Source organism: Elgaria multicarinata, chromosome 10 (genome assembly GCF_023053635.1).
Source record: "Elgaria multicarinata webbii isolate HBS135686 ecotype San Diego chromosome 10, rElgMul1.1.pri, whole genome shotgun sequence".
In the NCBI taxonomy this organism is placed as follows: Eukaryota; Metazoa; Chordata; class Lepidosauria; order Squamata; family Anguidae; genus Elgaria; species Elgaria multicarinata.
Genome location: NC_086180.1, coordinates 38987245 through 39131423, shown reverse-complemented (window position 1 = coordinate 39131423; position 144179 = coordinate 38987245). Strand labels below are relative to the sequence as shown.

The window sequence follows — 144179 nt, the reverse complement described above, 5'->3', positions numbered from 1 at the left end:
TTCAGTGTTTTGTGAATATCAACCTTTTTTAAAAAAAGAGTACTTATTAAATATATTTGTTAGCTGACTTTTAAGAGCGTGATCTTCCCAAGGGAACTTACAATATAAAACAACAAAATGTATTATCAAATTATAAAAGTACCCTAAATTCAAACAATTAACAATAAGCCAGTTAAAATGAAATGTCAATGTCTTACAACAGCAAATACCATAGAAACCTTTTCAATTAAAGGTTTGAACAAGAGAGAGAACAAGTATGTTTTTAAAGCCCCTTTAAATGTAGCCACAGATTGAGCCAGCAGTATATTCCTCAGCAGGGCATTCCATGGGGTCGGAGCCACCAATGAGAAGGCCCTACCTCTCTGAACACAGCAATGTGACTGTTGCTCTTATTTCTTGGAGGAAAGCAAATGTTGCACTTATTTAAGCAAGAAGCAGCAGAAGGAAATGCTGCCAATCCTGAGAGATAACAGTGGTATTTTTAGTCGTAATCGTTTGCCAAGGAGCATCGTTTGTCATGTTTTCTTGCTAACCAAGATAATGGATATGTGAATGATGGCTTTTCTCAGTGCCTCATGCACACCCACACCCATCTTCTTTCACACACACACACAGGTTTGGGACGTTGAAGACCACTCTTGCCTCCTCACAGTCATACCCAAAATCAGTCAAATCAGAGGGGAGATGGAGACTTGCTACTTTTCACCGGACCTCCAAACCCTCTACATTGCAGCTGAAAATTTTGGTCTCCTGCGATTCCAGCATAGGTGGGCAAAAAAAACTATTGATCTTCTGTTGGCATTGCGTGAAGCATAGTCTATGTAGAGCCTCCTCTATGGGCAGTTTTACCACATAAATTCAAGTGGATGAACAATACTGTACATTGCTCCATCTAGAAGAGGCATCAGAAACCAATACCTTAATCAAGTGGCAATTCCAACATCATTTCCATCAAAATTTACCCCAGAACAAAGATATTCTGGGGTAAATTTAAATGCAATTCTAATTTGTCCACTGAGAATAGCACCCAAAACTATTAATTACAAGAAACTAAGAGAAGTGGTGGTCATTATTTCTCTAAGGATATTTCACTTGCATTTGGTTAAAAGAGAGAGAAAGATCTTCACATATAGTTATCTAAATTTTTGTTCTGCTATGGCTGGATCAAGTATAGCTCTGGAGCCAACTATGGGGCAAATCTGATAGCAAGTCAGCAAGCAGCCAGAAAGGTCAGGTACAGTGGTATCAGTCCAGCAAGGGCTTCTCCATATGAGGCTTTTATGATTGAGATTGTTTACTCACTGAGGTTTACGGATCCTTTACCTGATGTCCTCACTCTCCAGGGCCACTCCCATGCTTTGTAACCAGTTTTGCAGCTTTATTTGTAATGATGATAATGAGCAATTTAAAAATAGTGATTTGAATCTCAATATGTAATGATGGACTTGTACTATAACCACACAGCACCATCTAGTGTCTGTATAATGAAACATATAGAATGTGCAGCTAAGGGAAATCCCCAGGGGGAAAAGAAGGAAGTTCATTTAAAGGGCCAGTCTTAATCCCACAAAGAATCTGGAAGGAGAAGCCCTGGTAAAGCTGCACAATAAAAAGCCTGATGTGGAGAAGCTTCAAGAGGGCAGTTCAAAGAAGGAGAAATCAATATATAGGCAAAGTTCAAGAGCACAGTATTACCAGTTAAGAAAGAGAGTTCCAAGAGAAGTATCTGAGGTGTGTCCAAGGTCAAAGCACAAGTATGCAGTCCAACACAAATCCAGTCCAAAGAGAAGAGTCTAGCAGGAGTCCAAAGGTCAGCAACCATCACAAAGCAAGGGTTCAAAGCACTGCAGCTGATAGAAATATGTTGTTCTAAGAGCCAGTATCTTTCAACTGAATGCTTTTCTAGCATAAGTTTCCAGGGCCTCACCCAGGGCTTACCTGCAATTAATCACAGGATTGATGGTAAAAGTCCTACTCATAAGGAGAGCCTTGCTCGGGAGAAGGCTTTTACTCTTGAGGAGTCTTTTTCTGCAAGTGGGCATTTCTTCATCTGCCCATGGTCTTAGCCTGTAACTTCGGGCATGGGCAGTTGGTGGTGACTCAGCATTCCCATCTGGCTCAAAAGCAGTTTCCCACCATTCGAGAATAAGATCTGAAGCCATCTCTCCTGAGGGCCCAGGTGCTTCTTGGTCAACCCCAGGGCCACCTGAAATGGCTTTGTCCCAGGGAATATCTGGCTCAGTAGGCCCCAGATAATCTGCTGATGAGAATTCCTCAGTGGGGAGCATGACAACCATGGCACTAAAAGGATTGAAAACATATATCCTGCAAATACATTGAAATTATGACATAGTGACACATATAAGCCACATTTGGATGATCATGAAGCCATGGGCAAGCATCATAGCTATGCACTCTTTCCTCTCAGCTCTTTCCCATTATTTCTGATGAAGTTCCCCAGCCTATATTGACCCGGCGTTCTCCATGATATTTAAACCAGGAAACTCTGACTTGAAGTCAATTTACAAATCAGGAAAATAAGCTAAGATGTGATCCTGGCTTATTTTCTTGGTTGGTTAACCATTATTAAGCCAGAATCCCCCAGCTTGCACATAACTGGGGACTCTGGCTTAATGAAAGTGTGGTTCTTTGTGCAAAAGCTAGTATGCAATGGAAAGAGGCAGGGGATGGACGAGGAATGAGTGTGTGGGCAGAGTGCTCTTTTATGAATCCTTGGACAATTGTCCAAACATGGCCACAGTCTGTTTTTCCTTCCATGTTCTTCTCTTTTTCAGGGAGAATCAGATCCATGATTCAGACATGTCCCATAATGAACCTGTCTTTTGCTGCCAGTATAACAAGCAGTCACAGCATGTGATTAGCTGCTCAGAAGACTCTGTAAGTAATGCTAAGACTATGGCCCGGTTTAGATGTAACATTCGGCTTAAAGCATACTTGGTTACACTCTTTCCTTACTCTTCCTGCTGCTTCCATTGTGTGCAAGTTTAAGTGCTTTGATCCACATTTGTTTAAACTACCCCCATTTGTCCAAAATGAGGAACTGCAGTTTAATATCAGTTTAGTAACTAGCATTTTAAACCAAGATCAAATTATGATTTGATATCCTGGTTAGAAAACCAACTTTAAACAACAGCTCCCCATTTGAGGTGCAATGTCAGCAGCACTAGCGAGATTGCAAGGAGTGACAGGGTTTTTTGCCACTCTTATCAGGTGGGTCCCTAGCCATTCCCACAAGTCACGATAGATGTCACAAGAAGCCATCTGAGAACAAGTCACCCCAAACAACCCAACTACAAGCCATGGCTTCTCAGGGTGGCTTGATTGCAAAAAACAATCCATGATGTAAAAATGTTCCAGGTTCAGATGTCAAGCTAAGCCACCCTACAGCCACCCATGTTAGCAACTCACCATAGATCACTGTGATGTGAGATCCAGGTCAGAGGCCAGTTTGCATGATTGCAGGGTGGCTAGTAAGTCACAGTGGCTGTTAACCACCTTGCTCATGCTAGTTGTGTGTTGGGCCAGTTTGCATAATTACCCTTGGCAGGTGCATCTTCTTATAATGTCCAAAGTTGATGAGAGTGGTTGGTTGCGGTGGTTAGGAAACCATCTCAGAACTGTACAACAACCCATGTTTTTTGGGTGGTTTGTTAACCACCCCAACGAACCATCCTCATTGGGTTTGAAGCAAATATTGAAGCAAATTATTCTGATTCTCCCTTACGCCTGGGATAGTTCATAGACATTTTTTCTTTTTGATTTTGTGCTTCCTCCCCCCACCCCTCTATTATTATTATTGTTTTAAAAAAAGGGAAAAGAGATCAGTTCTTGTTTTCCTCCTCCTAGGTTATAAAAGTGTGGAACCTTCAAAATGGACAGCTTGTTATTAAAGTACATGAAGCTCATGGAGGAGCAGCTGTATCTTGTATGGCCTTAGATGCAAATGGAAAGAGGTATTCAAAGATTTTGTAATCAGAATAACATCATACATGCAAACAGATGCTACACGAATGGAGAAAGAAAGTTGTGCAAATATTGGATTTATCAGTTGCCTGATCTGTGGCAGCAAACTATCACTCTCCATAAATGCATAAATGTTTCATCTCCATCTAGGACTAATGTATGAACTTCAACAAATTTTGTCTTTAACTACAACTTCTCTAACTTCAGAAAAAGTCCAATGTTGTAACTAACAGAATAATTTATTACCGGTAATTAGCCTCTTAATGCAATGATGTTTAATCTGTCAGCAAAAATTATCAGCCCAGTCTGCTTATTTGGCAGGCATACCCCCAGAAAGTTGAGGGTCCACGTGTGGAAAGAGATGCTACACAAATGGCTGCATGCATTTAGCTCTGGTAAAAAAAAAAAAAAAATAGCCATCAGATTTTAAAAACTGAATTAGCATAGTTACATTCCTGCATTTATACACATCACCTCAATAAATTTGATTAGTGCCAAAACAGGGGAAGGTGGGAGAAGGGACATGATCTGTTTCATTTTGCTTCGTATCCTTTCTCTAAGGGGCTCAGAGTGGTGTTTTAGCCACAGGGCAACCCTGTGAACTAGGAAAGAAGACTGAGTGAAAGTGATTTGCCCAAGCTATCCAGTGAGCTTTAGAGCTGAGCAGGGGTTTATGCAGGATATTCCCATCAGAACAAAGGTCGGAGTATTTCCCACAGGGTAAAAAAAAATAAGGATGTTGAACAATCAGGGTCAGAGCAAGTGGATGGATGGGGTAGAAACAGCATCCCCCTCCTTGCATCTTTATATGAGTAGCAGACGACACAAAAACATCATTTCGGACATACCCGTCATGTGAATGAAATGAATAGGCCTTTTGAAATAGGTGCAGCATCTCAAGCACATGGGCCAGGTCATCCGTCTTGCCCTCCAGGGGTCCTTAGATGGCCCCACTCCCTTGCCACTGACTAAGAAACATTTTATGGTTTCCTGTAGAGCTGTGCACAAGTGACCTGTTGAAATTCTTCATCATAGTTGTAGCCAGGGAAATTTGGTGGAGAAATTCTCCAACAATTTCTCACAGGTAGGTGCCACCATTGGCAAAGGTTGTAGATTCTTTCTCTTTCTCTTTCTTTCCTGTGGGTTTTTGATTTTTCTGCACTGCCACTGCAAGTGGCAACGTTAACTGTATTGGCAGTCTGGTCTCCATTTTGCATTCTCCATAATACCCCATACATGTAGCATCATTCCAGGGAATGCTAAGGGGTGGGGGAAGGGAATGCAGCCACCACACACAAAAAAGTGTGAGGAGAATTTGGAGAAAATTCTGCTAAATGTCCTTTTATTTCTAGGGGATAAGAAAAGTCTCCAGACTTTTCTGAGAAACATATATTCTGAGAAATTTGGCTCAGCTCTAGTTGTCATTCTCCTAGGGGGGATCTACACTACTGCTTTAAAGCGCTTTATAACAGTTTTGACAACTGTTGGGGCCCAGGACACACTGCATATACAGGTTTCAAAACGTTTTCAAAGTGCTTTAAAGCGCTTTAAAAGCAGTAGTGTAGATCCCCCCCAGGATTCAGCGTGTTCCCTAGGGTCATCCAAATGATATATTTCTGAGGGGTGAGTGGGATACATATTGTCACTAATGGAGGTGTTGGCAGCCCAGTACCAGGTGTGAGGTGTGTGTGGAGGGCGGGGGCAGTGTTGCATCCAAAACACTGGGCCAAAATCTGCCCTCCAATTTTCTGAATGTTTTCTCCCCCATGAAAGAGGCTTCCATTTTTCTGCCACATTCTTTGGGCATTTTATAATTCATTCTGAATGTGTGTTGATGGTGATTTTGGCGTTACTTAATCACTGTAAGGTGGCTGAGGGCATTGTCTGTATTTTTCTTCCTTTTACATATCTCACCATTACTCTACAGTCTCCCAGGCTGTCTGCACTTCCGGCTCACGAAAGGCCCTTTAGGAGGAATAAATTCATGATGTCTCCCCCTGGGAGGGAAGTGCGGAAGCCAAGGAGGCTACAGGCTGTCAGAGAGATGATTGTACAATGAAAGACAGGACGCTCACACACACTCCTCAGCCATCTCATAAGTAAGGACAGCACAAGAACTCTTAACCAAACCCATGAGAATTTCTCCAAAAGAGAGTTCCCAGCATGATCAACTTAAAAGTACAGAGTCAATAGATTGTCCAGTGAAATTGGTAATCGTTTCAGTTAACAATTTTCGGTACCATTTAAAGTTTTGTCTGTTTTAATTCAATTATAGTGTAGATTTTTTCCCTCCCTCTAGGTTGATCACCGGTGGCAGAGATGGCAGTCTGAAAAAATGGGACTGCAGCTCCCTTTGTTACATGCATACCATTAAGCAAGGTAGAGACCTAATGACTAGCATCCTAGGACACAATCCTATGCATGTTTAGACAAAAAATAAGTGCTACAACTCCCTGCTATGTTATTGTAAGACCTCCTTCTGTCTTAACATGCATAGAATTACATCCCTGGTTTCTCCTTTGCTTGGAATAGCTGCAAAGTAATCATTCACTCTCTTTTTCAGCTACCAGTTCAGCTGATGAAGTCATTGCTTGCGCATATGTTGATATTTACAATTACAGGTACAATGGATATTCGGGGGAAATTGCAAGTAAATAATTATGAAAATACCTGTAAACTGTGGAAAATCTTCACAAAATCCTCTTAGATCATCAGGATGCCTGTGGCAAGATGGCATTCAAACTTCTCAGTTGAATATTTAAAATGGCCGCTGGCTCGCAGCGCAACTCACTGTGGCTTAAATAAGCCTTGGTGGGCTGCAGCGATCGTGCAAACTGCCCCAGAGAGTCAGGAGACTCTGCTGAATGGGATGAGCCATGATGTAGGCAGGGGGGTCCCCTCAAAATTGGATGAAGGTGCCTTCCACAAGTGAGTAGATCCAGGTATATCCGGGAGTCAACCATGTCTTTATTTAATGGGGTCTATATTCAGGTGGTGAGTGCATAATGTTTTCAGCCTTAAGACATTTAAAGTAGTATGTTTGTAGCCTTTATGCTTGTTAAAAATCCATTTATGAAAGTGGGTACAGGTAGACTCTGGATGATAAATCATGCTAATGAGTGAGGACTATGAGCTGTGGATTCTGTGGGTGACTCCTAGGTTTGGAAATCAGGGATGACACACTATTTATGAAGCGATTTGCTTTTGGGACTGAACACAAAAAGAGTTGTGCTAAAATTAGTCTTACGTTTCCTTCTTAAGTAAAACACATTTCTATTTTTGAAAAGGTACATCTTATCTGTTGGATGGGGCGGGAAGATCAATGTTTTCTTGGTAAGTATAAATGTGCTTAACCTTTCATTTGAGTTAAGCCACTAAGAAATTTGAGGCCTGGGATAAGTCCTCAAAGCAGCAATGGCCATGCTGCCTGAGAATTATGGGAGATGCAGTCCAACATCTCTGGAGACCACCCGGTTGGGGAAGGCTCCCTCAGAGCATAGCTGCATTGTACATGTAGCCCAGTCATCTGGTGTGTTCACCCTGATAGATGGACTTCTGATTTGGAGAGTGACCTACTCAAGCTCATGAGACCCAATGTCAGAATTCAATGTTTGTGTTTTGTTTGCTTCCCAATCCTTTATAGTAATTTAAGGAGTCTTTCCTTATAATCCATTACTTCTTTGAGCAGTGCCCATCCCACATAGCTCCAATTCCCACACAGCGCTATAGTTTTCTGGATGATTCAGCCCAGTCCTTTACATGAATTATGGAGCTTTCCCTTCTTTAACTTCTTGGAGGAGCATACACAGTTCCCATTCCTCATCAACAGCATATATGTGTGCATCATTAATGTCAGGTCTAGCAAGGGCCATGAGCCATAAAGGCTCTATGGAGTCTCCATGTTTAGACACAGGATGCCACTGAATAACAAATATTGGGGAGCAACATGGAGAGAGGCCTGCTGCCTTGGAGACCTCTAGGAGCTTTTCTACACAAGGTTGTTAATCTGCTGTATCTACTTTCAGTTTTGTTACAGAATTGAGATCCAAGCACGACACAAAGAACTTTTGTGTCGTGCTTTGTCCTGCTTTTCTGCTACATAACCTGTAGGTGGCACTTTGATATAGTGGAATTGCACAATTGTGTAAGTTGGAGAAGCGTTTCCTTTTGCTTTCACAAATAATACCACATTTTCCCTGCCCCCCCCCCCCCCAAAAAAAAAACCAACTTGCTTGAGTAGGGAATGACAAGTGCATAATAAATACCTTGTGTAGAAAAACTGTGACCCTGTTCAGGCAACCTGCTAAGCCATGGTGGTTAAGCATTTTAAGTTAACCATGATGGCTTAGCATATCATGTGAACCATTCCTAGTCATAGTGGCTACATAAGCACGGTTAGCAGCCTAACCATGGCTTAATGTGTTGTCTGAACAGGCCCTATATGTGGCCTTCCTGAAGGCCTCTGGCTGATCATCTTATGAAGCTTTAGGGAAGAGCCATAGCTCAGTGAAAGAGCACATGTTTTGCATGCAGAAGGGTAGTGGCTGCCACTGTGTGTACACTCTCTTGAACAGGATCACTGGAGTGAGGTTAAGGCTTCTTCATACACCCTCCTCGTCCCGACCAATGATCTTCATCAAGGTCACAGTGATCTTGATGAGAATTGTTGTTAGGGGAGGGGAGAAGAAGCTTTAACTTTCCCCCTCCTTCCTCCAGTTAAACTGCTCTAGAGGGGTGTTAATAAAGCCCTAGAGGGACCAATGGTATGATGCATTATAAGGCAGCTATATTTCTTCCTGAGCAAGATGCTAAACTAGATGGACTTTTGGTCTGACCCAGTGGGTTCTTCTTATGTTTCTTAAGCCTTCATTCTCTGGATATGGCTTTCCACCAGATCAGAAGATCTGCAGCTGATCTTGCCTGCTTCACAATTTGTATGTGAAGATGTGGTTGAGAGGCAAAGCTGCCCTTTACTGTTTCCTATAGTTTCCGTTTTCAATTTATATATAGTTTTAGCCTTGTCTTTCTCTAGAAATATGCCTGCTTGAAGAAAAAAATTTTTTTTTAAAAAAATCATTTAAAAAATATTTAATTTAATGATTCCCTGGAGCCAGAAAAGCCACTGATCTGTTTTTTAATTTCAGGATTTGAATGATGAAGTGTCTGAAGGATCATGCTCACAACTGGATTGGATTGAAAGTGTGGTAAGACATTGACGTCAGATGACAAACTATATAGTTAAGCACAAATAAAATATCAGCAAACTGTCTGCATAAAAGAAGTGCTTCATGTGTGATTGAGAGAGCAATGACCTGCACGATAATGATCATTTTTGTCATCACATCATGCAGCCACACGGTCACAAGGATGATATTTTATGTATAGCTGCCTGCCCTCCACATTACTTGGCTACTTCTAGTTTTGATGGTGAAATTCTCATATGGAATCTGGTATCAGGACATCTTTGTAGCCGTCTACGTGCTGTAAGCAGTGCAGTGATGAAAGGAGAAACAGGTGAGTAGGCAAGGCTAGATAAAATTGGTGGGTTTCTCTGTGTGGCAAATGGCAGGAAGATTGCATGGTGGGCCACTGTGCAAAAACAGCTCACCATGCAGTGATTACCACAGGGAAGCCATTTAAAGCTTCTTCCTATAACAGCCAGAATTTGTGGCCCACATTAGCACATGGAAGTATGCACAGAAATTTCCCCCATTGCTGTTTAAAATATGGCTGTTTATATACACACACTCCCTTCATAATTGACAAGGTGCATTTTGTACTTGGGTGTCTATACCCAAGTATAAAACGTTCAGTGATAAACTAAGTCAGCCTGCTCCAGATGTTTTAGACATCAACTCCCATTTCCTACTGGAACAAGCCCTCTGACACCTTTTCTGAAATTGAATTTCACCTCGGGCTGAAAGAAGTTGCCCATCCCTGTGCTAGAAACATTGATCAGGTTTGCATGATCACAGAGAGAAAATAAGCTATGCCTTCTTCCAAGATTTCAGGGTGGTTTGTAAACCATCCCAGCCACTCACCCTTACTGCGTTCGGACATCATGACAGCCTGTGCCATGGAAGAGTAGTAATGCTAATTAGGCAGCTCATGACCAACATGGCTTATTTTCCATCCATGAGTGTGTGAACCCACCCATTGCTTTTTCACTGTGTACCTGGACAAGCTGGCTTTTGTTTGGGAGGTCACAACAGTAAGATGCCTTGCTTATAAACATTTGGTGATGGTGTGGGCTTGTGAAAGCTGATGGAAATCATGACATGTTTTTTTTCCCCCCAGAAGACTTAACCATCAATAAAATAGTTTTCCTATTATCAAGGTTGGAAATGAAAAAAACAGCAGCAATACTGGTGGCCAGTGGACCCAGAGGTAAAGATCAAAGAAAACAAACTCAGAACTAATGAGGATTTTCAGGTCCCTCCTTCTTCCCACAGCTCCTTGCACTCACCAAAAAGCTGCTGTTGAAGGCTGAGTAGACCTTTCAGAGTGACATTCAATGCAGTTCAAGTGGGCTGGAGCCATGAGGGGAAGTCAGAGCCAAACTAAACGTGACTCGCTCCATACAAGTAGCAATTGCGTGAATTATATTTAGAAATAAATAGGTGGCGACCAGGGCCAATCTGGATTGGTACTTGGGTGGGGTGGGGCAACTCCTGCTATTTTCATCAGGAGGAAAAAAATCAATTAGTGCCAATAAGAATTTTCCTCCCAATGCAAAATAAATATAATAGCTGGGGTAGGGTGTGATGGAATCTAAATTGGGACACTACAGTGGGAGGTTAAAGTTTCCAGTTTGAATCAGGTTCTCCATGACTGTTATTTTTACTCTTTTTCAAACAAATAATCAGGCAATTACCTAACTGGGTAAATGTTACATCTAGTCTGCACTCAGTAATGCCTCCAGATGTATGTTAGGCTTCCCTCAAAGGGCTCTTTTGACCATATGTTTAAGATGAGATTGGGGAGAGTGAAACCAAATCAAAGCTCAATTCAACAACCACAGTAGAGTTCTCAAATGCAAAATTCAATAATGATCAGGTCTGCCAAATCCACATAGAAATAAATTCACTAGGATTTAGGATTTGAGACCATTAATGTCAATGCAAGTAGATTAATTTAATTTGAACATGGCTTAAAGGGCAGCAGCTACCTGATAGCTCAGGAGAGTCTACAATCTAAAATACTCTAAGAAAATCCATATTGCTTGCTCACAAGAAAACATTAGAGGTGGTTAACTCCCCTTCTCCCACTTCAAAGATTGTGAAGCCCTCCTGGAGATATAGACATGCCTTGCTGAAGACGAATCAGAATGGGCAGGTGTTGCATACTGGCCTAGTTGTGTGGCTACTGTAGGGTGCAAAGTGAACTTTACTGTGCAGACAAAACCTTGTAATTTCACAGTTTGCAACAGCATATAGAATAGTCCCCCCTCACACACTCACATGTTCAGCTACAACATTTTTTAAAACCAGAAAACCTATTTTTCATCTGTGTTCTATTTCTGATACTGTTGCATTGATGTCATTACTTAGGTTATATTACATTCTGGAATATATATGGCCGTGGGAAACGATTTGCTCATTTCTCTAGAGTAAGTGCTGAACATTTTTAGTAAAAATACATTCCATATTGCTAATTCTACTAGCTGGGCCTCTATATGTTTTTATTTCCATTGTTTAAGAGTTCGTTTGTTATTTTAAAAAGGTGGTGGTGGTAAGTAGACCTTTAGGGTTGCTCTGCCCATCTCTTAAAAAACATAAAGATGAATATAATGCACTGATTAAAGGATATTCCCACCACAACGTTTGTATGGAAATTCCTTGTAATCTAGAAGCAGATACTTTGGCTCAGTTCACACAACACTTTTCTCCACACAGTGTGAAAACTCCACTCCACAGTGGAATTTTTAGGAGGAACTCACCACAGTGTGGTGACAAACTGTCAGGATTTCCCTGGATTTGTCCAGTGGTGTAGCAACTCCACCATGGAGTTGTTACACCACCGTTGAGAAATGTGTTTAAACTGAGCCGACTTTTTCCCCTGACTTGCAGTCCAAAGAGAGATCTACCATCACTGACCTGGCAGTCAGCAACAATGACTCCCTCTTGTGCATTGGAGACCAGCAGGGCTCTCTCTGTATCTGGAACATGACAAACTATGCCTTGAATGGGCCAGAGACCAACCCACCAGCTTGTGAGAGAAGCATTTTTTATTATTATTATTCAAAACCGGAATGTTCATGTTCATTCCAGAATATACATTCTCACCCCATTGTTCCCTTCTTAATTTGTTATAGTAATTCAGAGTTGGAAAGCTCATCGCTGCTGCATCACAAGGTAAGCCGTGCCATTGAATACGAGGTCCAGTCCATCACTTTCTATTTGTGCCTTATCCTTAGAGCAGTCTTCCCCCATTTGGGGGCCCTCTAGATGTTTAGAATTATATCTCCCAGCATTCCTGAGCAATGGGCATGCAGGCTGGGGCTGATGGAGGTTGTAATCCAAAACAGGTGGAGGGCACCTGATTGGGAAAGGCTGAATTTTAAGACATTTTTTTGTTATATCAGAGCCATGTTGAATGTTGGAGGAAACGAGAGGGAGATTGCACTTCAAAGTCAAGGGTTTTAACACTGAGTTTATATCTCAATATCCTATGTGAACTGCTTAGGGATGTTATTATCTTTACCAGTATATAAATATCATGAATAATTGAATCTCTTCTCATATTACACTGGTGGCGGTGGGGAGCCGATGCAGTACTGTCTGTTAGGGTAACATGGGAATATACATCTATTTTTTCCTATGTGGAAGAGCTTTTAAGCAGGAAATAACACACCCAATAAATAGAAACAGAACAGTGTCTATTTTCAGAACAGTTGTCATTGTAACGAACCAAACTAATTTTCTTTTTCCATTGGCAGTGTCACACTTATGAGTGAACATCACCTTCTTCTCACCTCATCTTTGGACTGTAGTGTGAAGTTGTGGAGCCTAGAAGGGGAATACATAGGTAAGAGTATGACAGAAATGATTTGATATATGTATTTAGCTAACTAGTGGGAACTGCCATATATGTCTGATATACCCTGTTCCCTGCCCAGTCATGTTTTTGACACATCAAACATTGACCTTGAGTGCAATCCTATTCATGTTCAGACAGAAAAAAAGGTTCTACAATTGTGGGAGTTTGGGTTTTTTGTCTTAACATGCATAGGATTGCACCCTAAATCTATATATTTCTATATTACGCAATAGCTGAAGCAACACCATCTTCTATTCCTTTATCATATGGTGGCTCATTCTATGTTACTATAAAAGCTATGACTTTTGTAGTACAGCAAAGTTATGAGAGTAAAATTTCATAGAATCATAGAATAGTAGAGTTGGAAGGGGCCTATAAGGCCATCGAGTCCAACCCCCTGCTCAATGCAGGAATCCACCTTAAAGCATACCTGGCAGGTGGTTGTCCAGCGGCTTCTTGAATGCCTCTAGTGTGGGAGAGCCCACAACCTCCCTAGGTAACTGGTTCTATTGTCATACTGGATATATTTACAACAGAGAAAAACTTGAAGCAGTCAAACATAGGACTTTCCAAGTAGGTTTATTTTTATTTTTAAAGGTATGTTTGGTCAAAGAGAACCATGGAACATCAAAGAGAAGTCATCTTGGAGACAATCAAATTGTAACATGAGTTCAGAAAATGGCTCTGACTCCAATGTACAGGGGCCTACAGGAAACTTTGCCACACAGAAGGAATCTAATTCCATGTTGAATGCTGAGGTAGGAAGATTGTTTATTACTATGGTTCCCTAAGAAAGAAATTTTCCCTTGGCAAAACTGGTTGGGGACAGGATCTGGCTGTTTTAGGGTATCTTGAAGCATATATAACATGGTTCATTTGCTCTACAGACATGTTGCTTTTAAGACTGTCTGTTGCTTTGTGGGCTGTATTGTACAGGTTGAATTGTGTAGGTCTCCTTTGTGGATGGTCCTTAACTATAATTATTATCTTTTGGCCTCATTCCAACATTTCTGGATTTGCTTAATAATCACTACCAGTACTGACAAAATACTAAGTATTCATAGTATGGTTTCTAGAGTTTTAACGAGGGTATAAACATGTTTTCACAATGGGGTTAGCTACATAAATTGCTATACATTGTATAGATGGTGCAAGTATTCAACACCAACAAGTTCAATGAATGACTCTTTTCAATGAAATAGACATGTCTACGTCAACAGGATTCTCTAATGGAGCTATTTTATGGATTTGTCAGAATTGTGCCAAACTCTCAAATACTAAACACATATACTGGGAAGCGAAGTCTTTGTGCTTTAATTGGAACAAGTCAGCTAAGTTCACTACTTAGCAACACAATCCTATGGGTTTTTGAAAGTTGTACCACTGAATTCAATTGGACTCATAAGCATCCTTAGACAAACAGCCTAAGAATGAGTTCAAAAGACATTGGGGCTGCTTGAAACTCTCGTTTGTTGAACATCCTGTTCAGTCAATATGCCAAGCCATGGTTAGGCCATTAACCCCTTTGCAGTAAATGGTTAGTGAGCATGTTTAAATTGTGGTTATGTACTACCATGATTTGGAATGGTTTACACGGCACTCTAAGTCATGGTTCCCATGACATGTTTAGCTCAAAATGCTTAACCACCGTGGCTTAGTGTGTCAGAGCCCGCTCTGCTCCTTGGTATACTAAGGAGTTGCGGTCAATGAAACAGGCTGGACGTCGGCTAGAGCGCAAATGGCGCAAGACTCGAAGCGAAGATGACCGAGCACGCTGTAGAGCGCATAATCGTGCCTATTGCATGGCAGTGCGGGCAGCAAAGAAGGCTTATTTTGCTGCCTCCATTGCGTCCTCGAGTAGCCGACCAGCGGAACTCTTCCGGGTGGTCCGGGGGCTGCTAACATCATCCCCAGCAAGTGGGGCCCTGGCTCCATCAAGGACCCGCTGTGACCTTTTTGCATCACACTTTGAGGACAAGATCGCTTCTCTCCACAGCGAGCTTGACATTGTTTTTAGTGCAGCTCCAGTTGAGGTGTCCGATGCCACCATCTGCCGAATTTTGTGGGATCAGTTCCAGTTATTGCGGCCTGATGATGTGGACAAGGTGCTTGCAGCAGTGCAACCGACCACTTGCCCTCTCAATCCCTGTCCCTCCTGGCTTATAAAAGCAAGCTGAGGGGGTCTGACTGGGTGGGTCCAGGGGGTGATAAATGCTTCTCTCTGGGAAGGGGTGGTCCCTGCTATCCTTAAGGAGGTAGTAGTGCGACCACTCCTGAAGAAGCCCACCCTGGACCCGATGGTATTAGGCAACTACCGCCCAGTTGCTAACACTCCTTTTTTATTAGGGAAGGTACTTGAGAGGGTTGTGGCGGAGCAACTGCAGGCACTCTTGGAGGATACTGATTATCTAGATCCATTTCAGTCTGGGTTCCAATCTGGTTACGGGACTGAATCAGCCTTGGTTGCCCTGATGGATGACCTTTATTGAGAGAGGGACAGGGGGAATGCAACCCTGTTAATCCTGCTCGATCTCTCGGCGGCTTTTGATACCATCGACCATGGTATCCTCCTGGATCGACTCCGTGGGATGGGCATCGGAGGCACTTTTTTACAGTGGTTCCGGTCCGATCTACGGGGTCATTTTCAGAGAGTAGCATTGGGTGACCAGTCCTCGGCCTCTTGGCAATTGAGCTATGGAGTGCCACAGGGCACCATCTTGTCCCCAATGTTATTTAACATCTATATGAAGCCGTTGGGAGCGGTCATTAGGGGATTTGGAGCTAAATGCCATCAATACGGTGATGACACGCAGCTCTATCTCCCTGTGACAACTGAATCAGGTGAGGCTGTGCAGGTCCTGGACCAGTGCCTAGACTCAGTAATGGGCTGGATGAGGGCCAATAAACTGAGACTGAATCCTGGCAAGACGGAAGCCCTGTGGGTGAGTGGTTCCCGAGTCCGGGAGTCAGGCTCATTGCCTGTTCTGGATGGGGTTGCACTGCCTCTGAAAGAACAGGTTCGTAGTTTGGGGGTACTCTTAGACCCATTTCTGTCGTTGGAGGTTCAAGTAGCTGCCACGGCTCAGAGTGCCTTTTACCATCTTCGGTTGGTTCGCCAACTACGGCGTCTCCTGGACAGGGATAGCTTGACCACGGTGGTACAGGCATTGGTAACCTCAAGATTGAATTACTGCAACACGCTCTATGTGGGGCTACCCTTGAAGCTGCTCCGGATGCTGGAGCTAGTGCAGAATGCTGCAGCTCGGCTGTTGTCTGGAGCTGCCCCTTTCCGGCATGTAACTCCTCTGCTGAGGGAACTGCACTGGCTGCCTATTCGCTACTGGGCCAGGTTTAAGGTTCTTGTACTTGTGTACAAAGCCCTAAACAACTTGGGACCAGGATACCTGAGAGAGCGCCTTCTCCCTTACCAACCTGCCCGGTCACTGAGGTCATCCGAGGGCCTGCTCCTGGTGGTTCCACCTAGATCCATCCTCCAATTGGAATCCACCAGGGGAAGAGCCTTCAGCACGGTGGCGCCCCTCCTGTGGAATTCCCTGCCTCTGGAGGTCAGGCAGGCGCCAACCTTGTACTCCTTTCGGCGCCTCCTGAAAACATCTTTATTCCAAGAAGCCTTTCTTTAACATGCAGCCTTGGATTTCTGTTTTTGCTTCTTTTAAATTTTGTTTTAACGGTTTTGTTTTTATTTTACCTTGTACACCGCTCCAAAATTTTTCAATGGAGAGCGGTATATAAATATTCTAAATAAATAAATAAGTTTCTCAATGCACAAAATATCTCCTTTTTAAGAGATGAGGAAAGTTGGCGTCTAATAGGCATTTTACCTTGAACTGCAAATGGGTCAATAAGTCCACCTTAATATGAAATGTAGTAACTGGGGCACAGGGACCAAAGTTGTGGGTGCTTATAGTAAGAGCTACCAAAATATAAAAACTGCAGAATTGTTTTTCCTCTTGCTCACAGTAATTCTGATCTTAAAGGAAATCTGTAGAAACAGATGCATTTCTACATAGACTGGCTAAAAAATATATTTATAATAAATAACTACAGAGTAGTTCCAGAGGCTACATGACTTTGATTATAGTAGCAATCTTCATATGCAAAACATGTATCCCGTAATAGTACTATTTGCATATTTGAATCACGTAGGTAGGTATACACTGAACAAGCCATTCTTCTCCTAATAATCAAAATGCATGTTTGCTTTTGGTTGACTCTAGATGATGCAGGATGCCAGCACTTTGAAAATGGTAAGAGATGATGAAATAACTAAAGAATTAAAGCAAAGACAGACAGAAAGACTTAAACACAGGTGTGTACAACTTGCTTTAAAGTTCTTGTATTCACTGTGAAAGAGTCTAGAATGATGTGATAGAACATACCTCAGGACAAGTAAGGAACTTCAGTTTTTTCTTGAACGAGGAGCCATATTCACGCATGCCTTTTGCCACTCTATAATGGAGGGACAACTGCTGTTCATCACAAACAGCATATGCTGTGGAACTTTTTGTTATACATCTACTCCACCCACTCTCTTGAACCATTCTTCCATGTGCTATACTTTAGACGCTTCTCACAAGATCATATTGGGAGTGTTCAGCACATTATCATACAGACCACAGGTTGTCCTGTATATTCATCTTTGTGGAGATGAATATAATTTCCTTCTGGCATGAAAAGTATGCATTTTACTACTGATCAGAAAGAAAGCAATAGGCGCTCATTTAAAAAGGTTCATCTTTTATCTTTCAGATCAAAGCAATACCAATTCAGACCTGTTCAAGCATATGCAAGCAGAATGAATACATATCACTTTCTTCCACTGTGCGAGTTAGCCTGTGTCTCAGCTGTCTTCCATAAACCAGATCTAGCAGCAGAACTTGATGACCCATTTCAGATGGCAAATTAACAGCTTCTTGGACAGGGTGTAGCAGAAAGCTGAATTTCAAGTAGTTTGAGCTACTTTTCTCAAATGTATAACACTGACACATTTTTATGGTTTGAAGAACTTTGATGGCTTTTACAGATCTGTCCAGTCTTCATGGACATCAATCTCACCAGTGGCAAATCCCACTGAGTAGCAGGTATATTAAATTACAGTTGCAGACTGAACTGAAGCTAATGGCAATAAAGAGGTCTCATGTGGTCATTACTTGTGGTTCAAGAAGTAGATTTAAATATTTATTATAAAGATTTACACACACACACACAACCAACCTCTGGCAACGTGTTGCCACTTAGAAATCAATTGACATATCCGTCAATCTATGCATGTCACTATGAAGGATTCCCTCCATTTACATATACAGTAAATATTTTGCATACTTTAAACACTGCTATCAATTTATTCAAGTTGAACACACACACTCCTCTGTCCCATGGAGACACATTTACAGAAGAATACATTTGCTAAATATAAAACAACTGTTCAACTGACCACTTTGGAAATGGCAGCTGACTTCAGCTTCCTGTTGATGCTGAAGTACTTCTCTACCCACCCCTATTTCAGACACATTTCAATTCTTTCAATATCTTGGGTTGTGTGTGTCCAATGCAGTCATGAGGAAATGACTATGTTTAGGTACATTTAGTGAATTCTGCTTTAGAAAATCCAGAATGGTGTCCTCAGGCAGTACACTTGAGAGCAGCATCCTCAATCTACAAGGGAAGTACAATTATGCTGTTCACTATACAAATTTATCATGCGGACACTGAACTAAAAATTAAAGTAGCACATGGGATTTTGTTTGCTTTGTAACTGTTGTAATTTAGCAAGCTTCTGTGCTTCAAATACATACTATTTTATATTCACAGTAATCTCTTCATTATCGCAAACTGAGAAAATGTTTCTGTAAAAACTGATCTTCGTGATTTCAGCTTCAACATACACCATCCTTCATAGCATGATTTTACACTTCTGAACAGCCATTTAACACTTTATCTGGCAGTTGACAGCCCAATGTAACCTTGCTATGTAAAAAGACTCTTCTTTTGCAAGCCTGGAAATAAAATTATCTTGTTTTTAGGTATGTATCTGTACGGAAGAAAGGAAACAGCAAACTTTTGGGAAAGATTACTGAACACTAAAATGGCAACATACACAAGGCAACAGAGATCTTTTGAGGGGCTTGTGCTCTCATGAATTCAGATTTTGAATCATAGTCCATTAAATTACCTTTTTTGCTATGGACCTATTTTTATTAAGGAAATGAAGACTGCCAGAAATCTCATAAAAGGGGGTAAAGGAGATGAAAAATTAGCAACCAACTGTACAATCCAACTCAAGCAGATGTCCACCACCAATGATAGTCTAAAGCTGTGCTAAACTTAAATGAGAGACATTTAAATAGTATGTCCAACTTCTTGAGGTAAAAGCCATGGAAGATGGAAACAATAACTAACCAGTTTAACGGGAGCCCATGACAAAATGTTCACTATTATTGGGTGGGCAATGGTATTCTGAAAACTAGCTTGCCAAACCCTTGGTGAACATGAGGCAAAGGAGTTCTAACTGCTAGGAACAAATTTATACTTCAATTACAATGATTCTGAATGAGTTCAAGAGGATGATCTGAAACATTATATCAAATTGACTAAGATGGACAATCATTTTATAGACTAAATCTCAACATGAACAAGAAATCTGTAACTAAGAATTCTTGGTGGCTAGGTGGAGAATCTTTTTGGGAGTCAAGGGTTGGATTTGAGAAAAGGTCCTGATAAAAAAGCAGGCAATACAACTGTTTACATATTCAGACATTCGCTGAATATGTATACAGGACATGCATACTCATTAGGGAGTAAAATAAGTTCGCATCAATTACAGTTTTTCTGTCACTCAGGTTCAACTACATCCACACCAGGGATGATCAGAAAGTAGCTTGCACTCCATAGGTGGTCTACTATACAGTTTCTGGTGGACCACTTAGTGTCTACTGGGATTCTTACAAAGGGTTGTAGCCAATGTTATTCCTATGTAGAGTAGACCCATTGAAATAAATGGGACTTAAACTAGACTAACACTGGATACAACACAATGAGTGCTGGACCGTAATCAGATCCTGCAAGGCACTTTTGTTCTTAGGCAAGAGTGCATGCTTCAGACTAGTTATACCTTAACTGTGAAAAGGTCTGAACTACACACTCATGCTTAGTAATTTTAACACACAATAGTGGTTTCACAGGGATTCCAGTAAGCCCCCCAAAAAGGGGACGTATAGCACTGGACTGCCGAAAACTGAATTCAGCATATGGTATATGCTATGCACCATCAACTGTTCACCACAGGCTGAATTAGCTGGAAGTCTGGATGGAATGGACTTTTACCATTAGATACAAATCAAAAGAATGTAGAAAAGTTGCATAATGCTTTTTACCTGATGGACACTTACTTGCAAATTATTATCTCGTGGGCTACTTAGGATATACTACAAAACAGGATTGTGCTCCATTGATCAGGAGATAGGCAGAATTAAACTAGTAGGAAAAAAGATGACTACTAATCCCCTCCAATAAATCAGGTTTCCATGTAACCTACCAGTGTATGAAGACTAATACTATCTACATGCTTCCCATAAAACAAACTAAATTTGGTCCAGCTGGCCAGGTCTCAGTCCCCACCCCCACCCCCATAGACAGGCTAGAGCATTACAGTACCACTACAATATGAACAGGATGTATTGAAGCAATATAATACAATTGAAAGAAGAATAAAGTATAAAAGAAATCTGTTTGGGACCAGAACATCTATCCCCAAAACTAGTGTGTCTGCGCTTGCCGAAGAACAGATCTCTCTTTTTGTTGCCTGTGGGTGTCCTAGGGCTTATGGTACCTCTGAAGATTTCTTGAGATTGCACTTGTTTGGGTCTAGCTCAACCTTCCCCAACCAAGTGTCTTCCAGATGTGTATGACTACAACTCCCAGTCACCACAGTCCAACACATCAAGAGGGCAACAGGTCAGGGAAGGCTGGCTTAGCCTATCAGCCTTAAGTTTAATTAATGGTCAAGATAGACATCATATGCATTTATCCCCAACTGAAAGGCATTTATCCCCCAAGTGTACATCCTGGTCCCATTTATATATGCCAACTACTGCATACACAATGGTCAAATGAAACTGGCATCCTCTTCTCTAACACTATGGAGTTAGGTGAATTGTGTGAAGTGCCACCAGAGTTATGAAGAACCTTCAGCAGAAAAAGACCACGTCCTTTGAATCAGCTGGGGCTCCAGAATCACTCTGTGGTGTACCCACCCTGGCTTAAGTTGCTTCCTCCCATACTTCAGATTCTGTAAGAAACTCCTCACTTTCTTGTCAATATTCTCTGCATTGCTTGTATAAGAAGCTAAAAAATTCACTAGAGGCCCAAGTCCTAAGAAGAATCCCAAAGCTAGCTCCTGGGGCCTAGGTCTATAGCCTGAAATGATGGATTTCCTTGTCTCATAAGCTCTTGTGATGGAGAGATGAATTAATCTTTTGATAGCTCCTGAAATCCAGTGATGTACCCTCAGAATATGTCATTCCCCAAACAACATCTTCATTGGCTTTCCTACATAATTACAGACATTTCCAGGCCTCATTCTCTGTTGGAAGGAAAGCAGACTGTCAGTTACCTCCATTTTCTGTAGAGTTCCAGCAGAAGCCAATTCCCCATGTGGGGCCTTGAGACATGTATGCAAACCTTCTAGTCTGAGAAGAACCTGTTTTCTTTCATTATCAGGGTCTGGGGAGAGAACAGCTGCATCATCCAACTTCAGAATGTCAGGAGAGGGTTTGTGCAGTTTACTGAGCAACTGAGAGGAGTAAGGTAAGCCTCCTCACTGTGCCCAGTAAAAGCCTGCAAATCTCAGAGGAGTGGTAAGGGCGATAGCTAACAAAATGGTTTTTTTAATGCCTAATTCCAGAGAGGCATGGATTGGCCAGGTGGAAATCTCTAGTATTCACTGTCCTCTCTCTCAAGCCATTCCAAAAAATCAAGCCATGGGTTTGAGAATTCTAGAAATGAATCTCAAGACTAGAGCTAAAAGGCAGCTAGGAGAAAGCCACACAGTTCCATACCCATCACACGAGCCCTTGTGATAAGCAGGAAATGACTGAGAAGCTGCTTATCCTCCATTCTGCTTTGGAGGAAGCTGGTTAAAAACCTGAGAAATTAAGCCCCAAACAAGAACGACTAGTAATGTCGGCCACAGCAAAAGCACTTGCTGCAGAAACGCCTGGCACTTACTGGCTCAGTTCAGACAACATGTTTCTCTATGCAGTGAGAAAACTCCACTCAACAGTTGAGTTTTTAGGGGGTACTCCCCACACAACATGTTCTAACTCCACCGTTGTGTGACTGTGGGCTTCTGTGGAGTTGAGTAAAAGGCAACGCAATGTTTGATTGACTGTTCCGCCGCTCTCTCTCTCCTCCCCCAGTCCTTCTGATGGTACTCCATCAGCCATTGCTGCGAAAAAACAATTCCGGTGGTTCTCCTAGAGCAGCACTCTCTCCTTTCAGCAATCTTGCCAGGGAACTCTCTAGCCAGTGGGAGAAGTCAACTCAACACAACAGCAAACTCCATGGAGCCCTCCACACAACACAATGGTTGTGCAGGAACTCTCCTCTGCACAGCGTGGATATTCAGCATGGAGTGTTTTCTAAAAAAAACCTCCACCGTGGGGTGTTTTCCCTTCAGACAACACATTTCTCAACGGTGGTGTAAAAACTCCACTGTGGAGTTCTTAAACCACCACTGAGATATCTGTTGTCTGAACTGAGCTGGTGCCAAAGCTGAGGACTAGGAGACTGCAGAGCACACCAAGACAGAACATCGCTTTCTTTTAAGCCTGCCTATCACACAACGTAGTGCAACGTAACACAGTTGCTTCAGAGACACACCACAAAACAGAGCAAAGCATGTTGCTACATATTGTACAACAAGGAAAAGTCCTGCTTGCTACAGTCAGTAAACTGTAAAACTGGGGATTGAGAGAATTTACAAAGCAGTACAGAAAATCCTGGTCTAGAATCACAGCCTACAAACTGTACACACAAAAACAAGTAGTGACTGAGCAGTTTGAAACTGTAATTAAATTTGCATAGCAGCAAGGGAGTAAAGAGGACAGACAACTGAATCACTTACAGTTCTTTGAAAAGGGCAAAGCTCTTCTAACATAACACTTTAGATCAGTGGATTTGTAATATCAGTTTGGCTTAGTGTTTTATGGATGCCAAATGTAGCCAGCAAAGGATGCTTGGAACCACTCCTAATAGATTTTGCTACTTATTGTGCTTATTTTCCAAGCACAGACTCCAAAATAGAAGATCATTTGCCAAGTAGAATGGCAGAAGTATTTCAGTACAGAATACTGACATAGATATCAATACCAATTTATAACCATTGTGTGTGTGTATTTTCTGCTTTTAATTGTGACATATTTTTAAAAAAACATGCATGGGCAGCATTCAGAATGAAGCCAAACCTACTAGGTTAGAGGCAATTAAGAGTAATGAAAACATGTCTCCCCCAATTATTGCCTCTAAAATTCCACTAACATTTCATACTATTACAACTTTTAACAGTGTCTCAGCATCAACACAGAATATGATATACAGGACTGTGTGTATATGGAGACCATGAACTTTATTTCGATTCATGTTCTAGTCTTATGACAAAGAATGCTGCTGGTATGAGCTCCTTTTCAAGCCTTAAATGCTTTTGTGTACAAGTTTTTTTTTTTTACAAGTTTTCATGGTACATCAACAAGATGAATTAGTTTGCCAGCTAGCCTCTATTTTAATATTTAAATTAGAACAGTACAACAACTAGAAAAAGGTCAGTGCTTCAAGTGGCAATGTTCACGCCACATCAAATCCTGTATCTTTCAAAATAAAGATGCAAAAATCTACACTTCAGCATCAATAGTGCAATACAGTGGCCTTTCCTGAATAAAGGAGCAGAGGCTTACCCACAATAAAAGCTTTAAATAAGGTAGATTGTTGTCATTTATATATATATCAAATCTGCCTATTTGATATAAAATATATTGGGAAAGCTTAAACTGACTTTTACAATCTACATTCAACTAAAGCTCCACACAAGCGGCATCAATGGAATGAACAATGGGAATGCACTCAATAGAAAAACACTTTCAAACCTACTGCAAAGAACAAAGGACATAAAGTTGACTACGTAACTGAACATCTGTAGTGTGAATCAGACATAAAAGAAAGATGGACCCTTAGATTACTTGCACTGTTTTAATGGACTGAAAGAAATGCAAAACCTAGTCCAGATCCATTTCTTCAGATGATTTAGGCTGCTGGCAACTGTCCTCTGATTTTGTGTCAGCAGTGCTCTGTCCATTCATTGGTCCATTGTGTTCGTTACTAGTTTTTGCTTGACCTTCAGACAGAGGCTCTGCCTTGGGCTTAGGCTTGTAAATAATAGGGTTACATAAACTGTCCAGTTCCTGTTGGAATTAAGAGAAAATAAGGAAGTTATGATAAATCAGTAAGAAATGAGAACATAGTGGCACATGAAATTGGTTATGGGGTAATTTGGAAGGTAAACCAGGAGATAATTATTTGACGAAAGACCTATTCATGACTGGAAGATTGTGTTATTAACCACCTATTTACAAGCTTGAAGAGACTTCAGTAATGGAACTGACTCAGATCTTGTTATTTAAATTACTGTTCAATGATCACGCCTTGAATGAAGCATGACAAATGGCTTCTATTGTATGTAAGGGCGCATTGGAAACTGCTCCTTAAGAATTATCCATTGTTTGGTGGGAATCATTTATTCCTTTCTACATTTCACCTTATTCCTCGTGGATTACTCTTCTGAAAATGACAGACAGCAGAGAAGTGGCCCTAAGTAAGAAAACTGCAAAGTTTCACAGTTCCCTTCCCTTTACCTCCTTTCCATTTTTTTTTTTTTTTTTAGCAATTTGTTTGAAAATGACACACATCAGAGAGGTGTTTCCAGGCCAGAAAGCTGCAACGTTGCAGAATAATAGATGCAGGGGCTAGGGTGTTACATTGGATATATATGTTGTCCTCTGCTATTACTTGCATTACTAATTCATTCTTTGGTCTATCCATGCTTATTTTTCCATTGACAGTTTTACTCACAGAAATGTTCTAGATAATTTACCTTGGATTTTGCAATTATTTCTGCCACTTTCACAACAGGATCCTGTGTCAGACTCAGCCTGTTTTGTGCATTCATTTTTGAATTCAACCAATTCATAGCTTCACTGGTACATTTTTCAACTTTTTCCATATCAACAGGATCAATGTGATCGTATTTTTCATCCTAGGAAGAAAAACATTTTAATTCAGAACTCAGCAATATAAGGAACAAAACACACAGACACCACAATTATTAAAGAAGCCTAACTATAGTATAGCGTGATGTCTGAATTGACAACCTATGGTTTGCTGCTGGCAAACAAACCAGAATTTCAGAAAAGCACAGTATGAAGTGTCTCAGGATACTTGAGACACTTGAGATTTCCCTCCTCCACTGAGGGAAATTGTTAGAAAACATCACATTCTTCCTTTAAATCTGATCAGACATTTTATATGAAAGTATTTTTTGCAGGAATGCTGGATTAACAGACCTTACGCTCAGGGCATATTTGTGGTGGAACTAGACCCTTTAAGATGATGACATTATATTGTGCTGTTTCACAAATACATACATACCATTTGATGACTCATATCTAAATATCCAAACTGCCTCTATTGAAAAAGGACAGTCTTTGCATACCTGTGCAAATGTAGTGAAAACTACATCATCCACACATAAGAGGGAGTTATCAGCAGACACAGGGTAACCCGAGATTTGCAGGGATACAATTATATTTAGAAAACTTGTTACGTCATGCAGTTCTAAATAGTACAATTAAAATGATCCTGTAAATTCTAGTCTGGTTATTTAGCCTGCAATCCTACACATGCTTATCTAGGATTAAGTCCCATTGAAATTAATGGGATTTACTTCTGAACGGGCATGTATAGGATCACACTGTTAGAAACATGTAATATCTTGGGTCCTACCTTATTTTTGTATCCTTCTACAGCTTTCATAAGCAGCTGGAGTTTCTTTCCCAAATCATTTAAAGCTTTTGGCCTCTCTTCATGTTCCATATATCTGTCCTGAATAGGACCACCAAATTTCTACAAACACAAAAAATAGATGTTGACCTATTATACAATTATTCATTAAAAACTGGGGGTGGGGAGGGGAACTGGATAAAGACAGGATCCAGACTGGTCAACTAAACGAAGTCCCATTGATTTCAATGAGTCTTTTCTACATATGACTAAGCCTGCATCCAACCTTGTATTTTTATAATTACTTATTCAATTTAATAATTTTAAAGTATCTAAGCAGAAGTGCTTGTAAAGTTACTGAAACAGGAATACAAGAATGGCAATATTGGGAAGCAAATTGCAGAGGAAACCAGAAAAGTGGATCACATACCAAGACCAGCAAGCCTGTATTTCCATTGTACTTAGAATTGCTGGCTAAAAGCCACCATGCAACTCTATCCAGTTCAACTGGACGGAGTTGCAGGGCGGCTTGTAGCTTCCTGCAGTGATGCAGGAAATCCAGAGCTAGAGCTGCCGGCTCCCACTAACCATATTTTGGAACAGTGCTGCTCTGATCTCTCTGGTGGAAAGGCAGCATACAAATGCCATGAAAATGATAAGGACGTAAAGAACAGGTCTGGTTCTTTGCGGGAGTAACTGGGGAGGACAATTGGATTAAGTGTACTGGTAGGGATGGATGGTGGTAAGAGTTGCCTGGTATCCTCCTAGAGATCACACCACAAACTGATGGACTGATGTGGAAAAGAGCCAAAAGAGTGCAGTTTATGGATTATGCCCAAGGGATGGACGCTAGAACATCCATAAGAAGGGAGACAGGAGCAGGCAGAGACCATCAGAACCTGCTTCAGTTGCAACCCCCCCTCCCCAACCAGGGCTAATGGTCATTATGACCTGTGGGGAAGAAGCAGCAGCTGTTGGTCTGCCCCTCCACTGGGAGATAAGAGCGGGGAGCAGGGCCTTCCCACCAGCCTGAGTAGTCTCCTTAATTTCTTTTTCTTTTCTCCTTCTTCCCTCCCCATCCCGTTTTCTTTGTGTTTCATGTCTTTTTTAGAATGTAAGCTTGAGAGCAAGGACTGTCTTCTTTACCAATCAATTGTACCGTTCCGGGAGCCTTTTTGGCTGAGGTGTGGGATAAAAATACACTAAATAAATAAATAAATAAATATATGAAAGGTTGTGATGGATCACACCAGCATAGCTTAACTCTGTGCTGTGTGAAGTGGTACTTCCACCATTCAGCTTCACAGGATGACCTCGGGTTCTAGTATTATGAGAGAGGGAGAGAGAGGGCTAAGGACTGTAGGGGTGTGCACTCTGCACTGAAACTCCGTGTGTCCAATGGACCTCCGAAATCACAGTGCAGTTAGACGGCGGTTTTAAAGCCGTCGAAAACTTGCAGTGCGGTTAGTTCGTTTAGAGCCCTCAATGGATCCATAGGTTTTTTAGGCAACATGAGGGCTCATTTCATGTTGATGGATGGCTAGCTGAACATTTCCATATTAGGAAGACACTGAGGGGTGATGGGGGGGGGAGTTTTGAGATTGACATCTGTGGCTAACCAATGGGCATAGTCTCCGCCCAGTCCCCACTCAAGTCATGTTGCTTAGAGGGAGAGAATTGCAAACAATAAAACCCATTTGTTCTTGTCCTGGAACTCATTCCTCATGGAACGCTGGGAAAGGAGGAGGAGGAGGAGAGATTTTGAGAGAGAGCTCTCAGTTCGTTTAGCTGTGCTTGCCTGCTCTGTCTGCTTCATTGTAAACACCCTTGTGAATATTCCCTAGTGCCTCTTACTACTTCTATCAGGAGCCACAATAAACTTCAGCAGCCCTATAAGAAAGCTTGGTCCTATGAACGACTAATTTCTTGATTGTGTTTTATATATTTTATATATGCTGTCACTCAATATATTATTTATATGTATGGGGTGGAATGTTAGCTTTATGTTGGTAGGTGGACAACACTAAGGTAGGTTCTCATGCCTTTACACAAAACAGCTTGAAGCCACAGTACTTGTAGCTACTTAATTTAATCTGCTTTAAGAAAAAGGAAATATTCTTGTGACAACTTGAACTTGCTATTTCTGCTGAGATTTCAGAGGACTGCAATACCATCAAGTGCATATCTCCAGGGAGTGGAGTTTACAATTAAGGACAGTACAGACAGCCTATTCAAGCAATACATATCTAAGAGTGCAGGTCTTACTTTCATTTCCTGAAGCTTTTCCACATATACGTGTTTTGGTTGGTCTTCTCCATCTTCATAAAGCCAGTTTTCTGTATCCTCCAACATTAGAGTTATCTTCCTTGAATCCTAAAAAAAGCATAAGAAAATGCTGGTAGAAAAATCAAAACTTGTTTTTTTGAATTAGTGAAAACAACACAAGGTGGCTATGTAAGAATGTCTTCAACTACTATTTATATTAATATAAAGTAATTAAAGACATATATTACTAGAAATTCTGAGTTCTATGCTGGTTCATAAGGAAGGAGAAAATGGCAGCGGCAGAGGTAGGGACTAAATTGCCAGAAACAGGACTTCAAGCTATTATCCATTTTTAAAAAAGAACTGTGAATTGCCAATTGTCTCATGCATTTCTGCTAAGGTATAGAAACAGGTAGCAGAAATGGAGTTTTGTTTGTTACTATTACTTCAATGAACCCATGTTTTTGCTTTAAGATTACCTCTCATCCTTTCTGCATAAGGGCTGACAGTTTGTCTAACCAAGCCAGAGACTGAAGGACAGAGCAAGGTATAAAGCTAAGTAAATTAAGTCTAATGGTTAATTAGTCAAGCAATGTAGGAAGGCTGTAATTCCATTTAAGCTTCTCTCTCAGAAATACCTTGCTAATTCAGTTTAGCCTATACTTAAGTTCTATAGTACAGTTAGAATTTAGTACACTTAAATCTATACTTATGTAGAAGGACACACACCAGTGTATTTTTCCTAGCCAATACACACATGAAGTCATTGTGACAAATGTAGTGATTAAAAACAAAAACACTGCCACATTTATGTGGATACTGCCATGTTATAACAAACAGAAGTACAATAATATGAAATGCAAAAATCAATGAAAAGGAAATTAGAAATTTTAAAGGAATCTGAAATGTTAAGGGACAATTTTAAATTGACGGGATTGAGGGTTAGAGGCACACTAATTTGCTTATGAGGGTGTTTTGGTTCTTGTGTGTGGTTATAATATGAAATGGAAGAGAAAATACTGAAGATGGCTTTTCCTTCTAAAAATGAATGACAACTGACTGATTCCAAATTACCTCAGACCCTTTAATATTTCAAAAAGCAGCCTTTAAATTTTATTTATTTATTAAAAGTATTTTTAACCCAGCCTTTATCCAAAAATAAGAGGGCAGTAAATAAAAAAGGCAATATAACCAAAATATCTCACAAATATAATAGAAGCACTCACACATAAAACATTCTAATAAAAACAAATCAGAGACATGAAAAGCAGCCCAAATGAAGCTAAACACAACATCATGCTTTCAAATGCCTTGGTAAATTAGTACATTTTGAGCTGATGCTAAAATGATGGCAGCATCAGCGTAAGTCAAACTTCAATGGGGAAGAGCATTCCAGAAACAGAAAAGGCCCTCTGCCTAGTTCCTACACAACAAGATTCCCCTGGCAAAGGAACCCAGAGAAGAGCCTCCTCTGAAGTTTTTAAGATGAAGGTAACTTGGTAAAGGGAGATATACTCCTCTGGGTATTTGGGTTCCAAGTCATTCAGGGCTTTAAAGATAAGCACCAGCAGCTTGAATTGGCCTTGGAAGCAAACAATAATACACATTCGGTAATCTGCACATACATACACACTGCATTTTTCAGACAGTTATTGACTCCCAAAGTGGCTCACATTTATTTATTTATTTATTACATTTCTATACCGCCCAATAGCCGGAGCTCTCTGGGCGGACAGAAGACTAACTTGTCCCATTGACTTCAATGGGTTTATTTCATGGGTTTCAAGCCCCTTTCAGGCAGAAAGATGCATTCAATTTCAGAGAAGCTTTTGGGGGCTGCATTCCAATGGCTGGTGGGGCAAAGGGGAGCACTCGTCCTACTCCAGCGGTCTTCCTTTCCTTTTAATGCTATTGCTAATTGAACAGATTTCCCTCCTTATAAATGTATGAGAGTTCTTACGTCTTCAGTGATGAATTTTTCATAGACCCCACATAGCTTGTCCCTCAGATCATACACGTATTCCTCAACAGCATTCTTGGCATCATTTTTTTCCTTCTCCAACTTGTCTTGCATTATCATCTTCCCCTGTAAAGACACCAAATTATTAGGATCAGTTTAAATCTTCCCTGTGGAATGAAGCTGTTTCAAATATGGTTTTGGAAATCTTCCACAACTGGATTTGAACCAACACCACTGTCATGTGCTCTAAACTTGGCAAACAACCTGACCATTATACATATAAAGTGAGATAATATATTCAATTCCACCTATCTGTAAGAGGATTTGCAATTCACAATGACGATTTGTTTCTTGTACTCTTTTAACCTAGGATTGAGGCAACTATAGCCACATAAATGAAATCAGAATAGTTCTGTGTACCTTACCTCATTTTCAATGTAGCAATTAATAAGGTCCTGGCCCACTTGTCTGTATAGGTTGACCTGGATAGGTAGATCAATACTCTTGACCTTTGCTTTAGCTTTTCCAGATTGATTTGTGTCAATCTTGTCTCCCGAAGCAGTCTGCAGAATGAAACATTAAACTATCTGTCAACATTCAGAACACTTGAGCCCAGTGAACATAAATGTAGCAACATCTGATGCAATGCTTTTTGCATTATTTTAATTTCTGCAAGTTATGCTATATTAATACTCTTTCTAATTTTAAACAACCACTAGCCTGTTTTTAATTTTGACAGATTCAATTTCTTTTTAATTCTAAAATGAAAGATTCACAAAAGGGTAATACTGCTATTTAATGTCTGCAGATGCTACGGGTCAAGCAAGGAAGCTACTTCAAGCATTGCTTGAAAAGAAAATCCGCTCAGAAGTGCTTTAGATTAGTCGCCAAAGAATAGCCAGCACATCAGTTTCTATAGGGGCTGTATAAGGCAATCTTAATTCCCCATGTCACAGGATCAACATGAAGCCTATTAGAATGCGCATTTACTGAAAATGCCATGATATCAAAACACATGCCTATATTTAAGCAAGTCATGGGAGACTTTTCTCAGAATGCTACAAGAATATTTTCCTAACAACTATTAGCAATACCAGAAGCCAGTCAACCCTCTCCTTAGAGTTGAGGTCTTTAAGTCTGTCTTTATTGTTATTTCATACTGACCTTTCCTTCGGCCCCTATATGATCAACTTCCTCATCTGCTTGATTCTGTTCAGTTTGGTTCCTGTGATTGCCACCATCATGTTCAGCCTGCATTTTATCCTATCAAAAGAAGAAAGAAATTAATTCCACACTAAAATTTGCACAATATTTTCTTATTCTAGTTAGCTAGGGAGCAGCTTTTCACGGACAAAAAGAATCACATACGAACAAAAAACAAAAAACGGAAGCAATGTATCTAAATCAGGAGGGCAGAATCTTGGGCTGGTGAGTCCTAATCTCAGGCCTCCAGGAGTCCCAATCAAGGCCACAAGCCCTGGTCCTTTCCCTCAGCTGCTGATTGTTTAGTGGTTTCCTGGTTTTAAATGCAGCTTCAAAAGATTGAAATGCCTCTCCTAAAGCTTAGGTACTGGCAGTAAGACATTTAAGCTAAAATATGCTGGCACTGGGGTGGGGGTGGCTCTCTCCTTTTGCACTTGGCCCAACTGGAATTCAGCCCCTGAAAACTCTGAAATGGAATTTGGACGTTAGTCTGAAAGAGGCTCTGCATCCCTGATCTAAATAGTGTTTCTGCTCTTGAGGCACACTATTATTATTTTCTATTTAGAGCAGTGGTTCCCAATTAGGTAAGTACTGCAGACCCCTTGTTTTTCCAATGCCAAGCCATGGACCCCCTACTTTTGAAAAATTGTTATCTCTCTGGTATACCTGTGTAAAGCAATTTTTTGGAGAAAATAAGGGGTAGCCCCTAATAAGCAAAGGGTTTTAGATATACTAAAAAACAGACCATAAAATTTGTTATATTTGTGATATTACCACACAAAAATGACAATGATTTAGTTAGGAATGATTTAGTTAGGAATATAAAGCCGAATTTAATTTTACTAACATCTAGTTTACAATTGAACAAATTGTGACCTGTTGAGCAGCTACTAAACCTAAATGTGATGCCTCTTTTGGTCCCGAACAATCCCTTCCACATCCGGTTCAATATTTCCTACTTTTAATCTCAAATATGGATCAACATCGAGCCGACTTCTATGCTTGTTCTTCATATAACAAAATGTCGAAAATGTTTGTTCACCAAGATATGTGGAACAAAAGGGAACTAGATGTTTCAAATCTTCTTCACCTAACTTCTTATAATCAGGAAAAGCCTTCACCCAGAATTGGTCCAGTCCATATTCTTTGAAAAATGATTTCAATGAACCATCACAAGTCAGGATTAGGTGCAGGAAAATAATCTCTGTAGCTAGCCGCTAAATCACACAGCTGCTCTCGCGCATGACGTCACCGTCGAAGCAAACAGAGCGCGGAAGACGGCGTATTTTCTTTTATTAAAATGTGGACCTTGCAGAGATATTATGTGAATGGTGCCATGGACCCCCTGGGTGGGTTACGTGGACCCCCTGGGGTCCGCAGACCACCAATTGGGAACCACTGATTTAGAGCATTTGAATCATGAAAAGAATATCAGTTAAGATTTTTTAAGCCTTACTTCCTTCAACAGTTAAAAAAAAAAGAGGAAAGGATGTTCTAGATCACAAATTCTCAAATGGAGGGTAAGTAAACATACTTTTTAAACATTGGAAGATACTATGGAAAAAGACAAGGGGATGGAGCCAACTAACTCTAAATGAAGGCAAACACTGGGTTGTCCGGCATTCTTTTGTATTATGCTAGATTACACTGTATATTACAAACACAATGGCAATGACAGATTAGAAATAATCTGAGCTCATCAACATAAAAATGTTGCAACAATATCAAAAGCGCCTTTGAAAATGCAATCCAGAAAAACAATATGCAATTGTGGAAGGTTTTCTCTAGCATTTTTAATGGAAGTGCTGAATAGAACAATGTTGTGGACTTGAGCTCAACTCCAGTAATAAGCAGGAGAAAAGCAGTGAAACAAAAGCTGTATATAACCCATAGCCCAATTGAAAATAGGCTCACAAGCCAATGGCCTAATGCTACAAGTTTCACAAAGTAACACAGAATCAGGAGAACTTGGAGAGAGTGCCATATTCAGCCTGGGTATAGGATTCCAGTGCTTCATCAGAAATTTAGCTAAATATTTTTGAATGCTTTTAAGTAGTTTTGCATGTCCACACTGTCCCCAACAGCATGCTTAGTGTAATACCTAGTCGTAAGAAATCAGCCAGCAGCTGGACTAGACACATTTTCTAAACTAAAAATGTACAGCATCAAATTACATATTCAAATTACATTGTAGCATATTCAGATTTGAAGATCATGTTTATAACTAAGATATTAAAATATATGAAGACTAATAGTATTCTACTTCTAAAATGCATAGCTATTGCAAAGTTCTTATAACCTTCCTTTTCTGAAATTGTTACTTTCATCTATCTTTTATTGTTACTCAGAAAAGGGGGGGTATCTTTGCTATCTTAAGCCTACTTAATGCTATGTGTATAACAAACCTCATCCTCAGAGTCGAGGGATTCATCCTCAATTATGAAAGGTAATTGCTAACAAGCACCATGGTAAAAACAGAAAGTAATTAGTAGATGTTCCATGTGAAACAAGGCTTAGGCATTAAAAATGGTTACTTTTGTATTGAGCAATGTATTTTTTCATTTCTTAGAATTTTTTAGCCAAGACCACATCTTAAGTAACTTTTGCATTTGCAGTAGGTTAAAAAATATGTATCTTGCCAATATTCAAGGTACTTGCACGCCTCAGAGAGAGACATGCTAGCATGAACTGCTCAGCTTCATTAAGATTTTTTTTAATACATTGTTTAAAAACCAGAAATTTATGGAAGTTTAAACTTGCACGTTTAAGAGGCACAGCAGAAATTTAGAAATGGAAATCTATTTGGGAAAACAAATTTATTCCAAATAGAGTACCGATATAAATGACTTCAAGTTTGTTTGTTTTGAAATTAGGATATTCCTGCTTGTATTAGTGCAGGTGAGCCAACAGTGACAAGCCATAATTTTATGAAGAAAGGAAGAAAAATCAAGGAGGCAGAAACCAGAAATTTAGTTAACAATAGCTAGAGAAAAAGCAGACGGGAGCAAGATTATGAAATTACACAACTTTGAAATATTAATAAAGGCTAAGAGGGCTATCATGGTTGAACGTCTGTTCTGTTAATGAATCAAGCAGAATTTTCAATAGATCATAAATTAAGTGTTTTTAAGGACTACCCCCACCCTGCAATAAGATTATTCATGCAAGATTATTAAACAGTTGAATAAGGAGTTTCCCTTCACTGCTTACAGTTAAGCATTAAACACAAGCTGCAGTAGAATAAAAAAAAAGTACTTGCAGTTTCAAGACAAGCTTGTGGTTTTACGTACCATTTCATCTTTGCTTTGATTCTTACATGACAATTCTGTGTCCATAGGTTCATCGTTGGGATCACCATCTGTACTTTGCTTCTCTATTACAGATGCATTAGCCACGCTGAAGATTCCATGGACATTAACACGTACTTTCACCTTCACTTTTGAATTGTCACCATCATGTTGGGGTCCAACATTCTGAATAACAAAATGCCCTAAACAATATAAAACACACAATGGTCATTGGTTTGTTTCCTCATGCACTAAGGAAGGATTCATATCTTCGTTCAGTTCCCACATGACTGGCTATATTTACAAACACATTTTAAAAACATATAATGGTCAGCACTGACAACTTCTAGATTAAATCTTGCTCAGACAGATGTTGTATAGCTGGTGCCTCTTCTGTTGCTGATCAGAAGCACTGCAGATCTTTCTGCCTCCCCCCGCCTAATTAATGAGAAAAGGGGCATTCTTGACATAAAACTACAGCTGGAAAGGACGTGGTATAGCAGCCATTGCAGACTTCCCAGCAAGGCATTTTGTCAAGTACAGCATGTTATTTAACAGGTACATTTCAACAAACACTAGTGCATGTTCACTGATACAAATTCATGCCCAGAGATCTATGATGTGTGTGTGTGGTGTGTGTGTGTGTGTGTGTGAGTTCAGACGACCCGCTAATCAATTTGGGGGGGGGGGTAATAGGAACAGAGTGTGTCATCTGAACTCAGCCTAAGTGTGTGTGTGTTAATTATCCAATTAAATTACTGCACGGTTATAAACACTTGTAGTTAAATATAGAAATTAGCTTCAAACAGGCTCAGGTTTGTTTTTTAAATGTCAAGGAAATGACACACAAGATCAACTGCTTATTTGTAACTGTAGTTCTTTTGATTGGACATCTGTTTAGTCTCACATATGGCTTCCATGCCTGCACAGAGCAACATTTGAAACCTTAGAGCAATTGATGTCTTTTAAACACTTACTCAACTACATTGTACAAAGGAAAAGCTACAATTTAAATTAAAATCAAGACATCACTATGACTCTTTAACCTTAAAGCAACAAAACTGCATAAAGAAGAAAGCTGTTGTAGCCACCAAATATAGCTCCATTCTATCACATTCATCTACTCCCCCTGTCTACTATATAGTCCATGGGTTCTCAACAAGGGGGGAATTCCCCCCCAGGGGGAATTTTAGGGTTCCAGGGGGGGATTGGGACCACTATTCAGCAAAGTATGATGTCCTGTAGATTATGTCTTCCTACACGTTATTAAAAACGTCCCAGAAAAGTGTCATGCCGTCTGCAAAAGCCAGGCCTTTGCTCTCTTTTCCCTCCCTCCCTCGCAATCCTAGAAGTTTCAAGCTTCCCATTTAAAGGGGCAATGCAAAGCATGGGAGCTGAGAATATAAAAGGGGCCATGCTTTGCGTTGCCCCTTTAAATGGGACTAATATAGAAAAAAATAAAAGATTTTCAATGTTATATGCATATTATTTGGAATGCACCTTTTGAGTTAGACTATCTTGGGGAGGGGGAATTATATTCTGAACAATGGTGAAAGGGGGGAATGGAGCAAAAAAGGTTGAGAACTACTGATATAGTCAAAACCATTATTATTCAGCTGAGTATTGCTAAATTATAAAGTGTAACTGATTTAATTATCTGCTGAAAAATTCTTGAGTTGGGAATCCAATGAGTCCAGTGGAATGTCTGACTTTCTTCTTTTGAATGGCAGATACTCCATGCTATATTACAAACTGGTTTTGAAAACTCCCCTAAGTTTCTCAAGAGAATTGACATACAATTTGATGAGATCCTGTTCTAAAAACACAAGTCCAAATCTCCTCTGGAAGCATGGAACTTGACACATAGTTCTAGAAATGCAAAAATCTAGGTTCAAAGAGAGAAATATGGTCTAGATTAAAAGTTAAATGCATTCAAGGACAAAGCACAGCTGAAAGCACTGTACATGAGGATCAGTGATTGAATAATATCGAGATGAGCGATTTCCTGTTACGCAAGTATTCAAGTATTTGAACAATGGCTCCCACTCAAACTTAGAACACATTGTATTGTCATGCTCAAAAATTAAGGAAACATTTTACCTATTCTTGTATCTGGATAAGGAACATCATGTGGATGGGTGTAAAAGGCTTCCAGATCAAAGGGCTCCTTCTTGTGGAAAGTAATAACTTTTGAGAATGGAGCAGCATGGTTTTTGCTGAAGACTTCACATTCACTACAGAAAATAAAAGGGTGGACAATTAAAACCCAAAGGGATCAGCTGTTAAATCACTAGGAATGAGTTGCCATAATGTGAGAAGTTCAAGAAAAGACCCCAAATAAATCCTATGATTATCAAAGAATTCTAGTTCTTTGGAGTGCTCTCTTCCTGGACATGCAAAGCTTCAGATGTGTCCCAAAAGCTGCTGATACCTTTGCAATGTTGCACTGCATGGTATTCTTCTTCCCCACTATGAGCATAAGCTCCAAGCCCAAAAGAAAGAAGGTAGGGATGGCTCTTGTCTATGTCACACCAAGTTTCAGAGCTGCTCTCCAGAGGGAAGGAAAGAGAAACGCCTGCCATGGGGCCCACAGCAAACAGATTTGTGAGGCCCTGCTCTTGTCCTAGTTTCCCTCCCTGGAAAGTGGGAGGGTAAGAAGATCCCTATATATGTGGATGAGACAGAGGTTACATATCATTGAGTGACCATATGGAAAGGAGGACAGGGCTCCTGTATCTTTAACAGTTGCATAGAAAAGGGAATTTCAGCAGGTGTCATTTGTATGCATGTAGCACCTGGTGAAATTCTCTTTTCATCAGTTAAAGCTGCAGGAGTATAGTTAGAGTGACCAGATACAAAAGAGGGCAGGGTTCCTGCAGCTTTAACTTTTGTGATGAAGAGGAAATTTCACCAGGTGCTGCATGTATACAAATAACACCTGCTGAAATTCCCTTTTCTATACAACTCTTAAAGATACAGGAGGCCTGTCCTCCTTTTCAAATAATCACCCTACATAACATTTTCCACAACTTAGTAACCACCCATCTTAACATGAAAGGGCATTTTTGCAAGACTATGTCATTAAACAAAATGAGAAGGAAGCTTCTTCGTGGCAGCTTACATATTAAATTCACTATGTGACTTAGCCTGTTCATAAATAATCCAATTAACATACCTAGAAAGGTTACTGTACTATAAATGGCAAATCTAACCTACCTATTGTTATTTAGACACACTACCTGTCTACTTGGTGTTTTTATACCCTTGAATCTGAAAATGCTTACCCCATTCCTTCCTCATAAGATGACTGCCATCTCAGAGTAATTGAGTAAGGAACAACATCTGTGATGGAAAATTCACGGACTTTAAATGCTGGAGAAAGAATCGCACACTAGAAAAGAGATCAAATAACACTGTCATGTGATTGATACACATTTGCCTTATATGAAGTATTAGTTAACGTTATAATCTCCCACATTAATTAGACTGATGAAACCTTAATAACAGTTTGCTATAACAGACACCAACATCAAGAGCCACATAACATGTGCAATGTACAACAGAAGGAAGAATGCTAACCCTGTTCCCAACAAAAAAAGCTATGCAAGACTTTACACAGCTTGCAAAAAGATTCCATTTGTTCCAAGAAACAGACCTCAGTATTAGAAATAATGTATTTAATTTTTTAAAAATATGACATTATATCAGTGCTTTGCAGTAGCTAAGCACAAGTTCAGTATTTTTGCTATGTCGGCCTTAACCAAAGGATTTCTGTAATAATCTGACTAAAAGAAGCATGCTGTAATTACAACTCCCAGAAATGTAAAGTAATTTTGTTGACTAATGTAACAGTGTTAAGTAAACTTACTTGTAATGCACAGCCCCTTGCAACAGCTTCATCTGCATTTAGTGTGGTACTTATCTCTTTACAGAAGAATTTACAAATCTGCTCCTTCACAGCTGGGATTCGAGTTGCTCCACCTACTATTTCTATACTGTATATATCTTCACGCTGCAGTTCTAGGAGACAAACAGCACAGAATTTGTTTCCATAGATGGAGGGGGAAAATGCACAGGTTCCAATATTGGATGTGCATGCATGTGTGTAGTGGTGCTGGTGGGGAGAAAAGCACTTAGGCAGAGGGGCTGCAAGGCTGGGAAAGGGCTCTGTACTACTCACCCACACGTTCCTTCTATTGCTAAAACTGGGACGTCCCCTTACTCTCTACATGATTGTGGCAAATCCATGCATAAACAATCAGATCTGCTACCCTTACAACTAGTTTGGGCTTAAACTTAAAACTAAAAACTAGGCGGAGTGTGAATATCTGTTACACTCGGGGCCAGAGCGTGAGATAGTTGAACCCTTGGTAGCACGCTGTGACGAGTTTGCACGGCACTTTGAAGATAAAGTCGCTCAGATTCGTCATGAATTGGACACCACACTTAATGCAGCTCTACTAGTAGAGGCGTTCAGAGTGCCGTCCGGTTCAGTTTTATTGGATGAGTTTCAGTCATTAAGGCCCGAGGATGTGGACAAGGTGCTTGGCCAAGTCCAGTCAACCACCTGTGTGCTTGACCCTTGCCCCTCGTGGCTCATTACATCAAATAAGGAGGGGATCGCCGGCTGGGTCCAGGAGGTTGTAAATGCCTCCTTTATTTATTTATTTATTACATTTTTATACTGCCCAATAGCCGAAGCTCTCTGGGCGGTTCACAAAAATTAAGAGAGAGAGAAGGAGTGGTGCTGGCCTCTTTAAAAGAGGAGGTAATTAGACCACTCTTGAAGAAGCCTAATCTGGACTCGGAGGATGTTAACAACTACAGGCCGGTGGCTAATATCCCTTTCCTGGGCAAGGTGCTTGAGCGGGTGGTTGCAGGACAACTCCAGGCACTCTTGAATGAAACGGATTATCTAGATCTATTTCAATCGGGTTTCAGGCTTGGTTTTGGAACGGAAACTGCCTTAGTCGCCCTGTGGGATGACCTCTGTCGGGAGAGAGACAGGGGGAGTGCGACCCTGTTGGTTCTCCTGGACCTCTCAGCGGCCTTCGATACCATCGACCATGGTATCCTTCTGGATAGGTTGTCTGAGCTGGGAGTTGGAGGTACTGCGTTGCAGTGGTTCCGCTCCTACTTGGATGGCCGATTCCAGAAGGTAGTGCTGAGGGATTATTGCTCTGTGCCGTGGCTCCTAAGCCATGGGGTTCCACAGGGCTCTATCTTATCCCCTATGCTGTTTAACATATACATGAAGCCGCTGGGGGAGGTTATCCGGAGATGTGGACTGAGGTGTCATCAATACGCAGATGATACCCAGCTCTACCTTTCCTTTTCATCAAACCCAGGTGAGGCAGTGGCTGTTCTGAACCAGTGCCTGGGCACGGTAATGGATTGGATGAGGGCTAACAAACTGAGACTCAATCCAGACAAGACGGAGGTACTGTTAGCGGGTGGTTCATCTGTCCAGCGAGGTGATGTTTTCCCTGTCCTGGACGGGGTTGCACTCTCCCAAAAGGATCGGGTCCGTAGTTTGGGGGTGCTCTTGGATCCAGAACTGTCACTTGAGGCACAGGTGAACTCAGTGGCAAAGAGCACCTTTTATCAGCTTAGGTTGATATACCAACTACACCCTTATCTGGACAGAGATAGCCTAGCTACAGTTATCCTTGCTCTGATAACCTCTCGTTTGGATTACTGCAATGCGTTATACGTGGGGTTGCATTTGAAAACAGTCCGGAAGCTTCAGCTGATACAAAACAGGGCAGCCCGTTTACTAACAGGGACTGGCCGGCAAGATCACATCACACCAGTCCTTTTACAACTTCATTGGCTGCCAGTCCAGGTCCGGGCCCGATTCAAAGTGCTGGTATTGACCTTTAAAGTCCTAAACAGTTTGGGGCCAGGTTATCTGAAGGAACGCCTCCTCCCATATGTACCTGCCCGGACCTTAAGATCATCTACAGGGGCCCTTCTTCGTGAGCCCCTGCCAAAGGAAGTGAGGCAGGTGGCTATTAGGAGGAGGACTTTCTCCGCTGTGGCACCCTAGCTGTGGAATGCGCTCCCCAGAGAGGTCCACCTGGCGCCCACATTGTACTGCTTTCGTCGCCAGCTGAAGACCTTTTTATTCTCTCAGTATTTTAACACTTAATTTTAACTTAAATTTAAATTTTACTGTTTTAACTCTGTATTTTAATTTTATAACAATTTTGCTGCATGGTTTTTATCCTGGTTGTGCTTTTTATCCTGTATTTTGTATTTGTGCTTTTAACTTGTTGTTTTATTATGGTTTTAATTTTTGTGAACCGCCCAGAGAGCTTCGGCTATTGGGCGGTATAAAAATGTATTAAATAAATAAATATCAGGCAAATATGTGCTGTCTAGTCAGAAACTAGAGAAACACAAGACAGACAGTATAGGCAGGCCTAGCATCAGTGAGGTATCAGCTGCGACCCACTTTTTTTGTATTCCTGAAAAGCCTGCAGATACTATTCCTCTTGCACTTGGATGGTGCCATTTCATCTATGTAAGGATTTATACTTGGTGAATAAGTTAATTATTAGCATATAGTAACCCCACATAGGACTATACAGGGAATATACTAACGCTGGAATATATAATTTGTCGGTGGGTTGCTTTTGAACCCTCAGTGGCATTTAATAATTCTTAACGCAGTAGACAGTGCCTAGACTGGCAAACAGAAATCGAAGATGATAAAATATAGGTATCAAAAATAAGCTGAGGCAGTTTTTACTTACTGACTTGTTCCATCACTGCTCTTAAAGGAGGTTCTACTCTGGTCAGAAGTGATGCACATAACTGTTCAAACTGAGCCCTATTTAAAGGGGGAAATGCATTAAGTATCACAAGCAGAAATGGCTGCAATTTTACTTAAGCTTTATATCACTAAACACAATACCTGTTCATCTTGCTAGAGACATCAATATCATTCATGAAGCATTCTATGTTCATGGGAAGATCTGAAGCATTGGCACTCATGAGTTTCTTCATTTTTTCACACTCCTGGTACAAGCGCAACAGTGCCCGAGGATTGTCCTTCACATTCAGTTTATACTTAGTCCTGAACTCATCACAGAAGTAATCTACCAAAGCCTCATCAAAGTTTCTACCACCCAAGAATGGGTCAAATGTAGTAGCCAGTACCTGTGAAGTTAACAATGCAGCATGACAATTATAGGAAAGGACAATGTGTGACAGATATTCTTGTGCTTTTAGGTAGATATTTCAAGTACCATGCACTCAGTCTAATGCAATTTTTACTATAAATATCTTTTCCTAGCCCCCAAACTGATAACCACTTGGCATAGATGGCTGAGATTAAGGCTAAACTGTCTTGAAACTTCTGAAACCAAACATTTTGTATAAATTAATAATAATAAAAAACACCCAGGTAGTATTAAATGTTGTTTCAACTTCGTTTTACCCTAAAAATCACCTAAAAATATTTTTAAATAAAAATAAATTCAGTCATCTTCATGAATGTATGACCAATCCCAAACAAAACTTTCAGTGGCTTGTATGAACTGTAGGCTCTTTTCCCCTCTTTGGCCAAAAAACTACACTAACGATATATTATTTTCACTCATCTTCCCCCACTCCCAGCGTTCCTAATGCAAACATCACGGCAGTGGTGGTGGTAAATCCCCCCTGAAACAACCGTATCCCCTGATCTCAGTGGGCAGTGCTCTACCTACCACCGCATGGAGCCCTAGGGACTTTAAAAGGTTGCCCTACCCGGTAGTAAATGATTCTTGGCTTGTAGCAGGCACCTATTTTCTAAGAAATCATTCAGCAATAGAGCACTTTTGATCCATCTTAAGTGTCAAAATTCCTCTTAGAAAAAAAGTTACAATTTAAAGTTCCTGCTGCTCTAAGGAGCACTCTCTGTCTCTCTCATATATATGAGTGAATTTTATATGTCTAAAATGCTTATTAGCTCACCCGGCTAAGTTAAATTTGACTTATTCAGCTACAGGTAGAGCTAACATTCATCAGTTTAGGAATTAATCCTTAAAGTCTTCCCGTTGAGTGGTTTGATAGGATTCAGAACAAAAATTTGCACCTGAAAAATAGCTAATACTGTCTCCATTAAAAAGAGAGTTAAAGGTCCCTTTCCATATTGAGTGCTGCATGCGAGCTACTTCTGATTTGAATATGCAACCTACGATCAGCCCATGGCCTGCTTCATGACATGTGAACCTGGACACTATGTGTTATTTGTGGGTTAAATAACCCAAAGTTAACCTAACTAATTGTAGGTTCACTTTCGGTTGTCTAACCCACAAACAACCCATAGTTTCTGGATTTGCACGTGACGAAGCAGCCTATGATTGGGACAATCGGAGATTGCATCTTCAAAGCAGTAACAGCATGTGGCCTAGCAAATTGTGGGTTAATTTGCCACTGTTACGTGAAACGGGTCTTAGTTTATACCATGGCAAATCATCGAGAAATTGAAATACTAGGCAAAACCATATTTATTTATATGCATTTTAAAAAGGAATGCCTGAAGAATTCAGAAGGATTGGTCACAAATAGCAAGCACTGCTAAGCAGCTACAAATCTGCCACAGCACATGATTTTTTTTCTTGGTAATCGTGACAATTCCCTGTGCTTCCTTATCTTTCTGAATTATACCCTAATTCAACAATTTACCTTCAATTTTCCTTTGTTAAAAGCACAAATAGAAATTTGGTATGCAGAGTGTCCCATGTCTACAAAAACCACATTCCTTGGTCTCTCCTCCAGGGTTGGAAGATCTTGTTTATAAATTCCATAGGCCAGTGCAACTGCAAGAGCATAAATAAAAAGTTTTGTGAAACATAAGTTGCTTTAAAATTATACCATAAATCATGGAAATTATAGAAGCATACAATATCTTCAGGTTCTTAGTTCACTTTTACTTGCACTACAATAATCAATTACCTTCAAAATGCCTTAGGAAACATACCATTTTATATCTAAATACTACCAGCGTTTGAATCAATCAATCACCTTTTGGGAGAGATCACTTGATGCTCCCCAACTAATTTAAAATTAATTAATTAATTTAATAACATACACAGATAGAATGTGCAAATCAGTCATTGTATGTTCCCGTATCCCTAAAGCCTGCAAAAATAGCTTTACTTTTATAAACACAAAAACTTAGGAAGTTTCACATGTCAAAAAAGTTTTAAGTGGCAGTTTGGATATTGCATCAACTTAACCATCATTAAGACTATTTTTTGAATCAATTGGAAATATGCATGGTATTGTTTGAAACACAAAGTAAATCATGCATCTTAGGGCTATAATATAATGTCACTCTTCTGATGTCTATGAATTCCTTTAAGAGTACAATCCTATATAAGTCTACTCAGAATTAAATCCCACTACATTCAGGGCTTACTTCCAGGTTTGTGGGAAGAGGTTGCAACTTAAACATTTTCTTTTTGTAGGAAACTCCTTCGGTATAAAGAAGTGATGCTCTACTACATGTTAAAACCTCTCCTGCTGCATACTTTCATTTCTAAAAAAGTGGGTGAGTATTTAAGGCTTACAATTTAGCTAGAAATAATGTTCATCTCAACAAAGTAAAATGTGTACGTTTTAAAACAGTCAGCATCAATTTTGTTGTTATACTTCTACTAGATGGACTGCATGTTTTAAGCCATAAGCCATATGGTGCAGGATTGAACCACGTCGTATGTGTTTCAAATTATGCACCAAGAATTACATCTGCCTTTTTTTTTAAGATGAAAGCAATAGTTCCAAAGCAATAGTTCATATTAAGGCTGGGATACAAAGATTCCAGTCTTAATAAGAGTTTTGTTGATGGGATACAATCATATATGCATTTACCTGGGACTAAGCCCTACTGAACTTAAGGATGACTTATTTCTGAGTAGATATGTATAGGAGTGTTTTGTGAGTCTACAGAAAGTTTTAGAAGAAACCATATCGTAGAGTAAGCTTTACATACTAAACTGCTCTAGAAGTGAGTCATGGTGTAGTGCATAATCTTAGCAGCTGCTTTGACTACACACCTTTACTCTCTTCTGTAAATTTGATGCTAAACCAAGATGTATTCTATATAGTAATTATCAAGCCATGAGTTTACCTGCTGTAGTTTCATTCATTAGCCTCAGGCAGTTTAAACCTGCTACTTGAGCAGCTGCCATTACTGATCTTCTCTCAGCATCAGTAAAAAAGCTTGGGATCTGTTGAAAAGATATTTTGTTGTTACATTAGCTTCACTGTTAATGCATTTTACACAAGACAGAAAAATCCTATACACCTTATTGCAAGAAGTTTACAAATCTAGCAAAAAAATGAATAAATAGGTGAACAATGTTAGTAGAGTACTAAATAGAAGCTATACAGTCATTTTGATGCTGCTCATACTAGCATTATGTTTTGAGGATCTGACTGTGTAAGTTTATTCAAGGAACCAAACTTCTACTTCAATCCAGATTCAGTTTCAACAGAAGTATTAGAGTAAAAAAAAAAATCAAAAGAGCGAACAATAACATGTTAAGCTAAAGTATTTCTACTAAGTATGTAGTAAAAATACAATAAAAAGTCACCAAAATGTTGTGATCTATTGCTGATATTTGCAGGAGGATTGATATATTAGCAGTTCAGATCATATAAACATACAAAAATGAATTTAAAGATTTTAACTCTGTATTGATATTTTTTCCTCTTCATTTTTATTGTTCACTGCTTGGGAACTTTACTGCAAGTAAAGTGGTATATAAATATTGTAAATAACCACAAAAATGGATGATAGGAAGATGCTTAAAGCTTGGATCCTGGTTACATTCAGATTTCTTACATTTTAGTCAAGAATCTATAGAATATGTTGTTCTAGCTGTTACCAATTTACGGACTAAACAAAAAGTATAGCTTCTACTTATTTGTTACACTGAAGAATGAAGTGCTTCTGGACTATGTACTTTGCGTGAGAAGACATTCCAGCAGACCACAACAGGGGGAAGAAGAGAAGGGAAACAGGGCCACTTCTTCAGTGCAGCCAAGGGACCACAAACTTTTGGCTCCTCCTGCCCTTTAGCTGTTTCCCTCCCAGGTGATCACTATAAGACCTGGTACCTAAGGACTACTACCCAAGTTTGCTAATTTTCTTCACCCATCCAATCATTTTTTCTTTTGTGTCAGGTCATTTTTAAGCTCTTGATCTAAGAGGAGGAACTGTAGCTCAATGGTAGAGTACTTGCTTTGCATGCAGAAGGTCCCAGGTTTAATCCCCACCATCTCCAGGTAGAGCTAGGAAAGAAACCTGCCTGAAACCCTGGAGAACTGGTGCCAGTTAGTGTTGACAATACCAGGCTAGATGGACCAATGGTCTGACTCAATATAAGGCAGACAAAGATAGTTTCAGTAGCCTCCTTTGCGACAGGAACATAGGAAGCAGTGTTATAACAGGTTGGACTATTTGTCTATCTAGCCCAGGCCTGTCTACACTGACTGGCAATGGCTCTCCAGGGTCTCTTATCACCTGCTAACTGATCCTTTTACCTGGAGATGACTGGGACCTTCAGCATGCAACAAACCATGTGGCCCAGTACTGAGCTACAATCCTTTCATTTTGCAATCTAATCAATGGAGAAGACAGCACGTTATGTAGGCCCAACCACTAATTTTACTCAGAGTTAACTTTGAGAAGATTTTACAAATAGTGATTGCACCAAGTAAGTGAAAGGGCTTCTGTGGCTCATATTTTTCTATAAGCACTTCCAGCTGAAACAAGTTTCTGGGAAGCAAAACCGTTCTAGCATACTGTGTTTTCTTTTCAGAAACAGATTTCATTTTAATCTTTCCCAGTATTATTAACTTTTATAAAATATTCCCAACTTACCGAAATTACACAGTCTGCTACAGGTTTTTTAAGTGCACCTTCCGACGTCTCTTTAAGCTTAACTAATAGCATGCCAGTAACCTGTTCAATTGCAAAAGGTCTCTCTTCATCCAAGTACCGCACCTATAACATAAAAAATTCATGTAAGCACATAGTCCCAGAAGGGATGCATTTTACCATGATGTGTTTCCAATGCTTAAGGCAGAGGAGGGCAACTTGCAGCCCTCCAGATATTTTGGCCCACAACTTCCATCAGTCCTAGCCAGAGTGGCCAATGGTGAAGGATACTGGGAGGTGTAGGCCAAAACATCTGGAGGGCCAGAAGTTGCCCACCGTTTAAGGTAACCTCTTAAAATATTGTCAGAAAATATAATCACCCTCTAAATCATGTAACAGATACTATAACCCAGTAAGAGTGATCCATGGTCCTTATGGCCTCTTTTTCAGACATATACTAAAATGTGTAGCATGAATTTGACAAACATGTATCATACAGATACACTTATTAGAGGGATAGGATTGGTCAGTTTCCCATTCAGTATACATTCAATCACAAGAGTTTTGTTTGGAAAGTAGTAAATTCAATTTTTTTGGGAAGGTACTGTATGACTGAACGGACATAGAACACAAGTAGAATCAGTTTTTAATGCCCATGGTTGCCAGCCTCTACCCATCTCATATTCTGCTCGCCTTCATTCTTTTCTCTACACATTACCTGCTTCCAGGTAGTTATCTCTCTGTACTCTAGGTATATCAAGCCTTGCTGCTGAGGAATATACCAATTTCACAGTAGCATACGAAACAAAACAAGTTGCAATGGGCATACAGCTGAGGAACACAGTTTTCAAATATTTCCCCCTGTTTTTACCAGTTAAGAGGATAAGAAATGGACCATGCTTTAAAAATCATATTAAGAAGTAGCCCAAGAATGTAACATAGTGCATATCTTCCCCTCTGCCATGGAGAGGGAATTCCTCCCCCACAAGCCTTCTCCTTGGTTTTGCTGCTCCGCTGCCGGCTGTTAGTCAGACAGTTTAATATGGGCAGTGTCAATATTTCAATTTCACCTTCCAGAAGTATCCAGATCTTCATCATACCCTTGTTTTGATATTTAGCATTTGGCAAGACAAACTCAGCTTTCTGCATCCTAACAGTTTAATTGTAGAAATCACAGCAGGGGCTGCCACACTCACCTTTACTCCTACACTCCCGTTAGGCAACTTCTGAAGCTCATAGGGCAGTTTGATTCTTTCAGCTTTTATAAAAGGATCATCAAATGCTCTCCCATGCAGTTTTTTGAATCCATGTAACGAATTCTTAACATTTGTGATTATCTGTGAAAGTATAATATTGCCATTATTAATTTCCCACATTCATATTAAAGCTTACAATTCTACAATGATTTGCACGAGTTAACTTCAAACCACTTTTCAAATTCATCCGTAGTAAAAACAGTTTGCATTGTTTTTATTTTTTAAGGCTGCAATCCTATACTCACTTACATGTATGTCCCATGGAATGCAGTGAGATTTACTTCTCAACAGACATGTATAGGATTGCAGTGTTACTGTGAACCATCTTGCGCACAAAGGTGTGGACTATAACTTTAATGGCTAAAAGCAAGTATACCAATTTTATTCGCATACAGTTGCTCAGTATAGTTAAACTGTGGCTTCTCTCAGGCTGGCCATAAAAATGCCATCATCATCAGCAGCAGCAGCATGATTCAATTGTCAAACACACACTGTTTTCAAGTACTTTAAGTTCCTTAGTTAAATGGAATTGTTTTCTAAGTCATTTAAGAGTACTACTTCCAAGGGCAGTTTCTACACTCCACTCTTATCCAATTAAAACAACTTATTTGTGAAATGTTCACTATTTTCAACAAGATTTGCTTTGCTTTGAATGAGCTCTGAGATATTTGTGTTCATAGTAACCACTGGCCCTAGACACTCTCAGTCAAATTAGTTTGAGGCTTGAGATTAGGAATTAGTATGCTGTGTTTTTGGAGTTAGTAGATAAAAACTAAAAACTGCTCCTGTGTAAGATGACATCTTTCACTAAAGTAACAATCAATTATTGTTTACCTGGCTCTTTGCTGCATTTCCAATAGTCCGGGCTTTAGATCCTAATGATATACAAGCTCTGAAATACAAAAGAGATTTTCAGTTCGTATACGAGCCAGAAAAGAGCAAACAGACAGTTATTAGTATATAAAGACCTGTAACAAATGTTATCGTTACATTACATAAAATTATAGGGCCACATTTGGGGCCCTATGTTAAGGGTGAACCAAATAAATCACATTCCACCATTATAGAAATTGAGTGAGGCGGGTGGGGGTGGGGGTGGGGAGGCAGTAGGTTCTATGGCTTATATTCAGAAAATGGCTTGGAGGGTTGATCTGAAACTTGGCAGTGTAGGAGAGATCTGTTTGAAGATGATCTGAACTGATGGAGTTGGAAAGGGTAAGAAATTGTTTATTTATAGGAATTTAAAGTGTAACAAGCAACCCCAGCAACTTGACAAGTATTGTCTGTTTTCTTTTCATAGATTTTACTGGGGCTAAACTTATGGGCTATTTGTACAATATCTTTCAGGAAGCCATTGTTGTGTGAGATCAGGAAGAGGGTCTAGTATGTCACGTGTACCATTAGTAGTGTAAGAAGTTTGTAGTTTTTTTCTGTCCCTTTTCATACCATGGAAGTTCATAAGGTCTGAAGTTTTGGGGAAAGTAGGAGCTGCAGCGTTAATTCTATTTTAGACATGTGCATTATTCATGCTCTTGTTGTCTTATTATACTGCAGGGATGGGAAACCAAAATGTGGGCCTTTTTAAAAGTATAACTTAAAAAGCTAACACATTCTGAAATCCAGTTTTCTCTGAGACATCCATTCTCAGACTTTATATGGACAGATATTTCTTTAACATTCTAGGACTTCTTGTTTAAGAGAAAGAGAGAAGTGTGTCTTCCTGTGATATGGCTTCTTAAGAACTACCACTGTGCCTTAGCTCATGCTGGCATTTTCTGTGTACTTTGAAGGAGTCATTTCTGCTGTTATATGTACAGGCCCCAGAAGACTGCAAAACTTACAGGCCCCAAATAAGAAAAATCTTCTTTTTCTTCTTATCATAAGGTGTAAGTAAATAAGCCATCTTTATTTTACAAGTTTATAAGCTTATCAGAGAGTTGTGCCACAGGAATTTTGTTGTGATAAAAATTTGTTCAGAATTTTAAGGAGAAAGAGCTAATATTCAGCAGTCTTTCAGGTTAGAAAATTAATCTAAAGAGGCCAAAACTACTACACATTAACATGGTTGACCAATACAAGAAGGAAGTTTAGATGTTAACGGGCTCCAAATGTAAGAAAGGAGAGGTGTGCGCTATATATAAGTTTATCTTTCTAAAAATACGGCAAACTGATTTGAAAATAATCTTAAACCCACATTAGAGAAAGATAGGTTGGATGTGATCAAATGGGCTAAATTTCCAATTTCATGGCTGGTGTAAGTAGCTGTTGTGAAAATGAAACTGCTTCTAAAATGTAAAGACTTATTTTCGTCACTTCTGATTAAGATCCCACAGTAGGTATTAAATAAAATTCAGTCAAAAATAAATAAATATATATGAAATTCTAAAACACCTAGAATTAAAGCAAGCATTGACAGCAGCAAGTGTCAAAGGGTGTGACACAAATATCAAATTTTGCATATTAATATCATACAGCAATACTGATGGCATTAGTTCAATGGTTCCTGAGAACAAAATGAGATCAGAAAGACAATAGCAAAAGTCTGAGAGAAGTATAGGTCAATATTAGCCCCAGACATTTTACCCCAAGTAATAAATTAAGTCAGATTTCAAAGAGCAAGAGAGATGGGAGATTTGTGTAAACCGCCCAGAGAGCCCTGGCTATGGGGGCGGTATATAAGTGTAAATAATAATAATAATAATAATAATAATAATAATAATAATAATAATTTTAGTAATTGGATAAGAGCTAGTTTTGGCTGTTTTAGGAGCTTTAAATCCCAAGGTATATATTTTTCTTATGATCAGATTCATCAGAGAAGGAGTAAGGAGTATGCTTTACTATCCAGCTCAAAGGTAGCTCTAAGATGGAAGTAACCACAGAACATAAGATACCACACTAGATCCATATTGCCTAAATAACCTATCTGTTAAGGGCATGGCCCAGCATTTTGGAGCTTTACCGAATATGGAAATGCTTAATACAACATATTAAAACCTAAAGTTTTTTTGTTGCTAATTGACTGAAGTTGTTTTGCTATTAAGCTATCCAACTAGCAATGCCATCATAAACCACTGCAATTCTATAACAGCTATTACATGGACTGAACTTGCATCAATGTCTCAAAAATTCAAATGTAAAACCACCAGCATAATCTGTACAGCAGAACCTTGAACAATGATCCTGACACCTGCCTATGTCTTCCAATTTAGCCTGTTTGCTTTATTCACCCTTAAAGGACAGGTGGTAATGCTCAATCCCAGGAATCTCTCTCAGAATTTGGTGAACTAACAGATTGAGAAGTCCATGTAATTTTTTTTTAAAAAAGGCAGTCACATTTAGATTTTCACATACTTTTGTTCTACCAACCCCACAGATAAATAGTGCAAGCCAAGTATTTAGCCATTCTTTCACAAAAATAGGAATTTCCCATAGACTTACAAATCTTTTGTCATGGGTACCCACAACAGTTGCCCAACAACGTACATAACTATTGCAGCATCATAGATCGCACATCAGATCAGTTTTTCCAAGCTATACTTTAAAGCATCATAAAAACATGCAGAGCCAGTTTGATCAGATATCCTTGCAAGACACAAAAAATGAACGTGTACCATAGGCAATGGGCGGGTTTGCACGCCTTGGTGGATTATAAGTTATTCATCGTAGCTTATTGCTTCATCCCTCACTTGATTGGGCAATTAAACTATGTCTGTAGTTTATTCCCCACTGCTCTTCCTCCCTCTATAGTCCTCCCACTCGGCCTGGATGGCATCCCAGCTTCCTTTGGCTGGAAGCCGTATCACCCTAACCCTTGCGATGAAGCTACATCATGTTCCTCTCTCTGATTGGTCAGCTGCCCACTAGGGGCATCTTCTTGTGCCTTCTGTTTCTTCCTTATCGCTCCCGATCTCACTCTGATTTTGCTTTTCATGGAAAAGTAAGCTGAAATAATCCCTTCCCCACTTCTTATTCCTATCCAACAGTCCAAAAGTTCAAGCCTTTCCCTTCTCACCAGCAACAAACGAACAACTCAAAATAAATAAAAGGAAGTCTATTGGCATACAAAGCGGCTTATTTGGCTTTCTTAGAACTGAGCTTCCTTAATACTGCTGTGAATCTTTGCACCCAAAAGAGGGTAGCAGCTCTAAACCCTTCAAGGTTTGCAAATTTCATACACAAGTGGCCATCGTGGGGAGGTACCCTGGGCAGAACTAAAACCCTGCACAGCTATGCGTCTCTGCGGGGAAACAGGGATTTGACACTTTGGAAGTTTGCAGAGCACACCATTGAGGAGGGAAGGATTAGGATGGAGACAGGCAGAGAGAACAATTTCTTGCTAGGCAGATCTCAGAAACAGAGATTGCCCGAAAGGAGTAAAGTGGTGGCAGTGATTTTGACCGCTCTTGCTAGGCGAATTTGTAGGAGATGTGCTTAAACCACTTTGAGGCACCAGACAACAAGATAAGTCATGATGGCTTAAATAAACCTCAATGCAGACCGTGGCTTATTTTAGCTAAATAAACCACCATAGTTGGGAAAAACAGCACGCAGACGACACAATAATAATAATAAAAAAAATAACCATCATGGCTTAACATGTTGTCTGAGCCCACCCAGTCAATGGTTGTCTCTAATGTTATCTCCGTGTCTGGTACACAAGATTCCTGCACTCAAGCTGCTAGCATGATCACAAAGAAAGCTTTGAGTAGCAGATTCCAGAGGGGACACCCATTTTCCTGCCTGAAAATTCCATCTCTGCATATCTTTTTTAAAAAAATGTCTAAGGGAGTATGTCTTTTGATTTTTCCTTTATATAGTCAGCCTTCTATTGGCCTTGTTCAGAAGACACCTTAAACCACGGTGGTTAAGGCGTTTTTGTTAACAAAAAAGCCTTAAACACCATTTAAGGTGTCTTCAGAACTGGGCCATTAAAAATAAATGTACATGAATACTACACATGAAACTTGCAGTTAACAAAACAATCCCTTAACACACCTTTTCCACTTCCAGTTCCTCGGTCCTGCTTTTCAAACCCCCATAATCAATTAATACGTTACCACTTTACAGCTCTTCATCAGCCATAAGTCTATTCACATCAACCATACATATATAAGATCCCTAACAAGCTCATTTTTTTTTACTCTAATAAGATTTGGTACATGACAGAGACTGAAAGTATCTGGGATCTGAACATGAAAGCTTTACTTTAGAAATGTTTGGTTCACTAAATATACTATAATTATTAACACCAATTTTATTTTAATAATCCCTGATTATCTGTGCAGGTAATCATCCTGTTTCATACTTCTCACATTTCCAAATGGTAGGAAGTTCCAGGAGCAGATTTTTACAGGGACACTTCCTTTCTGAACAGATATGGGTGCTTTTCTTTTGTGAAATATCTATTTCTTTTCAAATGCACTTCAAGAGCAAACAGAAAGACAGATAACAAAAACCAACAGTATCCATCCTGGGCTGCTTCATGCCAGCCAACTGCAAAAATCATTTAAAATATTTGTATGCTATTTCTATAATTCAAAGTGGCTCAGCAAGAATGAAGTCATAAAGCATCAGCATCTAAAACCAAAGATTTATTAAAAGGACTGACACCATCTGGAATTTTCAGAGAACCACTGTAGAGAAGCTTTGTGTGGGTTAAATCCAAAGACAAGCTAGTGGAAGGACTTTCACCCTCTTTCTACCACCCAAGAAGCCTTCTACACCACCCAGAGGTCTGCTCTGGAAGATTCCCCAGACCTCCAGAGCAGATTTTGATGGCATGCAGGTGAGGAGGAATCACCCCTCCTCCTGGTTCAGAATGACAACATTGGATCCAACCTTATGAAAAGATCAAAGTAGTATCTAAGGCTCATGTGTGGCATACTGAGGATCACAAAATTGAGCAGGTTAAATGGTACTATCTGGGAGCTTATTTTTTTGAAACTTGTAGTTGAAAAGGATACCTTCAATCTATCAGACTAAAGGCAGATTGAAAGAATCCTGAAGTTCTGGATATTGGAGGGGGTTATAATAACCCCTACTCAAAGTAAACTACATCCTCAAATCTTATATAGATCAGAAAATTTGGGCTTCACCAAACTGGAAAAGATTCAGAATATTCAGCCTTTTTGAGTAACTCTTAAGAAATACTTCTTCAGTTCTCCGTCAAACTATAAAAGGCATGCTTCCTATGGCTATATCATTCCATTTTGTATTATCAATTTATTGAACTAGAATTCTTATAATAGAAACAGAGACTGACAAAACTTTATTTCCAGGAGCAGGGTTCTCCCACTCTAAGGCACAGGCGGACAGAAAGTAGATCAAGATCTACTGGTTGATCTCTGGATGATTCTCAGTAGAACAGCAAGGATTATTCACTCCTACTTAATTAACAGAAACAATTAGGCTCGCTCTTCACTTTCTAAGTTAGACTGCTGAAATGAAGCAAGCTTGTGTGTGTGTGTGGAGGGGTGGAGAACCAGGGGTGGATTCTTGTGTGAAAGGACTGTGAACTTATTACTTGTATATAAACAAAATATTCCTGGATTGAGGATGTGTTCAGCGACACCTTGTTCCTTAATTCTAGGAAGAAGTCAAGCCCCTCCCCGGTCATTATTTTGCACTTGGCTTCTCAGGGTTCTAGCAGACCTTGGCATTCTAGTAAAAAACAAGGTAGAGCCCACAAGACTAAATTCTGCCCACTGCTGTAGTAAGGGAGTTTCAGAAAGTATAAGACATGCAATGCAGAGTCATGTGGCTTTTTACCAGACTTTTTTTAAGAAACATGTTTTGAAGTGGACTGACCTAGGTACTTTATCTGACGTCCTGGTAACACAACATTATGTTTAATTATGATTTTATGAAAGCCATTTAAGAGACTTAAGAAATATCACAGAAGAATAGCCCTACTCTTTAATGGTTCCAACAGATGCCCCTGTAGTTTTAGATGATAGGGGCATTCTGTTTAAGATTTGCATTCATGGGGAGGAAGTAGCAGGTGATTTAACCTAATATTTGTTGAGTATATGAGTACCCCAATGTCTTTAAGAAGGTAATCTACACCAGTTTGCTGGTCAAAACAATAATCCTGGTAGGCAACAGCAATAGATGTGTAATTGAAAATATATATTTCTAAGTCTTTTCAGCAAAGCATGCATGTCAAAAATAATCACTAAAACATGCGTGTCAAAAGTAATCACTAAAATAATCCACCATGCAGGTAGTGGATTATTTTAGTGAATCAATGACTCCATACAGATTGTGGTATATTGTAAATGAAAGCATGGTCTTTGTTATAATCTAGTGTTTAAAAACAAATAAATCTTAAGTTGTATGAAAATTCTAGTAAAACATTTAAAAATTAGTAGAAATAAAACAGGCCCAGCCTGCTTACTCTTCGACCTGGTTCATACATAATGCTAAGCCATGATTTATTTAACTCTTGGGGTGTTGAATTCTGGCTTGTTGTGATGTGAGAAATGAGCCACACTAACAAACCATAGTTTGTTAACCATAAACAACCCAGAAAGAGCACCCATGCTTTACTGTTGAGTTGTGAACTCTGGGTTGTTTTAACCATGGGCTGTTATATATGAACCTAGAACCAAAAGTTGTTCATGAGCTGTTTCACCAGGCTACATAGGTGATGGGCAAGAGCAGTCAAAAAACCGAGCTGCTCTACATACCAAGTACTACAGCACCACAAAGGCATTTGGGAGACAGCGAGAGAGCAGGCGAAGGAGGAGGGAAACAACCCAGGAATAGAGAAAACAAACCATGGTTTGCTCAGTCATCTGCCAGAGAAACGCTGGGAAGGACAACAACCCATGGGTTAAATAAACAATGGGTTAGTGTTATGAGCAAACCAGGACCTTGCCACCAAACACTTCTTCAAAAAAAAACGGCAATTTGTCTGAAGGGTTAATAAGAAGGAGCATCGAGAGACTTCTTACAGAAGATCATTCTAAAACAGACAAAAAGAATATTGATTTGAGCCTTCACCCTGGCTAGTAGGTAGAAGCTGAGAATAAGCCACCAGCTATCCAGTGTCCTTAAGCAAGCCAGAAAGCACTCTTTACCCAAAATGTTGGAAGTGTAATCTCTTTATTTGAAACAACAAAATTGTATTCCTATAACAGTACATTAGAAATTTAAACCATCTAGAGATGCATAAAATGCCACTTTGATAGCAAAGTAAGTGGGAACAGATATCTAATTAGAGTTTAAGGTTTGAGAACCTCAATGAATAATGGCTAAAAGATTACTACCAGCATTCAGCCTGAAGTAGTTTTGTCTCAAAGCATATCCAAGCATATCCACACATTACATTTTAATCTAGAAAAGCATTTAAAAACCTGTCTCAAAACAAGTTTCAGTTGCTTGTCTGCATTTTTGAAGATGCACTTCCCTTGAAGATACGTTAAAGATCAAGATAGCCTAATGATGACAAGGACAATGTTATTTCAGTATTGGGGTAGGAGGAGAGAGGAAGGGGACTGCTTTAACATAAATATAATAAAACTGACCTGTTTATTACTTTTTGTGATGTTTATTAACATGCGTTGCAAATTTTTACAGTGAAACCTTTCTAGTAACTGTTTAACAAGCTTATTAAAAAGTGAAGCTAAGGCTTAACCTTTAGTCTTCCCCCTCAACTGCAATCAAGTCTAAGAATGCCTCAATTTGGACATAATGTTGAACCACAGTTTAGTACAATGGTAATGTGTCCGGGCATGGACTATCACGCTTCCTCCTGCAGTGCGGCCAAGAGGAAAGAGAATGGAATCATCCACTTCATTTTTTATACTAGAATGGTTTATTACATCCAGTAGGGACAAACTGAGAGTTTGCACGATCGCAGCACCGCTGGGAGGCACCACCCTTAAAATTCAAGTCGAGACTATGGCTTGTTGTTTCATCCGAACTCAGTGGAGCTGGGTTGTGTGAGAGTTAAACAACCTTTCCTTAACCCTAAAAAAGGCCATGGGTTCTGCAAGGATCGTTTAACCCTCGCACAACCCCACCCCCCGGGTTTGGACAACACAACAAGCAGCAGTTGCAGCTTGAATTTTACAGATGGCTGTAAGCCATGATGGACTGTTTGATCAAGAGAACAAGCCCACTGCGGTTAATTTAAACAATGGCTAATTTGAACTATGGGTTATTGTGGTTTATGATCCTCACTTACTTCAACAACCCACAGTTTAAACGTCTTTCAGCCTGAAGGCTGTATTCAATTTTGGACAAGCTCTCAAAGGCTACATTTCAGTGGTAGGCAGAATCAAAGGCAAAAGGGTGGGGCCAAATATTCAAAAAAAATACCAGCATATTGTAGCTTAAACCTTTTACTGGCAGTAACTAACCTTAAGGGAGGTATTTCAACCTTTCAAAATGGGGGGGGGGGGACTGCACACAATCCAGGAAGCTACCAAATTATTGTGGTTGGTGGAAGAGGGTGGGGTCAGACAAAGGGGCATGGCCATCTATAGAGCCCAGGAGGACCAGATTGGGAGCCCAAAACTGCTGGATTTGGGCCCCAGGCCTCAGGTACCTCTGGTTTCAACTGACAAGTGTTCCAAGTTCAGAACCAAGAAGAAACTCCCATTAGTTTAAACCAGGAAGCGGATGCTTCCAATCTCCTCCTCCTGGCTACACTTAAGGAGAAGAGGGAAAGATGGGAGTGCATAGGCCTAAGGCTCACCAAGGCTTGTTACCATAGCACTGAACTATAGTTTAGTATCATGTCCAATTCAGGCCACAGTGTAATTGCATTTGCTCTCATTCATCCCTTATTACTTTGCCTTCCCATGACTCCAATCCCATCCCACCAGTTCCCCTTCTTTCCTCACTGTCAAACTTAGATTGTAAGCTACTTATAGATCTGCAGGCACAAAGAAAAGGGAGTTGTTCCCTTCAGGCTTATTTAGGTCCTCTCTCTGGGTTTTTAAGGGGCGGGGTTTGTTAGCATCTAACCCTTTTACTTAAGGGATACTACTGGGTGCAGGAAAAACACACAGGCAGTATTCAACCTAATTGCTCATTAAGAGGGAATTGTGTAATCTTTTGGTGATCGGACCAACGCAAGGGGATGGCGATGACTGACAAACACTTGGCACTCCAAATTCTGACTACAAGCATGGGTAGGGACCAACCTTTTTTATGCTGCCAGGTGTCACCCATGTACACATAATCTTTTTTTTTTTAATGGAGCTCAACAGAACTCACACAATGACAAAATGGCAGGGGAGAGGAGATAGAACTTGACTAGGATGATTAAACAGAACAAGAAACAATCAGCATGGCTTCCGCAGAGGCTAGTCTCACCTCACCAACGTTTTCAAAATGTTTTCAGATTGCTGAAAATGAAGGTAGTTCGTGTGGGATCCCCAAGAGTTTTTGTATTAGGACTGGTGCTATTTAATGAATTCATAAATGATCTGGGTGACACTGTTGCAGTAAAGTCTGCAGATGACTCCAAATAATACAAGATGATGAAATCCAGAGCAGTAAAGTCAAGCCTTACTAAAGAAGTATTTCTTCACACACAAAACATGATTAACAGCACAGTTCTGGGCATGTCTAGTTAAGTCCCTCTGAGTGCAATGGTAAAGTATGTAAGACTGAAGCCGAACTTATGGAATTCACCACCACTAGATATTGTCAGTTTAGATAGGCCAACTATGAAAACCTATTAACCACAATAAATAAATGGAACCTCTAGAAGCAGCATCTCTCTGGGAACAGGATACTGAAGGCAAATAGGGGAAGGACATCATTTTTATGCCCTGTTTGTAGACATCCAAATATTAGAATAGACAGACCTCTGCCCTGACCCAGCAAAGACAGTCCTGTATGTGCACACTAACCTTTCCAAACTAATGTGTATTTTCATATTCCCACTGCATCATCAGTTTTCTGAGCAACAAAATTGTTTTCAGAGTAGCAGAGAGCAAATTAATGTCTGTGTTTTTTATTATCCAAACCCCTCATTTCTGCTAGAACTACACAGAGATAGTGCTCATTTACAACTCCTGGCTGTAACCCATGGAAACAAAGGACAGAGAGGAATCTCCACCTACTCCTTCATACTGTTATTATCCATTCAGCACACCAACTATTCCCTGACATCACCCTCCATGCCTGACAGCCAGGTGAGGCAATAGAACAAGCAGTAACAGGTCAAGGAGAAAGGAGGTTGTGCAGGAAGAAAGAACAGAAGAACCAAAGCTGAGCCAACTTCTTTTATCCAGCTTTTCCTTTTTCAGCCATACCAATCCCAGCCTGGTGATTTCAGACCATGGGCCTGTAAAAATGTTATGCATCACTGTGACCTGAATTGCACTCATCTGAAAAAATTTCCTCTGCTGAAGTGAGCATTACAGCTACCTTGAGCTTCAGGAAGAATTGCTTCAAAACCCAAATCTTGGGACTGTTTGCCAAAAGGGAAACACAATTTCTTTTGCCTCTGGCAAACCTGTGTGCCTGCTACTACAGCGAAGGATAGTGTGCTGATTAAAGGAGGAAATAATTGCTTCAGGATTACTAGATGGCACAACCTGCAGAACAGGGGTTTTCAACTAGTGGGTTGTGACTAACAACTGGATTGCACCCCAGCAATTTACATAGGGTGGGGGAGGGGGAGAGATGAATTTCTACAATTTCTGAAGGGAAGAACAAATAATAATAATAATAATAATAATAATAATAATAATAATAATAATGCGAGAGAAAGGGAAATAAAATAAAATCAGAAGTAGGACAACATTTGCATATGCTTAAAGATAAAAAGGAAGTGGGATCCCCACCACTGCAGGTCAAGGCTAATGGTCGGTTCCAAAGGTGGAAAGGCTGTAGACCACTGCTGATGGAGACTCAGGACTGTCATCATCTTGGGTGCAGAGATAAAGTATAGTGTAGGGTGACCATATGTAAAGGAGGACAGGGCTCCTGTATCTTTAACAGTTGTACTGAAAAGGGAATTTCTGCAGGTGTCATTTGTATATATGGAGAACCTGGTGAAATCTCCTCTTCATCACAACAGTTAAAGCTGCAGGTGCCCTGCCCTCTTTTTAAAATGCACTCTAATATAGGTCCTGCTGCTTTAACTGTTGTGATGGAGACGAAATTTCACCAGGTTCTCCATATATACAAATGACACCTGCAGAAATTCCCTTTTCTATGCAACTGTTAAAGATACAGGAGCTCTGTCCTCCTTTTCATATGGTCACCCTAGTATAGTGTACTCTGGAGAAAGAGGGGGGGAGCGAGGGAACTGGAAAGGCCGCAGCAGCTCAGTGGCAGCACACACGCTTTCGCGCCAGGCCCCAGGTTCAATTCCAGGCGTACCCAAGTTGGGGTGGGAAAGACGCCTGACTGAAACCCTAGAAAGCAGCTGCCAGTCAGTGAGCTAGATGGACCAATGGTCTGACACAGGGTAAGGCAGCTTCCTATGTTATGAAAAGAAGCACGTTGAGGGAGGGGAGGATAATTCAAGCCCGGTAAGGCAAGTTAATCACAGTGGAGGGGAGGGAATGCGCGCTTCGAAGGAGCCTTCGAGAAAATTAAAAGGGTGCCGCCGAGTGGGGGGGCGGAGAAGAGTACCTGCAAGCAAATGGTGGTGGCGGCGGGGAGCCTGTGCGCGCGGAGACCACCCGAGGGATGAGTGCAGGAGGAGAGGGAGAAGGGAGGCGGCGTCTGGCCACCTGCGCCAAGCGGAGATGCCACCATTTCAAGGTTTTATTACCCCTTCCCCAACCCGGCGCCCTCCAGGCGCTTTGGACGAAAGACTCCCACCATCCCTAACTACTAGGGCTGCTAACTGGGGCTGCTGGAAGTTGTGGTCCAAAACACTTAGCGGGCCCGAGGCGAGGCTGCGATAGAGGACCGGTATTTAATGGGGGGAAGGGGGGGGGAAGAGAGAGCGGGAACGCGAGCGCGCGTGCCCGCCGGCATGGCAGTTGGAGGCCGGGGGGACGACGACGATTCTCTGCCCGGCGAAAGGGCCCCACGACCGGCTCCGGCAGCGCCTGCCCGGGATGGCGGTTGGGAGGCCGGTACTCACGGGGTGCAGCGGTCGCTGTACTCGTTGGCGATGGTCTCGATGCCCCCGCTGCGCGCCACCGCGATGTAGCAGTTCTGGAAGCCCAGATCGATGCCCACCACAGACATGGCTGCGCCGGGTGCGGTCCGCTTTCTTCCTTCCTTCCTCCCCTCCCCGCGGCTGCTTCGGCGGCGGCCCCTGTCTCGGGCGAGCGCTCGCGGCTGCCTGCGGTTGCGACGCGATTCCTTTGCGCGGCTCGCTCGTTCTCTCACTGCGGAGCAACAGCCACCAACCGGCACTTGGTCTCCTCTGCGCAGGCGCGCCCCGCTGCCAAACGTGGACGCCGAGAAATTCCGGCTGCGGCAATCGGCACTTTCCGCGCTGATTCGGGCGCAGCCTCCCGAGTTCGAGAAAGATCTGGAAAAGGGGGCCAGGTGAGAGGAGCCGGTGGGAGGGAGGCCTCGGTCGCCATCTCCTGGCCAAAGGCCAGAACTCCCCTTGTACGCCCTCGGAGAGGATGTGACCTGGAAAAGTACAGGGAGGATTGACTCAACACATCAGAAGAAAGTCCAGCTGCAACACCACCACCACCACCACCACCACCACATATTCTTATTTTGCAACGAATTAAACATTTTATAATTTGTATTTCAAATCTGTATTAATTTCTGCATTGCTGCTTGATTTTATCCTGGCTGTGTTTTTATATTGTATTGTATATTATGCTTTTATGCTGGTTGTTTTATATTTTGAAAGGATTTTGTGGTTTTAATTTTTGTAAACTGCCCAGAGAGCTTCAGCTATTGGGCGGTATAAAAATGCAATAGATAAATAAATAACCCGCAAATATGTTTTAATTTATTTGGAATGCATGTTCTATTGGTCCCTAAAGCTCCTTACAAGTAGGGTGACCATATTTTGGAAACCAAAAAGGAGGACAAGATGGCCCCTCCAAGGGGGCGTACCCACCAACGTGCCCAGCCAAACATGGCCTTGGTCGCATGTCTGATTTCACAGCACACAATTAAGACAAATCTGTTCTACATAAAATCTTAATGTTAAAATCACTGAAATAAAGAACAAGTGAGACATTCAATGTATCTGAACAGATGCCCATTATTGCAATGTTAGACAAGTATCTTTCCCTCCTTTTATCCAAATATCTCCTGAATTTACACTGCCTCAGTGTGCAGAGAACAGAAATCCCCCTAAGAAAACTGCCCAAAGAAATGACTTAAACAAGTCACATTGATTTCAATAAATACTCACAGATAATTGAATATAGGACTGCAGCCTCTTCACATCTGTTCACCTGACTCTAGCAAGTGCAAGTCTTTCCTGTCAAGGATAACTATGCACTCACAGAACCTGGCCTCATGGATCATGCAGCCAGCAGGTGCTCTCCAGAAAGATGCTTTCAGAGAGGATGAGTTCCAGACACACTCAAACAAGTCAAGCCAAGCTACACTATGTTGGGACAATTCTGGGACAAGGCAATACTTTGCAACCAACCAGACGTAACAGTCATAAACAAAAAAGAAAAACACACATACCGAAATGACAAAGCAATACCTAATAACAAAAATGTTGCAGAAAAGGAAGAGGAAAAGAGAAGAAAATATACACCGCTGGCTATGGAAGTTAAAGAACTATGGTAGCAGGGAAAAGTTACAATTATTCTGTTAGTCACATCTGTCACCAGCATCACATCAATATTTTTTTTAGAGAAAACTAGGCCTACCAAAACACATCCACACCAACATCCAGAAAGCAGTCATACTTAAAACATGCTCAATAGATAGGAAATTTCTGAAGCAGTAAAAGACAGCATGACTTGGCAAAGCCTGTCACTTTCATCTAGAAAAAAACACCACAAGCAAGAAAAGAGATAATAAGGACAACTCTGTTAATTTTTTTTAAAAGAAGGATGAACAATTATCAGCAACTGTTACAAAATATATGCCAATTATTGGCATATATTTGCATCATGCCAATTATTTTAAACGAGTTGGAGAGGAAGATCTATGGGTCAAACTGGAGAGGAAGGTCTATTTTTTAATTATTTAAAAAATTAATTACTATCTTCTAGCACCAGCTAAAGACCTACTTCTTCCTTTTTACTACAGAGCAAGTAGGCACAAATCACGCAAGCAAGCGAGCCAAACCACATACCAAAGAGGATGGCTAAAAACAAATTTCCTTCATGACTCAAAATTCCAGCAAAGGTTTTAGGAAATCTTGCTCATATTGGCATAGGTGAGATATTTTGCTGGTCAGAATTTTCCTCAGTAGAATTCCAATAGAAATACCTTAATGGGAGGCTTGCTGGTGACAGGTTACATTCCTTCATAATGCTACAGTAATTGAATACTCCGGTGCACTGTGTGCCATTGGAGTGTGCCACACACATGGGAGCTTCTAATAATGGATATTAGTGAGAACCACCAGCCAGTTGCCACAGTAATCAGAGTATTTTAGCCAAATAATAACATTACTAAACACCAAGAAGCCATTGTTTATATGTCAGACTGTTCTGGATCAGCCAATAAAATTTGCTCCCATAGGAAGCCACTTTTTTATTGTTAAACAATCATACAATTTTCTTATTTTCTTTGGAGTTGTTGAAGAGATCTTGAACTTGGACTGGGTAGAGCTAAGGATGGTTCAGTGGTGGAGCACAAGCTCTGCTTGCAGAAAGTTCCAGGTTCAATCCCTGGATTCCCCAGGTAGGGCAAGGAAATAATCCTGCCTGAAACCCTGGAGAGCTGCTGGCAGTCAGTGTCAACAATATTGGGCTAGATGTACCAGTGATCTGACCCAATATAAGGCAGCTTCCTCTGTTCCTAAGACTGTGTTTGTGTGAGTGCACACCCTGCTTTCACCTACATCCTTTATACTCAAGCTACCAAGACTGAATATGTGTTATCTGTATTTTTCCTATGATAAGTAATATGTTTTCTTACCAGACATATATGAAGAAGCCATCTCTTTTTTCTTTTTTTAAGATGATGATGATGATGATGCTTGTGGCCCAGTGGCAGGGTTCTGGGCTGGCGCTGGCTGAACTGGGCCTGCTGCTGGAAGAGTCTGTTGTTGCTCCTGGGGTTGCAGCAGCGGCAGATGGGGGGGCAGCGCAGCAGCACAGCAAAGGGGAAGAAGGTGGCCACCATGAGGCTGGGAGTGCGGGCGGCCCCCTGCCATCACCCCAGCGCCTCCTGCCTGGTTCTCGCCAATGGAGAAGCTCAGCTTCAAAGCAAAGGCCCTGATGGGGGCGCGCCAGCCAGCCAAGAGAAGGCACAGATGGGGTGCGGGAGAGGCTAGGGAAGGACGTCGCCAAGGAGATGCCCCAATAGCCACGTGTTCCCAAACGCGGAAACACTCGGCTTAAGACCCGCCCACCTCCTCCATCCGGGTCCCTCCTGGAGGGACCCGGATGGAGGAGGTGGGCGAGTCTTAAGCCGAGTGTTTCCGCGTTTGGGAACACGCGGCTCTCGCAGCTATTGGGCGTCTCCTTGGTTGTCGCCAAGGAGACGCCCCAATAGCCGCGTGTTCCCAAACGCAGAAACACCCGGCTTAAGTGGGCGGGTCTTAAGCCGAGTGTTTCCGCGTTTGGGAACACGCGGCTCTCACGGCTATTGGGGCGTCTATTGGGGCTCCCCTGGCTTCTATCGGGGCCTCTCCTTGGTCCCCATGGTGACGATGACCAAGAAGAGGCCCCGATAGAAGCCGGGGGAGCCTTTTTTCCTCGGACAAAAGGGGGGGGGGGAGAGAGAAGGACATTTCCCCCCCATTTCCGGGCATGTCCGGGCGAATCCGGACGTATGGTCACCCTACTTACAAGCAAATATTAAAACAGCATCAAAATGAAACATCGTCAAAGCAAATAAGAGAAACACAGAACAAAGATATGTCAAAAGTACTGAATGAGTTAATGAATGCATAAATAAAAGTAAATGGGTACTTTACTTGTCCCAAAACGTTTGTACTTACAGGATAGTAATATGATTTTTTTTTTATTTGGGAAAAGGTGGAGAACATGTCTATGGATGGAGCACGGTGGTGGAGGATGTGGAACAGAGATGGTGCCGTTAGGGCTGAGCCTGAAGTCCAGGGCTGCAGGGCCCAAGAGAGTCCCAGATAACCACCAACAGCAAACAGGCCTGGCAGAAGCACATGGCCTGGCAGGGTGATGCCCCCAGCATCCTTTATTATTTTTCAAAGTCAGTGGACAGCCAGCCTGGGCATGTATATGGAAACAGATGTTCATTTCATTATCATCATCTTTAAATAGCTTTAAGAGTATATTCTTCTTGGTGCTTATTCCCAAGTGAACATGTGTAGGCAGCAATAAAACACCTATTTTATTCCTGTATTCGGGGTGGTACTATGATTTAAATGTGTTTAAAATGCAATGCTGCACAGGCTGAGTCTTGCTTTCTTCGCTTCTTTTTAACCAGGATTGGCAGGCTATCTTTTGTTTCTCTTCTGTGTTAACATATAAGATGTTTAGATGCGATTGTAAAGCATGGAATGGTGGGTGAGGGAAAGAGAAATGTGAATTGTGCAGTTCACAGCTGAAGTAATACACATGGCCATCAAAAAGACACTCGTAAGACCATATAGAGTTTCTTTAAATGAGTGTTATAGCACACCAATTACTGGCCACTCATGGATGTTCATGGGTCATTCTGATGACAATGTCAGCCTGCTGTGCATCTACCACTCCATTTCCCCACTCTAGCACTAAAATAAAACCTCAGAAAACCCGACTTCTCAGGGATAAATCAATATTTGTCAGGTTTTCCTGCTGTGTGCAGGCAAAGTTGCACTATAACATGCCCACTGGAGGGTGCTGTCACGTTCAACTGCATTGAGGATGTACAAACCACTTGATCGCTTCTCTCTTCCTTGTGCAAGTACAGCTCATTGTAGAAGCGGAAGAGATGCAGGAAGCAGAGCCACTGTAAGGGAATGTGATTTCCCCTCCATCTGAAGGAGCTCCAAGTCTAGGGTGTAAAATTACCTAGCTGCACCACTGTGTGTGTGTGTGTGTGTGTGTGTGTGTGGCGCGTTGGGGGTGGTGGTGGTCACAAAGGTCCAGAAAGTGTGTATATGATCACATGAAACAGTATCTACCTCAGGTTATGGGGGGACTTGGGCAAGATGCCCTCAATGGATCCCCTTTTTCTGGATAGGCTGATGTTTCTACTACCCATTTGCTTGCTCTCTTCCTTTGGGTTCAATATGTAACACTGGCAAAGTGAGCAGAGGCTGCTGCTCCTCCATTTTGCTCTTGTCGCTGCTCACTTGTGCAGAGACGGCAGGCAGCAAAAGCAAAGTTGACAAAAAACAGAGCCAGGGAACTTGGGGGATTGGCAAAGGGGCCGATGTGGGATAATGCAGCCGCCCACTGGTGCCAACCCCTGAGACCAACCCTGGAGTAAAAAATGTGCATGTATTTAATATTCCTTGGAATACATTTTCTTGAAACTTTAAAGCTGGCTTAAAGCCCAGTTTAGGGTTTCTTCTCACCTGACCCTTTTCTTAAACAGGAATTGCGTTTGCATTTGGAAACAAATGAGCAGACCATCAAGTCTGCAGTGTTCAATATGTTGTGATTACATGGCCAAATATACCCACTTATGTTCTTCAGCCGAGCATGTCCATTTCATAATAAGCCGTTTATACTTGAATCCAGCTTCTTGGGGTTTGCTGAAGTTCTCATTATTTGCATTTAATTGGTTCAATAGGGTTTGGTATTCTAATAGCCTATGAGTTCTAATTAATTTTGTTATTGTGTTACATATTATATAAAATCTCTGGGGAATTCCACCTGAAGACTAACACTGACTGATGGAGTTGAGAATTAACTATAATAATAATAAAAAAAGATGCAACCCGTTCCTACATCTATTTACTTAGATGTCCAACTGAGTTCAATGGGACTTACAGCCAAGTAAGTGTGCATACAACTGCAGCCAGTCAGTGCAATCCTGCATATAGCTTACTTGGAAATAAGTTCCACTATATTTAATGGGGCTAACTGATCGGTAAGTGTGCAAGGAACTGTAACCTTAGTCCTGGGCCGGATCTACACTAGTCTTATAACGTTGCTAGTGTCCCTTTCTAACGTGGTTCTCTGTATCGGTTCTCTGTATCACGGGGCACACTAGCGTTACTTACATTTAGCTGTAACGTTACTGCAGGGCACATTGTTAAATCCTTTCGTTGTTCTCCCTCTGAGCGTAGCAGAGTTGCTGGGTTTGCTCCTCCCACTGCCTGCCTCATTCCTAGCCAACAGTGCAGGGCAATAGTCATAAGCACACACAACCCCCCTCCCAAAACATCTTAACACAAGTACCAGGGAATTGCCTGAACACATAGGAGCTCTCCACTTTGCTAAAGCTAAGCAGGGTTGGGTCTGGTCAGGATTTAGATGGGAGACCAAATTGAAAAGTTTTAGCAGCCGCCACATTTAAGCCCCGCTGGTCATGAGTTTTGGACTGGGACCAAGAGACACTTGTTAATTTTCCTGCACGAAGCTACAGCGATCCTTTGAGCGCTCCTCAGCTCCTTTGCAAAGAGGGGGGGAAATGTTAAAAAAAATCATAAAAAATCAACCGATGACCCAATTTGATTCAAATTTTAAAGCAGGATGCCTGGGAGTACTTCACAATAAAAGTAGATTCTAAGGTGGAAAACTTCTGAGTCCTTTGCATGCAATTGTCAGTGATTGCACAGTATAACGCTGGTGTGATTTATCTGCTGTAGCAGATAAGATAGCAAATGGGGCGAAGGAAGGAGAACAGGAAGTGGGTGGAGCAAACCCAGCAGCTCTGGGTTGGGAGAGGAAAATTACCAGTAGAACGAGGCACATGAATCTGTAGCCACGCTGGAACTAAGAAATAGAACCTGTAAGTACAACTCATTTACAATGTGCGTCACAGTAACCCATTCAAAATGTTAGAATAACACCAGTGTAGATTCCCACCTGTTTAAGTCCCTTCAAAATCAGTGGGACTTTAAGATAGTTGAAACTAACCATTATCCCATTAATTTCTTAAGCACAATTAACTTTCTCCGAATTGAGGTCAATGTCTTGCCTTTGGCCTAGAATTCACTGTCCAGAAATATTCTTAGAGCAGTACAGACAAGACTTCTAATGAAAGCAGTAGATTTTTTCAGAAAACAAGGTTGACTTTACTTCTTAAAACTAGGGTGACCATGACTCAGTTCAGACAACGCATTAGTTAATACGGTGTGAAAACTCCATGTAATGGTTGAGCTTTTAGGGGGTACTCCCCACACAACATGTTCTAACTCCACCATTGTGTGACTGTGGGCTACCGTGGAGCTGAGTAAAATCCATTGCAATGTTTGATTGACAGTTCCTCCACCCTCTGTCCTCCCCCAGTCTTCCCTATGGTATCCCATCAGCCATTGCTGCAAAACAACAACAATCCCAACAGCTCTCCTAGCTCGACACTTGTTCCTTTCGCTGCTCTTGCCAGAGAACTCTGTAGCCAGTGGGAAAAGTCAACTCAACGCAATGGCAAACTCCACGGAGCCCGCCACACAATATGCAACAGAACAGTTGTGCAGGAACTCTCCTTTGCACAGCATGGATATTCTGCATGGAGTGTTTTCCACAAAAACTCATCCGTTGTGTGGTGTTTTCCCACCATGGAGTTCTAAAACCACCATTGACTAAAGTGTTGTTTGATTTGTGCCATATGAAAAGGAGGACAGGGAACCTCTATGCATGCAGCACCTGGTGAAACTCCCTCTTCATCACAACAGTTAAAGCTGCAGAAATCCTGCCCTCTTGACCAAGTACAAAAGAGGGCAGGGCTCCTGCAGCTTTAACTGTTGTGATGAAGAGGGAATTTCACCAGGTGCTGTGTGTATACAAATGACACCTGCTGAAATTCGCTTTTCTATACAACTGTTAAAGATACAGGAGCCCTGTCCTCCTTTCCATATGGTCACCCTATCATATACTAGTTTCCACCCCAGAGTAGTCCCAATCATTTCAATAGGACAATTCTGACATAAGTGGCTGGAGGATTTCAATCTCCATGAGTCATTGGTTGATTAAACAATGATTGCTTATTAACTTAACATTTTCTATAATTATACAGTTTAATGTAGCTCAGCAAATCTTATTTCATGTCAGCATTAATTTGTAGCTCACCACCTTTCATCTGAAGACATGAAAGGGCTTTTCCATGATTAAACAGAACTTAAATGCCCTGCAAGGCATATGAAAGAAGTATCTGTATTATCATTGTAATATAAAGAAGTCATAGGCTGAAACAGGTTAGTTGCTGAACACTTTTCTTAATTTAGAGGTGTCAACTTTTTATGACAGAGCTCTTGTGGTTTTAGCATAGAGATGGGCAACTTGCAGTCTTCCTCCTTGGACTGCAACTCCTGTCATCTCTCACCATTGGCTATGCAGGCTAGGGCTGATGGAAATTGCAGTCCAACAATACCTGTAGGGCCACAAGTTGCCCACCCCTTTTGCAGAAGCAGGTCGTGGCGGGGGGGGGGGGGGAGAGAAATACAAGTTTTCCTGGCATTAAGAAACAGGACAGAAAACTGCTTCTATTGGATTTGTTCCTGTCACTATGCTACATAAAGACCCCACAAAAAGCCTCCCACCCCAAAAAAACCACTAACAACCTCCCTTCCAATAAGCTACAATAAAGACACTGAAAGTTTAGTGCGGTGATCCCATTTCAGGATTCTTAAAACTAAAACTCTGACTCTACATAACATCAAAACCACTCAAGATTCAAAACTTTCTCAACCTTATTGTGCAATTAAATTCTTTCAATAGGAAAGCAATTTATGCAGCCAACGGTGATCTGGTTATTTAATTAATTCATGTTTTGAGGGGATGTGCAGAGTACATGGACGTTTTAGGTTTCAATAAGCAATCTACAAACATCCTGCTTATAGATTGTGAGTGTGACATCCAAATGTAGATATTCTGGGTGGTTTGGGGGTTAAACAACCCACAGTTAACCCACAATTAGTTCTTGGAGGAAGTGGCTTTTAAAAATATAGATATAAAAACATATATCTCCAAAATAGAGATATAGCGAGCTTTGGCTATTGAGCGGTATAAAAATGCAATAAATAAATAAATAAAATACCGAACAAATACATTGGCCTGGTTTTAAGTGATGGTTTCATTTTTATGTAGTATAGCCTGAGTTCATCATTTGCATCAGCATTACCAAACATACATGATCACTAAATTTCAATGACAGAAGTTATATAAGTGTTTGTTTGAAAACACACACATACTAACGGAAGATCTTCCAGTCAGTTTATTTTTTACTTTGTTCAAATTCACACATCCTCACTTAAGTTGTCATACCATTGTGCCATGAAAAATGTTAAGATTCTGACACAACCCAGTGTGACCCTGCCTTATTATAATGCATGAACTAGGACCCCCTTGGAAAGGGGGATTCTCTGTCATGAGCAAGGGAAGAAAGTATTTCAGCTGTAGTTTCCCTTACTTATTTCCCTTCTTCTGTTTATATGTAACTACTTCAGGATTTTGTACAACCCCATCCTGACCAAGGAGATCTGCATACCACATCACTTGGAGATTTAAGGCGGTGTTGCTGTGTTGATTCCACACCCTTTAGAATCTTCCAACACTGTTATGTAAGGAACCAGGGGAATCCAGAATAAGGAATGTTAAAAGTACACTGATGTCATAGTAAAACAATACTATGATTTTCTGACGCAATCATAATTTGATCTCTTTTTCCTCCCAGAAGGACCAGACAAAGTCTAGCCCCCTTTACAGTCAGTCAGGCCAACTGAAAGACACAAAATAAACTTTAGGTTTCTTTTGATGTGTGCAGTCAAAACAGAATCTAAGCATTCCCATTTGTCACTGATTGGATGGGCATGTGAACGTTCAAACTTCTATCAAGTCAGACCATTGATCCATCTAACACTGTTCTGTCCACTCCACTCTGACTGAAACTGATCTCAGACAAGGCCTGCTCCAGGTATGAGGCACCTGGGCAAAGTGCCTTCTGGTAGGCCCTCGTTTACATTGATGGGCCCCTCAGGCTTACTTGGCCAGTGGTGGCGCACCAAAGCTGCCATTCTAATTTCCCACAGTGCCCCACTGTGACACTGCAATGTGGAGGGCCCAGGGAAGGTATATGTACTGGTGGGCCCAGATGAGTGCTAATCATGAAGATGGTTTTTCCCGGTCTTTCTACTATCTGATATTCTTTTAATTGAAGTGCGAGGGGCAGTGAACTGGAGTTCGTTTTTACTGGATGTTTGAGAGGTAGAGGCATTTTACTTTGTAAAAGAACGTATTCAGTTATTTTAGTCCATAGTCTCCAGATAATCAACTGGACACCTTTCTAATGACAGCTCCAATGTTCAAGTGTTTCTGTGTCATAAGTAACATGTCATAGAAGTTTGCACACCAAGATGCAGCCATAGTTACTAGTCAGAGCACTGTGTAAGAAGAGTTTTCTGTAAAACATGTCCTCTGTACAAAAGGAAGAGAGGGTTTTTTTTCACTTCCTGTAGTAGCTGCTAGCACTGCACTGCAGGCAGAACAAAATGATTAGGGCTGAAATAAATGAGAGTTAAAGGAGTCATTAAGACCTAGGCTTGACTTCTTCAGCATTAAATTACTATTTCCTCTTTTCTGATGGATGTCAATGATCTGGAGCAGCGTTAGCTCATGCTTTTAAGTGTCGCCATACTGAAAAAAATTAAAATGCAGTGTCTGCAGACATATAGTATATGTGAAGTGCCAGGGAGGAGATAATGAGGCAAAGCTCAGCAGAAAATGACATTTTGGAAGCTGCAGCTACATGCTGCTGATTGTTTTCCGAGGAGGTAAGCTGCAGTGACCATCACAAATAGCTAAGCATCTTCCTTGTAATTGAATATTTTTTTGCGGTAATATTTGTTATACCAGGTTGCTTCCAGATTACAGCTCTTTAGCACTGCTTCATCATTAAGTGGAAATTTAATTAAAACAAAGGTTCCACACAGCACTCAATGTAGTGCTGACTGTATTATTAAGCAATGTCCTCATCCATGGCCAAGATTTTTGCAGGTTTATTTGCAAGTAAGCCCCATTCAGCAGAAGTCCTTTCCAGTGCTAATTGAAAGTATCCTGTTTGCCAGGCAGGACTTTGGGCCTGAAATTCAGGGCTCCCTTAGCAGAATGAACAGGAGGTCCCCAAACAGAACAGGGACAGTATACCAGATTTTGAAGTACATGAAGAAGTACACATTACCATCTAAACTGCTCTGCCACAAGAAAGTGGTCCAACGTCTAAAATTGTCTAACTGCTCCACTGCTTGACTGCTTCCTTTCGGAGCTTTTCTACGGGTTCTTTAGATGATGTCGTGATCCTCCAGTTTCACTTCTGTTTATTCAGAGCATTTTCCCGTTTTTTTTTAAGAGAGGAGAAAATTGGGTATTATTTCTCAAAGAGCTGTTCTTTTTGTGTATTCCAGCTATTCTGCTATAACACAGCTTCACCTAGAGGTTATGTAGCAGAATACCAGGAAAGGGAAAGCTCTTTGTGTAGAGCTTTTGTCACCTTATGCAGAAAAGCTCTTAATCTCAGTTGGAGGATTCAGGATTTATTGCCACTTGAATATCAGTTTCTGTTCCAACTAGTTTCCTTGCAAATTAAAAAAAAATTTTTTTTACAGTGAAATAACGCTATTTTGCTATAAACATGAAAAAACTACCAGTAATGAAAGCCCCTCCATAAATAAGAAAAGAAACTGCCACTGGGGCAATTAAGAGTGAGCAATTCAATAGGCAATTCATAATTAATTCCCCTGCAGTGATCAAGAGAAAGCAATAAAACGGCCAAGCCTGCAAACAGGAAACTTTCTTTTAAAAGCACAGAAGCCCTAAAAACCTGTCAACACAGGATGTCATTGCTAAAGATGTTTAGCAGGGCTACTTCTATTAGTTAATATCAGGCTGTAATGGGAAAGCCTTAACAACACTTCATTTCTAGTCAAAACCCAGGTTTTTTGGAAGGAAGATACAGAAATACCAATTTAAATTACTGTCTTGTGTATTGGTGGCCAACAAACAGTTGAAGGCAGTTGTATCCAAGAGTCCTTCCGTTCATAGAAGAGGCATGGATCTGCAGAGGCATCTGCAAATGGAAATGGAGCAGGGGAAGATCATTTTCAGTAACACCTCTGTTACCCTGTAGCTTCCGGTCCACCTTCTGCACTGTTCTGGAGTGTTCCCCAACCCTCCAGATCAGATTTGCAGGATGTATAGGGGGCTGCAGGGGGAGCTGAGACCCAAATTCTCTTCTGCTCATGGAATTCTATGTCCAATCCATTGTTCATTATATGTAACTCATCGTATGTAACTCCCTGGGAGAACTTCTGCCTGGATTGTATATATTGTTTTCTCTTATTATGAGTTTGAAGAAGTGTTTGTAGCATATGCATTATTTCCAATAGCAGTGCGTAAGATCAGGGTCAATTGTGTGCAAGCTGGTATACCTTGCTATGGACATAACTTATGGAATGGTAGAAATTCTGTATGGCATGCCTACATGGCCTTATTTGCTACCTTTTGTGATGGCCTCTGATTCTAAATAAGCTGAATTGTATTTATAAATCCCCACATTTTTCCACAAGTCATACCATGTGGATCTAAAACAGCCTTCCCCAACCCAGTGGCCTTCAGATGTGTCAGTCTACCATTGTGATTATCCCCAGCCAGTATAGCCATTAGCACAAAACTGCAGGGGCCAGAAATACTAATATTATACACACACACACTTTTTTAAAAAAGTGATATTCAGCTCTCAAACATTATCAATATGTTGCAAATGTACAAGCAAGGTTGACGAGAAAAGGCATTTCAGGCTATCCTGGAACTGCACACAATCTTAACAAAGACTATATTAAAAACAAATGCACCTATCTCATCCAGCAAGCTCTTGAGAAACACAGCCTATGTTGAAAGGTGAGCTGCCTGTCTGAAGACTTCACTAAAGAAAACTGGGTGGTACCTTGTGTTTTCTTGCAATCATTTTTTTTTTTTTTTTACGTAGGAACCATTTTTGCTGCCAACATCTCTCTGCAGCAGATTGTAAATCAATTTACTAACATATTCAGGTTCTAACATTATGCCTCCCTCAAGAGCAACAACTGAATAGCACTGCTTATGAAAAATAACCCACTAAACATAACACCTTGTGTGCCCATATAAAATCCATTCCCAAGCAAAACAAGTTTTGATTTTTCTGTGTTGCTGCGGTAACCATAATGAATTTCTAGACCTTTCTGCCCTTAATGCTGGTCATACTACTGCATCAACATACTGTCATCTCTAGGATCCTATAATGGTTGTCAGTGAACTGTGTTGTGTGAATGATATGGCTTACGTGAGGTGAAATTGTAAGCAAGTCTTTGACGGACCACAAAGAGTGGAGCCCTTTTCAGAAACCGGTGGGGTGGGTGGGAGGGAATCTGGAGATACCTCCACTAGATTCCCCCACAGATTTTCACCATCTTTCCTATGAGGGAGCCTTACAGATTTGCAAATTATGGAACAGGAAATAACGACAAATCTCCAGGAGAAATGAGAGCACGAACAGCATAAGCCTCCATTGTCTGAAAACCCTTGTTGGTTTCCTTAAAAGCAGGCATACTGAAATGACTGTGGAGTTCTGTCCTTTCTCAAAGCATGCTTTCAGGGTATTGCCAACTGAGCATCTGTTATCACCACAGGTGTTTACTCTACAAGAATGAAAGGGATACATGAGGGGGAAAGGATTCACCGGCAAGCTTGTTGGTTAGTATAGTAAGACATTTCACACTCCCACCATCTGTTGAATGAAAAGCAGATAGTTTTCTATTCTGAGATGGTGGCAGTTTTAGAAATCGGCCATTCAGCTTACATTGCATGTTTCTTCACATTTGGCTTTGGAAAAGCAACCACCAACCTCAACTTCATTGAGCCCACCATGTCAGGTCCATTCTTATTTTACTCATATGCCTGGGTTCGTACATTTTTCCTTATCATGACAGCCTATGGGGCAGAAATTGCTATTAATATTTGGATTGGGCTGATCAAAGCAATACCATTTTCAAAGTGGCTAAATCATGTTTGCATTCAATACTTTCTCAAATTCTTCAAGGGGTGTTCTCTAAGATGTCTTCTGACCAGTCAATGGCACTCTAATAATATCCAGATGACAATGCTGTAATGCATTGGACATTGGGGGCTGCCTCAGAAAAACATACAGAAGCTTCAACTGGTTCAGAATGCAATGGCCAGACTATTAACAGGATGATTGCCATATTTTCACTGGCTCACAGGTTGTTTATGGGCTTAATTCAAAGAGGTATTTTTGGTCATGGAAGTCCTAAATGGCTGGGGTATCTAAAGGATCACCTTCTCTCACATGAACTAGCCCATCAATTAAAATCTTCATCAGAGGTCCTTCTTCTGCAGTCCTTGCCCTCAGACGTTAGGCAGGTTGCTAGAGACACAGCCTTCTCGGTGGCGGCACCCAAATAATGCAACTCCCTTTCCAGATATCCTGGTACCTTCTTTGGAATCTTTTAGGTGCTTGTCTTGTTCCATTGTGCCTTTCATGGCTTTAGACATACTGGAAATAATATTTTAAAAAAACTTTTATGATGTCTTTACTTGAGCTTTTGTTTTCCCTATTGTATTATGTGCTGATTTAATTTGATATCTCTTACTGTTGTTGTGTTTATTGTATGTTTAGTGCTTCATGTTGTAAGCCACCTTGAGGCCATCTCACGAAAGGCTGGATAAAAATGCTATAAATAAATACATATGCAAACAAGCTGTTACTCACTTTTGTCTCGGTTCTGTAATTTACACCAGAATAGTCCTATTGACAATGGGATCAGTGTAGAGGAAAAGGTTTGGCGAACACAACCTTAGTTATACTACCTGGTGGCTGTGGGTCATATTAAGTAGATTTTTTTTATATAAAGTTGCCTTGGAAAGACAACCTGCTTAGACTCCCAACTGAATAACTGATTTCTATAACAGAACTCTACAAGCTTTGGCTTTTTTTCTTTACCCTTCTCTTCAACACTGGAAGAATTTAAACAAAACAAAATCTCAGACTAGGCAATTTTGTTATTACTGCAATGCAGAAAAGTAACTCCCCCCCCACACACACTCCCCCTTATCAGTGGGAACAAGATATTGCATTACCAGCCTGAATAGGGCTAGGGCTAAAAGGGGTTCTGTGTGTGCATGAAATTGAGGCTGTTTGCATAACATGCTAATTAATATTCAGTAATTGAAAATGAGTTGTTTGTTGAACCGTTAGTTAGCATGTTGTCTGAACGCAGCACATTTTGTGCAGGGCGGGTTATTGTGTTGTCTGAATGTCTGCAGGGTTGCTTGTTAACCATCCTGAACGACCCAACGACAAACCATGGGTTCTCAAGGTGGCTTGTTCAAGGAAGTAAGCCACACTCCTTGGTTAACAAGCCACGCTGGCTGCATTCAGACAGCACACCAATCCACGGTTCAAAACAACACACACTCAACCACTGAGTGTAGGTTAGCATATTGTGTAAACAGCTCCATTGTCTTGTCTGGAAAAGCCCTCATTTCTTATTATGTTGGGCTTGGCTCTGGAACTCATTCCCAACTTCACTGTGGCAGAAAAAGGGCTTTGGCCACATCGTTAATGGTCTGTCCACCTCAGTTGCCCATTTGTGAAATGAAATAGCAACAGTCTTGGTTTTGACTTGGTAATGAAAGTGAATGGCATAAAGGAATAGACTGGAAAACAAAAACCAGGTATTTGAAAACAAGGAACAAGGAATAAAACAAGCAAATATAACTTTATGAAAGAAAACAAATCATGCTTTTTAGCTGTTTTAAAATAACGAGTACATACAGAATTAGCAGATTCATGCAAAACTGCTGACTGTTATTACAGCACTCGTGGTATATAATAATGAATAAACCTATTTTCAAAATGATAAGGCTTCTATCTCTGTGATGTAGGTAAGGTAGATTCTCATCAGTGGCTTTAGTCAGATGATCGACCTAATGAAGGGTCGATATTAAGAAACTCCTTTATCTTATCGTATAGGACCAACACCAAAGCACCTCCTGTCCCACGAAGAACATTTGAAAAGGCTCCCCGAAAAAAGGCACCTATTCCCTCTTGGCCGTATATCTTGATAAAGCAGTCAATAGTTCCTTTGTACTGACGTTCAGCCTCTCCACTCTGTATTCAAAGAAATTTAGACATAGTAGAATTAATGGAAAACCTATACACTTGATAGGTGATAGGCAAATGTTTGTTCTGTAGCATTAGGCACTTTTCTAATGTATCTTGGAATCTCTCTTTCTCTAGGTCTGTTCCAGTATAAGAACCTTAATAAGTAAATGATTCCATGATGTAGCTCTCTGCAGCTAAATTTAGCGATCTTCATGTGATGTTTCTTTTAAGCTTCAGAGTTAAATGAGGTCACTTCTTTCCTCGGGGTGTTTTGATGCATGCTGATTCTTGGATAATGTCCACGGCAAGTTTTTGGAACATTGTTCTTCCGTGATTTTTCACTAAACTCCACACTGTTCCCCTGAGTGCACCCCCCTCCCAAACAATGAATACCAATCTGGAAAAATGGTTTGGATTTCAAAAAACCTCAAACATTAAAACAAATATGGACAGACAGGAAGAAGATAACCAATACAATAAAAACATATGTGCTAGTAATTAATTGGCTATTCTGCTTTCACATTAAAACTGGTGATAGAAGACATAGTAGCTCTCAAAAATAATTGCATAGCTATAAGAGAATCCAAGTTTGTTTTTTAAATCAGTAATTCCATTATTAGCAATGTCAGTGGTAAAGCACCTGCTTGGCAAGTTCAATCCCAGGCATCTCCAGGTAAAAGACTCCTGTCTGAAACCGTGGAGAGCTTCTGCCAGTCAGAACAGACACTATTGAGCCAGATGGACCAATGTTTTGACTCAGTATAAGGCAGTTTCCTGTGTTCCTAACTTCATATTTTCTGGTAACGTCCTATATATGCTATAGTAATAATATGTTGATCTGATTTGGAAGAGGTATACAAGAAAGAGAGAGCTGGGATCAAAACACAATGGGCCAATTCACATGGCGCAGCAGTCCATTGTGGGTTAATTTACCTGTAAGGAGCTGCGGTGCGTGCCAGCTGCCATTATGAGTAAGTAAGCCTCTGCTGAGGCTTGCCACAACTTGTCATGTTGTCTGAACCTGGGCAGCAGGAACCTGGGCAGCAGGAGTGTTAAACAACCCTCACATTACCTATGGTCTGTTTTAACCTATGGTGGGCTGTTGTGTCACCCAAACACAAAGGAAGCTCAGAGGATAGCAACAAGGGAGAGGGCCTTTTCGGTGGTGATCCTCCGACTGTGGAATGATCTCCCTGATGAGGCTTGCCTGGTGCCAACACTGTTATCTTTCAGGCACTAGGTTAGACTTTTCTCTTCTCCCAGGCATTGAACGGCATTTAACAACACTAAGTTTGTTTTCTAATGGACCCCAGAACTGTTGTTTTAAATGGATACTGTTGTTTTTATATTGTTGTTTTTATGTTTCTGATGATTCTTAATTTTTGTATAATTTTTAAATGTTTACGGTTTTAACTTTTGTAAACCGCCCAGAGAGCTTCGGCTATGGGGCGGTATATAAATGTAATAAATAAATACATAAATAAATAAATCAGGTATTAATGTAATTGCAAAGACAATCATACAAGGCAATACTTGCTAAATACGTTGCTTACCTGCATCATCATGCGTCTTCTGACAGTGTCAAAGGGGTATGACAGTATCCCAGAAAATACAGTCACAGCTTGAGCGATTGCAAAAGATAAAATGAATGATGCCTCTTTGGGATTTGGCAGCATTCCCTAAAACGGGAAAACAAAAAGCAGAAGTAATTGGGGTGAAATCAACATATTGCTCCAGCATTTCTTATGTCCACAGCATTTTGAAGACTGGATTATTTCATATTCTCAGTGTAATTTAAAATATTTCCCCCTTTTATTTTATGCATTAGTGGTGCTAGACAAACCAAACAAAACTAAGCTGTAATATGAAAGAATGAGAACTAATGTAATCTAATGTCAGGATGGACAACAGTTGGCTTACTAACCAGATCAAGACTTCAAAGCAACTTTATCCAGCCTTAGTGATCTTACATTGCTCAAGTTTTCTTTTAAGGAGAAACAAGAACCCTTCTACTTTTTGAAATGATCTTGCAGCAAGCAAATCCCTTGCTCAGGACCCACCTTCCATGAACTCACACCATCCTATCACATGTGCAATGACAGTAGGGACTAAAGTGTTCTGTGAGCGGTTGCATAGCGGGTATAAGTTCTTGAAAACACCAGCAAAGAACTGAAACCTAGGGCAGCAACCATTTTACTTCTATTTGTTTGTTGCATAGTATTGAATAAAATGTGTTTGTTCCGTGCTTTGATCTCTTGAAGCATCATTTTATAAAGTCTGCAGTACGAAGTACTACAACGTACATCATACATAAAGCTGTTACTGTTAGGTAATGCCAAATTTGTAGAGCATGGCCATCTCTGATGCAGTTGGATTTTTCTGAACCCCTGGTGAAGAACATAGTGGTCCCAAAGCCTACAGAAGATGGCCTTCCTTGGTCTACTGGATAGAATAGTGGACTAGGTCAGCCAAGAACTCACCAAGTACCTTTGGCTAAGGTTACAACCCCAAACACAGCTACTAAGGACGAAGTACCACTGAACTCAAAGAGATTTACTTTTGATTTATGGGATCCTTTTGTGAGTTGTTTACATTCATGAATTAGTATGTCTACACACACTAGCACCCCCATCTTCAACTTACTCACTGAGAGCTTGACTGCAAGGACTGCCCCATTTAATTCAATAGTGGCAATAAAATTCTGTATGCAAAGCAATATACATGTGCGCCTGCTTCCTCACCTAAAATCAACAGGGCAGTTGCTGTGAGTGTGAGAGTTTCATATCACACCAGAGCTTTGGCTGCAGTAATAAATTAGTGGATTGGGGTGTAATAAATCTATAGAAACAACTAGATAACAAGTATTGTCATCAACACTGGGTACTTTTGGGCGAGTGTTCATTACTAGGTTTCAGTTTATGAAATAGAATTAATAATACCATAGATGATAGGGATGTTCTAATAACGAATGAGTTGAATACTGTAAAGTGCATGCATAGTAAGAACGACATTTAAATAGATCTACCTTTGATTGAAAAGCGTGACTTTGATCACAAAACTTACTTTTATGGTGTCGTAACATCCAAAATAGGATGCCCGATATACAATAATCCCCTGTACTGAAACACCAAATCCTTGGTAAAGGCCTGTAATTCCATCTTTTTTTGCAATTTTAGCAATACAGTCAGCAAGGCCTGTGAATTGTCGCTCTGCAGTACCTAATTTTTTTTAACAAAGGGGACACACAAAGTTTATTCAGGGTAATTGGAGAGCACTGGTATTCGTGACACATTTAGAGATAACAGAAAAGCTAACTAAGTCTCAACTTTAGCTCTTGTACCTCCGATCATGAACAGAAAATGTTGTTGCTTGGTAAAGATATATAAAAAGAGAATCTTCTTTGCACATCTGCACTGTGAAATTTAAAGTAACTTCACTTTACATACTTACTAAGTTAGAAAAAAAATGAGATACTGTCTTAATTCAAATATCCACTATACAGAAATTCTGAACAAATTTATTATGGGTTCTCAAACTAATGTGTGTCTTTTTCTATGCCCTCAATGCCCCTTCCCAACCAAAGAAAAGCTGAAAAGGTATTGCTTCCAAATGCTGCTGCTAAGATATAAGGAACTAAGAAATAAAAATGCCCAGTGCATTTTTGTATTCACCTTTGTCAGGACCACTGAAAGAGATAACAAATATTTCAAAATACTCATTGCAAAAATATTAATGTCAAATAATAGATAGCACCCACAATCACAAAAATAGAAGCACAAATAGAAACAAACAAATCTGGTTTCAAAATGCAGTCAAATCAATAACACAAAACACTGCAATGAAGAAATAAAATATGCCTAAGGAAAAATGGCTCTTAGCAAACAACTGAATCATAGAAGAACCACATTTACACAGCAAAGTGTATATGAAAAATTAATAAATGCATATAACTATACAACCAATGCTATCCTATACATGTCTATTCAGAAGCAAGTCCCATTGAGTTCAATGGGGCTTACTTCAGGTTAAGTGGGCATGAGATTGCAAACCTAAGAGAAAGCTAAATAGATTATAGAATTTTGCTATAGGCACCTGACAAATACCAGGAAGTTCACAGGTGCTTGTCAGGCCATTATTGATGTTTTTTAAAAAACATTTTACTTAATTTACAAAGGTCTATATTTCTGCATAACTTGGGAATCCACTGAGTTGCCTGTTTTCGGAAGTGGGGGCGGTTCATGTCCAAACTGACTGGCACTCAACCACACAAGTAAACCATTAGAGGAGCCGGTGGCTTTATGGAACTTTAATATACAGAGCAGCACATTGTGAGGAGCTACAAAGGGCGAAGGGCTATGCTTGTAGCCTTCCAAGAGGTATCTGGTTGGACACTATGGGAAAGAGAATGCTGGATAGATGGATCTTTGGTCTGATTCCGCCGGATTATTCTTATGTTATGAACACCCTCTCCTCCTTTCCAAAGGATACAATATGCATTTTGTCTTTTCCTTATGTATCATTAGCAAACTCGAAGAAAACAAAAACAAAAACAAACCGCCAATCAGGGCACACCTTAAAATATGATTAAGATGAAGTCCTTTACCTTTTCCAATGTCAGCCCCTAATCGAGTCCTTGCAAAGTCTAATGGATATACTACACACAATGAGGTCGCTCCAGCTGCACCACCAGAAGCCAGGTTCGCGACAAACCACCTCCCGAACTGAAATGGAAAAACCGTGGTAAGTTCAAAAACAGTTCAACGTCACCCCCACCCCGTCCCTATAAATACCTGAACTAATGGAATGAAGGGCTAAAATGACACAGGTTTGAAACTGGCTGAATTTTCTACATTCCAAATAATCAAATGTAAATATAAACAAATGGCCGATGTCCTATGAAACTTTGGTTTTGATGGCCAGACTAAGATTTGGGGATTCAAGACTTGACTCTCTCCTTACACTCTGCCACAACACGCCCTCCCTGATTTGGGTTGATTTTTTGCAAGGAGCATATAAAACAGGTTTTCGGGTCATGTGTAAAACAGGTTTTAGGCCAATTGTCTCCAACCTGGTGCTGATGTGATCATGTATTATCTGCTCCTTCTTTCCAAGCAGTGGAAAGTGAAAGGTGATTCACACATGCATGTATGTATAGATGTTTTGTCACTTGGGGTCAATTTATACATTTTTCTTCACAAGAAACACTCAATGACCACGTGGAGATAGAACTGCATCAACCAGAAGAACACAGTTAGCACTGATTTTCACAATTGCAACAGTGTCCAAAAAGCCGCTTGTGCAATGGATAATGGCAGACTACGTAGTACTTTGATCATGCAGTCAAGGGCATGGACATTTCTGAGGATGATGGTTTAGTCTTCCCCAATCCAGCACGTCCAGACATGTTGGACTACAAATCCCACCATACTTAGCCTGCTTAACCACTGACTGGGAATGATGGGAGTTGTAGTCCAACACAAAGAGCCATGGTGGATCAGATTAGGATACATCTAATACAGCACTCTGGATTAGATGTTTCCAACTAGCTGCCGACTAGGAACCCACAAGCAGGACATGGGTGCAACATTTGTGAACCGCCCAGAGAGCTTCGGTTATTGGGTGGTATAAAAATGTAATAAATAAATAAATAAATAAATAAACAGCACCCTCCCACCTATGTTCCCCAACAACTGGTGTATATAGGCTTTCTGCCTCTGATACTGGAAGTAGCGTATAGCCATCTGGAATAGTAGCCATTGACAGCCTTCTCCTCCAGGCATTGACTGCCTTCTCCTCCAGGAATTTATCCAACCCCCTTTTAAAGCCATCTACGTTGGTGGCCATCACTACATCTTGTGGTAGTGAATTCCATAGTTTAACTATGCGCTGTGTGAGGAAGTGCTTCCTTTTATCTACCCTGAATTAACAGACAATGGTTTCCAAAGTACGTCTCCACATCTGTGCATACCACGTGACTGGTCAAACAGGTTTGACAACTTCATGAGTCAGTGTGAAAGATGCTTAAGTTGAATGGCTCCAATGGTTAAAATGATCTTCTTGTTGTTATACATCAGACAACAACAAGTCTAAATCAGAAAAAAACAACTGTCTTCATGAGCAGCATGATATTGGTTTTTAAGAAGAGGCATCACATGTAATAGGCATTAATATCATAATGGCTGGGGAATGCTGTGAGTTGAAACATCATGAAACAACTCAGGAATGGGGCATTCCTGGGCTGTTAATTGAAGGTGAAAGTGGCAAGCAGGCAGGAGGCAGCGCACCCACTCAATACTGCCAATTCCTTAAACAACCCAGGAATTGGCTGTGATGTGCAAACCAGGTCATTGTCTCTTTTATAGACTGCATATTGAAACTTGTACCAGTTGTCACTTCTGCATAATTGGACCAAGTAAAATGATTTGGGATGAATGTGGATTCCCACCCACCTACCCCCTGTAAACCAAATGTTAGATGACATTTACCTGCGTATCTTTATCCACTCCAGACATGAATATCTGTTTGTATTTGTCTTTAAAAGCAAAGTTTAGGGCCTGAGTTGGGAAATATCGGATGACATTGGCGAGATTGCCACGCCAAAAGCTGCGAAATCCTGCAGACAGAAGATTTTAAAATGAACAATATTAATTATCTTCAGAGGTTTATCTTGCATGATGACATTTTTATTATTTAATCTCGCTCAAGTTATTTCAGTTTGAATACTTGGTAGAGGTCGGGTGTGTGTCCTTGAACACACTGTTTGCTCTCTTCGTTCAGGATCACCCCAGAAATTCTATCTAACTCACCCCACACTCCCAGCAAAAAGATCCAGTCCTTTCTCTTTTTCTTTCAGGATCACTCCCACAAACAGACTCACTGTCTTTCCCCACCCCCACCCTCCACATGCATGCAGACTCCTTCCCTGTTCCCCACCTTCTTCCCATTGCTCTTCGCAGTCTTCCCCAGTCCAGGTCTACCCGCTTCTTCCTGGGCTCACCCTCCCTATCCTAGCTCCCATCTCCCCTCTTTCTACTCCCACTCTATTGGGGTGGGAACTTCAAATCTCCCTCACCAGGCAGCACCAGTGAGGTATACCATCCCTTCCATCCTGCCTTTTTATTTCAGGGCACCGCAAGTGCTTCAAAGTGGATCACTGGCTTCCAGCTGCCTACCATCTTTACTTTGTAAGAATGTCTTTGGGTCCACATAGGGAACAGAGGCATTCTGGGAAATAAAGATGGCAGGGGTCAGGAGGCCAGTGCTTCACGGTGAAATAGTTCCAGCCACCTGAAGTTTTAAAAAAGGACTCCAGAGAGGTGTCTGGGAACACTGATGTCTGTGGGTAACACATTGCTTTACCTTTGATCTATTTTGTTGGTGGGTCTCCCCCTCACTGGAGGTCTTCAAGCAGTGGCTACACAGCCATCTATTGGGGATACTCTAGCCGTGGATTTCCTGCACTTAATAGGGGACTAGATGGCCCCTTCGAACTCTATGATTCTATCAGCTTCATAATGCTAAGCCACCAGAGAATCAAACTAGGTTAGATATCATTACAAAAGGGACAGAAAATAGAGAACTCCAGATTGTTCCTACATAAATAGCCACTTCCACGTTGACAACTGTTTTTCTATATATATATATCTCGCCCAGAGAAGACAAAGCTCACCATGAGGTATGGAATGCCTTTCATAAGAAGAAATGCTAAAACACACACACACTCCTTAGGTTGAATGGGCCCAATTATCAGAATAGATTCCCTTTCCTCCTTCAGCTCCCCCCCCCTCCCATGCACCCAAATCTACTCTGGAGGGTTGGAGAACCTTCTGGAGCCGATCTGGAGGGGATGTGGGTGATTGCAGCAGTGGGGCGAAGAGGAAGGGAAAGTCCTGTTGTCTGAGTGGATGTTGAATAGACCTCATAGCTAAGAAAAAAACTATAATAATAAATAATTTTGTAATACATCTCATAGTTTTATACTATACTATAAAAAATTTGGTTCAAAAACACCTGAACAAATCCTGCACAAGTTCATGGATGAGAAAACAACTATGAGGCAGGAAGCTCAGGTCATCTGTTTTGGTGTGGTGGCTGTTACTAATGCTTTGAAGAGCCAGAGGCTGGGCATAAATGGCAGGAAATAGAGCGCTGGATTAGCAGACTGCAATGTTAAAACATGCGCATCTGTCAAAGATAAAACCTAGCCTCAATGGGCTGTTGGCTAGACACATTACAGCTGCTTTTAGTTTCTTATATTTTAGCCACCAGAGGGGAGTGCAAAGATCTTTTGAATAAAGAGTAGTGGACCAGGGTTTTGCATTCATATTGGAAGCATAAATGCAGCAGGTTTTTAATAATCATAATCCTCTTATTAGAAAAAGCATAAACATTCAGATAATTGTGTTATTAAGGCTAAAATTGTGTGGTGCCTTATTAAGCGAAAACTATATCATAAAAGGGGGTTATTTTGAGGAAGAGTTTACAGAGGCAGTAGAGGTGACAGATCATTTGTTGTAAAATATAGAGTTTGAGGAAATATTTGAAGGGGTTGAGGAGTTCAAGATGTGAATTTAAACTCTAGTGTATTTCAAAAGGGAATTCCTGATATGAAAATGAAGAACAGGAGAATAGGTCAAAGCTGAATGAAAGGACAACTGAAGATATTGAAGACCTGAGAAGTAAAGCTCTCACTGTAGGAATGTAACAGCTGAAAAACAGTGTGAGACTAAGCAGTAGGGATCCTTATAGTTCATTGCAAGGGAAATGTAAGAACAAATTATTTGAAAGCTTGGTAAGAAAGACTTATTTGAAAGCTTGGTTAAAGAGGCAATCTATCAATTGTTATTTTACAGGCTGAGTTTAGAACAGCAGAAAGAGGGTCAATGGAGAGGAAGTGGGAATATTCAAGGCAAGAAGTAGCTTAAGCAAAGACAAGCATTGTGTCTGCAAGAATAAAGAAGAAAAAGCAATCAATGGATGTTCCATATTTCCCGATGGCTAATGAAGCTCCCATTATTTTTTCCAAAACTTTCAAAAATTCAAAAAAACTTTCAAAATTTTTTTTGTGAACCGCCCAGAGAGCTTCGGCTATTGGGCGGTATAAAAATGTAATAAATAAATAAATAAATAAATAAAATAAATAAAATAAGATGACCATATGCTAGTAGTCTTGACCACAGCAGTTCTCATCTCAACCAGATTTTAATCCAAAATGGCCTATCAGGTGGTTCCAACAATAGCTGCAAACATCTACTGCAGAAAGAACCTAAACTGAAGGCCACCGATATGTGAAGTTATTTACGTGTCTTTAACAAATAGCTGGTGTGAGGGTGTGAGAGCTTTAACCCTTTACCCCTGCCATGATGCCAATTTGAAACAGCACCCCTTCGATGCCCACTATTCACTTAGAGATGTAAGCATGCATTGGCATCAATGGGAGGTTTCCTCCCATTGCAGAAAGCTGTTGTGGCCCTACTGATCAGGAGAACCATACCAGGGGATAAAGTTCAAAGCCTCACAACTTCACTACATCATTTACATTTCTCAATCATCTTTACAACAATCCCAGAAGGTAGGTCTGTGTTATTGTTTCCTTACAGCAATCGGGGAAGTAGGGGGATGGACACAACAGAGGCTTCTCTAAGCCCCCCCCCCATTGTATTCATGGCAGAGGCAAGATTAAAACCAGGGGCTTCCTCTACAGCACAGCAGCGCTCGAAGGAGGGCTAGTCTTTAGGAAAGACCTACCTTGCTCCCGAGGGATGCGCACAAAGCAGTCTATCATGCCTTTGTATTGCTGGTCAGGACGGATCTGTTTAGATGAGGCCTGGACCTGCAGGAGCAGCTTGACACGCTCAATGGGGGCTACCGTGGTCTTGGAAACTGCCGCTGCCACGCCACCGATCATGAGGTCCTTCCCGAAAGAGACGGGATCAAAAAGTTGCTGTCCCTCTGCAGCCTGCATGGTGCCAGTCGGGTAGACAGAGAGGTTTTGGTGGGACTAGAACCTCCAAGCAGCATCGCCTAGCACCAGGCAACACTTCTAACTGCCACTGCTCAGAAAGAGCCAATGGATCCCCCTCCCCTCCCCCAGCCAGCTCAGATGGATTCATTCTGAAGCCACATGATTGAGCAGTGCCCAATCATAAGTCTCCCTGTGAGCATCCCTTTCCAAAGAAAAGTCTGGGCCCTCTGGAGACACAGGCTAGAGGTGGTGGTTAGTCAGCAACAGCTAGTTAAGGCCTAGCAAGGAGCAACCAGAGACCTACAGGCTCTTCAGAGAGCAGTTAGTTGCTCCAACTAAAAATTAATAGGTGCTCAAACTTCAATTGCTGATCACCACTATCTCATTAAAAAGATGGGTTTGGCTGGTTTAAACATCATATGAGAGTTTAGTAAGAAAATCTTTCAGGCCTGCCTTTGGGACAACACAATTACTTCAGGGCCTGACCCAGCTCCCACTAAATTCAGAGTGCTTGTTTTTCCACTGTATTTCATGGAACAGGCACAAGCAAGGTTCAGTAAAAAACACAATGATTTTTGAACCCATGAGCAACATAGCTCAATATAGAATTTTGGTGAATTTATTTATTTATTTGTATCCCGCCCTATATCATTAAAAATATAGGAAATACAAAGAAATGTATTTAGCTATTGTATTTAAGATAACTGCGTAAAAGAGGGATAGGTTTATTACATTTTTATACCGCCGAAGCTGTCTGGGCGCTTCTCTGTCTATGGTAAGAGAAGTGAAATTTCAAGTATGCATTTCTGCAGTAGTTGGATGTTAAAATGAGTGCAAACCATTCCTACAAGTGCATGGGTGAGCGTTTGAAAAGCAGTGTGTGAGAAAGAATTTGAGATAATTCTTGACTAGAGCCAGTGTCTCTATCTGAAAAGAAAAAAAAAGTAGTAATGGGTTAATTTTAAGTCTTTTCTATATTGGGTTGGAGCTAAAGACTCCACCTTCAGACTGTTCTTGTGTTTTTACTTTTATTTTCTTATACAGTGCAGTTTCCTTTGTTTTTCAATTAAACAGGTTGTGACTTGGGCCTACAAAAGTGAATAGAATCAAACTTGTTTTAAAAGGGAGGAACTTAACAAAAACAGTTTGCAGCTTTATCAAAGCAAAAATCTTGTGAAGCACACACATATGGGGGCTGTTGTACTGACTGCATGCTCCAAAATGATCAATTAAAGGCATCAGGAACATTGACTTTGCCTAAACATTTTGTGTGCAGATGTAGGGGGAATATGGTTGACACTTCATCCTGGACCAATTCAGAATTTATTGGTAATTCCATGAGCACAGAAACAAGATTGTACCTAGAGAGCTGTTGCAGAATGGGAATAGTTTCCTTGTACTCAGCAATCTAATAGTAATTTACAAATGAGAACATTAGTATTGCTCCTTTGTGATGTTTTAAATTATGAGTCATGCATTGACTACAGGAAAGGTGTTTATCTAAGAGGCGAATTACAATGCATTGGAAACATCTATAATCCACAACTACTTTATTTTTTATTTATTACATTTAATTGTTGTAAACTGCCCAGAGAGCTTCGGCTGTGGGGCGGTATATAAATGTAATAAAATAAATAAATAAATAAATAAATATACTGCCCAATAGCCAAATTTCTCTGGGCAGTTCACAAAACTCTGTAGGTCACGACTAACTTAAAGTCACGTTAATTTCAAAGGGTCTACTCCAAGTATGACCAACCCAATGTACATTGATATACAGAGATCAAGGACTCTAGACTTAAACCTGAAAACCTCATTACATGTATTCAGGTATATGAAGCAGGAGCTATGTTACCTCCTTTGAAGAGCCCATGTCGCCTAATGACATCATAAACTGTTTTATAGCATTCTCTTATCTTCTGACAGATGTCATATTCAAATGAAGAAACTTGATACTAATATACGTTCAGCATGACCATGATTCAATTTGAGATGGAATAATTTAAAGTTATGAAATTACAACTTTAAAGTGCAATAGACATTAAAAGTGCCTGTATAGGGTTAGTGGGACTATTTCCACATTATAAGGATTTTTTCTGAAAATGAGGCAAAGTTCAGCACTGGGGCATAGCTTGTAAGTTTTAGGTTTAACTACTGGCATTTCCATTCCTTCTTGAAACACGGCTCAAAAAGACCTATTCCTGAGGACCAAACTAGGCAAAATGCTATTTACACAATCAGCGACATGAATGGCTTTTAAATAGTAAATGCCAGGCACTGGGTCAAGATGTGGATCCTTATATAGGGTAAAGTTGGGTGTGTTTTTACTCTTTGCTCTCTGCGTGGTCTTCATTGGCTGCTTTGCACCTACTAATTGCTTTGGGAGAAAAGGATCAACATCAAAGCTTTTTTTCAATGCAAATAGCAGACACAACAGTTCTGATTTAGATTTGGATTTCAATGGGTCGCAAGAGGTTATAGCCCCTTATGTCCTATATGGATCAGGCACCCTGCACTCATTATTTACTTTTTAAAAACCATTCATGAAAGTTAATTGAATGTCTTCTCTAGCGTTACTCTAAAACTCTGGAGAGCTACTGCCAGTTACAGTTGACAATATTAGGCTCCATGGAAATGCTGTGATAATATCACACAAATCTCCATCTCTAATGCAAATTTACTTTGTAACCTCAATAAGTGACTATGTTATGAATTAATGACGGAAGCCCTGAACAATTTGATTACATATGATTATATTTTAAAAACTACTTTCTCTTAATCACCAAGATTAACGTGAAGTATCCAATGATCACTAAAACATCACTAAAATGTATGAGACAAATTAAAAATACAAGAGACAAATTATTAATTTACAAATATATGCCTTTATTGTAAAAATCATACAAAAATAGTTTATACAAAGTTTTCTGAAACTAAATGTTAATTTCCTTCTTATGCTTTGCCAGAGTATCTGCAAAATATCAATTTTACTTTATAACAAGTAATTATAACAATTATTTTTATTTTACATAATTATATATAACATTCTTTTGTATTACAAAATATTATAGCCCTTTAAAGTAAGGTAGTCCTCCTCTTTTTACTCCGCAAGGTAACGTTAGAAAAAATTCAAAGCTTTTGTTCTCCACTGAGCATTTATTAACAGAATTCCAAACATGTCACATAGGACACATTCACACAACATGGCAACCCATTGTTGGTAACAAGCTATGCACCGGCTGGCTTTGCATGATCAGTGGGGGAAACCACATATTATAGCTTGTTTCCTTCAGTTCTGAGAAAAATACAAGAGTACCTATGGTCCATGTTACATACCCTGCTGTGTAAAGTTTGTCACTATGTAGTGAGGATAAATAATCACAACTCACTTTGATTTTTTAAAAAGTATTTTGAAAAGTCAGTCTTTTGTCAGGTACAGCTGATGACACCCACATGTAAATGTTTGAAAAGTTATTCTATCAATGAAGTTATTCTAGAGGGACACTTCAAATAGCACCCAGGACAAAACCATAATTTCATTCATATTTGTGTGCCTTAAGTGCATTGGGAAATTACGGCTCTGTTTATGACGGCTGCATAGCTAAGCACATTTACAGAGCTAAGCCAAAGGATAGCTTAAAAGCCATTTCAACAGCAACCTCTGTGACTGAGTCATGGAAACAGACATAAAACTCCCGAGGCTTTGGATCTAGGAAGCATCTCCTGCAGAAAAAACAAAACTCAGTGTCAGAAGAAGGTCTTTAGACTATTCTAAAAACAATTGCTGTTTTTGTAAGGAGCTAAAAGTGGAACAACTATACATCAGAACTAATGACAAAATTCCAAAGCACCCATTGAGATCTTTTAAATACTCTTTTCTAGGTATATTTATGCACACTGAATTCAATTTTTGCTACATTTTCAATACTGTGTGATACAAATATTACCATAAAATAGACAGATAGATTACAGAAGAGACGAAGACCACCCATGTGAAAGCTGCATTTACTGAATTACAAAGCTGTGACATCAAGGAGGGTTTAGGGGATTTGGGCAGCATATAAAACATGTCTATAGAAAAAGAGAGAAGGATAGTATAACTCACTTACCCTACAACCCAATACATTATAGTTGGTGGGGGTTTCTTTTGGTCAGTCCAATTGGCAGGAGAACATTCAAACAACACACCATGTTCTTTCACTTGATGTAGGCCAGAATTTACTTTTCTGGATTCTGAACTACTCCCGCTCTTTTTAATCTTCAATGAAAATCAACAAAGTCGGTGATTAATGAAAACTGAATTAGCACTATGAGCAAGAAATAGAAAAACTGCTTTTACTGTCTGATCATCTATAAAATTAGCAAATATACTCTGAATTGTATGTCTAAGAGGAAGTTTTTACATCAGGAAATTTATCTTGCAAAACAGCTGTCTACACCTGAACGTTTTAAGAGAGTTTCAGACTTAGAAGTATAAGATATCTCTGGTGATTTCTCCTCTTAATTGAATGTTTACTTCTAGGCATAAAAGTAAAACTAGGCATGCTGCCACAGCTGAGATATAAATGTTGAAGAACTATGAAAAAATGATCACTGTATATACTTCCCAGTTGGATTTTCTTAGTAAAATGAACAGTTGAAATGTTTTGCTTGAACCACATTTCACCCACTTTGTTCAGCTCATAGCTTATCCCAAAAAAGGTTATAACTGTGCTATTTCAAAACATTGTATAAGCACATGTCTATTTTTGACATAATTACATACATCAAACTTGAGATAAAATTACATATAGTAAAACTGATTTAACTTCTCATGCATTGGTGCTGGCAGTTGTCCTAAAACCAGGGACCAAACATTTTTTGAAGGCCCAGCACAAACTTGTAACATGGGCCCCCTTCTACACATATATTTATTTATTATTTATTTATTTAGAATATTTATATACCGCTCCTCATTGAAAAAATTTCGGAGCGGTGTACAAGGTAAAATAAAAATAAAAACAGAATAAAACAGTTAAAACAGAATTTAAAAAGAAGCAAAAAACAACAACACAGAAATCCAAGGCTGCATGTTAAAGAAAGGCTTTTTGGAATAAAGATGTTTTCAGGAGGCGCCGAAAGGAGTACAAGGTTGGCGCCTGCCTGACCTCCAGAGGCAGGGAATTCCACAGGAGGGGCGCCACCACGCTGAAGGCTCTTCCCCTGGTGGATTCCAATCGGAGGATGGATCTAGGTGGAACCACCAGGAGCAGGCCCTCGGATGACCTCAGTGATACGGCAGGTTGGTAAGGGAGAAGGCGCTCTCTCAGGTATCCTGGTCCCAAGTTGTTTAGGGCTTTGTATACAAGTACAAGAACCTTAAACCGCAATATACCGCAATCCCAGCCCATGCTACAATCTTACAAGTCATTAGATAAAAGCTTCTGCTTTAAATTCTGAAATTACATTTTCTACATTTCTGAAATTACATCATGGTTACACTGGGTAATTCCTGCCACACCCCAAACGTGGCAATATAGTATTGTGTTTGCATACACACACATCCGTGTGTGCATGTGTGTTCTGTGTGAACTAGACATTTACTCACACCCATTTCGGGTCTGTAAATCCTGCCAACAGCACTGGCTTTCACTGTCACTGGGAACTAACAGATTGTCTTTGTGGCAATGGGTGACACTATATTTAGTGGAATATAATGGAAATCCATCAATCTCGTGATATATCTGATAACAGATCTTACACTTCATGCATCTGATAAAGTGGATTCAAGTCTATGAAAGCTTAAGCCATAATAAATGTGTTAGTCCTTAATGTGCCACAAGACCCTGTTTTTGCTGCAACTGACTAATATGGCTACCCCTCTGGAATCTGATTATTATGCTGGTTTGCCTCTCCCACCAGCTGTCTCTGTGTTTTGTCTCTGCACAAGAAATTCTGGGACAAGTTATTCTTGAGAGAGCATGTCACATAGGAAAGCACAAATCTCTCTCTTTCTTTCAAAGTACATGCCCTGGTTTAATGCAGAAGCACACTCGCTTTTCTAGAGAAGCCGGAAACTCTCTGTTCAGAATGTTGCTTGTTTTGCTCTAATACTGTTTCTGATTGGTTCCAGCAAATCTCTCACAAGATCTGGACAATAGGTGCAGAGGTACAGGGAAATAATTTTCCATAAATACTCTCAAGTATGATCTTAGCCTCATTTTTTTCCTCATGGGATACAGCCTTGGCCAAGTTCTCTCAGAACTCTCCCCACCCTGCCCCAACTCCTGCTTGGGCCCTGGCTAAAGGAAAGGAGTCCCAACTAAAGAAAGAGAGAAATACAGTGGTGTGGTTCAGATGTAAACAAACCATAGTAACCAAATCTTGATTTCATGATGGTAAAATCAAGTCTTTCTAGACAGCTTAATTTCTGTGTTTTAACTCATAGTAGTCTGGTTCAAATATAAGCCATTTTTTTTTGTTACAAGAACAATCTCACAGCAAGCCTCAGATTTACACACACCTAGCCTCCTGTCTCCTTTCTGCACAAGAGAAGAAGATTGGAAGCTTTAGCTTTTGGATGAACTGTAATCTCCTCTTGCATGTAAATGGTGTATGTCTGTGAGCCCTATACCTGTTATGGCTTGTTCTGTTGTTACATCTGAACAAGGCCAGTTTTGTTGCTAATTCTGAACAAGGCCAGTGTATGTTAACTCGCAACACAGAATTTGAACTCTCTGAAAAGTCCATCTCTATCATCACCGAAAAAAAGAGATTTCAGTAAAAAGCATTCATTTTGCCAAGTAATGCACTCAGCAGCAAATGATAATATAAACCCAAGTTTATGAGGCAGCCATATCTTCAGAGTCCAGTCAGATTTTCTACACTTGCTGTCTTAAGCTTATGAGTCAAATGTATCAAGTCAGAGCATTTACCCCATCTCAAGATGCGCTGCAATCCTATATTGATTTATGTGATTGTTAAGTGCCACTGAACACAATGGGGCATATTTCTGAGAAGACAGGTATAGGATTGCACTGTTAATAACAAAATAATTTCTGCAGCATAATTTAAGGTCATACTTCTCTCATCATGGTTTGCTGGAAAATGGAACGGATGGAAAGACAACAGCGATAGAAATTCTTGATGAGCTGGGGATGGATTGTTCCACTAAGCTGTGCTACTTCAGCATGCGTTGGTGTGATAAAAATTCCATGCATTGTCTCTAGAGAAATATAGTGGAAGAGGGTGTTCTCAGGACCAGATGTCAGCCTTCAAGAGCAAAAGAAAACAACTATTTGACCATCAGCTTTAAAATAATAATAAATGAATACCACTATGCAAAGCTAAACCACGGCAAGTCATAGAAAAATAACTACTACTAGGACTTGGCTTGTTTCTATACGAATTAAAAGCAAACAAGAGTGATCTTTATAGCCAGGGGCAAGAGCAAATTCATAAAAAGAACATACAAACAAAAATATTCTGATGTCTAAAAGATCTGGTAGACCCACATAATCTAGAAGCCAACGTTATATGATTTTATTTGTTACATTTATATCCCACCTTTCCTCCAATGAGCCAAAGGCAGCACACATGACCCTCCTCCTCTCCATTTTATCCTCACAACAATCATGTATGCTGCCTTTTTTCCTCACAACGATCATGTACTCTGCCTTGGACTCACTCCCTTTGGCTCTCTCCCACAGAAGGTCATTCATCAGGACAAGCAAAGCTGATTCCATCCCATAGCCAGGCCTGAAACCAGACTGAAATGGGTCAAGGTAAATTGTGTCTTCCAAGAACATCGCAACTGCACAACCACCACTCTCTCAAGCACCTTGGTCAAAGGGGGATACGAGTGACTAGGCAGTAGTTGCTATAAATCTCCAGATCAGGAAGGGCATTTTCAGGAGTGGATGCACCACTGGCTCCTTTAAGCGGGCAAGTACCACTCCATCATGCAAAGATGCATCCATCACTCCCTGAGTCCACCTGGCCATACCTCCCCACCCCCCACCCCCGGATACTGTAGTAAAAGCAGCATTCAAATCAGCATAAAGCTAAGGAATTTTATCCTTGAAGTGCCTGGCAAAATTATTAGTGTATTTGCTTAGAAGGGCTTCCCAGCCATTGTGATATGCTGTCATCAGGGAAGAGAGCTTGTTACTTTTTTGGCAGCTAATAAAGGCAGAAGGGGGCATGAATCAGCCTTAAGAATCAGTTTAGTTTAACTTCCATGTACTAGGTAGGTCTAAAATATACGTTTGCTGTACTACTATGAAACACAGGAGGGATTTAATGAGTTAGAAATGGATTCAGGTTTCCATTAGCAATTATACAATAATGTAATATGGGAATATTCAACACTATGCATGGTGGAATCTATTACAGTATATTGGAATAAAATAATTTTATAGAATTATATAAAGCCTATTTTCTTTAGCTTGCCTCGGCACTAGTTTGGTATGTCCTATCACAGAGGCTGGTGAGGTCTCTCTTGACTCTTGAGTTATTTTGCTTAGCTGATAATCAGTTTTTACTAGGATTTGGAATTTGAGCCAAAATGCAAATATAGATTTATTCCCATGGCAAGGAGCAAGGTGGGGAAAGAGGAGAGAGACAGAAATGAGTTAAAGCAGGTCACAACTTAATTTCTTACAGTTTCTCTGAATTTGGCAGGAATATTCCAATGTTGCTGACAGCCCATCTGCTGACAGTAAAAGCATCCAGCTTCCCTGCTGGATTATTGGGGGAGGAGGCTTAAGTTAGCATATGACAGGAGATCTTCATTCTACCGGTTGCTGCCAATGTAGGGGTGCAGAAGCTTGTCAGTCCCTGCATTGAGCTGGCCTGTGTGCTTAAACCCTTGAGGCCTCTAAAGGGGTTTCCTTTTATAAAATCATATTCTAAAGAGCATGATATGACTATAAGAACCACTTCCACAACTTCCCATATCAGAAACCAAAGGGCAGGGAATAGGGCTCAACTCAAGAGGTCAGAGCAGATGTTGGTTCCCACAAGTTTCCCTTCCACGTATCCCCCTGCATGCCTCCCCAAATCTGCTCCGGAGGGTCGCCCATTCCACCAAAAGGGGAGTGAACAGGGGGAGGGGGAATCTGTTCCTCCAGCAGTGTCTGTTCTGCTGGCAGATGAATACAACTGGATACAACCAACATTCCAATATTTAAAGTATTAGTTCATTAAAATGTAATCAAAGCAAGAAACTTATACTAGTCAACATTAACAAACCTTGGTGGGGGTTTTTTGTACACAATGAAATTAAATTCTTAATGACTGTAATGAATTACTACAACAATGGTTTACAAATATAAGCATATGTGGGTAAGTAACAGTTTACATGTCTACACCAAAATCCCAGGGAAAATTTAACACAGTGTTCTTTCTGCAGCCCACAAAGCTTACTTGGGGAAGTCGAAGGAAACACGGGGAAGCTTCCTACATGGAGGTCCATAGTACAAGGCAATGGCTTGTAAATGAAGTGGATGCACACAGCGCATTGGTTCTCAGGTATAAAGATGGACTGCTACCTACACAAGGGCATTTGTATCTTCAAGAATTGATCACTCTCAAATAAACCATCAACTAACTGGCATCCTAGCTTCATTTTTTATTATTCATTTGCCTTCATCCTCACACAAAATACTACTGTAGCTGGAAAATGAGTTAATAAAAAATAAAACTCCTTACTTCATAACATTATATAGTTCGGCTTCCTTATCTGAAAGATTCTTTTTCAGGGTTCCTAAATTAAATGGGTTTGGAAGAATATTCTTCTTTTTAGTGATCTGAAAAAGAAGCAGAAGAATATCTAAAAGCTCACAGTAAGTGTGAGTAATCAAAGATTTACTTTAAATTCAAAGGCGCAAAGATTGTTTTTAAAAATATTAAGCTGGTTCAGCAATTTGTGTGCTTTGCAAAACCACGCTGAGCTGTTAAATGATGTTTTATATTATTTTTGAAAGACTCATAATTTTATTAAAATGAACTTATTTTCAGAATCAACTTCAACAAAGTTTTTTTTAAAAATTCATCTGATTAGTGCTGTTTATTAGAAAGAGATATCAGCACAAAGCCATATTCTGTACTTTTAAAAAGTTATGATCAGACTTAGTTTTCAGACTTGATTCTAGTTGCTCAGTTTTTAATTAGAGGTTTGGATTTCTCCAAAAGTTCCTTCGGTTGAACAGTGTGGAAAAACTTTTGTTGAGAAGAAGCTGAGAAAGGAAATTGGAAGTCATGTCAAAGGAATAGGACTTCAGCTGGGGATTCCTTGAATACTATGAAGAGACAGGAACAATTTACTGCCCTCATTTTGCAATGACGACATCCAATTCAGCCTAGAAATAGCAGTATACAGCTATGCCAAAAACATTTCCATTAGAATGTATGGCACCCCTATGTTGCAGACTCATTTTGGGCAAGTCTCACTTGTACATATGGTAAAAATGGTGTTACTGAAAAGGGAGTAAGATTGGAAATGTATATCCTGAACATGCAGCACTTCCTCTCCTCGAAGAAGAAGAGGAGGAGGAGGAGGAAATAACAGTACCTTCAAGGGAGTATTGCTTCCATCAAACCCACCAGGAGCTTTGGATTGTGTAGGATATGGATTAAAGTTCCCACTTCCTCCTTCAGGACCATCACTACTGTTGTCAGAACCCCCACTATTCCTTAAGGGACTACACCTACGTGTCCTTAAGGAAGAATTGCTAAAAGCCACTTTTTTACTAGCTGGAGAAGTTATGGCGTTTGGTGTATGATGCAGTTTGTTGAGAAGAGACAAGTTGGCCAAGCTCTCCAGTTTGTCATGTGATGAAGGGAGGAACCAGTCTACACAGGACACCAGTGGAGTCGAGGGCGATTCTAGTCTCTCATCTAGGCTGAGATCGATACCGTCCAACTGAAGGATAGTTGCTTTGACCTGATCCACATATATGCAGTCTGGCCCTGGATTTCCAGTAGCTCTGGAAGAACAGCCTCCTGCTTCTAGCAAGACACTCAACATAAAGTGTCTCTGTAAGAAAAAAAAGGAGAACAATAAGTTTGCCGGTGGATTTATTTTAAGCATCTATAGACCACCTTTCCATTGTTCAATTCCCAATGCATTATGTAAATATTCTAAAAACATCAGTCAAAACACCAGAACTAGTTCAGAGATCAATGAAGCATTAATAGACAACAACCATCAGGAAAATGCTTGAAACACAAGAAAAGTTTTAATTTGCCCTCTAAAAGGAAACAGCGATGGTGCTAACCAAAACTTTCTGGGTAGAGCATTCCTGAGGCAGAGTGCTGTGACTGAGAAGGGCCCAAATCTCATAATCATCTACCTCACTTCTGAAGTGGTGTGGGTGGGTGGGAGGGAGGGTTAAACTAAGGCTACCTTATTTGATCCGACATGAGAGATACTTCAAATACCATGAATGTAAAGGAAATGTTCATATTTGTGGAATAGCATGCATTTTAATGAGTTAACAGAAAAACAAAGCTGTACTCAAGCTGTACTCACTTACCAAACCAACAATGAGCAAAAAGTATCTTGCTTTGGGTTCTCTGTATCCGTCACAAGATGTTTTACATTCCTGAAGATGATATTGTGGAAACACTTCTCGCCATATTACTAACTGACCAATTCGTTGTTTGGCTGCCAAGGGCAAGAGGCAATAATGCCTGCTATATAATGCAATATCAATGAGATCCTCCTTTGGCAAGTGACTACTAATTAGATATCCCTGAATTAAAAGCACAGAGAGAGCACAGATTCAAAATATTGTACGTAACAAGTATATAACACCCAATAAACAATACCTGTTTACTTTGGTTGGAATTAATGTAATGGCAACAGGAGAATACAGTACAAAAGGAGAGTTCAAATTTTCCTGATTTGCCATCAGGAAAAGCAGCAATGTTGTCTTAAGTCACATACTGCCTTTTATTTTGTTAGAATAGTTTTTTCTGCAAGATGACAGATTACATACATGGAACTATGTATGCCTTGATTAGATTGCACAAAACATTGCTACAAATAGTAAGGAGATATTAAAACTACTTTAAGAACATAAGAAGAGGGATGTTGGATCAGACCAAAGACCTATGTAGTCCTGCATTCGGTTTGTACACTGACCAACCAGATGCTTGTGGGAACCCCATAAGGAGGATATGAGTACAGCTGTATTGTCCTCTCAAGTTCCCCAGCAACTGGTATTGAAAAGGTGTACTGCCTCCAATACTGGAGGTACTTTATAGCCATCATGACTGGTACCCATGATAATCTTATCCTCCATGAACTTGTCTAATCCCCTTTTAAAGCCATGTAAGCTGGTGGCCATTCCTACATTTTGTGGTAGTAAATGTCATAGTTTACCAATGCTCTGTTTGAAGTAACACTTCCTTTTGTCTGTCTTCAGCTTCATTGGGTGACCCCAGTTCTAGTATTATGAAAAGGAAAGAAAAACATCTCCCTATCTTCTTTCCTCACACCACGCTTAATTTCAACCACCTCTATCATGTATCCCCTTATTCACCTTCTTTTTAAGCCCCAAACATTGTAATCTTGTTTCATAGGTGAGTTGCTCCAGCCCCTTAATCATTTTGATTACCCTAATCTACCTCTCCAATATGCCTTCTGAGGTGTGGTGACCAAAACAGTGTTCTAAGTGTGGTTGCATCATAGATTTATATAAAGGCATTATATTATTACTTTTTGAAGCACTACATAAGGTAATATTCCATTGCATATTCAAGATACCCATTAGTATAAAAAGCAAGTGAAAGCCACTGGGCAAGAGAATCTGTCTTTTTTTAATTTACTATAGTGCTAAACATACACTGAACAAAAAAGAATCAAAACTAAACTTGAAAGAAATGCAAAAAATGTGCACTGTTACAAAATTTTAATTATAATGCAAGGTTTTCATTTAGTGACCAGAATATGCAAAGAACCATGATCTCAGAAATCTTGTAATAGTTATGGTTATTGCAGCAATTAATCAAACGTTATTACTTTTTGTTAATTAACATTTTAAAAAATAATCTGATTTTTCTTAAATTAAGGCTAGCATTACCATTTTGAAGTTAACTGTTTCTAACACACCATAGCATTTTCAAAGTCTCACCTTGTAGAAGAGACATGAGCCCAAAATTGTATACAGTCGCCTCATGTCGTAGTAATCTTCAGACTGTAAAAAAAAACCCACACACACACTGAAGTCATAGATAGGATGTTAGCTGATCCAAGGAATGCAAGTGTAACCTTAGAAAGGATAGCATTACACAATGTTCGAATTACTCAGGATGCCTTCTTTACTTGACTAGCAGCAGTCTTCCAGTAATGATACGCATATATTTCAGAAGTTCAAAACCTCATTCTAAATGTTCAAGTTCACCACAGAATTGACAATTGTTTGGCCAAGATGGATGCAGCTCATACTATGATTGACCAATTCATTGTTTCAAAAGCTATCTGGTTTTATAGAACAGAATAGAACACCTATGGTTCCAAATGTTGTAAAATCTGTCTAGTCTGAGCATTGCTCTTGCCACCAGAGGGACAGACAGCAAATGCATCGCTTTTCATGTTTATAGAATTTTAAAAGACTTGTGAACAAAAATGATTTAATAAACAGTAAAGAATAAAATCAGTCTGAAATAGAAGCATCAGAATTATGCCTTTGATTATCTTCATGTATATAGTACATCCACATATGTAGTGGATGTATTAATTTACTAGTAATGTAACTGCACCAAGAATGTTTATAATAGCCTCTAGTTTTCAAAATTATATTTATTTTCTTTTGCTGCACCAATTACAATGGCATATAGATAAGCAATCATACATAACTATGCTGATAGAGAAAACATTACCAAAACATTTTCAAAGGTTATCAAACTATGTCCTAATGATCACCAACCTGACCCTATCTATGTCAAGAAGATTTTTGGGGCACACTCAACAGCTGAAGTTGCCATTTTTATATAGACCTCAATAGCTTCCACTGAATGTCTTTGTAGTAAATGGCATAGCTGCACAAAGAAATTCAAGAACAAATGAACTATTTGCCAGAAATAAATATTGAAATGGTAAAATAAAAAGCACTTCATTGTTAGTAGAAACCATCTGAATCTATGCTGGTTCCATGTTTTTGGGGGCCCTTAAGCAAGACAGCCTCAGTGGACCAACTCCTTCAGTTGGCTCTACCTCCTCCTTGCTGCCACCACATACTCCCTCTCCCACTGGGTCCAATTCTCACTGCAACCCAGAGGGAGAGGAGATCATGCAGGGACTGTTGCTCTCCTCACCTTTCATCTTCTCCAAAGGGCAAAAAAGGCAAGAAGAAGAGGAAGAAGAAGAAGAGAAGGGAAGGCGAGGGGGAGGGGGAGGGGAAGAGGAGGAGGAGGAGGAAGAAGAAGAAGAAGAAGAAGAAGAAGAAGAAGAAGAAGAAGAAGAAGAAGAAGAACAACAACAACAACAACAACAACAACAACAACAACGGTTGAAAAGCAGCAGCGGAACTTTGGTTTGGGCCCAGCAGAAGAAACAGCAGAAAGTGGCAGGTCACTTCCACTATACTGTCACCATTCTCTCATACTTTCCCTCTGAGCCAGAAGAAGGCAGCAAGAGCAAGGATAAGAAGCAGTACTGACCCCTAATTCTGGTCCTAGTATGAATTATTGCTATGTCACTCTGAAAAAGTTAAGACTATGAAAAAGTTAGACTATAGCAATAGGTGAGGTCTGAAAAGGCTGACATGAATCTGTAATAAGAATAGATTTCTTACTAGTTCTGCAAAGTCTGCTGCCTCCAAATCACTGAGAGCTGTATCAATTTCTACCTGAAATACAGGCATAGTAAGTGAACACAACATACATTGCCACAAAATTTATTCTCAGTAATGACAAAGCGTCTCATGCATATCTCAGTATTGGGGCCATGCCCAGATCACATAGAGTTAACTACAGTTGCATTTGTCTTTCCAGAATCACAGCAAAATCAAATATTAAGCACTTGCATACAGCTATAAGCAGGGTCAAAAGAAAAGCATCCAGTAGTTGTATCCTCCACCCCTTCAGAAATGAAAGAAAAATATTCTACTTCTCAGCCTCTAATCCCACTGTTTTATATAAAAGACATGTCAATCTTCCTTTTTTTAAAAATGGATTAAAACAAAGCATGAGGTTCCCTTGAAAGCTGGCAAAGCTTCAGTATCCAACTGAGTTATTAGAACAATCTTTTTCACTCTGGCTTTAGTTTTTGTCTCTATGGAAATTTTCCAAAACATTCTCACACATTACCTTTGTTCCACCTAGGAAGCATTAAACTTGCACACTTCAGCATCTAACTGGTTTGAGTAAGTTTTAGCAGAAGTATTTTTTATTTATAGATCCAAATAATCATCCCAGAAGGTGCAAGCCAAAAATATGCTCCATACTGAAAAGAACTTAATTTGTAAGAAGACTGGGGCATTCCCTGAAGAGTATGTATACAAGAAGTCTTGCTGAGAAACACTAGTTTTTAACTAGTGTTGCCAGAACTGCCAGCCACCCAGTTGGTGTTCAAGTCATTGGGTTTCCCTGTTCTTCCTCATCTGTGATTGAAAACGTATGTCTGCCCCACAGAAAGCAATAACATTTTCTCAGTTTTTATTATGGAAGGATAATAATAGGGTAAGCCACTTTTTTTTTTTTGGCATAAACTATCCTTAAATCAATCCATCAAAAACTTTGCACCACAGTAGAATCACTCTGAAAAATACTGAGGTGGGGGAAGCTTGAACTAACAGTTTAAGCTGTCCCTACCATGAATGAAAAGTTAGCCAAAACCATGGGAATTTTGCAAGGAAGGGCATTCTAATATAATCTGCCTATTAGATTGAAGGAAATTGTGGGCACTCAGCAGCACATGGAAGGCAACTTGCGCCAGCAAATTGTATGATAATTCTGCTTGCTATGGAAATAAAGAACACAAAAGGAAGTCGATCCCAAAAATCAAGGCAACAAACAAATAACCCCTCCCCCCCCACAACAATCCAGCTGCGATATATAGTATCAAATTAATAAATAAATTCAACAAATACTTAACAGGTGCATGTAACATCTTTCAAAGCCCCCAAAATGAAAAGCAAGCAACTTGGTGCATCTCCGAAGTGGTGTCACTGCTATATTATTGTTTTACCCTATTTGGCAGATTTGGCTGAGAAGCAGAGTTCCATTTTTTCCATATCAATATATGAAAGATTGTGATATTAGGCCATTGAAGACTACAAATTTATGGTTGAAATGTACTTGGTGTTTGTTATATATGCGCATTTTCATGTTCATTTACTTCAGTCATGCATTGTTACTTGATTTTGATGCTATAAAAGTCTGTTGTGTTTGTTGAATTTACTCATCTAAACCACAACAAACAACCAATAATCACACATCCAGTCATGTTATGCATTTTGTACTGCCTACGTATCAGTTTATTTATCTATTCCTTTGATATTATATATTTCAACTTCACTGTTTATTTGTAGAAATGTTGTAATACATTAAAACACATACATATGACATTAACACACAACAAGGTGATTCGAAAACATAACCTACTAGAGACGTTAGGGAAAAATCCAATTGTGAAAAAAGACAGTAATTATTTTGTTGTTGACTATTTTCAAAGGAGAAAGCAGTTTTCCTTGCCTTTACAATCTTTTTAGTTGATTCAACCCAAATACCTGTGTTTTTTTAATAAGCTACCACTGTATTTAAAACTTCAGGAGCCTATAGTATTTCAATATGTAGGTAGTGCTTCATATTGTCCAAACACTATTCTAGCCAACTGAAAACGTAAGTTGGCAACCATTCCCTGTAGCAACTCATTGGGAAATGAGTTGCATGTAGTGACCTTTTGGGGCCTAATTACACATGCAGCTAGCTAGTTCATATTATCAAACAGCTCACCATGGATCGTTTAAGTCATGGTGAGCCACAGCACATTCTGGCCAGCATTTTCCAGATTCAACCCCCGACCAGGGATTGTCATGCCATTCGAACCAAGCCCCCATGGGTTATGAAGGGCTGAATATACAAAATGCATGCTGACATATGCCATAGCTCACCTTGGCTTAAACAACCCACAGTGGGCTGTTTAATTCTGCAAAACAGGCCATGATGTTAATAACATATTTGGAAAAGGGTGCGTCTCATTGCTACTTTTATTATGAAGGAAAAGCAGCTATTAGTCAGGACATTCACAATTGGCTAGATATTCAGAAATGCAAGGGCAAATAGCCCCCGAGCTACACATTTTTTAGAGCTGCCCTTAAAACGCTTGTGAGCTAATATATTATGCAGTTGGGCTTTACTACTGTAATCCATAAATACTTTAAGCTGGCAGTGTGAGGGCATAACGATATTAGTGAAGATTTCTTCCATCACCTTGGGATCTTTAGCTATCCCAATCTCATCTCTTGTGCTAATATTTCTTTAGGAAGCGAAAGTAACAATTACCTTGATTTCCTGTGGCAGCAAGAGCTGTTGCACTCCTGGAAAGTTGTATAAAAGTAATGCACTGCAGTTATCATAGTGTTGGGAACTTGGGCTGGCACTTGAGTTGAACCTAGCTGGCTGAAGGGCTTGCTGGAAGAACAGGCTGAAAAAGTGATCCAACCGAGAAACGTTTCCAACTTGACAAAAAGCACTGAACAAAAATAAACCAGAAGTTAAAACAAGAAATGTGCTGGATTTGTGCATAACAGAAGATACTTTACAGCATGATACCACTGTTGGACTTAAGCTTCCATAAGACAGAAATTAAAAATAAAACATCAAGCAACATATTATACCCAAACCCCAGCTGTGGAGTAGGAAAACAAAATAACTTTATGAATGCTTACCTGTCCAGAGAGCTGTACATGAATGTCAAAGTTCGGACAACATCTGCAGTCATGTTCCTCAGCTGAGAGAGAGGCACCCTAGAAAATCAGAATAACCCCTCTGACATTTGCACTATATAGACTACAGATGAAGTTGAAAAAAACTCTTCATTTTAATGTGCACAATCCAGGAAAAGTTACTAGCAATTAAGTGTCATTGAAAGCAACTGAATGGGACGTGGGGTAAATTTGCCAGGTATGTAATTTAGGATTTCCAACCAACAATAATTTGTTACTTTATGTAAGAAACTGCATACCTTTTCTAGCAACAATATCAGAAAGCTGATGCCTTAATTTTATACAATAATTATGAATAATATTAGACACTATCTTTTATTTATCCAATGATGAAGTGAAAAAAGGACTGTCTTGCAAATGTACCTTTCAGCTGGGAGGCCAATTACAAGGAGTTTGTCAGATTCCTTCCAGTAAGCCACATGGATCAGTTTTCCACATAAAAACATTGATGAACTATAAAAAGCCAACAAGCACAAGGAAAATCTATCATGAAAGTATCTCATTCAGAAACATATGATCCCGTACCTTCCCCAGTAGTGGCGGCATACTCAATTCCTAATTCTGTGATTTTTCAGCTTTAATTGGGGGGGGGGGGGGAACCCACCATCCACCATGGATAAAAACTCCGTTTCTTTTTCCTAATTTTCAATTTGGACTTTGGGGCTATAAAGTTATCTGCTATAATTTTTCAATCAGCTTATTATTTCTTTACAGGCAAATTTCATCAGCAGCTGGCCTGACCTATGTAAAACCTGGAAACACTACTGATGTCAAATTAGTATATCTTTAAAATGTGTGACTAACAAACATATGATATACCTTATATTTAAACCAAGCATATAAAATGATATAGAGAAAATAAAGAAAAAAGATAAGAAGTAAAAATGGAAGTAACTCTTACCTGATGATATGAGCTCCTGTCATGTTTTCCAATATGTCACACAGTGTGAGAAATATTCCTCTTACGCTTTTCATTTTTTGGGAAGCTTCTGATGTGGGGTATTGGTAAATAATTTCTTGCTGTCAAAAATGTCAGTTTGTGTATGAATTAAGAAAAATACTAAAGAATTATCTTTCCTTCAAGGTACAAAAGTTTGATTCAACTGTTTCTCCAGAAATATTAGATCTCATACTTGAAAAATTGCAAATAATGTTTTTATTACTATTGTTAGAAATGTACAGCAGTCCTAAAAATATTTAGGAGGGAAGAATATAATATCAGTAGATAGTTCCAGAAGTAATGTTTTCTTTTATTAACCCCTCAAGGATTCAGATATGGACATCTCTGGAAAGAGAACCTTTTCAGCTGCTGACTTTGGAACACCCTTCCAGAAATGCCCACCTGGCACTTGTGTCTCCTCAGATAATAGGTAAAAACTGTTCTTTTCTTTTAACTATTTTATACAAGTTTTAGTGCTACTGAATTTTACTATTGCTGATTTCATGACATTGTATTTTGTCTTCTTTGCATAGCTTGTACTACCTTTTTAAATTTGTATTGTGAGCCACCTTGAACATAAAAATAGAAAGGTGACTAATCAATATGTCTAATAAAGTAATGCACAATCCCAATTCTGGTACTAATCATGTAGAATACACAGATGGGGATCCTAAAAGTGACTTTGGGCACATTCAAGCACTTGGGCATACCTAATAGTGTCCCCCTCCCCTTTAAACAGACAATCACAAATTTTAAGATGAACAGCTTTTGAAACTCAAAAAGGACATGATACGAAGCATGGAAAACTAATGTTCAAGAAACTAAAGCCTTGGGCACACAAAGCTGGTTGTGAGATTCTTTGGAACCCCAACAATTGTTTGGAAATTTTATTTATTTATATACCGCCCAAGTGACAAATGTGTCAGGGTGGTTTACAAACCATTAATACATTAGTTTCCTAAATTTTTTAAGAATACACATGCTGTTTGTGTGAATGAAATAGTCTTACATTTTGCACAAGGGAAGAACTTGCTACCTTAATATTTATCTATGAAAATGAACTAGAACATGATGTCGCATGTTTCAAGAAGTTCTGTCACTCAGAAAGGATGGTGCAATTTAGAATAGTGTTTTTAGGTTTTTCATTCCTGAAGAAAAATAATCTGTATCAAATTACATCACTATCTACGTTTTTTTAAAATTCACAAAAGTCAAGACCAGGACATTTCAGATATGCAGCACAATCCTATGCATATTTAATTGGAAGTAAATCCCGTTGTGCCTGATGGGACTTAGTCCCTAGTTAAATGTGTTTAGGACTGCAGCCTTACTTTCTGAGTCTTGCTTCCCTTTTTCATTCCAGGCCATGTCAAAAACCTGTTGAGGAAATTTTCTTTTCAGTTAGATTAAAAAGAACTTTGAATCTCACTACTGAGAGAACTGGCAGTCTGTGCCATTTTCATCCAGTTTAATTATCTGTTGTTAAAATGTCCTACTAACAAGGATTCTATGTATCAAACTGTCACATCTAGGAGACAAAAAAAAGAGGTCTTTTCTAATTCCAACACTGCACAAAATGGAAAAAGAGATCTTATTCCATTTTATGAACAAAGGAGCATTTACAATGCTCATTTGTGATATATATGTGTGTATGTGTGTGTGTGTACTCTTTCCCATGGAAAGAAAAGAAAAATGCAACAAAGATCCTAGCAGCAGCCTCTAAACATTCATGTGTTGGTAAGGTCTAATGTGTATCACTGCATAAGATTAGCCATCTTCAAAGCAAGCTGAAAGATGTCATGGGGTCTAATGGCTGCAAAGGCCAGGGATAATGAATTTAATAAGTGAAAAGGAATGGCAGTTGTAATAAGCAGTGTTTTCTGGATAGAGTACTGGTTTATTAACTAGTTTGACAGTAAATAAATTACGTTTTCAATTTAGTTATCTTCATTTCTAAAGTAATAAACTTTGCAAAAGACTTTTCCTTCAGTCAGCAGAACCTTGGCACTGCGAGAGTGCTGAACAGAATTCTCAACACAAGCAGCTGAAAGACTCCAAGAACTGTACTCTAACAAAGGATGCTTTCTTAAAGAGCGAATTTTCACAGTGAAAGGAGATAATAGTTTACTGTGCCACAGTAAACAAGAAACCGTAACCTCTATGCAAATTAATGGTATTGGAACTGGGGCTATTTTATTAAAACTTCAGAATTTATGTACTGGCAAGTGCTTATGAAACCAACAAGGCCTCCTGAATCTTGCCTTAGATGGCAATAGCAATTCTAGTGACACTGGCAGAACTTGCTCTGTTAAGGCACACATAACAAAGCTGAGACAAGCTGAAGTACATCAACGTGCAACAGTGACTTGAAACATTCTTATAAAAAATGTAAGACAATCCTGGCAATAGTTAAACCAGTTGCATAAATGATTTTATTTCAGATTAATTTCCATAGGCAGCTTCTCTGGCTTCTAGATATCAATACATTTTCAGGCATATTTGTACAACGGTAAGGTCTAGAAAGCTGCTTTAAAAAATAGAAAGCAGAAATTGCCACACACTCACAGTCATGAATGTTCTATTGCTCTCTCTTTCTACTATTAGTTATTAGTGACCAGTAACAGTTTTGTAATTAGGATTTGCACCTTTTGCCTTATTTAAGATTACATACCTACCTCATCCTTAGATGAATCAGAATCCAATTTGAGTGACAGGTACATAATAATATGTGGAATACTTTGGATAGAGAATTGTGGGTCATTGTTATGGTCTTCCCATAGCAATTTGAGCAGGTTATTCATACAATGTTCTGTCTGCTTACACTTTTGTTGAGGTGTTTCTGTTGGCTCAAACAGTGATGTTTCAAATGTAAGCTTCACCTATTGGAAGAGGAAGATTTTAATGTACGCAAGACATGCAAATCAACAAAAATCCATCAGTGTGAAGTAAGTTATGTGATGAGCTGGTTTGGGTGTTACAGTAAACCATGGTTTATCATGACAGGAATAAGACGCAGCAAGTATGGCTTTTGAGCACTTCCCACTCTTTCTCAGGTTTAGTTGTGAAGGGATTAAAAACATTTGCTTGTGTTTTTAATTTGGTATCACATCTGAACTGTGATTAATCTTAGCCATGTTTTGTTTGCAACAAGCTTATTGTGACTTCTGAGCTGGCCAGCTATTAAATGCTTTAAATTGACAGTCTTCAGCCTTTGCAGATGCTGGGCCCATCATAGCCATCTTCCCATTTAGAAAAATATTTTCTCACGCCTTCTCCCCTCCCCTAGTCATTGTAGACAATATCAAGCTAGATGGACCAATGGTCTGACTTGGTATAAAGCAGCTTACTGTATTCCTAAGATGATGCACAATGTGTAAATGTACCCACTGGGCAAAGGCCAGTTTTTTTTTAAACTGCGCATGAATTACTCCCCAAGTGTTAGAGCATTTCCTGACATCGAAGGGAATGGGGCTGCACTTACTTGCATGGACCCTGGGTTCCAGAGCCAGTTTTGGAACAATATGCATTTTGCTTAATAAGAATTTTCTACTGCACTTCTGCAATAGCATAAGCATTTTCAGTTGAAAACTATTCAAGTTAAAATTATCCAGAGGTTTATTTTCAGTGATCCAATTTATGTTCTAGCTCAGCTTGTTTGACATATGAGAAATAAGTGAAACTTAATACAACATTTTGGGAAACCTACATGAGAAACAGTTACACTGGTTGATTACTATCCAATAGATTTAGCAATGCTGGAAATGTTTAATTCCTATTAACAGCAGCTGCTATAAAAGGTTTTTATTTGGTATGCTTGAGCAACACTTAAGTGAATTCTCTAATTATAAATAGACAGGGAATTAGCTAAGTAACACTGCCTATTCCTGTTTAAGTGCCAGCATATTGCAGTAATGACAGTAACTACAGCAACCCTGTGTTTGGCTAAAAGCAAGCTGTGAAGTAGGTTCTCACTGGATATCTTCCAATATGCAATCTTATTTTCACAATGAAGCTCATACGGTCAGTGCTGGGCCATTGCTTATCCATGGTTAAAGATTGAGAGTGGGATCACATGCTGACTTTCCCCCAGCTCCTTCACTCTCTGTTCCCCAAACACTTTATTACACTTAAGCACTAAGCATAGTTAACAAAGGTGCAGATGTAATGCTAACCAGGCTTCCCTTTTTAACCAGATTTGAAGCTGCTTGATCAAATCTGGTTATTTAAATCTGGTTGGCACTGACCATGTTTAACACTGGAATAGATGCAATGCATATTCATGGTCAGTCGTATAGAGGAGTAGAAAGCAAGGACGGAATACTAGATCCTATGGCCCACTCCTAATCTCTTAACTACAGTTAAGACACTGCCACCAACCCGCAATACCAAATATCATTTTGTAACTCACAAATACTTATCACAATAGCGCATCTGGTTTTGTATAATGCAACATCTTAACACAGGCTTTTACTCTTTGCAATTGCCAATCCCCCCCCCCAAATGAGTATTTATTAGTGCTGTATTAAATCTATGAAGTTTGGGTTTTGCAGTTTCCCCCAACCCTGTCCTGTGCATTTTTTCATGCTTGTTTCCCCAGCCTGCTGATTCTGCAGTGCCATGCTTCCAATCCTGCTATGTGGTGCTAGAGTTTCCATTGCCACCTATTACTACATATTGTTGTTGTGCCATTGTTTTTATCCCAGTTTAGCTGTAGTTGGGGAAAACTGTGGATCGGATGCAAACATACATCCATTGAAAAAACTAGTGTAGATAGATGACATCTGCATTCGGATGCACAACCCCATCTATATTCTACCCCAAGTAATTGGGGCTAGAGAACATCAACCTCATTGGCTCAGCAATGGCAACATGTTCCCTATTCTTCCTAACACCTGCTCTGTTGCAAACAATTTTACCCCCTTTCACAAAGGGCTGCAAAGGAACTTGCCAAAAAGAGGGATGTGTTTCAAGTTTCTTGTATAAATCTCATGTAAAAGATCAGATGTAGGTCTTAAAACTTTAAATAAAAAAATCAATGAACTATACCTGCATAGGACTTGGAATGCAAGACAAAACCCTTTCTATATTTTCAGAATTTACATCAACATCATTTACTGCAACAAGGACATCTCCTGAAAGCAGAAGCAAAATTGAGATTAAGGAAGCAGGAGGTAGGCATAATGTACAAGAGAACAGTTATTCAAACAAGACATCATGTACAGCGAGATGCTGTTTTTCTAAAAAAAAAAATGATTAAGTCGTTACTAAACATTGAAGGTTAATTAATGTTTCAATTACATTGATATTTCACCTTCATCGTATGATGGTTAAGGAATAGATACTTAATCAGTTCAATGGAGTCAAACAATTCCACAAAAGATACTTTGCACCCCTGTTCACTCAACACACCCCTTTCCCCCAGGATAGAAACCACACAGCAGCCATAAATCAAATAGGAAGACAATTCTTAAGAACTAGCAAGAAAATATAGACATAAAATTTCCTGTACTTATGTTTGGGAATCAATTTTTAATTTATGCTTGTGTCTGCAGCTGTAACATTAACTTTTTTCACTGTGGTTGGATAGAAAGGGAATACCTGAACTCCAACCATTCAAATACCAAAGTTATTACCTTTTCTATAGACTATTCCAGCAGTGTATTATTACGAAGGAGCAGTCAGTACTAAAATGTAATGACAACAGAAGTTGTAAGGGAGGGCAGTTTTCATTGACTACTCACAATCTCACTTTTAGTTATGGTTCTTGTGCTCCAAACCACTTTACCTTCCCCTGTTCATTGGCCAGGTTTCTTACTTGGTATAGAGAAAAATTAATGAGGAAAATATATATTAACCCTGTTCATATGACATGCTAAGGCACAGTGGTTAAACATTTTGAGCAGCAGCAGCAGCTTCTTCTTCTTCTTCTTCTTTTTATTTGTATCCCGCCTTTTACCCAATACTAGGCCTCAAGGCGGCTTCATGTGTTGTGTAAACAATGACTTAGTGTGTTGAGTGAACCATTCCTAACCATGGTGGGTACATAACCACAGTTTAAACATGTTCACTAACCATTTGCTGTAAAAAGGGTTAGCAGCCTAATCATAGCTTAGTGTGTCATCCAAACAGGGTCACTGCATGGCAAGCATTAAACAAGAAGTGAAGAAATGAATATGTAATTTCCCTGAAATGCTTTAGAAATTGCCAGAATACAGGTATGCTTACCCACAGAATGCTTACCCACAATATACTTTAATAATCATATAAGGTACAGAAATAGGCTTCAAAGTATGATGCACAAAAGAAATATGCCATGCTAATTTCAGACTTAGCTATCTTAAAGACTTGGTTTTACAAGAATTATTACCATAAAGAAAGAAAAAATTAAATGTTGGTTGACCTATGAATTCTACTTTTTTATTTTGTAACAAAAGCTTACCTATGGTGATGTTTAAAAACGTAAAGTAGCTATCAATTAATATCACTAAAGTTGACTCTAGCATAGAAAACTCCATTAAATTGTTGTAAATGAGCTAGGATGGCACAGTGATTAGGGCATGGTTTGGATGTGAATGTCGTGAAATTCACTGGGGCATCTTAAGAAAAGCCCTTTCTCTGGCCTAGGCCCACCTCAGAGAGCTGTATGAACACAGCAGATGAGAAGGATGTAGGCTGGACTTCCCCAATCTGGTGTCCTCCAGGTGTTTTGGATTTCCAATCCTATCAGCCCTTGCCAACAAGGCTAATAGTTAGAGCTTCTGGGAGATGGGGTTCAGTTCTGGGCTCCACAATTCAAGAAGGATGCAGACAAGCTGGAGGGCAACCAGGATGATCAGGGGTCTGGAAACAAAGCCCTATGAAGAGAGACTGAAAGAACTGGGCATGTTTAGCCTGGAGAAGAGAAGATTGAGGGGAGACATGATAGCACTCTTCAAATACTTAAAAGGTTGTCACACAGAGGAGGGCCAGGATCTTTTCTCGATCCTCCCAGAGTGCAGGACATGGAATAACGGGCTCAAGTTAAAGGAAGCCAGATTCCAGCTGGACATCAGGAAAAACTTCCTGACTGTTAGAGCAGTATGACAATGGAATCAGTTCCCTAGGGAGGTTGTGGGCTCTCCGAAACTAGAGGCATTCAAGAGGCAGCTAGACAAGCATCTGTCAGGGATGCTTTAAGGTGGATTCCTGCATTGAGCAGGGGGTTGGACTCGATGGCCTTGTAGTCCCCTTCCAACTCTGCTATTCTATGATTCTATGAAAATATTTGGAGGGCATCATGTTGGGGAACACTGATGTAGGCCATGACCCAGCTTTGTTATGGGACACAGCCACAAGAAACTTTAGTTGCATCAGAGCCAAGTGATATATTAAATCCACTCTTCAGATAAGGCAAGAAAGAAATATGAAGAATTAAAGACTAATTTATTTAACTTACAAATACTCAAATTAATTAGTTGCCAGAACCCTAAAGTAGCAAGGTGCAGTTGGCAAATTTAGTAACATTTTGGCATTGCCTGTCAAACACAATGTGAGTTTCCTGTACATAACCAAGCAAACAGCTCTTATTAATACCTTATTGGTAATTTAAAGCCTAAAATAGCTCCTTTTCAGAAGTTCAGTCTTAAAGTGTATCCACAGCAGATCAAGCTGTACTATCTCCATGGCATCTTTGGATATAGGTCCTATGTTCTGCTGGGAGGTATAGGAAATATTGGTGCTGCTCTAGCGTTTTTAGCACAGAAGCATATGGCATCATATTAGTTTTGTTTAAAGATGTGCATACTTTCATCCTATAACTTCTTCTGTTGTCTTGTTTAACAAACAGCTTGTTTCTTTGGTAATGAGAACTGCTGTGGCAAGCACACAAAACAAAGGAACAGCTATTTTTGTGATTTCCCCCCAAACATGTATGCCCAACCGCTTCTCTGGATGCCACTCAAACTCTATCCTTTAGACTTACTGCTGGAACAATCTGGTAAAGAGGCTTCTTGAACAATCAAAATAAGATTTTACAAAACCTTGTCATCAAATCAGTTTCTTAAAATTAAGCCCAGGTGCTTATTTTTAAATCAGGATGTACAGCTAGCTAAAATGTTTCTTTTTGTTCAAAATATGCTATGCTAAGATAGATTTAATTTTTTGTCCGTAAGCAAAATCCATTCCACATTTAAAAAGTGATATGTCTGGGCCTAATTATAAGTTATTTCTGCCAACTGCAATGAAACCCATGGCTTTTATACAATACATACATTTTGCTGTATGCCACATTTAGATCTAAAAGTACCCAGTGCTCACTGAACATCTATAATTTTAAAAGTATTTTACGAAGAAATTATATATTTTTATATGACTTGGCGGAAGATGCAGCTCACTTACCAGTTCAAAGCAAGGGACTAAATTACGACAGAAGCAAAAACAGACAGGAACATAAAATAGTAGTTGATGGCTTAGCATAAGATATTATGCTTTTCAGACTGCTAATTTGCTTTTGAACAAAAATTAGTTTTAATTCTCCAGCACTGCCCATTTTCCAAATTGCCTTATGCCTAAACTAACTTCCCATAAAAAGAGTTCATAGTCAATTCAATCTGTTTCTTGTATGGCTCCACTGTGTTTGGAATGGATTTGATTGTTGGTAACATTCAGGATAATAAGTATTACTTGGTACCAGAATAACCAGCAAGAGAAGCAGCATTCCTAGGATGGCACAAGAAATTTAGAAACTATGTGCACAAAAGGAAAGCCTAAGATTCTAGGATGGAGGTGATTATATTAAAACAGACCATGTTTACTCTACAAGCATGTGTGCCAAAAATACATTATTACATCCATACAGAGCAGAGTGTAAAGTGATAAAATATTATACATTAACATTCCTTAGGAATGCAGTCAGAGATTTACTGTGACAACATCTGCTCTCACACAACCTGTTCAGTTTACTCTCACTCTCTGCATACGCTCATCCATTTTTCCCTAACAGTAAAGAGTAGATATACTAATGTTCACTTCCTTCCACAATGCTTCTTTCAATACTTGATTTAAGTTTTGCAATATTAAATCGTTATTTGGCTCTTTGCAATGCAGATATTGGTTTATTTTCTGCTTAGGTGAAGATCAAGAGTTATTTCCACGCATCCTACCCATCCTTTTTAGTATCCTCCATGACTTTGTGGAGTCCCAGTATAATGTATCCTCAAAGATTCTTATGACTTCTAAAAACAAGAATAGCAACAGATTCCAGTAGTCTTGTCTACAAATATTAGCCAAAACCCTTCCTGAGTCATCATCCCAATACTGCACACGTCGTATTACCGATAGGCGCACAGCTAGCATGTGATGCATTTTCCAGGTTCCTGCTGAAGCTCAGGGCAATTTACAACAGTTCAAAACAGTGAACATTAAAAACAAATATACAAAATTTAAAACCATAAGAAGCATAAAATACAAACAAAAACAGACAATTCCTACAATGCATGCTAGGGTTGGAGAACTACCACCAAACATTTGCTCAGGGAGAAAATCATCGTAGGGACCCAGAAAGAACGTCTTATGATTAGGAAAAAAATATTCAAGCTTGACTTGACTTTGTAATACTTACGTATTTGCATCGCTATGCATGCCATGTGGCAAAGTCTATTGCCCAAACGGGGCTCAAATTCCTCAATTCATGGCAGAGCCATATGCATGTTAGCCAATTAGAAGGCTATCACTTGGATTGAAATAAATCAACCCTTTTATCTTCTACAATACTTGATGGTAATGCTAGAACTGCATAAATTGTGGCACTTACCAATCAAGATCTGACCAGATTTTATTGCTGAGCTGCCTGGAATCAAACCATGCACTACAAGTTTCTCTTCATCAGTGCTTCGAGACTCAATACTGTGTCTCTGTTTTTCAGCTTTTCTCCATGGAGATTGATGGGCAATCCCTATTAATGACTCCAGAAGCTTGAGTTGCTCCCCTGTCTCAACATTTGACAGCCTCTTCGGATTTACATAAATGCAGACTTCTTTGTATCGCTGCTGGACTACATCTCCCATCTTCTGACTGGAAGGGTGTTTCAATATGGATGCTGGACCAGAGGCATGGACATCACATTTACTACTTGCTTTCTTCTTACCCAAATGCTTCAATAAAAGTTTTTTATTTTTTAAAATTTTAGCGAACCTTTCCAATCTGCGTTCGCTCTTTCGATCTTTTTGAGATCCCTCATAAATAACCTCAGCTTCATTTTCACAAAACCTGACACGGTTGACCACAGGCACATCTAGAGAGCTGTCACGAAGGACGGTTTCTTCCTCATCTTCACTCAATTCTAGATAGAACAACTCTCCATTTTTTTGTACACTATCCAACCATTCAGGTTCGAGGTCACTGTTTAAGATAAAAACAGGATTAGAATGATTGTGAAGAGTGAAAAGACTGACAGTGTTCTTAGTTTTGCAGCCTTCTGGAGCTAATTCATAATGTATGCACAAAGAGTATGAGAAGTATGTACAAAGAGGTGGATGGGATGGACAGCCTAAAGTAGCATTCAACAAACTTACTATTCAGACACTACAAAAGCCTTCATCATAGAAACCAATGAAGCATTCTTTTCATACCCATGCCTCAATAAGCAACTGTATCCATATAAATGAGAGGTCGTCTTTTGATCCAAGGAACAAGGGGCAACCCCACTCCCATGTTCTGTCCATCAAATGGAAAGAAAAGTATTTGTTATGGTAGGCAAATGCAATCTATATAGCTGGCCTGTACTCGAGATTATTATATTTTATTGCTGCCATGTCCAAAAATGTTCTCCATTTGACACTGCAAAGAGGTATAAATCAAATAGAGAAAACTTCTTTTAAATTAATCTTGTTTTATTAAGTACTTACAGATTTCCCATAACATAACTTGTCAAGATTAGATAGAAAACTACCAAGACAATTCTAGGATGAAGTATCACCAGTGTCTGAATTACAGTGTATGGAAAGAGGGGAATATGCCGCTCTCTCTCTCTCTTAATCCTATCATTTCAGAAAGGTGGGAAGGGCCAGGAGGGCATTATTTACAATTAACCATTCCAAGTTTGTGGACTGCTATAGAAAAGGTGGGAAGCAAGATACTAACCAGGCAAGCTCCACCTTTATTATCGTTTCCCCCTATATATTTCCCCAGTTTCCATTTTCTTCATTCACAACTACAGAACTGTCTCTCTTGCTATATGTATAGTTCATGGAACAGCCGGGATGGCAAGAAAAGAAGGAGAGTCAGAAAGTCCTGCTAAACATGCATATACAATTAGGCTGGATAAATTGAACAATGTCAAAAAGGGAAGTGATAAAGATATAAGTTCCCAAGGATGTCAATTCCAGAATAAGAAGTGAGGAAATGGAACAATTGTTCCAACTCCGTTCGCCAGAAATTCAACCAGAACAAGTAACTTAAGGAACTTGATATTTCAATCGGTTTTGCAATTGCATGTGCCAAAAATGTCAAAGATACTCATCTAAATTGTTCTTAAAGGGCTCTAGAGTCTACAATCTAGAATTATTATTATTATTATTATTATTATTATTATTATTATTATTATTATTTATTTATTTATTTATATAGCACCATCAATGTACATGGTGCTGTACAGAGTAAACTGCTTAGGTTTCCTAAATTCTGATGCAACATTAGACAAGGTTAAACTAGACATGGCATTGAGATCTGTGAACAAGACATTTGATGATTTTTAAAAGCTTAAACATTGAGGGGTGGGGGAAAAGATTCAAACCAGGATTGTGGCGCAGGAAGAGGAAGACCAACCATTTCCTCCATACTATTTTCTTCAATTGAAAATTCCCTCTTCCAAAGCTGCTGTTGCCCTACGGCGTAAAACATACAGGGTAATACCCTATTAGGCCAATACTTCGCATGACTCGTGCCTCATGCAATGGGGCTCTGGTGCTTCTAAAACTAATCTAAAACAAGCAGAAATACTCAATTCTGGAATGCGGCAAATCATGGAGCTCGCAGAAGGGAGCTCCACTGACCTGTCCAGATCTCAAAATGAATATTTCTGCTTGTTTCCACCATTGTTTTTAGACGTGCCAAAGTCCTCTTGCATATGCAGTGGGTTCTGTGAGCGCAACAGAACCAGTGAAGGAAGAGTGGCTCCATTGGATACTCCCCATTGATACCTAGATGATATCTTTATATTTTGATTTGTGGAGAAAAATGTACCCTTGGGAAGGATCTTTAATTGGGAAAGCACCCCTCTAACCCAACCCAAATCCTCCCTTAGAATTTAACACTTAAAAATGGGAAAGCATATTCTTGGATTCCTTCAGTCTTCTCCCACAAGTGGAGTTGTGTTCACCCTGTGACAAATACAACAAATGATTGATTTGCAGCCCAGAATAAGTAAGGATATAGTTTCAGAACACTTAGTTATTTTAAATGAATACAAATCTCAAGGGCCGGATGAATGACATCTCTGCTTAGTGAAATAGCTTCCGGACATTATTTCAGAGTTGCTGTCTGTAATCTTTGAAAAGTTCTGGAAGTGCCAGAACACTGGAAACAGGCAAATATTATCCCCATCTTCAAGGTAGATCCAGGGAAGTATAGAGTAGTCTGCTTCACGTAAATATCAGGCAAATTTCTCAAGCAGATGATTAAATGGTCAGTCCTGAGCATCTAGAAAATAATGTATTGATTACTAGGACTCAACATTGGTTTGTCAGGAAAAAGTCATGTCAGACCAACCTTAACTCTTTTTCTGATAGAGTTACTAGTTCGATAGATCATGGGAATGCTGTGGATATAGTATACCTTGATTTCAGGAAAACATTTGACAAGGTTTCCCATGATATGCTTGTTGATAAGATGGTAAAATGTGGGTTGGACGATACTAATTAGGTGGATCCGCAGATAGTTGTGCAACCATACTCAACGAGTGCTAATTAATGGCTTGATATCCTCATGGAGGGAGTTCTCGAGTGGAGTACCGCAGGGCTCTGCCCAAGGCCCTGTGCTGTTCAACATTTTTATAAACGGCCTGGATGATTGTGTAGAGAGGTTGTTTATGAAAGGATCAAGATTCTGGCTTGGCAGCAGTACATATGAAAATGACCTAGGGGTTTTAGTGGATCAGAAGTTGAAAATGACCCACCAGTATGATGCAGCGGCTAGGAAAGCCAATGCAATCACGGGAAGTCATAGTTCCACTCTACATTATGGCACATTTGGAGTACTGTGTCTAGTTCTGGGTGCCTCATTTTAAGAAGGACATTGACAAATTGAAGTGCATGCAGAGAAGAGTGACCACAATGATAAAGAGGCTGGAAACTAATTCCTACGAGGAAGGGTTGAAAGAGCTGGGCACGTTTAGCCAAAAGAAAAGATTCAGCGGAGTCACGATAGCAACATGCAAATACCTGAAAGGCTGTCATGCAGAAGATGGAGCAGACTTATTCTCTGTTCCTTCAGAGGACAAGACTCGAACAGGTAGAAATTACAGGGAAGTAGATTTTGGCTAAACATTAAAACTTCCTAATGTTGAGATATTCAGCAGTGGAACCAATTGCTGTCGAATGTGGTGGGTTCTCCGCTGAAGATATTCAAGCAGAAGGTCTGTCAAGGATGCTGTAGCTGCACCCTTAAATACTGAGCCTGGATTGAGCAGAGGGCTAGACTAGATGATCATCAGGTCACTTCCAACTCTATGATTCCAGGATTCTATGTCAAATTTAGCCCTTAATCATACTGCAAAAGTAATCTGTTTCCAAACTTCTTTAAGGGAGCCTTTTTGGTCAAACTTGAATTTATTTCTCAGAAGAGTTTCTCGTTCACTTTAGTTCAAACTTTTCATTTTTAGTGTGGGCTTAAGAATTAGGAGTCATGTATATTTAGGAAATTAAAACAGAATCCACCCCTAGGTCCCTTCCATGACTGTTTGTTGGTGGCTACAATGTGGCCAAACAACAGGCACATATTTTTGTCAAACTGACACAGTCCTGATAACAGAGTACTGTGATCAGTATAAACGTACATCTTGGATATTGAAGTAGTTAGTGGGATATGGTATTCATCCAAGCACAAGATCAAGTTCCATATTTGCTTGAAACCTAACAAATTATTGCATTCTACTACCACTGGTGTGTTTTTATTCAAAGTCAGCAAGAAAAACCATCTGTACAAATTATGTGGCAACACGTTGCCAAAAAAGTCATACTGGCATTTAAGAACATATAATCTGTGTTTCAGATGCATTAGGGTCTGTCACTGTTTTTAAGAACACAGCATGACAGATTACACCAGGGAAAGATGTGGCCTGTTTGGCAATTAGAACCTAACTATGACTATCAGAAGACAAAAATAGGGTGTTGTCTATCATACACTGCTTAATAACTTCTCCTGTTTTAGATCATGGAGATATAGAAAGGATAGTTGGATGGCAAAAAACAGAGCCATCTAACTGCACACAACACTACTCCTAGATGAACTGTATGCATTAGGGCTTGACCAGGGAAAGCCTGATAAAGGGAGATGCAGATATTATATAAACTGTAATGAGAAGCAAAGCTGTGTGAAGAGGGAAAAACAGTATCAAGGACTTAAAAAGCAGCAGGCAGCACCTTTTACTCTTTCCTATTCAGGCTCTTCGTAGGAGTGTCTATAACCCATTGTGCCTTTTGTTCAATTTAAGGACAGTTGTAAACATACCATGATCTAACACATAAGTTACTAAACTTGTCAAGATTACTAATACTTGTCTGAATGAGATGTCAGAAATGCTTTATTAAATCAGATCAGCATGTCACCTGTTAAGAGATGCCTCTGAACGCTCACAAGCAATGATGGTGCATGTTGTTGACTTCTCAGACAAATGGGTAGGAATAAAACCTTTATATCTCAACAAGGGTTGCTCCTATGAAAGGATTGCTAATTACTTTTTTGTAGCAAATTTTATGCTCTTTAATTTTGTATTGAGACATCTTTTCTGTGAGATTACAAATAATAGTAATTGTGCGAAAACTGGATTTTGGCCGCCATTTTCCAAGATGGCGGCCGCTATGATGATTTCCCAAGATGCCCCTATATCTCATTTTAATCTACATGGTCATAAATACCACCATACCAAATTTCACACTTGTATCACAATGTGCACGATTTGGCCAGAAATTGTTAAGCTGCTGTACTACAGCTGAAAACTGGGGGTTCAAAGGAGTCCATCTGTCTTCTAAAGTCACTAGTTTCCCTTTCTATGAAATGGGTATTTTGTCAATGGCCCACATCCCATTGCACCCATTTTTAAAAACTCTCTCTCTCTCTCTCCCCACCCACAGAACAATTACGTTGTTATTGGGGTGGCCGCAACACTTTCTCAAAAATCCAAATACGTTCAGGGGCTCCAAAGGTTTTACGTCCTGAGAGGACTCGAATCCATTCAATTTAGGGAGACCTAATTTCATATTGTGGGGGGAGGAAGAAGCTCTTTAAGAGGCCCACAGACTGGATCCTCTATCTTTTAGGAGCAGCACAAAACAATGCATTTGGACGCCCCCCCCCCAAAGGATCTCTACTGTCTAGCCACCCTAAGCCCCAAAACGCGGAAACAAGAAACGGGGAATGCAGCAGGCCCAAATTGCACAGGACACCAGAGAAGAGGCCAATTCCTCCGCTCTCGCTCTCTCTCTCTCTCCTTGTCCCCCCGGTGCAACTCCCGCACCCCGCCGCAGCCGCCTCCTTACTCGGAGCTCCCGGATAGAGACGCAGAACGCGAACCGCCGCTCTCCGTCGAAGTACTGCCTTCAGAGCCGTCATATTCCTCAGGCAGCGGCTGTCGAACAACCTCGGAAAGCGACGACCGCTCCTCCATGGCAAGGAAAGTTCAGCTTCCTCGGAGAAACTCCTCCGCCGCCATGACACCCAAACCCGGAAGCTCGAGGGTCAGCACGTGACTCTGAGACGGCTTCCCCATTGGCGCGGGCTGGAGAAACCATGGCAACAAGAGAAGCTCCTTGGGTGAAACTCTTACGATGGCGAAAATGATTTCTTTAATTCACGCTCATGCACACGCACGCACACACGGTTGCTTCACCAAGAGCTGCCCCCTCTCCATGTATGTTTACTCGGAAGTAAGCTCCACTCTCTTGAATGAGACTTACTTCTAGGTAAACTATGCATAGCACTGCAGCCTTAAAAACACAATCTTATGCGTGTTTATTCAAATGTAAATTCCATTGAGGTTGGATCTAGTGGTAATCATACTTAAAGCAATCAATGGAACTTAAGTAGTTTATGGCTAACTTATCCCACTGATTACATTGGGTCTGCTCTCCTCTAAGCATGACTAAATCTGGATCCAATCCAATGTGGTGTAGCCCTTAGAGTGTTGGACTAGGGCAGGATCTACACTACTGCTTTAAAGTGCTTTATAACAGTTTTGACAACTGTTGGGGCCCAGGACGCACTGCATATACAGGTTTCAAAACTGTTATAAAGCGTTTTAAAGCAGTAGTGTAGAGGACTCCAGAGATCTAGGTTCTGGTCCCCACTTGGCCATGAAGCTCACTGGGGGACTTTGGACAGTCACTGACTCTCAGGTTAACCTAGGATTGTTGTGAAGATAAAATGGAGCCATGTAAGCTGCCTTGGGTTCCTTGCGGAGGGAAAAAAAGGTGGGATATAAATGTAATAATAAAATAAATGAAACATTCCATTATGTTCAAAGGGGCTTTCTCTTAGCCAAATTTGCAACCTTACAGTGCAATCCTATTATATGTATATTCTAATGTAAATTCCGCTGAGTTCAAAATGTCTTACTTCTAAGTACAATGTGCATAGGATTGTAACCTTACAGTACAATCTGATATATGTTTACTTAAATGTAAACACTGTGTTCAGTGCGGTTCACTTCCTAGTAAGAATATTTTAGGGTTGTGTACTACATGACTTGCAAGGAATCCATATTCAGTTTTTAAATGATGCAAACAGATGAAAGTCAAAGAAGAAGCGGTAAAACAATTCAGTTAAGCAAGCCTGGAAGAAAAAGTCCCTCTAAAAATATATTAATGGTGCAATCCCAGGCATGATTAGACAGAGAAAAGGTCTACAGCTCCCAGTATTCCACAGCCAGCCAGATATGAATGGCAGGGCAGTTTGGGGGAGGTCCTTTGTAAAAAATAAATAAATAAAAGTCATGAGGATCCATGCTTTAGATTTTGTGCCACAATGGTGCTGGCTGGCACTGAATCTCTAAATATTTTTAGATCTGTGATGTGATGGTGGTTGGAGTAGGGGGGATCCTGTGTAAAAATATATATGCAAATTTGTGAGGATCCATTTTCCTGAATCCAATGCTTGTGTCAGTGTGTGTGCCTCCCTACTCTCTGTGCCTCCCTACTCTCTCTGGCACCCCATTGTCTCTCTGACTTCTCTCTCTTTGTGCCCTGCACCAAGCCGCTTTCTCCTCTCCACCTTCCTAGTTGTTTCTGATGCATTTTTGCTTCTACTCTGAACACTAAATAGAGTGTTCCACTAATCACACTAAATAGAGTGTTCCACTCATCACACTCCTCGATAAATCTCAAAGTAGTAATTGTGACTCATCATTTGAACAAATGGAGACATAATATGTAATTTTAACAACTGCCATTTTTGGCTTTATTTGCTGAGGCATAGCACCAGTATGCTGAATTGTTACTTGTGTAAGCAATATTATGTGTCTCCTGATACACAGAGGCTAAAGTGTGCTCCTCAGTATGTCTATAAATTAAACTATATGAAAACAACAAGAAAGGATTCCTTCATTGCACAGTATGTAAGAAAAGCTCAGCAGAGATTTCCAGCAGCATATCTGAGCCTTTGTGCATTGTTATTTTCAGTTCAGTCTAGCCCAGGAATTAAAGATGAGTTATTAAACACTGCTGTTTGTCATTTCCGTTAGTGGAGACAAAGCAGTGTACATACCTTAACGAACACGTGGGTGGGTGTATGTGTGTGACCCAGTTTGCACATCATGCTGCAATTCCTGGGTTGTTTAATCCAGGAATTGCCAGGAACGAGCGCTGCCTCCCATGCACTCATCATTTCCACTTTCAATTAACAGTCTAGCAATACCCTATTCCTGGGTTGTTTTGTGACATGCAAACCCAGAAAATCTGGGTTATTTTGTGTTAAACAACTCTGAGTTAACCCAACAGTGAACCATGGGCCCATTGCTTCACTGGTCCCCAGTAGTTCTTGAGTTAAACAACCCAGGGGTTGTAGCATGATGTGTAAACTAGGTCAGTGTGTGTGTGTGTAAAAGAGAGTGTACTCTGGAAGAGTTAATATGTCAAAATGTATTGTGGCTATGGCAATGCTACAACATTTCCAGTGTGAAGGATGGATGCCTATCCCTAAACGACCATGTACTGGGAAGCTGCAGCCAATCAGGACTCCTCAGTGTGCATCAGAAAGTGTGTTTTCTGCATGAAACAGCTTCTAAGGGTGCTTCCAGATTCAGGGGTCCTATCACTAACAGAGGGAAGACATTCCATCATTTTTACATACTTGATTTTCCATGGGGGGAAAAGGAAGAATCAGAGGGATAACATGGAAGAGTTACAAGGGGACATTGTTGTCATCTGAACTGCCTGTAAATGAAGCAGGGTGATGGTGTCATAAAAGCTTTTCCAGAAGCACCATAGATCAGGGGGTGGGCAGCTTGTTGCCCTCTATACATTGTTGAACATAAGAGCATAAGAAAAGCCATGTTGGATCACACCAAGGGTCCATCTAGTCCAGCATTCTGTTTACACGGTGGCTAACCAGCTGCCCATGGGAAACACACAATGGAGTTGGACTACAACTCCCATCATCCCTCACCACTGTTTATGCTGACTAGGGTTGCAGTCCATAAACATCTGGAGGGCCACAAGTTGCCCCTCTCTATTCTAGATGGAAGCTTTTGCGAGGTGTAAGGCATCCTTCCTAACCTGGTGCTTTCTGGATGTGTTGGACTACAACTCCCACAATCTCCCAGCTAGCACAGCACTAGGCTGGTGTAGGGCATGCTGGGTCAGCTGATTCCTGCTCCTCCAAACATAGAAAGATTGCTATGGGTGGCCCATTCAAAAAGAGATTATTGGATGAAATTGGCACACCAACTAATGCGCCTGTTCAGAAGACACCTTAAACCTTGCTACCGTATTTCTTCGATTGTAAGACGCCATCGATTGTAAGATGCACACTAATTTCAGTACCACCAACAGGAAAAAAACAAAAACTAAGACACACCCGCAATTCTAAGACGCACCCCATTTTTAGAGATGTTTATATGGGGAAAAAAGTGTGTCTTAGAATCGAAGAAATTTGGTATTTAAGGCTTTTGGTTAAGCAGCAAGGTTTAAGGTGTTGTGTGCAATGCATTTTGCTAAATCCTGGTCACTTTCTAACCCCAATCGGACCATCTGCAGCAGGGTTAGCAGCTTTAACTGTGGCTTAAAGTGTTGTGTGTGACAGCATGGCTTGTGGTTAGTGCTAACCCCAGACAACCACAGTTTTGCTAACCACAGAGCCTGAAGTGTCACCTGAACAGGCCCGATATCGCTTTCCCTCCATCTCTCCACCAGTGATATAGTGCTAACTAGCCATAAGAAAAGCTGTACTATGGACACACACTTGGAGGGAGTAGAGAAGGCACCAAGGGAGCAGGAGTTTTCGCAAAATCACTTTCTGGGAGTTCACTTGAGGAGTGGGCCTCCCTTTTCAGGGTTGTCCTCCAGCAAAAGTAATTGCTGACCAGGGCCTTAAAATCACACATAGTCACACATTATTTAATTTTGTGCATTAAATAGCTGGAGGTAAAGGAAACCGAGTCTCTGCAAAAAGGAAAAATAAGAGCCAACTACATTTGCATTCTGAAGAACTAATACTCTATTAAAAGATGATGTCTTTCAGGATATAAGAAGTATTTGTGACCATTCTAACAAATATTTAATTGCTGAGAAACAGGTATAGATACAGAAATATAGCATTTCTACTAATCTAGGAATGTAAGAAAGAAAACCATATATTAAAAATTACATTAGTTTCTAATAGCTATCACCCCATTTAATCTACACTCTACACTTTCCCCAACTCTTTCTGTGCAAACAGAGTTGGAGAAAACTCTACCTAAATGGCTACTTAAAGCAGGAGTAGGAAAAAGGTAGATTGGGCTCTACTTGTAGCTCTCTAGATAATTTTCAGTATATCGGTACAGATTTCTCTGACTCCCAGTTGTTTAGCGATAGGAAGGACAAAATTACTCTCCCCTGTCCTAAATTTTACTGCTGAAATGAAGAAGTATATGGGAGGGGGAGATAACCAGGAGTGGATTTTTGTGTGGAAAGACTCTGACCTCCATTCTGGTGCTCAAAACAAATTTCTGGCCTCAGACCTCTTTAATCCTAAGTGTCTATTTTTGTACAGGACTCCAGTTAATGGATCTTTTAAAAAATACCAAACCAAAGTAGATCCCACAAGCCTGTGAGAGCCAGTGTGGTATATAATCTTTATATTGTTGGACTGGGACTTGGAAAATTCAGGTTCTAGACGGCCATGAAGCTCACTGGATGACTTTGGGCCAGTCACTGACTCTCAGCCTAATCTATGTCACAGGGTTGTTGTGAGGATAAAATAGAGGGGAGGGGATCATGTACATAGTCTTCGGCTTCTTGGAGGATATAAATGTAACAAATAAATAAGCCTGGACCAGATCTACACCAAGCAGGATATAACACTTTGAAAATGGTTTGAAGATGGTATATGGAATGTGTCAGTGGCCCCAACAGTTGTCAATATCATTATGAAGCAGTAGTGTAGATCCTGCCCTGGTCTGCCCACCTGCGTTTTAAATTGTCTACTTAAGATCATCACATATGTGTGTCTCACCTTACAATGTGCAATATGTTGAGTGTGTCAGGGCAACATTAATGCCCAACAAGCCTGGCAAGTGTCCTGTTTGAACTGAGGATGCAGCTTCCGGGCTTTCCCAAGGTACTTTGCGGCTGAGGCAAAGTACAAAATGGTGCCCACCCCCAATTCCACATACAGGAGACATTTGGTCCAGCAACTTACTGCAACATCATCCACCTGTGGGCAGCAGGCTAACTTTGGTGGGGCAGCTTTGTCTTCCACTGCTCACCCTCCACCGCCTGAAGCAGCTGCCTCACTGTGCCTGATGGTTGGGCCAGCCCTGTGTGAGCGCCTTAGAATGTATCCCAGAATCCTTTGCAAGGTGCAAAGGTTCTTTGACCTGCAGGGCTCCCAGGTAGATATGGCAGAAGAGAGTTTGAGAGCCACCACATTAACGAAAGGTTTGTAGGCTGAAGGAAGATGAGTTCTTCTGGATGAATCCACGAGTTAGCAGTAAGAAGGTACAGTGTGTGCGAGAGGGGAGCAAGTCACCCCAGCGCGTGTAGGAAAGAAAACACCACTTGGGGGAAGGCCCCGTTCCGCAAAGGTTCACACTGACCTGTGCAGCAGGATGCTCTGAACCGAATCCAGATCCTCCAAGTTCCTGGTGACAGGTCTGGGGATGCTCTGCTTGCGAGCGCGGAACATCCTGCCGGAGGAGAAGACCCCTCCACCGCCTCATTCCCCGGGTACAAAGCGGCGCCCGCAGCATCCATGGGGTTTCATGCAAGGTCTTGCAGGTCGCCCAGATCGCGTCTCCAGGCCGGGGTAACAACGACCAGGGAGAGAGGGCGGAGGTCGAAAGCTGTACAGCTCCTTCTTCGCGAAGGTGGGGGAAATCGGTTACTCCTCTCTCTACGGACGGTGCCTGGAGAACCCGTCGATCTCCGCCCCTTCCCAAGATCTCGGGTTCCCTACGTCTCTCCGAGATGGAAGACGGGGATCCCCGGCCATCCGCAAACGGGAGAGAGCGCCCCAACCTGCCGCGACCGCTGCAAACTCTTCTGCCGATGAAACTTTGCGGGCTGCTCTAGCAAGCAAAGCAGGTGGGAGCCATCCCCTCTCCCTCCCACTAAACTATTCTCCTGGGTCTTAAAGTCCCCTCATATTCCGTCAACTAGGCATCCACGAGAGTGCCGTTCCTAGAGAACTCCGTGGCGCTTAGAAACATGCTTGACATCGGGAATCGGGATGCCAAAGCAGCTATGAGCCCTTTTAGGGCCAAAACAGACATTACTTTACATCTGTGTCTAGCAACTAGGTCATTATTTGTCCCCATTTATATACGGTAGGTGAAGGGTCTGCGATCCAGATTGGGACTCTAGCACGGGGGTTGGGGTGCTTTTAAGATCTGGATCGGGCCCTGCACCTACGCGAGAGTAAAAATGAAAAAGCTGCTAGACACAGATTTAAAGTAATTTCTGTTTTGGATCTTAGTGTGCTATTCGTGCACACATCAAGTCTGATTTATTTATTTATTTATTTATCATACTTCTTGGCCGCCTTTTAGGGCATGAGCCCACCCAAGGAAGCTTACCTAATAAAGCCCCAAAGAATAAAAACCCATACAATGATAAAATATCAAAAAATGAATGAAAATCAATGGAATGGCTATTATTTTTTGCAGCATTACAAATGATTTAAGCAAAGCCTGATTACAGTATCACATGTGAACATGCCCTTAGAGCATTTTCGTGCAATTTCATATATTATGTTTTGGCAAATCTGGGTTTGTTATGGAGTGTAATACCCTAAATAAAAATCCACAGCCAATCCCATCTTGCTGGTGTGTATACTGATGCAAGTGCCTGCTTGTATAAACAAGGTTGTCACATTCCATACCCTCTAAATGTCCCTGTTTTCTGGTATCTATCTGAAGGAAAACATCATACAAACATCTTGGGGGAGGGAAGCATTAAGAGGGACCCCAAAAACAGGCCAGTGAGAACTGAGTAGGGTCAGTGGCCACAGAATGCTGACAGACTTTTGCAGGAGGGGAAATGGAAAACTGGATGGAAGCAGGGGAATGGAGAGAGTGGCAGGAATCCTGAGCAGGAAGCACTGCAACATTTTGTTGCAGATCCCACCTGTCTTCTCTACTGAACAAAGATGTAAATCCCTGTGCCTGGATGCAAATTGCCAGCGTACTTCTTTTTCCTATGATCCTCACTGCATAACTGCCTATCTGGATTGAAACCTCCAGATGCCATTTCAGGACTGGCTATTGCAGGGCAAATGAATAGCAATAAGATCCTTCAGCAATATATAATAATGTGTAGGGGTGGGGTTCTTGGATAGTGACCATGTGCAAACAGGAGACAAGAGTGTTCCTCTTTATGTCCTATCACACAGGCTCTGCCTGGCTGATCCCCGGAGACCCTGACGATTAGTCTCCTCCAGGGCCAAAATAAAACAATTACCATACAGATTGCCAAGTTTTTGAACCTGGCCATCCTTACTAGACCACGTATGATTGTATAATTGTTTGAATATATTCAGCTCAAGACCTAATGTTAATTTATGTATCCTTCTTTTGATTCTGCTCCCTTCCACTCTAGATCCCTATGTATTATTTCCATATATGTTTTAATGGGATGTTTTCTGTAATTAATTCAATGTATTGATTCCCTGTTGAAACGATTTGTATTTTTCTCTTTCTGGTCAATTGACTGCAAATAAAGATGATGATGAGTGTTCCTCTTTTCCTCTGTGAATAAAGTACATACATTCATACTTTACATGTGCAGGTGTGCATGCAACAATCTTACAGGCTGTTCACAGGATGTGCGGAATAAGAGCCTGGGAGATGCTTCACCTCAGTATTCTTTGGTATTGTTTGACGTGGCTTCAGCCTTGCCCCATGTGAAAGAACAAGCATGGAGAACTTGCAGCTCCAGTTGAAATGTGCGAGAAGGTCCAGCAATTGATTGCCTCGTGAATGGCAAACCTCTGGTCACATACAGGGGAGATAACCTCATTAGCCACACTATAATGAATGGCTCACAATGGGAACTGAGGTACATCAATCAGGTGTGAATGCACCCAGTCAAAGAGTTACATATGCTAGAACAGAAGAAGATCCATGCTGGATCAGACCAAGGGTCCATCTGGTCCAACATTCTGTTCATACAGTGACCAACCAGCTGCTGGCTAGCAACCAACGAACAGGACATGGTGCAACAGCACCCTCTCACCCATGTTCCCCAGCATTGATACCCTATCCACATAGCCATCAGAACTAGTAGCCATTGATAGCCTTCTCCCCCAGGAATTTATTCAACCCTCTTTTAAAGCCATCCAAATTGGTGGCGTGTGAAGAAGTACTTCCTTTTATTTGTCCTGAATCTCCCACCAATCAGCTTTATGGGATGACCCCGGGTTCTAGTATTATGGGAGAAGAAGAAAAATGTCTCCCTATCCACATCCATGCATAATTTTATACACCTGTATCGTATCATTTTAGGGGAACTTGTTTTGATGAATGGATAAGTATTTAGAACAGTCATGACTGAATTTGTTAAGAAAAGATGTTTTTTTTAAAAAAAAGATTATTTCATTCCCTTCAAGGGGCCTTTCCACAGGATCTGGACAATTATTGTATAGTATTTATGCAGTCCAGAATTTATGTTTGTTGGGCTGGAGATCCAGTTTCTGAGAGGAAAATGGAGAAACATATGGAGAAACATTAACATTGCTTAGCCCCTTGCAACTTATTGCAAAATGGCTGTATTTTCTTGACATACAGACTTCCGGGTGGGGGTGGGGGTGGGGAGCAGTATGTGTGCCTTGAGTGTTTACATGAAAATATATGAGCTGCCTTGGTTGTTTTTGGAAGCACCTAACTAATGACAAAAAATAATAATCAAACACTTATTGAGTTAACCTCAGATTTAAGAAATCGCTTCAAAGGTCATTAGAGAAACATGATGGTTGGACATTTGAGAAAGCAGCACAAAACCACATCTGGTCTATAGGTCCAATAAAGAAAATTGCCATAAAATTACATAGAGTTGTACTCAACCTCATATAGATAAAGTGAGGGGAGTTAGCTTAAATGGAAGAGTGTTTGTTTTACATGCCATAGGTAGTAGGATCAATGCCAACATTCTCCACATGCTAGGAGTTTCCATTCGGAGGTCTAGGAACAGAAGTAGTGCCCATATCCATGTTGCTTTAGCTACAACAGAACAGAATGGTGTAGTGGGAATTCTCTCAAGCAGTAAAAGTATTTGCTTCATGTACAATCTGCACTGGGCTCAAGGTTCTCATTCTCTAAACCCTTTTTTTCTCCACACAGTGGCTCTCTATCCATCTTCATATTATTATTATTATTATTATTATTATTTATTTATATAGCACCATCAATGTACATGGTGCTGTACAGATAACACAGTACATAGCAAGACCCTGCCGCATAGGCTTACAATCTAATAAGTTGTAGTTAACAATAAAGAGGGAAGGAGAATGCAAACAGGCACAGGGAAGTGTAAACAGGCACCGGGTAGGGTAAAGCTAATAGTATAGAGTCAGAACAAACTCAATATTTGAAGGCTATAGGGAAAAGAAAAGTTTTTAGCTGAGTTTTAAAAGCAGTGATTGAGTTTGTAGTTCTCAAGTGTTCTGGAAGAGCGTTCCAGGCGTAAGGGGCAGCAGAAGAAAAAGGACGAAGCCGAGTAAGGGAAGTGGAGGTCCTTGGGCAGGCGAGAAGCATGGCATCAGAGGAGCGGAGAGCCCGAGTGGGGCGATAGTGTGAGATGAGAGAGGAGAGATAGGGAGGAGCTAGACCGTGAAGAGCCTTGAAGGTCAGCAGGAGAAGTTTATATTGGATTCTGGAGTGAATTGGAAGCCAATGAAGAGATTTCAGAAGTGGAGTGACATGGTCAGAGCGGCGGGCCAGGAAGATGATCTTAGCGGCAGAGTGGTGGACAGAGACCAGCGGACTGATGTGAGACGAAGGAAGGCCAGAGAGAAGAAGGTTGCAGTAGTCCAGCCGAGAGATAACCAGTGCGTGAACGAGAGTCTTGGCAGAAGAGACAGACAAAAATGGTCGAATCCTGGCAATATTATATAGGAAGAAACGACAGGATTTAGCTACAGCCTCGATGTGAGGAGTAAAGGAGAGCGAGGAGTCAAATATAAAGCCAAGACTACGAGCTTCCTTGACCGGAGTAAGTGTGACATCGTTGACAGTAAGAGAGAATGAGAGGTGAGGAGAAGGTTTAGGAGGAAAAACAAGCAATTCAGTCTTTGCCATGTTAAGTTTCAAACGACGATGAAGCAGCCAGGCTGAGATATCTGAAAGACATGCTGAGATACGATCGTGAACATCTGGAGAAAGTTCCGGAGATGAAAGATATAATTGTGTATCATCGGCATACAGGTGATATTGGAGGCCGTGAGATTGAATAAGCTTGCCCAAGGGCAGCATGTATAGAGAGAACAACAACGGGCCAAGCACCGAGCCTTGCGGAACCCCAACTGAAAGGGGAAAAGAGGAGGACGAGCTGCCGTTAGCCGACACGCTGAAAGAGCGACCCTCTAGATAGGAGGCGAACCAGTTATAGACAGAGCCACAGAGTCCAAGGTCATGGAGGGAATCTAAGAGAAGATCGTGATCAACCGTGTCAAAGGCTGCGGTTAGATCAAGGAGAATAAGAATGGAATAATGGCCTTTAGACTTGGCAGTAAGGAGATCATTGGTGATCTTGGTAAGGGCTGTTTCAGTGGAATGCAAAGGACGGAAGCCAGATTGAAAGGGATCCAGAGCAGAGTTATTAGAGAGAAAGTCAAGACAACGAGAGTAGACCAGACGTTCCAGGATCTTTGAGACAAAGGGCAGGAGGGAGACAGGTCGGTAGTTAGACAGTGATAGTCGATCAAGAGTGGGTTTTTTGAGAATGGGAGAGACTGTAGCATGTTTAAAAGCAGAAGGAAATGAACCAGAGGACAGAGAAGAATTAATGATGTGAAGCAAGGACGGGAGAATAGCGGGGATAAGATTAATAAAGACGCGAGAGGGAATCGGATCACGGGAACAAGTGGAAGGCTTCGATGAGCGCAGTATTTTAGACAGTTCATCAGCTGAGACCGAAGGGAACGCCGAGAGAGTTGAAGGAGGAACTGACAGGTGAGGGGCAGGAGCTGGAAGCGGAGCAGAGTTGGCTAGATCTGAGCGTATAGTTTGGATTTTAGCATTGAAGAAAGAGGCAAAGTCGTTGGCAGACAGAGAGGCGGGGAGAGATGGCGGATTAGGCTTCAGAAGAGAATTGAAGGACGCGAAGAGCCGCTGAGGGTGCTTAGCATTTGACTGGATCAACGTTGAGTAGTGCTGCTGTTTGGCCAGTGAAATGGCAGAAGAGAAGGAGGAGAGAACAAATTTGTAGTGGACAAAGTCCGCCCAGTCCTTGGTCTTACGCCACAGGCGTTCGGCTGCCCGGGAACAAGAGCGAAGGTAGCGGAGGAAAGAGGTGAGCCACGGTTGGGGTTGAGAGGGGCGGACTATCCGAGTTGTAGATGGAGCAAGATTATCAAGAGTTGAAGATAAGGAGGAGTTAAAGGAGGAGACGGCTGAGTCCAAGGAGACGGCTGTGTAGACAGAAGGGAGAGAGGAGGCTAAAGACTGAGAAAAAGCCTCGTAGTTGATAGAATGCAGGTCACGACAAGGGCGTGAAGCGGGACGTGAAGGAGGGGGATTGTGAGTGATATTGAAAGAGACTAGATGATGATCTGACAGAGGAAAGTCAGCAATAGAAAAGTCCAGGACAGAGCAGTTCCGAGTGAGGACAAGATCCAGACAGTGTCCAAGGGAATGAGTGGGTGCTTCAGAGCAGAGCTTAAGATCGTAAGAGGAAGATAAGGAGCGAAATCGTAGAGCTGCAGCATCGTGAGGGTCATCCACATGGATATTGAAGTCACCCAAGATCAGAGTAGGAGAGTTGTCAGAGAGGAGAAAGGACAGCCATGAGTCGAGATCAGAGAGAAATTTAGAGGATGAGCCAGGGGGGCGGTAGAGAACTGCAACACGCAGTCGCAGCGGAGTGAAGAGTCTCACCACATGTGCCTCAAAGGAGGAGAAGCAGTGTGAAGGTGGAATGGAAAGAGGCTGGAACTGGCACAAACTCGATAATAAAAGACCCACACCACCACCTCGACCCTCTGGGCGACTCGAGTGAGAGAAAGAGAGTCCTCCAAGAGAGAGGGCAGCAGAGATGGCGGTATCATGGGCAGGAAGCCATGTTTCAGTAAGAGCAAGGAGGTGGAGAGATCTAGAGAAGAACAAGTCCTGGATGACAGGGGCCTTGGAAGCAATAGAGCGACAGTTCCATAAGGAGCATGAGAAAGGCAGCTGTGAGGGGGGGAGACACCGAATAGGAACTAAGTTGGGAGAGATGAGCTTGGAGCGAGCCATAGGGAACAGATATGAGGAGAAAGGAATTAGGAGAAGAAATGGGGAGAGAGATAGCAAGTAGGCAGGGAAGTAAGACATGCGCAGGACGGGATTAGCCAGAGCTAGCCTTCATATTAAAGAGTGTTCCAATACAAAGTTTGTCCATATTATATCCCTCTCCTAAAAGGAGGCAACTAGAACAATAGCATTAGCAGAACATGGATAACTTTAACCATGCAATCTCTGTCCAAATAGGGCTGTAGTTAGTATATAAACCTAAGCTGATAAAAGGTGCTATGTACCACTGAGGCCACATTGCCTCTGGTGATAATGCTGGATCCAAGTACACCCACAAACTATGAATCTGATCCTTTATAGGGAGTACAAACCCCTCCAGAACAGTTTGAACACCGCTTGGCCATGGCAATGGCAGCCAGCAAACGCACATGGGCTGGAGCTCTGCTTGGTGCCATCACTAAACCACTCCCTGCCCCCAGTGCCTGCTGCTTGGATGGAGGCAACACTGTGGCAGACCCCAAAGCATAGTCAGAAAGCCACCAAATGATTGGTGGTTGGGGAAATGGGTGTATGGCCATCTGCTGTATTCAAGAGCGCTGAATTGGAACCCTAGATAGGCTGTGTTTGAGCTACGTGACTGAGATTCAGCACCTCTGTCATATATAAACAGTGCATACATTCTCTCTGTGTGGATTTTTGTGTAACCAATGTGGCATTATGAATGCACAAAGTGGAAAGTTTCAGCAAGTTTGGGAAACCCCAAAGTCTGGAAAAGTACAACAAAACTTTAGGAAAAAACAACAACAATCAGTCCAATGAGAACCGAGGGTACTTAGAGAAGATGGAATGTTGACTGGCTGCTCGGGCAACCTCTGGCCAAAAAGGGATGGATGGAATGGAGTATCCTGGAAGAGGGCATGGTGGCTCATTGGAGCCCTTACCAGGGACATTACAAATTGCTAGGGGTGTGCACGGACCCCCCGCTCCGCTTCTCTTCCAGATCCGCTGCGGATGGGAGCTCCGTTTCCCCCCCCCATAGGCTTGCATTAAGCTAAAAAAGTATACAACTTTTTTTCTGTGAAAGTTAGAAACCTCAAGTTTGGCACCATGACACCTCATGGAGGTATACACATGCACGCCAAGACTCAAGGCAATCCCTTCATCCCCTGATTTTTGGGGAATTTATGAAAATCGGGCACCCCATTCACACCCCTTTCGATAGCTCCGTCAATTTGCACGTTAGAAACCTCAAACTCACCACCATGACAGCTTATCCAGGGATACACACGCATGCCAAGACTCAAGGCAGTCCCATCATCCCCTGATTTTTGGGAAATTTATGAAAATTGGGCACCCCATTCACACCCCTTTCGATAGCTCTGTCAATTTGCACGTTAGAAACCTCAAACTCACCACCATGACAGCTTATCCAGGGATACATACGCATGCCAAGACTCAGGGCAGTCGCATCATCCCCTGATTTTTGGGGAATTTATGAAAATCAGGCACCCCATTCACACCGCTTTCGATAGCTCCATCAATTTGCACGTTAGAAACCTCGAACTTGCCACCATGACAGCTTATCCAGGGATACACATGCACGCCAAGACTCAAGGCAGTCGCATCATCCCCTGATGTTTGGGGAATTTATGAAAATCGGGCACCCCATTTGCAGAAGTGGACTGTTCTCTGACATTTGGACAGATAAAAAAAAGGGAAGTGGGCACACTCACAGATGCCATCTAGACTCACAATCATGCCAAGGTACAAGGCAATCCCATCATCCCCTGATTTTTGGCAGGGCTTAAACCTGCAGACAGCTCAATGGGGCCATTTCAAAGGAAATCCCAAGATGCCATGAATTGGGGAGTAGAGATCATCAACCTAATATGAATCTTCTTCCACACTTGAAAAATGGATTTGGAACTTCCAAAACTCCAAGTGAGCGCAGGAAGGACTTCTCCCCTGAGTTAAAGCCAGACACAAACCATCCCTGCGAGGCGGGCAGGGGAGGAGGGAGGGAAGGCAGGCAGGCAGCAGACATTTCTGGGGGCATAAGGAAGTGAGCCAAGGATAAGCCAGTAATGCATATAAAATGGAATAAATAAATAAATAAACGAAGGAGGGTGGAATTAAAAGCAGCAGTGTTGCTGAATAAACAACAAGAAGAACTTTAAAAAAAAGGCTATATCTGTCTTTTACCAGTAAGAGGGGGACGTGCCCAGGGGAGGGGGAAGCATCTACCAATTTGACTGGTCCTAGTGACCAGTCTTTTAAGAAGCAACGCTCTCAGTTCAACTCATGAAAGGCATTGCTCCACCAGGCTACTCTCTTTGGTGGGCTCTGATGGCCCTCCAAGTACAGGAGAGAGTGAGGGCACATCCACATGGCATGCCCTAGGGGAGCTCATCCCCTTGCACCACATCTTTTCAGTTGTTCCCCAAAGTTAGGGTGGGTAGCAGTGCTCTTTTATTATTGGCTTAGTATATGATTTCAGGTTGTGTTTGTGCATTTGGTGGGGCTACCGTTTTAAAAAACACTGGGAAAAGTCCGTTCAGAATAAGAAAGAGAAGTTCCCAGAATCCCAAGTTTCCCGTTTTGCCTATCCCCTCCTCCAACTTTGGGATCATGTGATCATGACCGGGAGTTGACTCTGCCCCTCAGCCCTTCGGAAAAGGTATTTTTCCTACCGGTTTTTAAAAAAATTCTAGCAAGCGAACCACACCACGCAGAGAGCTGAGAGTAGGCTCAAAATGACCCCCAGCCATGACTCTCTAAGCACAAGAAGTTTCAGAAAGATAGCTTCAAAAACAACAGTTATCCCCTTTTATTTTCCGCAATGCAATCCTATGGGCGAAATGTTTCAAAATGGCGATCGGATCGCTCCACGTAAAGAGAAGCGCTCCGCCAATGGCCACTTCTCTTCGCCTTGCTTCTAGGGGTCCGCGGTCCACTTCTACTCTGCCTCTGGGCAAGGCGGAGCAGGCCAATTCGCTCCTGCTTCTACGCTTCTAATCGGAACGGAGCACATGCCTACAAATTGCTACATTTTGGCTGCAATCCTGTACACACTTAGTTTGGACAAAGAGCTGTTCTACACAAGGCTGTTAATTGGCTGTATCTACATTTGATTTTGTCATGAGTTGAGACCTGAGTAAAGAGATTTTCCTTTTCTCCTTTTCAACAGCATAACCTCTAGGTGACACTGTGGTATAGCAGAATAGTGCAATTGCACAAGTAAAAAAAGTGGGGTTTTGGTTTTACAGTTAAATACCACACTTTCTTCTCTAAAAAAAAATGCCAAAAGTTGTGGTTAGACATAGAAGCAAAACTGGAGGGGCATGTCATCATCTAAAGAACTTGTAAACAATGATGAGCGCACAATAAATACCTCATGTAGAAAAGCCCTAAGTCTCATTAAATTCAAGAAGAATACTCCTCTGGGCCTAAAGGTTTTAAACCTTCATAACGCTAAACAGATTGGGTCCACATTGGATCAAGAGGGCAGGGTTCCTGCAGCTTTAAGTATTGTGATGAAGAGGGAATTTCACCAGGTGCTGTATGCATAGAAATGACACCTGCTGAAATTCCCTTTTCTATACAACTGTTAAGGGTAGAGGAGCCCTGTCCTCCTTTCCATATGGTCACCCTACTCCCCTAACTATGAACCTGGACCTTACGAACCATGTTGGTGAAAGTGTTCAGTAATTTGGATAGCTACTTTAGCATTCTGACTGGTTCTGATTGAAACCCAGAGTTCATTCAGTTCCCCATTGAAATAGGACTTACCCTTCACTGGGTAAGTCCAATTGTGCTTCCAGAGCAGGCTTTTATGGTACCATTTCTCTGTCTCATTCACAGAATTTTACAGGGGCTCCAGACAATGTCTTCCACTCAAAACTCTCCCATGTTTTCTCACCATTTCTTCCATCTCTTTTTCTTTCTGCGCAAAATTGGTTAAGGAAAAAGACAGAATACTTGCAGAATGCCTTCTGGCTGTTAGTCCTAGGACCCCTCTGGGGGGCTGTCTTTATGGCGCTGGGTTGGTGCTACCTCCCTCTGAAACCCTGCGCTTTTCTTCTCCCGGGGTGGCATCAGATAATTCTGATACCGGAGAGAGAGTTCTGGGAAGCCATCTGGGTATCAGAGCCGCTCCCTGCTGTCTTTCTGGTGGAAGGCGACCAATCGCTGGTTACCTTCCACCAGGCAGTGACCCTACATTGGCCCCAGAGGGATGTTAGATTTTTTCAACCTGTGGCTTTGCTGGAAAGTCCGGCAGTGGCTGCAAAGCTGTACCTGCGTTGTGTAACTGACGCAGTGCAGATCTGCAGCCACTGTGGGGCTTTCCCTGTGTATAGACAGTCCCTGGGAGCATTCCAAGGCCCTCCTCCAGGTGCCCCTGCCAAAAAAAGGCAAGGTAGGAGCTACAACAGAGAGAGAGGGTCTTACCACTGGTGTGTAACCAAAGAGGTTCATCTGGTGCGCACAAGATGGTATTTTCAGCACCAGGTCAAGAAGACCTTTTCCCCCACTCAAGTATTTTTACAACTGTTTTTAACTCTTCTAGAGTTTCATGCTGTTTTATTTTGCTGCTGTTTTAAACTTTGGTTTTATGCGCTCCGTTGTTAGGAATATAGGAAGCTGCTTTATATAGAAATACCAGGGATTGAACCTGGGACCTTCTGTATATAAAGCATGTGCTCTATCACACTGAGCCGTGGACCCTCCGATTGTCAGTACCCCTGGTTTTATTACATGCTGGTGGTTTTATTACATGCTGATTTTATCATTGCTTATTGCTTTGTATTTTATGTTTTTAATTTACCCGTACACCACTCAGAGAACTCCAGTTACTGGGTGGTCTGAAAGTGTAATAAACAAACAAATAAATGAGGTAGTTAGTTAATATTGCTTTAAGTCAAACTACTGTTGTCCCCCCCTGCAATGCTTAAAGTGTTCTTCAGTGGCCACTATTTCAGTGCGAGCTCTTGGTGGCTGCACTGCTATTGCGTATGAGCCCCAGAGGGTTTGCAGAAGCAATAAATAGTCCCACTACATTCCTGGCTGGGATCTTAAAATATTTCGAACAGACCTGTTTGTAGATTCAGAGCCATAGCTTTACATCTGTGCCTGCATCTACCTTGTCCTTTGGTTTTGCTGAGAAATAATGCAGTAAGTCATTAGGGCCGGTCAAAGACATTTTGTTGCCTGGAGTGAAGGACAAGCCCAGAGAGCTTCGTCTATTGGGTGGTATAAAAATGTAATAAATAAATAAATAAATAAATAAATAAATAAATAAATAAAATGGCACTCCTCATCTATTCCATGCACAGAAGCCAATTGTACTGATAAGGCAGGCCACATGATACCCACAGATTTGTCCTCCAACACCTCCCCGCACCTCACTCTGCCTAATGGCAGGGCACTTTGTTTCTGAGAGATGCGTGGCATTTTTAGACAGGGCTTATTGTGGATGATTTAAATAATGGGTGAAGAAAATGAGGATATGTCTGTAAATCTTACAGTGTAAGAACTGTAAATAGCTGAGGAAAAGAAAACAGCCTTCTCCTTTGCATGTCTACTCAGAAGTACGTCCCATTTCCTCCTCCCTCCCAATCCCCTTTCCTTTTGTGTCATATCTTTTAGATTGTAAGCCTGTAGGCAGGGACTGTCAAGAAATACTTTTGTAAGCCGCCATGAGAGCCTTTTTTGGCTGAATGGCAGCATAAAAATCCTTAAATAAATAAATAAATAAATAAATTGTGTTCTGTGGAGCCTACTTCCCGGTAAGTGTGGCTAAGGATGCAGTCCAAAGAACAGAAAACAACATCCACTAATTGGTGAATATTTGAACAAACACTTACTCCAGGTTAAAACAACAACCATGAATTATAAAATGGGTTAAAAAAAAATAGCAAAAATTATCACCAATATTATTTATTGCAATAAATGACATGTAGAAATAAATTTGGTGCCAAGAACTGACTGATTCTGCCCCTACCCACCTAACACCCCAAGTCAGTATCTTGCACATTAATACTTTGAGATAATAAAATCCAGAAAATAAAAGAACAATCCAAAATAACATAGTAAAGCTAAAGAGAAAAAAAGGGAACACTTCCTTTATGTATGTGTTTATATATCCCCAGCTGCAGAAAAGTTCATTGGAGTTAAAGAGAAAGCTTCAGGAAAGTGAAAACTAATCCTTGCACACATTTCCTGAAAATCTTTTCACCTTTGACACTGACAAGAATTATTTTTGTTGAGTCTTGAACATGTTGGCTTGGGGTCACTAAGTCATAGAATTAGCCACGGGGTGGTATTTTATTACATTTCTGAAGGATAGAACAGAATGCCTCAAAGTATAAGGGGCAGCTGGAAGAACACAAAACCTAAGGCTAGAGTGTTCAGCTTGAATTCAAGATACCTCAGTTCACGATTTGTTGACAAGTTCCTTTAAATGCTACAAAATTCCTACATGGAATGCATTTCCATGTAGGAACTGGTATGGAAATTCAGTGCTGGGTGCCAAGGAGGAGAGGCAGCGAGATTTGGGTGAGCACCTTTCTGAGGGTGTCTCTCGCTGCACAAAATATGCCCACGGGCCTCACACGGCTGGCTTGCCTTCTGTTCTTCACTCTTCAGAGGCCCTGCTTCAAGTGTCCCAGGCCAAATGAAGTGGCAGCTTTTCACTAGGGAGAGGGGGGTACATTTTGATGGTTGCACCCCAGTTATGGAACAATCCTGGCAGAAGGGTTTGCCTGGTGCCATTTTAATGGGGTTTTGTCCCGAGCTGGAGAGTTTTCTAGGTTGGCCAGATGAAAAGGTCAATGGAGCTCTTGTATCTTTAACAGTTGTATTAAAAAGGGAATTTCAGCAGATGTCATTTGTATTCATGCAGCACCTGGTGAAATCCCCTCTTCATCACAACAGTTAAAGCTGTACGAGCCCTCCCCTCTTTTGTATCTGGTAATGATAGTCAGGGGTCCTGAGTAGCTTTTACTGTTGTGATGAAGAGAGAATTTCACCAGGTGTTGCATGCATACAAATAATACCTGCTGAAATTCCCTTTTCAATACAACTGTTAAAGATACAGGAGTGCTGTCTTCCTTTTCATATGGTCACCCTAACAGACACTAGTCGATCTACAAGAAATAATAATATTAATAATAATAATTTATATAGCACTTTATTATAAAGCATTGTACATAAAATAAAGTAGCAAAGTTTACAATACAATAAATACAATAATCCATTCGACTCTACTAAGTGTAAGTTTACAGCAGAAATATAACAAAAATGTTCAACGTTATACTACAACAATATTTAACAATATACTAAACAACAATATCACAATAATATGCAAAAATATACTAAATACAAGTTTACAGCAAAACAGAACAGATAAGAAAACATAACTTGGTTGGAATAGCATCTCTCCTTTTGAAGCAGTCACAGGTGTGCGTACAGGATGTGCCGGGTGTGCCCAGGCACACCCTAATGTCTCAGGAGCCACTGAAAAGTGTATATTTCTCCAGGTACCCTGCAATTTGAAGTGTGAAGGGTGGTGTCAGGCCTGACTTTCTGTCAGACACTAAGTAGGCATAGGAACTGGTTCTCCCAGTGCAGCCAAGTCTAGCAGCCTGAGTGGGCAGATGACGGCAGGTGGGTGACTCAACTAGCAATGGAAGGATTTTGTTCTCTCAGCGCCTGTTGAATTTGGGAGTTGGTGGAAGCCGATAAGCTGTGCTGGGTGGGAACCAAATGACACTGGGGTGGGGCTAACCCCCTGACATCATTTGGCCCACAGGGGATTGGGTGGACAGGGCATCTGACCTATGGAGGGTTGGGGGCCATTCCCCCCCATCTACTTCCTCATCCCTGCTTTAGCATGAAAACCAAACTAGAAGTACCGTTAATTGCTTCAGTATAATTAACATGCATATTTTAAAACATGTAAGCAGCAACAGCAGGAGGGTATGAGAAGCAGGGGAATCTGAGGGAATAGAGAGGGAGTTTTGCCCCTGAGAGCACCCCCTTCTGCTGCTATCTGCATAGGGACACCAATGGAGGCTTCCATCCATGAAGGTAGCCTTGACTCTTTATACAAAATGGAGCACATGGGGTGAATAACAAATCTAGCCCCTTCCACCACCCTACCTGAATGTGCTCCATAGCTTTAAATCAATTTTTCTCCTGCCTGGACACAATGCCCGTATTTGTAGTCATCTGGTCAGGGAGACATTTGTTTAAAGCTATGGCGTGAATTGAGGTAAGGCAGGCGATTGGCTGACTTCATTCTCCTCCTCCTTTTTGACCAGATACAAAAGAGGGCAGGGCTCCTGCAGCTTTAAGAGGGAATTTCACCAGGTGCTGCATACATACAAATGACATCTGCTGAAATTCCCTTTTCTATACAGCTGTTTAAGATACAGGAGACTTGTCCTCCTTTCCATATGGTCACCCTATGCAGGACCAAAACAGCAACTAAAACTGAAATTCTATATATACTTACCTGGGAGTAAACATCATTGAATTCAAAGGGACTTACTTCTGTGCTGTAAAGCTGCAACCCTATGCATAGTTACTGGAAAGTAAGCCCCATTGAAATTTGAATAAATATGCAGAGGCTGGTGCTATTAGGCTACATAGTCCAATTTAAGGCCTTAGCTAGGCCTAAGGTTTATCCTGGGATCGTCCCAGGGTCATCCCTGTTCATGTAAATGACACACAGGATATCCCAGGAGCAGGCAGGGATGACCCCGGGACGATCCCAGGATAAACCTTAGGTCTAGCTAAGTCAGTGGAGTTTATTTCAGAGTAAATACGCATAGGATCAAGTTGCATAACTTTGATCAACTTGTTATAAAGTTAGACATCACTAATCACTTAGAAGGCTGACTGCACATGTGACAAACTAAAAATGACTCCCTTTTATTATGTTTGAAACAAGGTTTTCCATCAGCTTCAGTGTGCATGTGTTTTTAAAGTAAGCCAGCACCACCTAGTGTTCAACAGAAATACAAATTTTCAGTGTAATGTTTAGGTTTTTAATTGAGAGTGTCTAGGCTTTCAATGAAAATTTCATTTCATGCAATACAACTTGCATACCATATCAATTAGATTTGTTATTACTCCATCATTATCTCTGAAGAGATAGACTATGCATATATTTAACATTTAATATCATACAAGATTGAAACAAGCATTTCAAAGCAAGTGACTGTTTGAAAATATATGGTGTGGTGTCTCTATGTGAAGTTCCAGTCATGTGCAATGTTCATTACTGCCCTTTTTTCTTGACTGCAAAGAAAGATAAAAAAGAAATTGCTAATAACCAACAATTAAATTATACAATAAAAGTGAATTCTATATCGTTCAGATGTCTCTGTTATGGTCTATGCATTTAAATGAATCAAGCTACCCTTAAGCTGGCATTTGTTGTGTTTCGTGTAGGATTTTTATCTTGTACAGATTGTTGTAATTGTTTTATTATAAGCTTGCTCTAAATGCTAATTAAGTGGTTGAAAAATGCATTTTTAAACCAATGTGTATATCTGTCACTCTACTATGTGGAGATGAGGTGGGGAAACCTCCCAGTTTCTTCCATGTATAGATCCACAATGGCTGTGTTTGGACAACACAATAGTCAATAGTGGGTTAATAGTCAAGTCCATGGTTGATTATTGGGGTAGTCCCCACACAACATGATTATAATCAACTGTGGTGTGGATTAAGGCCAGAGTCAAG

General features: G+C 40.6%; 3 protein-coding genes across 4 annotated transcripts; all 3 read right to left on the bottom strand.

Annotated features, from left to right (window-relative positions):
* Positions 1–23271: 23271 nt before the first annotated feature.
* Positions 23272–61149, bottom strand: HSPA4L (heat shock protein family A (Hsp70) member 4 like). Its single transcript, XM_063136371.1, has 19 exons — positions 61007–61149; positions 48775–48832; positions 47881–48021; positions 46688–46810; positions 44930–45029; positions 43483–43616; positions 41726–41970; positions 41565–41641; positions 38675–38826; positions 38091–38197; positions 36907–37040; positions 34810–35009; positions 31481–31579; positions 30742–30879; positions 30317–30442; positions 28357–28464; positions 26095–26214; positions 25187–25348; positions 23272–24497 (listed from the first exon to the last, which is right to left on the bottom strand). Exons 1-19 carry the CDS (start codon positions 61111–61113, stop codon positions 24312–24314), a joined length of 2517 nt encoding a protein of 838 aa, XP_062992441.1. The 5' UTR covers positions 61114–61149; the 3' UTR covers positions 23272–24311.
* Positions 61150–77029: 15880 nt separating this feature from the next.
* Positions 77030–87226, bottom strand: SLC25A31 (solute carrier family 25 member 31). The gene is made up of 6 exons (XM_063135304.1): positions 87010–87226; positions 83748–83875; positions 81866–81983; positions 80326–80480; positions 78816–78941; positions 77030–77268 (listed from the first exon to the last, which is right to left on the bottom strand). The coding sequence occupies exons 1-6, from the start codon at positions 87224–87226 to the stop codon at positions 77068–77070; spliced, it is 945 nt and encodes a 314-aa protein (XP_062991374.1). The 3' UTR covers positions 77030–77067.
* Positions 87227–90088: 2862 nt separating this feature from the next.
* INTU (inturned planar cell polarity protein) lies at positions 90089–127741 on the bottom strand. 2 transcript variants are annotated; one of them, XM_063135560.1, is made up of 16 exons: positions 127584–127741; positions 115890–116476; positions 111146–111231; positions 108775–108978; positions 106061–106179; positions 105523–105612; positions 105103–105180; positions 104717–104906; positions 102007–102060; positions 100345–100407; positions 98743–98961; positions 97779–98243; positions 96917–97014; positions 94288–94477; positions 91336–91484; positions 90089–90949 (listed from the first exon to the last, which is right to left on the bottom strand). In XM_063135560.1, the coding sequence occupies exons 1-16, from the start codon at positions 127670–127672 to the stop codon at positions 90838–90840; spliced, it is 2793 nt and encodes a 930-aa protein (XP_062991630.1). In that variant the 5' UTR covers positions 127673–127741; the 3' UTR covers positions 90089–90837. The 2 variants fall into 2 exon arrangements, with proteins under 2 accessions (XP_062991630.1, XP_062991629.1); XM_063135559.1 differs by lacking the exon at positions 127584–127741 and adding an exon at positions 121831–121993.
* Positions 127742–144179: the final 16438 nt, after the last annotated feature.

Bases quoted from the DNA above. Each gene is read 5' to 3' on its own strand.
- HSPA4L (XM_063136371.1), bottom strand. From the start codon at position 61,113: ATGTCTGTGGTGGGCATCGATCTGGGCTTCCAGAACTGCTACATCGCG. The intron at 46,811-47,880 runs GTGAGTGTGGCA...TTTATGTTATAG, and splicing joins ACGGGAGTGTAGGAGTAAAG to GTGCGGTACTTGGATGAAGA. The intron at 45,030-46,687 runs GTAAGTTGGGAA...TCTTTTCAACAG, and splicing joins TAGCAGACTGTGTAATTTCG to ATCCCAAGCTTTTTTACTGA.
- SLC25A31 (XM_063135304.1), bottom strand. From the start codon at position 87,226: ATGCAGGCTGCAGAGGGACAGCAACTTTTTGATCCCGTCTCTTTCGGG. The intron at 83,876-87,009 runs GTAGGTCTTTCC...TTCTGTCTGCAG, and splicing joins GCGCATCCCTCGGGAGCAAG to GATTTCGCAGCTTTTGGCGT. The intron at 77,269-78,815 runs GTAAGCAACGTA...CTTTGAATACAG, and splicing joins GAAGACGCATGATGATGCAG to AGTGGAGAGGCTGAACGTCA.
- INTU (XM_063135559.1), bottom strand. From the start codon at position 121,958: ATGGAGGAGCGGTCGTCGCTTTCCGAGGTTGTTCGACAGCCGCTGCCT. The intron at 106,180-108,774 runs GTAGGTATGTAA...CATTTTTGACAG, and splicing joins CTGATTCATCTAAGGATGAG to CAAGAAATTATTTACCAATA. The intron at 105,181-105,522 runs GTACATTTGCAA...CTGATTTTCTAG, and splicing joins ATTGGCCTCCCAGCTGAAAG to GGTGCCTCTCTCTCAGCTGA.